Genomic DNA, 116,650 nt, shown 5'->3' with positions numbered 1-116,650 from the left:
TTTGATGTTTGTCTCTTTCTTACTGTTTATTCATTGTCACATGCTGTTTTTATTTTGTTTTTTTTTAATTATGTAAAGCACCTTGAAATGCCTTGCTGCTGAAATGTGCTATACAAATAAAATTTGATTGATTGATTGATTGATGAAGGTAAAATTTGATGTGATAGTAGCTGAAAGTACTCAAAACACATGCTCTGAGTGATAAAAGCTGATACAGTAAACATTTTTTGTACAAGGTAAAGGACTATATGTATTCCTTTTAATCATTTTTAATGTTAAAGTTTAAAGTTCTTCATGATCTCCCTCTGCAAACAGAGTTCTTTACCTGAACTCTCTTCCATACATGAAGAGCAGGTTTTTTTAAAGCTACGTTTTGCCTCATTATTGAAATTATACTCATGGACTTCCTTTTTCTGCAGCCTATTTTGTTTTAATTGAAACGAAATCAATTAACCTTTTAACTTTGCCAAGCAGCTCCTGGAGTTCACCACGTATAAATCTCTTCCACCCTCTGTCTGTCCAGGTGTTTAAAACTTATCTCATCTCTGACATTTGCAACATGTATTGGTCTGACAAAATGTGCAATTTAGTCTGCTTTTAGATAATAAAAAAAACAGGTAAGGCTCATCGCTGCAGCCTGCAGGATTTCCCCAAAGTTCAGCACCTATTGCCCAGCACACAAATTTCAGAAGCGTACACCCCCGCCGACACTGTAGATAAAGCTAATCAGACACAAGACGCACAGCCCTCCCACTGAAAAAGGCCCCAAGCTGAGAAATGTCTGTGAATAAAATCTGCGTCCCGGCGCTTGTGTGTTGGAAAACCTGCTGTCCAGACAGAGGAAGTCAGCAGTTTGCCCCCTCATTACCCTTGAAGGAGGCTCATATGGTGAGTGGGTTATATGAGAGAGGAGGAGGTTGAAATGGCTTAAAGCCAGCAGTAAACTCCATCGTTTCGAGCTGCTCACACAGTGCCGGGGGACGAGACGGACCAGAAATTTCAATGAAAGCGAAGCATTTTAGACTAGATTTTATTATAGTTTTAACATGTGAAAAATAAAACGCGGCTCTACTCTTTCAATTTTTAATGAATGACATGTTTTCTTCTTAAGCCAGATTGAATAATAAAATAAACCGAGCAGAAATATTACCTTCGTCGTTTGTTCTCCTTGTTGAAAAGATGCTATGATATGATATAAAAGGTTAATAAATGTTGAATCCTGATCTGTGGAGGAGTTGATGTTCACAAATGTTAAAAGAAAAATCTGTTGTTGAGACGGTATAGAGGTGAATTAAAGGCCTAGCATTTCTCGAAGGAATGCATATCACCCGCTGCAGTTCATGAGTTTAAAAACATCTTATCTTAATAAATTAGTTGGTCAAACCTTGAAAATTCTGTTATTCTGTACAATCTCATGCAATATTTGGAGAGTATGTGTTGTAAATGACTCTCAGCTTCTGCCACTTTAAATTTAGACACAATATCTGTAAAATTGACTGAATTCTTTCTTTTTTGTTCAATTTGCTGTGGCTGCCATCTTGATTCGGGTTGACTCCAGAAGGTAGTCAGTTAAAGATGCACATCCAGTGATGACTTTCTGAAAGTTTCCTTAAAATCCATGCAGTGGTTCATGAGATATTTCGGTAACAGGGAGACACAAACAAAGCCATAACTGTCTGCATTCTTCTTTCAGTGGCAGATTAAACAAAATAAAAAAAACAATCTGCTGCTGAGACATTAAAGAAGTAAATCACAAGAACATATCAGGGTGTCGCAGTCAGCTTGGTCATTAAGGTCACATTACTCTTCCTTCTCAAGCTGCTTATAATTATGTTGTTAGACTGCTATTAACAGAGATTAGCGATAACAGCCTCATTAGGTCACGGCCGCAGACGGAGAGCAGCTGAACTGACCCTGATCACACTCCGAGTCCGTTTGTGCTCCCCTCGCCAGACACATGAAAGCTGTGGGATCCGAACTCCGATAAAAGCCCACACACGGTCCTTCATACCTGCAGTGTTTGATTATTTTGAGAGGGTTTTTATTCAATTAAAGGAGGATAGTTTGTAGCTAAGCTCATCAGCATCAGCACAGCAGCTTTGTGTGAAAACTGCTTCCAGTGCATCCATTTGGTTAATTATGTTCAGTCGTTACTGATTCTGTTGAGCTTGGACTTTTCTTTACCAAAAAAAAAAGTCTGACTCTTGTCCAAGTTGGACGGCTGGTGATGCACTTAATGATTATACAGGAGTGGAGGTGGTGGTGGGGATGGGGAGGGGGGGCAATCCCAGACCTATACTGGAAGATATAATTAAGTCAAAGGGATATCGTGCCTCAGAGCTTTCTAGAAGAGAGCACCAATAAATGATCTGTATCACGTATCTGAACCTTAACGAGCTCTTCTCCCTCTGCAGTGCAGCTTTCCTCTGAGCTTCTTCAGGATGTCTGGATCTGAGGCTAAAACTTGTCCAGTCTGCTAAAAAGACTATTTTCAGTATGCCTGATTTTGGTCTTTTGGTCAGTAGGGACACAAAACAACGGTTACATCAAAACTTTTCCTTTGTGGATGATCTCCGTCTTGTTCACTGTGGCTCACTCCCCAACCTGATTCTGTCCTCCTCCGGGACAGAACCATCACCTCAGGTCTGACCTTTAACCAAACTCTGGAATCAGCTTCACCACACTCAGTCACATCGCTGCAGGGAGAGCAACTTCCTGTGACTTTAAACAGCAAAATATACGGCCACAGCCAAGTCCGGGGCAAAAATACTGTCTGTGTGAGTAAAAGCTGCGCTCCTAAACACAACTAACACACCAACTGTGGCTAGGGGGAGCAACCAGGACACAAAACTCCTCTGTAGGTGGAACATCTAATAGAAGAAAGTGCATTATTAGACAAAAAACAAATCAAGAACAATTTATTACCCCTGCAGAGGATTCCCAACCTTCCTGTTGTCGAGTCCAAGTGCAAACAGGTAACTTTTGTCTGGGGGTGATTTTCTGAACATGCTCCTCCTTAGTTCTGACATTATTTTTTTATTTAAACAACACAGTTCAGGACCCGTTCTGTGTGCACTCAAAGAGAAAGATGTAAGTTTTCTTGTGTGTGTTTGAAAAAGTCCCATAATGCACTGTTGTTGGCACTCTCTGTCACCACCTGTGGTGGGGAAGAGGCAGATTTCTGCTTCATATTAGATTAAGGTATTATTTAGCTAAGGGACCATCTCCCTCGCTCACATGACCTTTTAATTATTGATTTTTAAATCCCCGGGCGTCATTTCATTCTCTCATCTCTCTCTTTCGTCCTCTTTATTATCTCTCCTTTTCTTTTTAATCTTTTTTTTTTTATCTCACTGGGTCTTCTTCTTCTTCCAGCACAAAATCCCTCAGAGCATCACAAATGCACAAGCACACTTCTACAGACACTCACTTCTCTCTCTCTTCTTTTTTTTTCTTTTTCATCCACTGCTCCCCTGACTTGTCTGCATATTAAAATGCATAGCTGCTGGCAGCGAGCTGCCGTGTCAGCAGAGGAGAGCGAGGAGGGTAATTCATACTCGACAGTCACCCCAGCTGAAGGAGGAAAAAAAAGCACCTTTTCCTCCTGTGAGACAGACAGGAAGGAGCCCGGCGCAGAGGCATCGATGATCCAGTCACGACAGCTGCAGACAGTCTAATCAAACACTACACGCTGATCACGGTGGTGTGTTTGCACAGTTGAAGCTCAGAATAAGATGAATGGGAGGCCTTTGTGCTCCCTCAGTTTTAAACATGAATGGATAATATTATTTTCTGTTGACTTTAGGTGAATGGTGATACGGCTTTCTTGTTTTTGTAACCAAACACACAGGGACACATTCGCATAAAAATCCAGCCACATTCCAAGGGACAAGTCCAAAAGCAGCCATACGGGGAGGACATGTACAAACATGAAGCCAGAAGCATCCACACACTTAAAATGTTCCCAAAAGCTTCTTTAGAAACTTGTCTTTCATGAGCTTATTGTTTCCCCATTTTAGGCTTAAAAGGGATTTTAACACAACTAAAGAAAACACACAACCAAGCTCTTTTTTATTTATAACTTCCATTCCCTGACTTCTAACCTCTGACCTTCCCACAACCCCCCAAATCTAAAATTACTCCCTCCAAAACAGACGCTCTGAGACAGGAGGGTGAGCGTGATGTCTTCATTTTTGGCAGATTTACGGTTAAAGCAAACAAAACAAACCTTCATACCTGTCGTATTGCTGACACGGTTTTAAAAACAGATATTTGTGTATGCCCTCCCTGCGGGATAATTCTGTCCGGGATATTTCAGGAATCCGTCTCAGGATAAGATCCGGGGACAGCTGCCCTCTAATTTGAAGTGTAGGGCCCGGGGATTCGGGTGTCACACTGAGAGCTGAGAGACAGTGGGACGTTTAAAAAGAAATGCTGCGTTTTACAAACTGCGAGCCAGAATGGCCTCCTGAGCACACTTTTTTTTTCCCCTCAAGTGGCCTTGAAGGAGGTCAGAGCCCGATCCCGGGATGAGCGCAGGATAAATCGGCAGTCGGCTCATGATCTACCCCGACGATTTCATCTGCTGTTGCCACGGCAACGCCACCTGTGTTCGGAAGAGAGCACACGCGGTGGCACCTTCCCTTCGTGACGAGGCTGTGAAAATACACAGGCACCTCAAGGTGTGCAGCTGTTTATGTAGCTACAAATCCCCCAAATAATCAGCTCATTAAGAAGAAGAAGAAAAAAAACAACAACCTCCTGTTACTGAAATCAACATCATCCTGGTTCAAGGCTAACAGGTGCTGTTAGGGCTGCTTGGTTCATTAAAGCGTATCAACAGCCAACTATTGATGTTCTGAAACTCTTAGGCCGTGTTGTTTCTCTTCTAATTCTTACCAATAAACCTTTAGGAATAGGTATCGACATGAGTATCCGTTTCAACGTGAAGGACATGTGGAGCATGATAATGAGCAGCTGCAGAGCCTGTCCCGCAGCCAGGATGATCCCAGGGGCAGAGAGGAAACACAAAAAGTAAACAACATCAGCAACATGCATAAAAACTCACTGTATTTATATCTAGACGCTGGGGCAGATTCAGTGTCAGCTCCTGTGTCTAGAAAGTTGAAGAATGTGAGAAGCTGTTTCAGCAGACTGATGGGTAATTAGCTCGAGAGGAAGGACTTGTTGCCGTTTTAGTTTGAGATGCTGATGTTTTCAGTAAAATACAGGACCGTGTGAACGTCTTGATTCATCCCTCATTGCTTTATATTTTGGTGCAAGGAGTCAATTGTTCCAGTAATCTTTGAAAGTGGTCTCCATCAATACTTCTTCTGACTTTCCGCAGTTTTATTTTTTTTGACTTTTGCTCATTTTGAACTCATTTTCAGTCCAGTACTGGACCAATTTTCGATGAATGTTTGTTACTTAACCCTCTTGTGGCCTTCTGGTCAAATTGACCCAAAGTTACAAGAGTTTCTCTACATCTTTCTAGCTCTCTCTCTCTTTTGAGAGCTTCAGGAGGGTTAACTCTGATCTGCAACACATTCAGGCAAAAGAAAGAAAAAAAAGGACCTGAATTCAAGGGATGAACCCACTGTCTTTCATGCTAGAGTTTCTGACGAAGATCCTATGGGTCAAACAGTGAAAACAAAGTTACGCACGTTCTCATGCAATGCAGAGAAATGTCACGCTCACAGCATGTGTAGTGAATGACTCTCAGCTACTACCACATCAAATTTTAGCTCAATATCTGTAAAATTCACTGAGTTATAGCCATTTTTGTGTTGGCTAATGTTGATAAGCTGTAGGGGCCATCTTGAATTGGATTGGCTCCAAAGGTTAATTAGTTGTTGGAGATCAAACAACAAGATCTTATTTTTCTATTATCTCATAATGGAATCAAGCTGGATTCCTTCAGGTCCTGTTCTGATGATGTTTTTGTCAAATGTCCTCCTTGACAGTGGATTTCTTTCTCTGTCAACATAACTGATTGAGTCTAAAAAGAAGAGGTGATGCTTAGTCTTTTTTAAATTTTTTTTTAACCAGCAAACCTTGACATTTTGCAATATAAGTCAAGTTCAAATTTGCTTATTCAGTAAACAAGGGGTGGGGTAAGTACTCCAACTCAAGCCTCCTGATTTACATTTTAGCCGGTTCTCCTAATGACTTCCTCTCCTCCTGGTTCAACACCTGGTCACATTAAGGTCAGTCATATTTTCTCGGCCTGCATCGGCGTGTCCAATGTGCCGACACAGAGAGTTACAGCGTCAGAGCAGGCGTCGGGTGCCCGTAGGCTGTGATGGATGACGGCGTGATGGATGTTTGCTCTGCCAGCGCCATGCTGACTCATTCAGCAGAATCCCAGGATGCCTCAATGCTCCAATTATTTATCTGAGGTCAAAGCCCACAAAAAGCTCAGCACCTTATTGAAAATGTCCTCCTCTCTCCTACTTCTGAATGAATGTTTGTTTTTCTTCCTTCTTTCTGATAACACCTGAGTTCATCTGTTCAAGCAGAGGAAGTGAGTCATACAAATATCATAAAATTCATCTCTCTTAGTTTATGTTCTGCAGACTCCATCATCTGCTGAGAGGAGAACGGAGCAATAAATACAGCTTTGAACTCGAGAGCTCAGGGTCTGTTTCATTAATCAATGCACAGCTCTGCAGCGCTCCTTCTTCCTTCCCGGCCTCTTCAGGGACGAATAATATCACTTTAAGATTCGGCTTTTAGACATTCGTGCTGCAGTGAGGGAATGGAAATGAGACGGGTGCGTCTTCTGTTTTCCTTTAACGAGCGGAACATAAAACAACAGGAAAAAAAAGAAACTAAGAGTAACGGAGTTAATTTGAGGTCTCTGCTGCAGGCGGCTGCAGGTGTTGTGTTATTGTTGCATTTGGCACCTTTTCTAAACACTCTAAATTTATGCTGCTCATGTAGCAACAGTGTTCAAATTGCGCTTATTTCAGGCTCGCTGGCATTCTCACAATCTGACACCGAGTTCCAGGCCGAAGCTGATATTTTAAGGCTCCAGTGAAAGCTTGTGAGTTATGACTCATAATCGTAATATTTGTCCTACTGTTGATGAATATACAATTACACTCAGAAGATTACGTACAGCAATCGGGGCAATAAATGTCATTAGAATTTGGCCTTTTAATGATTGATTGAAGTTGTTCTTTTTCTAGGATGGAATAATTACACAGAATACAATGTGATTTTTTAAAAACAAGACAAAAACAAGCCAAGGCTTATTAACTTCTCATTGGTGATCCTGATTGACTGCAGCTGGTGGTTTCTCTTTGCCAGCACAAAAAGGCAGCACTCATTTGATTGACCAATACTCAGAACAACGGGGAAGTCCAAGGAACTCGGTGAAGATCTAAGAATGAGATGATGTTCAGAAACAAACCCGGGAACCACCGAGGCTCAAGCCTGCCATGAAGTGGAAGCTGCTGGAACACCGGTGTTACCATCAGCTGCCCACGTGGACAAGCTAAACGCTTTCTGGAGGAAGATTTTCCGGCCAGACAAGACAAAGCTTGAGCCATGTGGTCACAAACTTTAAGAACACTGTATCAACTGTCAGGCATGGTGGCAGTAGCATCATCATGTGGGGCAGACGCAGTGCACAAAGTGGACTGGATAAACAAAAAGAAAAACTACCTTCAAATCTTTCAACTTCGCATCAGATCAACAACTAGATGACTGAAACAACTGGGTGTTCCAACAGGACAACGATTGTAAACATATTAAAGCTGGTTTCTGATTGGATAAAGGGCACTAACATAGTTGAAACACTGCAGACCATATTTAGAAGCTGGGATTGGGTGAAGCTAACCAGTTTAAATGAACTTTTTCAATTCTGCCAACATGAATGGTCAAACACCCAGCCAGAATTAGTCCACAATATTAGTGATGGCTACAAAAAGTGTGTCAGCGAGGTGCAACTTGTTAACTATAATGTTGAGTCTGTGTTCAATCAATTCAAACTTGTGCATGTAATTTTTGTTTTTAGAAACAATTAAAGCTGAGCTGTATGTTGTATATTCAATCCACGCTGGTTTGAATGAATTATTAAAGCCCAGAGTTAATTTAACATTCATGCTCATAAGTATGTAAACTTCTGACCAGAGCCGTAAATTCCTACCAAACAACCTCTCTTCTAAAAAGTTTAGCAGCTAGGCCACCTTCTGTCAATTTTTGTCCTTCTCGAGACACATTTTCATATTCTTCCCTTCAGTGTTTTCCTCGTTTCTGGTGTCTTATAAAACCAGACGTGTAATCTTTTTATATGGTGCCCCGGCTCTGTGACGTGGACATGAAATCTGTCTCACTCGGAGGAAGCACGGGAGTGGGAATCCTGTAGGTGGACAGCCACGGTAATCCTGGGAGTAAACTGTGAGGAAGGAAAAAAGCTTCTGTCAAAACGATATCACAGCTTGAGAACGCTCGAGCTGATGGCAGGAGTGAGCAGGCCTTCAGGTCAGTCTGCGTGTGTTATAACGCTCAGGTGGGCAACAGAGAGGAAACAGCAGATCTCTGTGCAACTGATACTGTCGCTTGTGGTGAAAATGGGTTTCTTGAGTTGGAGATGAGCGAAACAAGTGGTACAGAATGTGCAAGGCAGCTAAACCTTTAATGGCCTGCCGTACGACTGAAAAAGAAGAGGCTCTCGGTGCGAGGAGGAACAAAGTGTTGGACTTCTGCTCTGCTGGATCGCTGTAGAGGCATTTAATGAAAGAAAGTTAAAAGAAAAAGAAAAAAATGGACCCTAATGCTACAAGATGGACAAAATTTCTATGATTTCTTGTAAATTGTAAAAATGCACAGTGTTATTTCTCTGTCTTGACTTGAGTCCATTTGTTTCCTTTTAAAACCTACTGTTTGACTCATTAATATGATGAAATTAAAGGCAGATTGAGGCCGTTTTGGAGCATCTAAAGCATTAAAGAGGCTTCCTCTGTGGAGCAAAATTTCAGATGCTTGGAGCTGAAGGTAATACGAGGAATTCTCATCTATTAGTGATGAGATTCAGAGTGCACGAGAGAGTGTGCACGTCTTTGTGTGGGACTGCGAGTGCTTCTGCAGTGCATTCGTCCTCTCAGCCTGCATGCTTCTCCCTCCTCCTCCTCCTCCTCTCTGGATTCCTCCTGGCTGAGCTTGAATATGTTGAGTCACAAAGTGGGGAGGAGGGACGCCTCCCTCGCTCCTGGAGCTGCTGGGCTCACATTCTCACTTTGTCCCTCGCTTTGAAGATGAAAGGTGGAGATGATTGCATTCATTTCCTGTTAAGTTATACTTCTCACCTCGGACTTCTGGCAGGAAAAACGTTGAATGGAGTTTCTGTGAAGAAACTCCAGTTGTTGGCTCTGCTGCATAAATCAGTTCGAGCATTCAGTGCTCTGGACAAGATTCGAGCAATTACAAGTGATTTCAAATGACTTTTCTAAATTAAAAGTGATGCACGCTGCAGCTGAGCTCCCTCCTTTCCTGCACAGCTGGGTGATCCGAGCGTTAGAGCAGTTCAGGGAGCTGCTGCAGTGAACAGGCCGGGGAACACAGACTCACAGTGTTGCATAACGTGACGGCACAGTGCTGCCGGCGGCAGATATGAGCTGGCTCTGTGCTGACCAGCTGCTGGGCGCTGAGCTCTGCATCCGATCTGTCTGACATCAGATGAGCACACAGCATCAAGGCTCACGTGGACGCTGAGACGGGCAGCTTATGGCGCTGGTCAGGAGAGATGAGCTGCTCTCACATGGCGAGCCGGGCTTCAGACGGCAAGCGGCCATTTCTAATTAAAGCAAGGTCTCTGTTTACATTACAGGTTACGATAAATGTAGAGAATGTAAGCAGCTGGATAGAGCTAATAAATGCATACTGTTTTTAAATAAAGACAACCAAGAAATGAATAAAACATTATTTTGGACTCTGGATTGAATGGAGGGTAGTTTATCACATTGAAGTGAAGTGAAGTGAAATTTATTTCTATAGCACTTTTCCGCAACAAGGCGATTTAAAGTGCTTTACAACACAGAAACAACAATCAGGTACAGAATCGAATACAGATCAAAACATCCTATCAAACATCATAATCAAATATAGAGATACAGAAGTAAAAGCATCAATCCTGTATAATCTAAATAAAATCATGAAACTAAACATATCTAAACACGAGCTAAGACAGTCAAAATAGTAGCTAAGATAATCTAAATGAAATCATGATAAAGTTAAAGCTGAACTAAACAACAATTAGGAATCTAACAATATCTAAAATATGAGCTAAGATAAACAAAACTAAATGAGCATTGAGCAGTAATAGATGCTGTCAATCCTAAAACATCACGTGTGTTTTTCAAATTTATGGCTGTTGAATTGAAAACTGTTTACAACACTCTAAAGGAGAGTTTTTACTCAGATCAGCTCTGATGGGAACTAAACAAGCAGACGAGGAGCTCAAGACTTGTTTCATCTAATCAGACGATTTTGCTTCTTGTGGTCTGAGAGTCATTCAGGTGGTTTTGGTAAACTCTGTGTGGTAATTGACTTCAGGAGGCCAGATGTGTCGTTGGGTCGAGAAAACAATAGAAGCTACAGGGCTTTGAGACTCAACTCTGAGAAATGTCAGTGTGTCCTGCCCCCCCCCCCCAGGTTTTTAAACTGTGTCCCGCTTCACTTATTACGCTCAATGACCACAATTAGACACATTTGGACTCCTAAAAAGTTGTAAATATACCACTGAGAAATGTAAATTGCACCAGAGCTTTATTATAAATGTCAAACTCCAGTTCTGAATACATTTGTGAAGATACTTGTGTATGTGTGTGTGTGTGTGAATGGAAATAAATGCAATAGACATGAATAACAGCCAGTTTAAAATGGTGCATAAAGAGTGTAACCATGGCCAACAGCTGGTTCATTATTCCCTGTGCTCATTGCCTCCTAATTGAAGTTTTTTCCCCCCAACAAATGTATGGGAACAGGGAACAGATGTTCATCATTAGCACAGAGAGACAGAGACAGAAACATGGAGTCCATTTTCTAACTTGGTGGCAAAACTGCATCCAATTTAAAAATCTGACTCAATTAAAGGCTGACTGCAAATGTGTGAAGCTGCAGCTGCTTGTAAACATTAAGAAAAGATAAAAATCAGGTTTTTACTGAAGATGTTGCAAACCAGAGTCCGGCAATAAATCATGCCTCTGAAATATTTTTACTCCAGCTTGATCAAAAGGTTTTGCATGATTCGGTCAGAGTTTATAAGTTTGGGATGAAACTGGTGGCTCTTCTCCCTTGTCTGCTGAGGCGCTTTTAACCCTTTATTTGTCGGGAGGCTCTTTGTCTGCCCTGGCCGTGGACTTCTACCTCAGCCTGGGTGCGAGATCTGCGAGGAATCCACCTGCTGCCACCATTTGTTGTAAAAAAATAAAAAAGTTGAGTGAGATAGGCAAGATCCGGCATGCTGACTTTTAAAAGTTTGTTACAAAACAAAATGTCGAGCAGAAAATTTCAGGGACGAGACAACTTCAGGGTTTGGAATATGTCTAAACTAAGATTGTGAGACTTTTAAACACGGATAAAGCCATCAGACATGATCTCCATGACAGTTCTGTTTCCTCCCATCACTGAAGCTTGTTTTTCATACCAAGAACCTCAAGGCATTAAAATAGATTTGCCTGAAACCTCACAATAAACTAGAAGCTATTTATTTACTTTAAAAGGTCAAATCTGAGGTAATGCTCATATTTGCTTTAGTTTTGACTTTTCTTTCAGAAATACCACAATGTGATTAAATGAAAACTGCATTCAAGTTAAATATAAATATTATTTCATCCCTTTTACCTTCACTGGAAGCTTTTTTCCCCCCTGTAAATGCTCTTTGTGTTGTGCCCTTTTGAACGCCAGCGACTTGCTAAAAACGTCAAATTTGTCCTGAAGAAAAGAAACGAAGTCATTCACTTTTTAAAAGTTCTTTAATGGTTCAGTTGGATTTGGAAGCATTTGATCAGAACGGTCAGCAGCATACAAAACAAACCAACTAATCAAATAATAAAAATAAAAAATAAAAAGCCAAGACAACAACAACAACAACGAAAAAAACCAACATATTTAAAAAGATAGGCAACATTAAGTCACAGTAAGAAGATATACAATAAAAGCCTTAATGCACCAGCATGGTGAAAATCAAAACATGGAGTTTGTTTTTTTAAAGTTGAAAGATGAAAACACACACTCTTACACTTTATTTTACATGTTGATCGAAGGCTGGTCGTACAGCCCTGTACAGTAAGACACTTTAGAAAAAAAACAAAACAATGCATAGACAAAGAATGCTTTATACTAAAAGTAAACATAAAACGGAGCCTGTTTACATGGTGATGATTGTTGAGGACATTCAGATAGAACTTATTGCCATTACACTTATTCATAACAAAATAATAATAATAATTAAAAAAAAAGTTTTTTTTTTCCTGCCCCAGAATCATTTCAAAGGAGCTTCCACAAAAATCAAGAATGTCCAAACGGTGGTCGCTTCGAAGCTCCTCGGCTGAATCGACGAGGCAGACGCCCTCGGATTCAAACCGTCGCGCTTATTTCACAAATTAAATATCCTGAAACGTCGCTAGAAACAGATTTCCTCAAAGTCCAGTTGTGTCAGAGAACACGGAGGTCATTTTATCGCGTTAAAGAAGAAAAACGATGCTCGCAAAGTTGAACCAAACAGAGAATCTCTGCGCTAAATATTTAAATGTGTATTTGTTTTTTTTTATAACTTGTTTTTGCAAATATCCCACTGATAATAGTGCAAGAGAGACAGAACAGTCAAAAATAGCACATAGTTCTGATGTTTGGCTTCGTGTCTTCAGGTAGTTAAAATTAGTGTAATTTTAGTGTGAACAAAAAGCCACGGCTGCTGATTAAAGGAAAAAATAAAAAAAAGTGTCTTTTAATTCCTTGACCTAATGATATCTGAGGTTCAACTCAGTAAGAAATAAATTACATCTACAGCTTGTCTGAACTCTGATGGTAATTTTATCTTACATTAAAAAATAAAATAAAATAAAACAAAACACACAATTGGCACATGTAATTCATTTTTCCTACTTTCCTAATTATATATACAATTAAAAATATTAAGGTTTTACATGTCATGATAACAACAGAAGTATTTGTCTGAGTTGGATGTGTAAATCTGTGTTTCATGTTGGATTTCATTTTGCCTGGTAGTGTTTTTAATTCTTGTAAATTTTCCCTCACTGTCGCACACTAGACACAAAACAAAACACACACACACACACACACAAACAAAAAAATTATATCCTCAACCTTCTCACGGCTCCCATTTATAAATATGATTGATTTTTTTTTTCCGGGAGGCTTGTTTACCTCACACTCTGAACTAAACACGAGAGATTAATTCCAGGCATCAATCAGGCTGTCAACACATCGCAAGAATCCCGATTTGAAATCAATCGGATCATAAAGCGGCTGATTCGGTTACGTGTAACTGCATTGCTTTTGTTCGGCGGCTGATTGAAGGAAAACGAGCAGCAGTTAGCAGCGTGGGATCGAGGCTGCCTGCGGTACCTGCGGCGGCGCTCTGGTTTTCGTCTCAGTGAAGCGAAACGGCAGCGGAGGAAGGTCGGAGATCGACGCGTCTCTGCGTCTGCATCTGGATTCGTCGAGTGCAGCTAAATTGTGAGCCACAGAAACAGGCTGCCGTCTGATGTGGAGAGAGTTTAAATAACACCTTAAAACAATCCTGCTTTATAGGCAGCATACAATCAGTTTACGTTAACAGGATGTGGCATATTTTAGGGTCATTACACCAGCTTTCACTCACTGGTGACTACAGTAACCCAAACTTGAATTAATTTTACTGCTCCTGACATCTAAACAGGGAGTCTTAGAGTAGCTGAAGGCATGTAAACATGGCAGTTAATATCTCTAAATTTCTGTGGAAGATGGCTGAAGATGACTCTTCCTTTTTTTTTTTTATAAATGAGGCCTCTGCTGCCTTCAACACATACCAGCTAAACTGAAAACGTACATGTGATTAAAGCAGAGCGATTAAAATCTCTCTTTTTTTTAACACAATCAGTAATCTGTCGATCAGCCAGCTCTGATATCAGCAGCAGGTATAACACTGCCTAACGTCTCGACACAGACAAAACTTTACCGAACGAAACAAACCCTCCGCCGCTGCCAAATTAAAACGAAACAAAACAGAATTCATTCACACAATTTGAGTGTTTTTACGGATCGCCTCGTTGCCAAGGCTTCTGCCCACAGTGAGCCACTCGAGTGCATCTCCCAGGTGATGGTGTGTCGACGTGTAAAAGGTCTGAGCGGAGGGCGGGGCAGCATCGGCTCCCTCCGCCTCTTCCAGACGCCCCGTCGTCTCCTGAGCTCATCAGTGTTGTGTTCGTGCAGTTGTGTGTTGTTGTGGATCACGTGCAGGGCGGGGTGACGGGCGCCGGGGGGAGGGGCGGGGCCGGGGTCACTGTCGCCGATCCTCTGTTTCTGACCGCGAGAACGCCATCACCACGTCCTCTGCACCTAGGGGGCGAAAGGGAGAACGTAGAAATGTGTTCATTCATCCAACAGCAGAGCAACAACCATCCTGACTGGAGACCGGACCGAACACTGGAGGGTTTCCTTTGAAGCACATCAAATTAGAATTTCACTCCTAACAAAAGAAGAGCTCTCCTTTATTCCCCTCTTCCTGGTTATTTTAGGAACAAGAAATGTCTTTTAACACGCTGCAGTGAGATTAGATTAATTGAAAGGCAGGAAGACAGAAGACGGAGGTGACAAAACACTTTGGAGCCAGGCCGGAGGTCACCTCGACGAGACCGAGGCAGCAGACAGGCTGAAGTCAAGTCGCGTTTGTTATGGCTATGACCCGGCATGGGAGGCAGTCACAGAGCTGAGTTGGCGAGTAAGCAGCGATCCACTCTGACCATCGGCTGTGCGCTCACAGACAGCTTCACGGTGTAAGCTCACACTGTTGCGGGACGCGGCTTTAAATTGGACAAATGACTTGAGTCTGCTGCGCCTACGAAACATTACAGTTTCAGATTTCAGTAAATAACCTGTAAAAATCTAAACAAGTGCTCACCTGACAAACCATTAGTTTTATTTATAATATTAGCTGGTGTGAGCTGGGCCATGCATTGTTTAATGAAGCTAATGAAATTAAAGCTAACTCCAGAAGTACAACATATTTAGTTCCCACAGATGGTAAAATGTAACTCGAAGAATAAATTGCAATTATCTGCTCATGTTGGTTTTCTGTGTAATGAAGCAATGAATGTTATGCAAAATGACACTGGGCCCCACAGACGTGTATGATTGGAGAAGTAGACCCTGATGTCTAATTATTTGTATACTGATGTATTTGGATTGTTTGTTGAGCTCCACTTAAAAAATAAAAACTCCTCAATGCCAGGGAGGGTGTATCTGTATTCACACTACTCCTCTTTTCACTCCAGACCAGTCCCTGAATCCCATCTGTAAGATTCAAGTTGTTTTGTTGATAGATCACTTAATTGTAGCTTAAAGTGATAGAAGCCTGGTTTTCTGCTGGCTACATTCAGTCAGCTGAAAGTAGAAATCGAGGAGGGAACACCCAGTTTATGAAAATCCTTTCTTTTTTAATGTGGATGCAGGTAAATTCGTCTGTTGAAGTCTTCGCCCGCTGAAGAAAGCCTCTGGCTGCCGTCATGGAGCCCTGACAGGACATACGCTAACACGCTGAGTGGCCTGCTGACAGCAGCATCCTGCTCTGTCACGATAAAACTCGGATCTGAAGCTTCAGTGCCAGTCAAGCCTCTTCTGCTGTGGCAGCTGGAGATGTGTGGAGTGACTGTCTGGGACTACAATACAGGGTTACAGCCGATATTAACCTCGCCGAGCAACGAGATTACCTCAAAGTCTGATTTATCTCCATTCCTTTTGTGCCTTGTTCAATTTTCTCAGGTTCAGAAACACCAGCTGATAATTACAGCCTCCTCTGGGCTGACTCGACTTATGAATCCTGCCAGATGCACAATAAAACTTTGTCAGCCAGCTTTTGTTTGGGAAGCAATGATTCATTAGTTGTTTGCCAACTAATTTATCAAGTCATTTGGCCCAGAGCACACCTGCCAAGACAGTTCTCCCTCCGGTTAGTGTTTGAAACATCAAATACACAACCAATTCTGAAGCTAATAAACAGCTGTTCCTTCATCTTTGTTCGAGGAAAAACTCATTTCTTCATGAGTGCTTCTGACTCTAGACTTTTAGTCAGGAGAAAGCAGAACGTTTTGGCCAAATTTGCCACATACACATTATTAAAACCATAAAAATGGAAGCAAAGACCACACAGAGTGTCTCATTTGAGTTATTTAAAAGTAAAATAACTCAAAGCAACAAAAAGAAAAGGAAAATGACATTTCTGTGTGGATCTATTCAGTGTTATCCCATATTTATGTAAAAACACCTTCCAAGCACAAACCAAAGTATCAACACTAACATCCATAACTTAAATGGTTGAGAAGAATTTCTGTCAGCACCAAATCCATGCCTGTTATAAAACACGCTTTTCACAGCAACTTTAGTGTTGGATTTAATTATTAGAGATATGAAGGTAGGCTGGAGACTTCACAAGCATTTGGCACAAAGGCAACTCGCTTTATCAGACAACATAGTCCCTACAAACACAATCTTTTTATTTCTTTCAATATTGCTTTAGGAAAACCAATTAGAATTGTCATGGCTGGATCCTGGATAGTCTGAAGCTTCGTCAGATCAAATAATATTGGGGGAAGGTGCCTCCCATGGGAGAACACATGCTTATTGATGCAATGCAGCATCAACTCGTCACATAATGAAAACTAAAAACAGTATTAGCATAAGTTTGATCACACAAAGATCAAGATAAATAAATATGAGACAATCACACAGCAGGTACCTCGATCTTCATTGGAAAAGATCCACTTTCATGGTCGTGTTTTAGCAAAATAACTTGTGCTAAAACCCATTTAACAGCATGAAAGTGTGAGTCTGGATTGTTCGGTGCTTGTGTGGACGGGTTCAGGAGAAAGGAGGAGGACCTGAGGCCAAAGCCAGCAGATATTCTCTCAGAATCCCTCCACAAGCTAAGCTAAAGCTGAGACTCCTGTTCGGACCTCTCCCTGCTATGAACACACACACACACACACACACACACACACACACACACAAACAAGCTCCAGCTAACAAGATGGAAACATCGGGTCCCTTAATGCTGTTGCCTAGCGACAGATAAAAATCAGGCTGCACGGGCGCTGCTGATGCGTCTGAGGAAGCAGCTTTGATGCAGCTCTGCTTCCGGCCGTCCTCTTGTCTTTCCATCTGCCTCGGGCCAATTTTCTCCTTGCCTCGCCCTACTGGACCGAGGTGGATGTCTCATAAAAGACAAATTATACTCACCGAAAAAAATATCATATGCATTCGAGGAATACAGAATTTGACAAAGAGCTAGAGCAAAACATGTTTTAGGATCTTAAAACAGACTGTTTAAGTTTTTACAAATTGCAAATTTATTTTGTCCGTCAGCATCTAGAGTGCAGCAATTATTCTGCTGTCTATCTGTCTACATATTTGGCAGAAAATTGCCAAAGACTTGATTTTACTACGTTTTCCACCAAAAGATTCAAAAGCGACTGATGAATAAAAATGTTTTTTTGGGGGCGATATTCTTGCTTCAGGCCATCAACAGAAGCAACAACAAGAACAAACATGTTTTCTTTACACTTCTGAGAGACCATAAATCAATATGTGGTTTGCTCGAAATGAACAAAGAAACATAAAAGCTCCACCGAAACCTCAGAGGATAAGAAATCTTTTAATAACCTCAAAGGGAGCTTGTTTGAAGTGAGAGGTATCCAGCTGTGTCCTGCCAGTCTCTCCGACTCGAAATTAGCAGAAAAACATCCATGTGACGACTCCAGTGTTGCGGCGACGCGGCGCCCACAGCATTTAAGGCTACAATCTGTGCAGGGTCAACTGAGGGCATAAAGACGCTGCGAGCAGTAGGGGCGGGTTGAGGAGAACGACAGAAAACAGAGGATTGTGTGTGGCCTGACTGAATACACACAGAAGGGGCTACATAAACACAGACGAGACGTTTAAGGATTCAAAGATTGATCCAATAATCAAACAACACCCAGGTGTTTCATACCAGAAACACCTGAGTAAAGTCGGTCCTTCATCTTAAGTTAGCCCTATTTAGTCCCAAGTTTAGACCAATCAGCTTCTTATGAAAGTCAGATGTTTTATTCATCTTTCCGACAAAACTAAAAAATGTGGAATCAGGTTTACGCAGATCAACAAAAAGTTGGATTTGTGCGACATTTTATTATTTCACTTCAGCTCCAGTGGATCTACATTAAAATGAGGTTACATCAAAATGTAGTTCTGAATAAGATTTTCTTCCTTGGGTCATTTAAAACCCTTGATTAATTTGACATTTAACTTCCTTGATACAAAAATAAATTAAAGTCGCGTTCCTTAAAGGAATGCGTATTGCCCGCCACCTTGCGTGCTAATGGTTTAAACAAAGCTGCTGTGTGATCTGTTAGTGCTCAAAGTATGTGTTGGGGATGAGCCTCTCCCAATGCCATACCGAATTTTAGCTCAATAGGTGTAAAAAATCACAGAGTTATAGCCGGTTTTGTGTTGCCATGGTCAGTTACCAGTGGTGGCCATCTTAAATTGGGCTGACTCCAAATATTTTTTTTATTAAAATGTGTTCACTGGTTCATGAGCTGTTTTTGCAGGCAGAGAAACAAACGCACACGTAGATGAGTTTCGCTTGAAAAGCCAAGCTTATAGACAGCGCATCATTATGACGGTGAGTAACTCGACCGCGGGACATGCTTACAGTGGGACCTTAAACCACAGAAATCTGTAAGAAGCAACAAGACAGGCCGAGATGCTGAAATACCACAACGAGTAATTAGCGCTCCCTTAATTTAACATGCTCCACTCTATAAATACAGCATGCCACAACAACACTGAAGCCTGTGGGGAAGCTCCACTTTCCTGGGACAGCTGGGGTTTCTATGGCAACACCTCCTCCTCTCTTCTCTTTTACTGAGCCCCTCCAGCATCCTTTAGGTGACTCTCTTCATAAGTCAAACAGGACAGCTACCAACGTTGGCTTTATGGGGGGATAAAACTAGCCGATTAAAGGAAGTTGTGACTGAAAATGTTAAATAAATAAAATAATAGACAAATTAGAAAAAAATAATACAAACAGAGCAACAGCATTTCTGTCTTTGTTAGCCAAAAACAAACCAATTTACACTAAAACACAAGACTCACTTAACAAAATTAAGGATTCCCAAACAAGATAACAGTCTTTAAACATAGCATCTAGAGTCCAGCTTGGCCTCTAAATTGAATCATTTATAAGAAGAAAGCTGATTAAAGAAAACCTCAAACTGTAGGGCTTTGGTAGATTATTCCTATCTGACCTAATTTAAATTGTAAACCAAGATTTTATATTTGCTTCTATGGTAATAAGCCAATTACATCTGAAATGCAAATTTGATGACCCATCCATTTATGAGAAATAAACAGAAACTCTGAGTACAAAAAGGACACAGGGTAACATTTGGCTTTTAGGCAGAGACTGAGGGATTTAATTTAAATTAGAAATCTATCAGTCTGATCGGCTTTGATGACGAAAGGGAAATGTAAACTCATAATTAACCGAAAGGTGCTGAACTGACATCAGCTGCAGATAATTTTAGAAAGAAGAGCGCCTGAGCTCTCAGAAACACTTGCATTTAAGAGTTCTGATGCATCAACATGACACCGCTGCGCCCTCGGCGACCTCTGAACGTGACGCCACTCGATCAAGGTGACACTGCCGCTCAGTGCCGAGCTGAGACCGTTAGAGGATTCTGCTACCAAAGCGTCCTGCATCACCATGTTCAGACTCCTCTCCTGTTCGCACGGCACCAGACTGCTGTGAATTAAATGGTTTGGTCTCACACTCCAGAGAATATTGTGATTCGGTCCATCTGTCTTCAATCAGTCCTTCAAGTCTAATTAGTTCCCCGTCTGAACAAAAAGGTGCCCGTGTACAAGCGCTTTTCTAAACTAGCAGAAAACAACTTATTATTTAACCAGAGAAAGAATGAATCAATTTGTACCAAAAACCTAAAAAGAAAAAGCAGGAAGAGGTAAAGACTCAACTAAAAAGTAACAACTGAGATATTAACAACTAGTTGTAAAAATTAGATACACAGACTGAGGCGAGGTCTGAAGGTGAAACGGCTATAAACAAATAAAAGGATGTATCAGAAACAAAAAATCTGAACCCCAGAAAGTCATATATATATATAAAAAATCACATACATATATATTTGAAGAAACAACTTTTTATAATACAACAAAATGATTTAGGTCCACATTACTGACCCTAAATAAGAAAAGATTACGATAGAAACAACGTAACACAGCAAAATACAGTTATCTGCTAATCCTTTTGGCACAAAGAATGCAAAAACATAAAGTACAATTAAATATGTAGCATCTATAATTTGCCATCTCGAGTTTAATATGTTAGCAACACTGTTGAGGATGCTAACGTGCTACTAGCCATTAGACTGACTGATTGGTCAACCTCTAATTCCAATATTTTCTTTCAACCTATTACTAGTGAACTTTTCTTCCTGTGTCTGCTGCTACATAACAAATGCTGTCCTCTGTGCAGCCTTGAATATTTTAAAACCGATTAACTTTCAGCCACATTCCAAACGCCTGATCGCAAATCACTCAGACAAGATGTAGTCCACGAATAATTCATGGGCACACGAGGACGTGTTCGGCGCGTTCGTTTTGTAACGTATGACGCGCACTCGCAGCACCTTTCGCTAGTTATTTCCTTCCATAATTAATGGTGCTCGTCCTCGCTGTGTTGACAGGGCGAAGAAACGGAGTTCTGTATCTATCGAAGGGTATGAAGAAAGAAAGAGAGAACAAGTGCATGCAGCGTACTGCTGAGGGCTGATCTTTAGCTTAATAAACAAGTTCAGCACACCAAAATGATGTTACGCAGTCTGCACTGATTCGAGTGCTGTGTTTTTATTAATATTATGATTATTCCTTTAGCTGCTTAATCAACATATGTCATATTATTACGGAATCTGCGTCATTTTATCCCCCACAGCATAAAAAGGAGACATTGTTTTGACTGGCACCCACTGTTTCATTACAGACAAAGGACACAGACAAGGACACAGACCCAACGCCTCAATGAGAAAAAAAAAAAGTAATTTTTCTGTCTTAAAGCCCTTCCTGTGTGTTGGATAAAGAGTAAAAGGAAGACCTAGGCCACAGCAGGTTTACCACAGCAGGGTTCCTGTCTGATAACTGTTTTCAACTGGAGGTGCAGTTGCGCTGAAATATCTTCAATTTTCTGCTGCTTTCTCAGAAAACTGCAGTGCTCCTCCAGGAGACTCTGTGTTTACTGCAGCGCCCTCTTGTGGTTTAGACTTCAATGACCCACACAGGATATAACGAAAGCTCAACAGCGCACTCTAGTGTACTCTTCCGGGAGGGCGGGAATGACTTGCGCATGTAAAAATCACTTCACAATTAAATACTAGAGCCCTGATTTGCTTTACGGTGTAAACACCACCGCATTTTTCTCCAATGGAGCCAACTGTTAGATTTGACGGTGACACTACTGCAGCGCCTCCCGCTGAGGAATGAGTCACTCGTTTCCAGTCACGCATGCCGTTTGCTGGGTGAGTAATCTCAGAGAGCTGGTGGGCAGCCGAGTCGTCGTCAGTGCAGTCAGGAAAGCCGCTTGGTTTGATGACGTGCACACACTAAGGGAGTGAAGCGCGTGGAGGGATTTTCTCTTGTTGTTGTTTGTTGTCTAGGAGCAGCGCTACCTGTATGTTATGAAAAGGTGAAGCTTAAAAGCTATTGTTTTGAATGTCTTTTGCATTACACCGAGGCCAAAACGCCAAACTGCACGCATTTAAAAGTCATGCGTGCGTGGGAGAGAGCGTGTCACGGCCTTACCTTGGTCTATGTTGTGCTGTGGTAGCTGGCTCATCTGACTGTGGACCACACCGGCGTAATTTCGGAGAAAAGCCTCCTCGCTTTGTGTGAGCTGGGGAGACGTAGACAAAAGCAACTTTTAAGTAACGTTCTACAACAAACAACGTTCTACAACAAACAACGTTCTGCAACGGCACTTCTAATCTTGCAGACAAAAATGGAGCTACTGTACTGACTGAGATATTAACAAAGAAGTACATTCATTTATGTTCTTTTAGAATATTGCAGTATCTCAGGAATATGTGTGCACTCCAACAGGATACATGTTGTGTTGTCTCAATGTTGAGCTTTCAGTCACTTAAAGTAAAGCACTATATTTTAAATTTCTCTCTTGAAAAAGACTAAACATCTCATGTTACAAGTTTGTTGTGATTTGGACCCAGACAAAAAGCTATAACTGAGGTGTTTCAGTCCAAACAGGCTTGAAAAGACTATTTAGTTTCTGTTTTTGGAAAGATTGTGTCTTTTAATAGTAAACAACCAATGAGCTGGCACAACTAAATTTGATCGAGTCTGTGGACTTACATTTGATCCCATTTTTTTCAGCATGAGCAGGACCCGCACTTTCTGTTGGATGTACATGTCTTCGGGAGATTTCCCCGGCGCCTCCTCGCGGTTCATCCCCCCTGCTCCTGTGGCTCTGGACACACAAACACATCGGCGTTACACAAGCCCCGTGACAAATCCAATCCACGTAACCGCTCAGTGCAAGCAGAAGTTCCAAATGTTAAACAGTGGGTTGTTTTAGCCACAAAATAAGAGGGCTGTGCTAAATCACACCGTTCGTGATATTGCCGGTGTGACTTTCTGCGTGATAAAAGGTCAAATCGGTCATATTACTGATGAAGACATGATGCATTATGTTCCCTGGAGAGCACAACACATTGACAGTCAGTTTACATCACTGACATGCTAACGCAACAGCTGCAGCAACGCACAGAAGCAGGAAGAGTGGCGTACACCCACTTCGACTACAAGGCTGATTCAAACAAAACGTTTTTTTTCCGAGTCAAGATTAAAATGCGCTTTATTATCATGTCCACGTTATATGCCGGCGCACCAAAAATGGGTGGACCCAGAGGGTGTTGGAGCGGCGTGTTCGCGTCCAGAAGCTACTTTGATAGTATGAAAGTGGTTTGGTTACAAGACGACAAACCTCCAACAAATCACAACACATCTTGCAAGGAAATGGTTACCACTGAAGGTGGGCACAAAACCAACTTGTTTCACCATTTGAAGGAAAAAACAACAACTGATGAATACAACAACCAAAGGTAAGTGAACAAATTAAAAAAATTTAAAAAGCATTACTTGGTGAATTTTAATAAGACCAAGCAGTTTATGTAAATTACTGATAATGTTACAAATCTTTTGGTTGATATTTAATCAGTATAAATCCAAAAAAGATCAAAAAACAAGAACAACTGGACTTCTATTCCAGTTGATTTTGATTTTTAACCTTTTTTTAAATATTTCCCATGTCCTGGATGACTGAGAATCTCCACCAGAAATTAGTATAAATATACTGAGGCTACATCAGCCACTCTTATTCACCGGGACCAAAAAATCCGGGATGATCATTCACCGATGAAGTTCTTAACAGTATTCGGGTTGTTTATTCCCTTCGCACTGATAAGCACACGGCCATATATCATCAACAACTCGCTTGCATCCCAGACTCCCTTTGGCTGTCTGACCTTGGACTGACTCTGTCTCGGTACAGCCACGGAGCAGGTTTGGCTCCTCAGCACATCATTAATATTAGATGGTAGTTTTCACACAGATCTCAGCCCTGCCTGTGACCCATTTTCATTGTCACTTTGCAGAGACGCAGAATATAGGCAAAGAGTGGGGGGGGGGGGGGCAAAGCAGGCGATAAAAGGAGCTGCCAAAGCTAATGTGGGTGACAGAAAAGGGATGGGTTCTGCTGTGATAGCGCACTTACACATCAAGGTCGGCTGTTGTCACATTAGATCTCTCCTCCCAAGCGCCAGCAAGAGAGGGATATAAGCTCTGCTGGATATCCAGCCTAAATTCACTAATTGAAAAAGCAAAACATGCAGAGGAAATAATTTGCAGAGAAGAGCATAATAAATCTAATAAGCCAAACACCAGATTTAAAGGAGAGTATCAGTATGCATGTCAGAATATTTCAGAAAAAGTCTTTGCCAGTCACAGAGATTATGATAAATCTGGCAATTTATTTTGGCCTCTTATCGGTACAAAGGGCCACTAATGCAAACTGACAAACTGTTTGATGTGGGGTTATATTTAATTGAGGAGCTGCTTCCTTTTCTAGAAACCAGAAAATAAAGAGTGCGGCGTTCTATTGGCTATTTCCTGGTGTCTGGCCGCCACCGTTTACAGTTTTTCTTTTTTTTAAATCTTCTGATGAATTTTTACAGCGAGCACTTATCTCATCTCCACTTTTCCGCTGCGCGGCGCGGTAGTGGGACGACGAGCGAGGTGCACACGAATACGTTCGCTTCAGCCGCGGCACAAATTAATTGGAGAGCTCCTCTGAAGACTCAAAGCAAGTCAGACATAAAAAGATTGAGAGCTCGCCGGTGTCAGTTCAGCTGCTCGGTTAAAACCTTCAGGGGATTGATGATGGCGGTGGCTGAATTGCGTTTGGGTGGGGGTAGCGATGAAGAGAGGATGGTGGTAGATGGTGTAGGGGGGGTTTGGCAGGGTCTTTAGATCAGCCTCAGTGACACTTTTGATCATGTCTCCAAGCTCCTCACTTCAGACAAATGGGCGAGCTGATCCTTCAGCAGAGACCTTCCAGCGAGTCGACATGTGCTGCGCAGACTAAGACTTGGAGCGACCTGCCTTCCTCAGGAGGCACTGTATATGCCCGGATAAATCCCAGGGAATCTGGGGAATAACTGAGGCGTGTGATTAGTAGAATCGTCAAAAATGTCTTGTTTTGTTTTAAGATCTTTGAAGACTGCAAATACACATCAAAAGTCCATTAACACAGGAATATTTTTCATGTCTACAACCGGACATAAAAACCCTATAATCCACAATAATCTGTGGAAGTAGGCCTCCTGCTTTCATGTCAGAGACATTTCTTGTCCACTGATTTTTTTAACTTGGAAAATGTCCATATTCAGCATCACATCTGCCCAGGATTCTGCCAGTTTTGTGTGCTATGATTTATTTTTTTAACCTAGGTGAAAATAGCTTTGCTAACACAGTAATATCTGCTGTAAAACAAACAAACAAACAAACAAAACAAAGAGGCCCAACAGTCCACGGGGAGAATTTCTATACAAAAAGAAAAAGGTGTGATTGTAGAGAACTGTAATCAGGGATGTTTCTGTTGGTGTGACAAGCTTGAGAGTCCTTCAAAGAATGATGATGATGATGCGAAGAACAATCCGGTCTGTTCTGAGCTCTTTTTTCGTCTCTGAACAATGTCCCCCTCTTTCTGAGATGCCGATTAAAAATATTCCACATATGAACACTGATATATGGAAGTAGACTAAACATGCAAGCCTGTGCAGTCAGAAAAAACATGTCTTCTACGAATGTGAAGGTTTTGAACTTTAATCATTCTATAAATCCTCAGCCTGGCTGCCCCTTAATGACATGTATGACCCCTGCAAAGGTGTTCATGACTGCTGATGCTAAATAGAAAAACAAGCTAATGTGCTTCCCTGCAACCCTCACCCAGACAACAAGCCTACCTAGTTAGAGGCATGTTTGGAAAATACTAATTATCCTCCTTGCACATAAACAGACTCAATACACTACTTTGTTTATTTCACAAAAGCTGCAGATGTGCAATAATTTAATTGTCAGGAAGTGACAGCTCACAAGACGATTTTACTGTGAGAGTTTGCAGCTCAGCTAAAAAGCAATGTTAAACAAGGTTTAGAAGAATATATATGTATAAATGCTTTATAAAGCATTAGAAGGGCTTGTTATTGCATTTCATGTCTTAAAGCCCCTCAAGGACCACAATCAGGATCTTGTCAGGCTCCTTTGTGTGTGCCTGAGGTTAGCTTCTGGAGATGGGCTGGCTCAGCTTTAATCCCTGGAGGAACACTCAGCCAGCCCCGACTCATATGGATAATATTCCAGACATAATCAAAGGCTTTCTTTAACACTGATCTAGGTCTAATCCCCCTGAGATGCACCCCTCCCGCCGCTCTCCCCTACTGAGTGGCACTTTTGTCAACGCTGTGATGTTGGACAGCCCTAATATCACCAATTTCAGCATTGTGCTGATAGGACCAATATATATATATATATATATATATATATATATATATATATATATATATATATATATATATATATATATATATCATAATTACATTTTCTTTGTCTATACTGGAATCATGATGATTTGATGATATTACTCAATGATTTAAAAAAAAAGCATCATACAGTTTCTAAAATTAAAAAGTATATTTTTGTTGTTCTTTGTTGAACTGGAAACTTATTTTCCCACACAGCTAACAAAGTTTTACCTATTTATTTTATTGATGTCAACTATCCATCCATCCATCCATCCGGAGGTGTGCACTATTCAGATGTAAAGCATGTTTATGTTGACCATTGCTTTGAGTCTTCCAGTCAGAGTTCCAACTAGCCCATACCTTAAAATAGCTGCAGTAATAAACTTTTTAGTTTTCCTCCTGTTGGTTTGTATTTCAGTAACCCAGCCACACACATAGCACTGTTAAACCACTGTTAATGACCATGTTGGTACTGTGTCTGAATGCACAGAATGCAGAGAAATCCATTGCTACCGAGTTGCGTTGCTAATGGTAGTTAATCTGGTCACTGGGCGCAATGAGCAAACCCTACTGGTTTTCCGACTTGCAACTGGAACACGATTACGTCAGGTCTGCCGTCACTCCCAGATCCGAGTTCCAACGTCTGACGTAGACAGAACAGAGCATTTTATTGTAAATTTTAACGATCGCCTCTGTCTCTGACTGAGGCAAACAGGTTTCAAACCCTGATCACATAAATGTCAGTCAAGAATATTTTTTTGTCTTAATGTTTCCCTTTCAGTGACAGCCATGACAGTTTTTTTCCCCCACTCGTGGTATTGTTTTACGAGGCTTGTAAGCCTGCGTGCGAGCTTCTGTCTGTCTGAAGAAAAGTCGTCAGTTACCGTAAAATGCTGGAAAAGCTGCGCCTCGTAAAATGAATTACTCCAGAGGTGTCCAAACCGGTTCTGGAGGGCTACTCTTCTGCATGTTTTAGTCGTTTCCCTGCTCTTCAGCAGGTCTTCAAGTTCTGCAGAAGCTTGGTAATCACTCACTCATTCAAATCAGGTGTGTCAGAGAAACATCATTACTGTAAATGCTAAAACACATGCACAAGTCAAAATATGAACTATTTAATTGATTTCCTGGGTACAGTTGCCTGTAACTGCCTACCGTCGCCTCTAAAAGCATCAAGAACACTCCTGAACACAATTTCCGTCCGACTAGGTCACACGGTGCAAAGAGAGTCTGTTTTCAGGAATACATCTTGGAATCCAAAAGGTTCACACATTTACAGAGGGGCCAGCTGGAAAGCACTGAAACAGTTGCACGTAGCCCGGCACACCGGTTCTGACCAGGAAGTGTGCCGCTCACACGATGCTCAACATCTGATTCGCAAATCAGATTCCTAGAGTGAGCAGTAACGGACTGCAACCTGACTCGGACGTTTCGATAGCCTCAGCAGAGAGGAAAAAACCGAGAGGGGAAAAGTAACCTGAATTCAGTCACGAGCAAATGTGCGAGAAACATTAGAAGGCTACGAGGCTGGAGCGGCTGCCAGCTGAGCAGCCAGCAGCCCGGCCTGGTCCTGCGGAGCAGCTGTGCAGGTACACACACACTCGGACACACACACACTCTTTTCTGCTGACGCTCAACCACTCCGTGAATCATGTTTTTTAAAACAGCTTATGGAAAAAAAGCACATTAAAAACCAAAAATGGAAGTTAGGCATCTTTAATTTGGATTACTGAAGTAACATTTTAATAATATGACCTCTACCATGTATACAAAGGAGGCCATTTTGCATAAATATACATGTATTACATATAAATGGGTATTCTTGCCTAAAATAAATGTGAGCTACAGTGAGTTGGTTGTATCCTAATTTCCCTCTCTGGTAATCAGTTAAGTGTGCACTGGCATGGCCGATTGCCAATTATTTTAAAAGCAGCAAATACCAGTTGATTAAATTGGTCCGCTGATTAATCTGTCCACCTCTAACAAGTACTTTGACGAGTAATTACTTGAATAATTATTCATCTAATTTTTTTTAATTTAGAAAATATTCAAATACAACCAGAACTGAAACGCAACATCAAAGTCTTTACTCTGGAACTTTTTAATCACACAAACTGTGGAATGAATATCTAAAAAATGCATCCTACATTTTACATGCCTGCTAGGCCACTAACAACAGAAGCCACCTGACAGATTTAAAACATCTTAATGCAAAACATGAAGCAAAATACATTTTAATTTTGAGATTTATGGCTTGTGTCCGCCTTTGTGCAGCACTCTTCGAAAATGGGAACACAATGTTGTTGCTTGGGGAAACATTTGATGATTTGAGCTTTACTGCTATCAGAATAACGTTAACTCATAGAAAACACTGTTGATGTCAGTCCAGCTAAGGAGGAACAGATAAAAAATGAATTAAACATTAATAATCTGACTATGACCTAAAGTTTTATGGGGAAAAAAACAAACAATGAAGGCCATTTTACCCCAGTCACGTTGTTTTAAGTCTTGAATAAATACAGCAAATGAATATAGATATGTATTCTCACAAATCTGACACAAACATCAAATTTACTGTCATCTGTAGCTGCTATTTTTTGTAGCAATTAAAAATTATGTTTTTCATGGGCTACATGGTTGCAGGAAAAATTACCGCTTTTCTTTTGATTAAATAGTCGACAGGAAACGGTTGATGATTCAATTAAATCAAAATGAAAAATATTCAGCCCCAAATTTTCAGTCTATAAAGACTCACCACACAGCACACTGACACCATGCAGACCATATTAGCTTTAGAGTCCTCAGTGATCCCAACCGAGGAGACACTAAAGGCCAGGACGGTTCTGACCCGGACCGCTGTTCGTCTTCACGCAGCCGTCTCTTTTTTTGTACTCTGTCACAACAATGGCCGCAGTATTTGGGGCAGTGGTGGTGAACTAGATTGTGAAAACATGTTTGATAAGTAGGTCAGGTCTTGTTGTCACCATGTGAGGCATGAACTCAAACAATCCTGCTGAGCTGTACAAGCTTCTGAGGCAGCTGGGTTTCTAGGTGTGTTAAACGACTGTCACAATTTACACATCGGGGTGTTAGGAGAACCCGTAAAGTGTGAGTTACAATAAACTGGATATTATATATTTACATCAAATGCTTGCTTCTTTTCTTATCAATTAAAAAAAAAAAGATTCTAGAGGACCTTCTACGTTCCTTTCATCGTTGTGCCACGGTGATACTACCAGGTCTCAGTAATAAATATTTTTATAAAACCCAGTTCTTCCACAGAATATTGCATATAAAAAATCATCTCATCTGGTCTGTGATCACAGAACATCTATGCTCACTCCTCGGGGTCCCTCAAAGGATCTGAAACAGAAGCTGCTGCCTTAAGCTGGTCCCTTGGGGTTGTGGCAGCCAGAATTTCAAAAGGAACCAGCGTCAAAGCAGGGCGCAAAATTCTGATTAGCAAAGAGCTACGTATGATCTTCGTGCGTGGAACAATACAAAGATGGAGGCTGTAAATAACAGACGAGGAATGGTGGGCCTTTATGACGACTTCCTTGGGAAACATGGCTAAAATACAATAAAAAGATCAACTGAAAGGAAAGGTGTGCTTCAAAGTTTGCTTTAAAAGATGATATATAGGCCTCAGTTTTTACTGGGTGTGAAAGGCTTGAGCTAATGAGGACTGTGCCAAAAAAAAAAACAGAGCAACTGATCGTGAGATGAACCAGCCTTTCCTATCGATATCTGCTCTACGCAGGCAGCTTGATGGTTTCCCATCAACCCCCCCAACGCCATCAGGACCTGAAGAGGCTGAAGTGAGCCGGCCCTGCTGCACGCCAGGCGGCGAGGGGTCCTAATCTCCCATGGAAACCCACACGGCTATAGGAGGACGTGCAAACCGAAGCAGCTTTAGCCTGCTGTGGTACATGACCAGGCCTGCCAGTTGCCAGGGGGATTCAGTGTGCTTGCCTGTGGCCAAGCCCTGACACCTGCTGGCTGCAGCAATCATCAATGTCCTGCTGCCTGTAGGGTGCCAGCTTTGCCACTAAAAGGGCTGTCAGATATCTGGCGTGTGTGTGGTGTGTGTGTGGGTGTGTGGGTGTGTGTGGGGGGGGGTGTACACTGCAGGTTGTGACCTCAGTGCCTTCAGCTGCAGTCTCTGTCAATCAGTCAAGCTTAATCTGAGTGAGGGAGACACTGTAAAAGGCATTGAAGCACAATGCATCTGTGGGTGGCATGAGTCAAAAATAGAAAACCACTTAAGTGAGTTGTGTGAGGAGCAAACTTAAGGATATTTGGCATTTAAAGTAACAAAGACAGGGTGGTTTGGGATAAATGGATCTGTGTTGATGCCTTTATTAAAGTGCAACTGAGTTTGCATCACAGCTCTACCCAAGTCATTTAAAGATTTTTTTATACATCTTCAACAACTAGAAAATAATTTAAAAAAACAGTTAAATGCCAGTTATAGCTAAATGCAACAAACCTGCTTTGTATATATATATATATATATATATATATATTTATATTTATATTTATATAAGCCTGACAGAAGGGTGCGGGGCTCAGTTCAAACTGTAGCGGGGCTCCCTGCGTTAACAAGCCGCTTCCCCTCACTCTCCCGGCGGCTCCCGAGCTACACCCGCCACCGCCGAACGCGCGCGGACCGTTAACGCCTAAAGACTTGCACGAGCACCTACGGTTTTGTTTTTGTTTTTTTTACCGCAAACAGACGTTAACCTCGTCTTCAAACTCGAGCTCCGAACCAAAAAAGAGAGAAAACCCCACAAACCGTTCAGCGCAAAAGGCGACAGGAGCTAACGAGCGCAGCTAGCTCGCTTAGCATGCCCCAGACAAAAGCCTGAATGAAGTTCCTGTGTGGGAGCGGACACCATCCAGGTGCCGCTTCGCCGAAGCCGCTACAAAGTCCGAGCGATTCAATCAGCGAGAGTCGTTTTAAGGAAATATACAAGCCGGCAACCCGCAACCCCTCAACAACACGGGATATAAGCGCTTACCCCTCCTGGTCCAGCTTTACTTCTCTGCTGTGATCTGTTTGAATGGGGTGTTGTTGTAAAGGAGGGCGTCCTGTTCCGGGGTCACATCCCTCCAGTCGGCGACGCTCCGGCGGACTGACTCAACGCAGACACGCCGCTGCTGCCGCTGCAGTACCGCTGCCGGCCGCGGGGGGCGCCACCGACTAAACAGACAGTACACAGCGCCTGGAAGAGCCGCTGCATCATCAGCGTTTCAAACACATGAGACAAGTTCACAACAAATCCTCTTTATTTTTTAATTTTTTATAGCGATTAGTCAATTATTTAACTACAGTTCCTTAAACTAACGTCAAGGGAAAATAATAAATGTAACAAAGGCAAACATTTTCATTTTGGTGAGTATTTTAAAATAATAGAAACCAAAACATATCTTATAACATATTGTTAAGACTGCCTCATCTTTATATGGTTGACATTTTGTGTTCAAATAAATGATCTTAAAAAAAAAAGGAAACCCCTACATTTCATGGTAAAACAAACAAGAAATAAAAAATCATGTAAAAGATACAGGGGGCCGCTCAGAAGGGAGGGGGGTCCACCCCTATAAATTAGATCCCCCCTCTTCCCCCCACACACAATCCTATATGTATAATATTTTTTATGAATATGAATTTAAGAGATGAGTAGTGACTGTTATTCTCAATAAGTTTCAGTAGTGCCCAGTCCTAATCCTGCATGTTTAAGTTGTTTCCCTGCTCTTCAGTACATCTTTAAGTTCATTCAGACGTCTAAATTTCAGATGTTTCTCTGCTTTGACACACCTGGTTTGAATAACTGAGTGATTAACAGGCTTCTGCAAAGCTTGAAGACCTGCTGAAGGACAGGAAAACAACTAAAACATGCAGAAGAGTGGCCCTCCAGCACCAGGATTGGACAACACTGACTTATATCAGATGTATGATAGGAAACCAAAGCAGGCCTATATCTGTGGAGCCCCTCAGGGGACTATGCGAGTTTCTTTTTAAAAATACGTTTCTCACCCACACAAGAAACTCTTCACTGTAGCCAAGCATAATGTCCTTAAACTCAGACTATTTTAGCGAATGGCTTCATAAGAATATAGAGTATATCCAACTTTCTGAAAACACAAAATAATTCTGATAATGTCATCCAAAAACTTCTTCAAAATAAGGTAAATTATATATATGTCAAAAGATCAAGATCAAAATAAAGCTCAGTTAAACTTTTATTTTACTTTTTATACTGAAAACACTCACGCTGAATATTCTCTTGTGCGTAACAATGATTTTGTGCACATCAGACACTTTTCTAGAGCACACAAAAAACTATCTAGTGCATGTGAGATATTACGGTGTGAGCACCAGAATTGTTTCTCATGCTGGTGAGAATCTATCTGGTGTGCATGGGATAGTATTGCATGTGTACAAGAAGCCGATTTAAAATATTTTTTTTCACCAAAGTCCCCTTAGGGGCTTTATAAATATTAGAAGATGATTACTTAGTTACTATATTGCAATATTTTTAAAAAAGTATATATATGACAACAGTATAAAACATCTAAAATTCTGTTATGTTTTGGCTTTTAGTTTTTGTGTGCCACCCCATAATTATCAATGACCCCACTATCTCAAATTCAAACTACATCACCTTTTAATTCAATAAATTTGAGAAGTTGAATTTTCCTCAATTTAGGTCACGGTTTGTCAATAAATGAGTGATGGTGAGTCCCAAAGCCGGACCCAGCTAAGAAGTACTTATCTACATTTTCAAGTTTTAAACCATCCCTGTGAAGCGTATAATCCTCACAGATCAAAACAGTTACTGAAAACAGAAAATAACTTGGTGGTTGCAAACTGTTTTATTGAGACTATGTTTTCCTTCCAGGAGCAAGTGAAGCAAAGGCAAAAACAGGATGCAGAAAAATGGCAGACACACATGAAACTTACAGTATGTTAGTGAAACCTAGCTGCTTTAGCTGCACATGTGTAAACAAGGCTTTAAAGGACTAGTACCATTTAAAAAATCACATTTAAGCAGTTTATAAGACAACAGCCTTCAGAAAAAAAAGTCCAAATGAATTCTATTCATTCTGTAAAGTGGAGCTCCTTTGGAAGGACAGGGATGTTTGTGTTTGTTTGTTCCTCGGTGAATGTTTCAGCTGTTTAAGTCTTGAAAACTCTGTGCTGTCTAATCTACAGATCCACTTGCTCTTCTTTAAGTCCTCATTGCACAGAGACTCATATAATGAGTACAGACCATTTTAACTGTAAAGCTAAAAAAGAGAGAGAATAAGAGAGAGAGAGAGAGGAGAGAGAGAGAGAGAGAGAGAGAGAGAGAGAGTCAAGCAGATCTTTAAAAACAAACAGCAAAATATACTGCAAATTAAAAATAAAGGGAGTGACTGGCATTAAAGCTTAATTCATCTGTCATGGCACCTGGCATATCAAGTAAAAATCACAATGCAAATTACAGTGCAAAACTTAAATATCAGAAAACACAAACATTCAAACACACATTGTCCAGACTGGCGCTTTCAAAACAGTCATTTGTGACCAATAGTTCCTGTTTTTAAAATGGCTTTTATGACTTCACAGACTTTCACTTTTCTTTTTCCTGCAAATAGTGGTATTTGTCATAATTAACGAAGTAGTTAAGGCATTTTAAAGGTCAATAATAGAAATAAACCACCACCCTCAAAGAGAGGGTTTGTTGTAAAGTTCAAGCAAAAATGACTGGTTACCTTGGCAAAACAAATAAAAATAAAAAAGAGAGAATGAGGTAAACCTTGAGTCTGGCTGTGTTTTTATCAACAAGCAACCCTCCAGTTTCATATATTGTGATATTTATTTGTTTACTTTAAGCAGGACGTTGTTAGGAAGCTCAGCTATTTCCAGTATTTGTGCTAAGCTACACATAGCTGGCTCCTTAACAGACAAGAGAGTAGCTCTGAATTTCTTAGTTCTGAAAGAAAAGGGAAATTGCATTTCACCTTAAATGCTCATTAGCCGTTTAGTAAGAGCCTGCTGGGCCTACTAGGGCATGTCAAGCAAAACAATACTCTGCACTTCATCCAGTTTCTATACCCGCTTTTTCCTTTCTGGGTCATGGGGGAAGCTGGTGCTCATCTCCAGCAGTCACCGTGCGAGAGGCGGGGTACACCCTGGAACTACTCATCTTACAAGAAATCTTACAATACTTCTAGAGGCTGGAAAGTAAGTACTTAAATACCAAATCACACTACGGCAGTAAAACACAGCACACTTATTATAAAAAAAATAATAACATTCTTGCCTTTACAAGTGCTTTGTTCTAATCAAATTAAATAAACCAAATAAAAACAAAATAGGAGACACTAATGCAAGGAGGCAGTTTAAATGAGAGGAAGTGACAGAGACATCGAGGGCTGTAAACTGCCTGAAAGTCTCGAGGCAAAACTGGCGCCGTGCCGTTGTAACTCTGAGTCTGTCTTAAGTCATCTCACAGTTTGCTTGCAGCTTGCTCCCTGCTGAGTAATGCAATCGGCCGGATGAACTTTCTGTTTCTGTGAGTCACTTCGCACGATGGCTTTCAAGTAGCAACTGACGATTCAAAACTACATTTATGGTCTGGTTTGACACGTCCACAAGACAAATACAATCCATTCGTAGGTGGGAGAGATGGCTCTGCTCCACTGTGAAACTTTTTGAGTTGAAATGATCATCCCAGTGTCTTTGAATGTCTCCGTTTAGTTGTTATGTACCAAGGATGAGCCAGTGATGTGTAAACAATTACTAAGGTTCATCTTCAAATGACATTCCTCATATAAAATGCTTAGATTTTCTACTTTCTTTCAGTCTATAAGTTAAAAATAATAATTTTTGGCAGGTTTTGTTGATGCAGTGCTCTTCAGGGTCTGTTATCTTTGGCCAGCGAGTGCATCATCCAGTTGACCTTCGTCTTCCAGCTCTCCCGCAAAGCTTCGTTGAACTTTACTTTGAAGTTCTTCAGTGCTTCATCCTCCGATTTGCCTAAAGCTAAGGAATCCTGTGGACAAACAGCACAAAACAACAGTTTGTAAATATCTTTATTGTGACACTCATCATCATTATAAGCACCAACACCACTGTCATCATCACTGAGTACCTTTAGATACTGGATATCCTTGGAGGAGGTGAGCTCAGGCAGTCCTGCTGCCTTCATCATAGCAAAAAGGTTGACAAACAGCGTCCCGTTCCTGCAGAGGATCTTGTAAGCCCGCTCACAGTATTCCCTGAATCTGACAAGGAAGACAGGTGTGTATCAGATCGAGACCATCAAATTTATTGGGTTGCCACTGCCCCTCCCCGGGTCCCCCTTTGGTGGCGCCCCTGGTATCAGAACCATGGAAGAGGGTAAATGCATCAGGAAGGTCAGTGAATGTCATCATTATACCTCTCAAACTTCTCACTGTTGTTCGTCCTCCCCTGCTGGATCACGTGAACGAAGTCGTAAGTCAAGATAAAAGGCACGCGCTCCCTGTTTATTCCAAGTTTCCGCTTGAAGTTGCCCAGAAAGTGTCCAAAGTCAATGTGGAACAGCTAAAATGCAAATTTAAAAAAAAAAAAAAGAATCTAATGACTCCTGAGAAAGTTTTGACTCACTGATCACAGTTACTTCTCACAAACAAGTGAGTCACCTCAAATATTTTACTCCAACGCGACAAAGGCAAAACCATTCAGAACCAGCCGAAGTTCAACAATGAAAAACAAACATCAGCGCAGTCAGATGTGCGATGAACCTCACCTGTCCTGTTTCCCTGATCATGATGTTGTCGTTGTGGCGATCTCCAATTCCCAACACATATGTAGCTACACAGTAGCCAGCACAGGAGAGTGTGAACTCCTCTATTGCTTGATCAAGTTTGTCCCTGGTGACAAAAAAGCAAAGCATGAGTGTATTTCCTTCTTACAGCACATTTACATTCCTTTTATCCTCATCACATTCCAGGCACTTTATAAACACACACACACACAGCCTTGAGGCAAGCTGTTTTCACTGCTGCAGCATTATGTATAAAATATTCACAGAGGAGTTCCTGCGGCAGATTAATGATTGACCGTCACATCCGTTCAGTCTAGACGAGCGTGGGGCTCCGTGTGTTAAGCTTTTACTAATTTTCTCTGCTCCGCCAGGCTCTGCAGCATTTCAGGCTAATTACCTTTCTGTCCTGTCGAGCAGTCAGCTAGGCCCGTGTTGCCATCGTGACACACAAAGGCTTATTCATTACATACTTTGAGAAGCTTTCAATATACGAGACCTTCAGACTGTTTGGCACCAAATAAAAATCTGCTCTCATTTAATGCTGCAGGAATTGCCTGCACACTTTGTTCTTTGAGGGGTTATTTTTTGTTTGTTTTGTCTTTTTTTGGCCTTTCACTGTATTAAAATGCTGCACAGAAAATGACCTTCAAGCATTTCTTAAAATGTAAAACGACCCATTGCACAGACCGCACCCTTTACCTGCCCGTTCCAATCAAAACAGCACAACAAATAGCTCGGAAGGTAAATTCTTTAGTTAAATCTCTGCAGGTGTGTGCAGTTGTGCAACATTACACTGACTGTTTGTCAGAGCCAGTAAGTATAACAGAGCAGGTGAAGGTGAATGACGATCATCTTGTGAATGTTATGCTTTGCACATGTCACCCATCTCAACATTGCTGCAGTCCAACCTCCTCCTGGCAAAAGTGGACTCCCCCAGAACGTTGCATTAATTTCAAACCAGTATAAAGATTGGACAAAAATGACTCAAAGAATACGACAGGGCAAGATATTGGGCCTGCTTTAAATGTCTCCATTTTGTAATCCTTTTTTTTTTTAATCTACCAAGGCCCGTCTTATCGGCTAAAGCCTTAAAGGGATAGTTCAAATTTTTTGGAAGTGGGGTTCTGTGGACAGGTTATGAATGATTAATATATTACCTGTTGTAGATAGTTCTTTGAATGATCTCAGTTTGGAGAAATACAATTTAATTGTGATCAGATCAGCTAATTGCTAGTCTGAGCTAGGCCAATGCCAAAGTGTATTGCTGCTGTCCTTAAACAACTTCAGCCTCAGAGGTTTTATGGTAGTTCATGCAAACACTACTTTATAAACTTTTACACTACTGTCAGTCTCACATTACAACATCATCCTGGCAGAAACCTTTCGGTGCTCCTCCCCTGAAATGCCCCAGGCTGCACTGGAAGGGCTACAGCTAGCTGCTGCCACCGTTTGGCCAAGCACGTAGCAAATAACATCTCTGTTGACGTCTCAGCAATGAGGCAAAGCTACAAATATTTCCTTGGCTTCAGTCTCTGGCCTGAAAGCCATGTCTGGACCGCCCAGGTGACCCTAATTAAAGCCAGCTTCTTCCTCCCTCACCTGCATGCCAGGTACTGCCGCCGTGCAGGCACCACACTCACTCAGAAATGTCACTGAAACTGCCCTTTAGTGTTAAATAAAATATCTTAAACATGAAAGGGAAGGAAAACACTTTTGACTTAACAATGTAAATATAAAGAATTTTCAAGTGCATTTAAAAAAAAACCTTTTTTAAGACCTTAATTGCACCAGCAGACAAAACACAAGAAATAAAACTCCATTTGCCTCCTTAAGTTTTATAAAATGCACACAGTGAAGAGGTGAGATGGGTTACTTTCACATCTAAAACTGGAACAGAGCTCGAGACAGCTGTCTGAGGAGCATCGGGGATGCCCCCATGAGGAACTGGGGCAATTTGCTGGAGACAAAAAGTCCTACATGGGTGGACTTACTAACCCCACTGCCACTATCTATCTTCTCTGTAGCCTAAAATGGTGTTTTGGTGCCAGTATAATAGACCCAGTGGTTGTTTTATTGGACTTAAAGATGACCATAACTTGAATGAATGAATAAATATGGCCTTTTTAAGCTTCTAAAGGTTACTATTGGGCCCAAGTTCATCATACTCACCCAGGATTCTTAGATTTGAGCCAGTTGAGCAAGGCGTCCTTGTTGAAGGCTGCAGTAGCTGCACTGTTGCTGTTGTTTCGCTGGATGTTGGCGATGGTGTCAGAGTTTTTCACGATTTCAATGAGCCCTGTTTTGTTCCCAGTGGACAGGCAGCCATACGGGATCATCCTGTGGGTGCAGCGTGAAGTTGCTTTGTGTAGAAACTCTCCACGCTCTGAGGTGTTAAGTGATGCAAAAACAAGATCCTACCTGAGATCCAGGCCTTCTTTCTTCCACAGATTCTCCATCAGCTGGATCATCTGCAGGGTCAACATGTCTTGACGAAGATCTGAAAATAATAAAAAAAAAAAGAATCAGTGAAAATAAGTCAAATAAATTCAGCACACAAACTTTAATGAGTGTTTTTCTTAACCTAGCATATTTTAATGTTCAGCCCTGTTTGTAAACCCTCCTGTAGTCACATCTTGTGCTAAACCAAAACCACAGCTTACTGTACATGTTGACACTGTGCGAGAGCTGCATGTGTTTTGTTTCTCACCGTCTCCATTTTTGAAGATGATTCCCACCATGTCTCCTTGTTCTGTGCCGTTCCTATATATCAACCAGAGTGGCTTCATCTTGGAGTCCATAAATCTGCACTTGTCTGCGCTGCAAAAGCAAAAAACCAATCATTTGAAACACGCAATGGACAGAACACCAGATTCTGAGCATTTTTAAAAAAAATAATAACTGTAAAGTTCAACATATTTATGCGTAATTGACAATTATCTTTTGCAAAACAAAGGGCTAAATGTTTTACAAGTTGAAGATATTGGTTGGTTTTCAAATGAATAAATAAAAAAATAGCACTATGTTGATTTGTTGAGATAAAAATAGATTTAAGTGTCACATTTTAAGGTTTTATGGTCTTGTAAGAGTGAGAAATATTTTGTTATTGTAAATTAAATAGACAAAAACAATATGCGTGTCTTACCAGATCTCAGAGAGGATGACGCTGGGGTTGAGCGGTGACAGCAGGTCTGACAGGGCCTCTTTGTACGACTCCTGTCTGATACACAGCTTCAGGTCATCCACCATCATTTTCTGGGAGCCTGACTTGACAATGTCACTTAGGGCTTTCATTTTACCCAGAGCTTCGTTCTAAGAGGCACCAGTCGAGATTTAGAACAACATAAACACATGTTACAGAGCTTAAAATCGGAGCAAATAACGATCAAGTTACCTGTCTGGATAAAAGCTTGATGTGAAAGATGTTTCCCCTGCAGTAGGCCTCCAAAATCAGGCCAAAACGCAAACTCACTGATGCCACGTGGATCTCTGATCTACAATGAATGCGATGTACCCGGTCAAATAAAATCCTGCGGATAAACATTAACACTAGACTGGGTCTCACCTGAGATGCCAGAACAGGAAGTGTCCTATCCTCCTGTTGGACAACGCCCTCTCCAGCAGGAAAGTGATGAGATCACAGTCTAAGTAGGACTCATATTTCAGGACCTGGACCAGCTGGATTAAATACTGCAGCAGCTCATCATCGCTGTGTGAAAAGAAATGTGTGATTTAAAAGGAAAAAAATTATAACTTTTTTCTGATACGGTGTAGGGTTGCAGAAACACAAACATGAACGTGTTCGTACCTGAGTTTTCTGAGGCATCTGACGGTGAAGGACCGGACCGCCGGGTCAGGGAAGCTATAGTCCAGGAGCTCCAAGGCGTGGATGGCAGGAAGATCGGGCCAGTGCTTCAGTAAACTCACCATCTAACAAGCAGATTAAATTCTGATTTAACATTCTTAGGTGTTGGAAAACTGGATGTTTAATTGAAAAGTCAAAGATCAGATGGCATTCATGAAGCTTCCTGTTTCGATAACAAAATTCTTATTGTCTTTAATAAAATTTGCTGCACATAAATATAAACGTCAACGACACAGAATTTTAACCTTGATGCAAGCTATCAAGGTGAAATACTTCTAGAATAAAAGACAAAGACTGAAGGCTGAAGACTCTTTTTAAACAGAGGAACGTATGCCTGACAAAAATAAAAGAGACAGGAGGAAATTCCTTCAAGCTGAACAAAAGGAAGTTATTGAAGCACTAAAGGTTGGATACTGCAGGGGAAAATAACTGAATTTACTGTTCTGCTTTAATATAGTGGCTGCTGGGCAGAAACTTTGTTTTTTCCGAAAATGTAACTTTTCTTATTAATTAAATAAACTGTGGGGTTACATGTTCTTTCTGACACTTTTCATTTGTTAGCCATCCATAAAACCACAGACTGATGTGAAGGGTGACCAACTGAGTGGATTTGTGAAACATGAAAATGATGAAAAATGGATATATGAGAATTTCTCCCAACAGCAACAATGTGTTACATTAATCCTCCCAACAGAGACCAGCATTTTGTGGCACGTAAGCCATATTTTCAAAATTTTCTCTGGAAATCTTAATAATTTTGTGAAAAAACATTTTTTATCTATAACTATTGCACCTTGAAAATCTGTTTCTGACAGTACAGTATTTAAATCCCTGTAGATAATGTAAAATTTCCTAATTATTGGTGATTTTAATGATGCCAGGATTTGTGTTAAGGGGCCGGTACAGTCAAAACGTTTACCATGTAAAAAAAAAAAAAAAAAACATACAGCCTTAATATTTGTTCTGCATATTATAAATAAAATAACACACACTTTGTTATACTTGTTAGAATATGAATTTGCAGGAATATCTTTTTTTATTTTCAGGCGGTGGGATGAAATCAGCTTATTTACCAGTTTTCCAGATTTCATGAGCTAAAACAACACACAAAAATTACAATATCAAAAACATAATTTTTCCATACCTGGACCACGTCCTCCCGCTTGTTCCACTTAGTGATGAGGAGCAGCTTGGACAGACTTTCAGGATAATAGTCGCGGACTTCAGTGCGAAGCTTCCACAGGAGCTCTTTCTCATCCTCGAAAAACTCGGTGTAATTTTTGTTATCCATGATTTCCTTCAGCCTCATGTGCTACAAACAAAACACAAGTGCATAAAAAAAAAACAGTGAGTGAGAAACAGCTCAAGTGTTTTGTCTGTTTCTTTAATGGTGCGATGCTGCTGGTGTACCTCCTCCTTAGTGGTGGAAACTGCATCACCGTTCCTCTCCGTGTCAATGATCTGAAAACAGATGGTTTTTTTTTTTCTTTAAATCTGAGAAATAGGAATCGGTGTTTCACTGTACAGTCTAATAAAACCTTTCAGGAGAAAGTACCTTGTCAAGCGGAGGGTAATAGAGCGGGTGCGGCCGAATGTTGGGGAAGCGAATCAGAAGCCCAGCGGCGCTGTCCACGTTGGGGTTCTTCTCGACCGTTCCCATCGGATTCAACAGGTCACTTTTATCATCTGTGAGAGAGAGGAAAACAAAAAAAAACAAAAAAAGTTTTCTCAGGGGTTTTGTTCTCAAAATGAGCTCAACTTCATCACTTCCCCATCTCAAAACTGAGGAACTGCTCCACCAAACTTCTACGAAAGAAACATCCAGATAACATTTAATCCGTCAATCAAAGCTGTTAAACAACTATATTTGCTATATGCCTTTGATACCGACAAACAAAGGGTCTTCTAACGACTTATAAGACTATCTTGAGCATCAACAACCACAAAATGTGTGAGCATGTGGTGTTTTGGTGGCACCTATGTCACTTTGGATATTTTAGACAGTAGCGTTTGCTCGGAGGTGTTGTGGAGGATGCTGTGAACGTGTGAAGAGCTTTTAGAGAGGAGGAGAATGTAAGACGAGGAGGGAAGTACCAGGTACAGATGGCCACGTGGATAAGAGGAACTCCCCAGTCTTCAGCTGGTCCTTGTAGTCGAACACCATGGTGTTCACCCAGGCTATTGGACAGTCCTGGAAACAAAACGAGAACAACACGGAGGGCGTTTACACAAAACTGTCATGGTTTGCACTCTTGGTTTCCATTTCAGGTTTTGGTTTCTCCCTGGTCCCTGTTTCCCTGCCTCCTTGTGCACACCTGTGTTTAATTTGGCCAATCACCTCTCTGTTAGTCACCGGGTGTGGGTTCCTCTGTTTCGTTCCATGCTGTTCAGCTCGCCTCTGTTTGCTGCCGCTGTTGTCATGCTGAAGATTGTTTTTGCCTCAGCCTCGTTCTGTTGCACTTTCTATTTTTTTCTATTAAATTTTGTAAGCTGCGCCGCGGCCATCTTGGTCCTCTCCTCACACCACATGACAAAAACAGTCCACAAGCTTTAAAATCTCTAATTTTATTTGAAGGTCTGTATTCATCATTTTCAGCCAGGGCTGCATAACAACTACAGCAGAGGTAGCGGTTAAGATTTTTAACTAAATTACATGTTTTATAATGTCTTAACATTTATATTTTCAGTGTGTTTCCAATTAAAGGTAATGCATTTCATGTCAGTTAGGTACAGTAAAACTGAGCATTTTAGCACATTCTTCAATTATAAAAAAAAATACGTTGAAAGTTTGGTCATGTCACGCGCATAATCTATTAATACCAACAGCGGAAAAAAGACTTCTGCAGCTTTTACTGAAACATTTTCTGTTTATAAATTTTCCAGTACTGCTTAAAGGGAACTAAACTGGCAGTGGGTAGAAAAATAATTTAATTTAACGAAGTGTGATAAAAACAACACAAACATAGCTGCAGAGTCACAAACAGTGGCACAGCTCGACTTCCGCCTGCCTCTGAGGTGTCTGGCTGCAGGACTTCTCTTCCGAACAACAGAAGACAGAAGTGGCTCCGAAAAAAGAAGAAGTGGCCTTGACTCCCTTCAAACACACCTGGGCGCCATGTTTGGCAGGTCTGCCATAAACGTGGCGCCCGCGGTCGCTGCAAACGCTGTCAGAACACAACAAGCCGAGGCCACAGCAGCAGAAAAAAAAGGGGAATTTGTTGTTGTTCACCGAAGGGGTGTGAGGAGGTTCTTTAGAGTTTACAAGTCTCACAAGGTAGCATGACTGTAGCTTTACTGTGGTGTAAAACCTTATCTTAAGAAAGGAAATACAGCCTCAGGAGGGCAAAACCTTTCGATTAGTGAAATTAAATTATGACTGATTAGATGTAATTGTAGAGGGGTGAAAAATGAGCTCTTAGTAAATTAAAACAATAATTAAGAAAATAGGCACCCCAACATAATTTTTATTTTTGTATTTTGTATTTCTCATTGTAGTGTCAATTTAGATTGTCCGATGCAATTCCGCACACAACCGCTAGGGGCGCTGCCGCGTTAGTGGCACAGAAAAGATTGAGCACACAAGAAGAATAAATCTTCCAGTTGAATGAGAAGGAAGCTCAACGTGTGTGTCTCGTCTTTCCTGTTCCACAGGTCAGCAAAAATGTGTTTTTCTGAATATATATATGTTTCTTGGAAGAGTTGAGGAGGTCCTTGGGTCAGCTGTCGACTAATGAGTCGCAAAGTTCGTCTTGTAATCGTTGTGTACGAGGGCGGGACTTGTTCTGGGGGCTGGTTGGAGCTAATGCTAGCGGGCCTGTGCACGTGTGTGTGAGCTAGCTGAGGAGCTAGCTGACGGACAGCAGAGTTCATTTGAGCTTGTGTTAGGCACTTTTTGAGAGAGTTCTCACTCAAGGGACATTGTTCTGGTTTCTCTATTTTATAGATGTGATGTTTTTTATTTTTATTTTATTTTATGGGTTTGTTGAAAAACCTGATAAATCATATCCGTGTGAGGCTGAGCGCCGAGGCACAGTGTTGAAGAGGCATTGCGTTTTTTTTTCAGTTTATATTGAAAGAGTGATTGTTTGGTTTAAAGTTATATTAGTCATTTCCGATGTACTGAAGTTAATAGTTCTCTACTGAAGTATGTGATACCTGAAGCATGTTGCATATGAAGTATGTTTATAACACAAGAAGAATAAATCTTCCAGTTGAATGAGAAGGAAGCTCAACGTGTGTGTCTCGTCTTTCCTGTTCCACAGCATCACACGTTGAGGGAAGATCATCTAACACATTACCCTCAGCCATCCTAGGTTGCAGGGTAACATAATTAGAAATGTGTCATGAAGTTACAAAAATAATAACAGTAACAATATATTCACCTAAGCCCAATAATTATGAAATCTTTACTCTTGAGTAAATATTTATGCACTTTTTACAAGACTATTTCCAAAACCATTACTTTTTTTAAGCATTACTTTGTGTTAGTGACGCACATTTCATGAAACTCAGATTGTTTGCATTTATTTCCTCTAATCAGAAACGATGATTCCTCTTTCATAGAGTTGCGTGCGTTTCTATGCTAATGACACTGAGTTTATTATAGAACAGTTTGCCTCCACATGGCTGAATACTGAATTAGGACAAAAAAGATATCTCAGTTAAAACAAATTTCAGCTCTACATCTAAACACTTTTTATTTATCTCATGAAACTGAAATTGGTCTCAATTTGAAGTCTGCCTTTTTAAAAGCATAATAAGGAGCAAGTTGAACAAGAATGACTTTCTGTAAAATAAAATGTACTTTACTTGAGAGAATTGAGAAATACTATATGTTACAATTACCATCAACGTTTACAGATCTGCAGATAAATTATGTACTTGCTGCCCATAATATTCATGTACTTTAATGTCAGGATGGTTGGCAGTTAAATTTAGATAACAATTAAATAGTTAATTCATTCTGTGACAATTGGTACTTTAAGCCACAACTGAATAACAAATTTGAGCAACTGTAGTTGTCCACCTATCTCGACTTGGGTTTTGTAATCTAAACATCTAAAATTTGCAACAGAAACTTTCACATCCCTTTGGCTACAGATACATGTCTAAAAAAAGTCCCCACTCTGAAAGGAAAGCATTCTCTGTGATGTTTCAGGCCCAAACCTGACTGCCTCCCCGTGTCAGCCCTAATGTTGAGTAATAAATTGAAAAATAAAACTTTTGGTGCGTGGGCGTGTGTCGTGTCAACTGTGAGTATGAATTTAGAATTCCTCGTAAATGTTTGCCAGTTCCTTCCTTCCTTGGACTAATGTGTAGATAAAAGAGCAGAAACGGATGAAATGTTAACCGCAGCTTTTGCCACTGAACACACACACACTCGCACAACCAGAGGCAGCAGCAAAACACACCCACAGAGCGTGCACCGACGACACACACTGGAGAGGAAACAGTGTGGGGGTGAGGGCTGTTTGTGCCTGTTAACATATATACACCCACCAGCCCGAGCATCTTCTCCCTTCAGTCACAACTTGAACACACGAGCGCCCCAAACTCCCCACCAAAAGAACTCACTGCTTTCTTATTCTTCTTCTTAGTGCCGCGGGGCTTCTTGGTCTTCTCGATGACAGCATAGAGGGCGAAGCACAGGCGGCTCATGCGGGGCAGGTCGGACACGTTCATGTCAAACTCCAGCCTCTGATTCCACAGCGGCTCGGAGCACACCGTCACCTCGGAGCTCGTCACCACCTTACAGAGCAGCTCGCTGCCGTGGAACAGACCGGCCTGCACCACAAGCTGCAGGGGAAGCAAAAAAAAACACACACATATCGAGTGGTGATTAGACATGACATGTGGTTTAGAAGCCGAAGAGTTTAGCACTTGCGTGAGGGTGATTGTTTGTGGAAGAGTTTCAGACTGTGCAGATAGATGATTCAGAGCTTCCTGTGTTACTCAAGCTATGAGTCAAAGGGTCTACACATCCTTAACGTAAACAAGTTACATTGGCTTTTAAGAGTTATAATGAATACCTATAAGAGTCATAATTGGATAGTGTACGATCTTTAGAATCCAGCATGTTGTGTAAAGTTGCGTGAACTGATTTATTTGAACAGTTTTTTTCCCAGGGTGGAACGATTATACAACATTCAACTTGAATGTCTCTTAAAAATGAGAAGTGGGTGCACAAGTTTAAATTTACGTGGATTTTCTCAAACATTTGGTGAAATGTCCCTTTCTAACTACATCCAAATATCTCCTCTTTGTCTTTTTCTTGGCAGCTGCATCTCTAACATCCTTCTACCAATATACCCACTGTCCCTTCTCTGCACATGTCTACACATCTCTAACTTTACCTCCCAGTCCTTCAACCTGTGCTGTTTGTCTGATGACCTCATTCCTAATCCTGTCCATCCTCGTCCCTCCCAAGGAGAACCTCAGCATCTTCAGCTCTGTCACTTGTCTTTTTGTCTCCAAACCGTCCAACACAGCTGCTCTCACCACTGTCTTGTAAACCTTTCCTTTGACCTTTGCTGCCACCCTTTTTGTCCCAAATCCCTCCTGAACCTTTTCTCCATCCTGCCTGGACTCTATTCTTCACCTCCTTACCACACTCCCTGTTTACTCTGGACAGTCGACCCTAAGTACTTAAGTCCTGCACCTTTGTGACCTCTGCTCCTTGTAGCCTCACTGCTCCACCTGCCTCCCTCATGATGAATATATGTAAACATCTGACTGCAGCTGTAGGGCTCTATATTTGCAATATGTATGAGAAGCCCCAAGTTAAACTTTTGGCTGCCAGTTGGAGACAGAACTGATCTTTTTGTGACCTGACAAATTAGCAATGCTCCAAGGCAGCACCTAGAGGTGCACTTTATAATCCAGCTACACACACATGCGTTTGTTATTGTTTTCTGATGTGGCAAAACAAAAAGTGAACAACTGGATATTTCTCCAGCCTTTCGGTGATCAGTTATTTGCAGGGAAATTTCAGGAAAACACTGACAACTTGCAAATGCATACAAAATGCACGCAACGCGCAAAATGAAAAAAAAAAAGAAGTGCATCTGAGAGCAAGAGAAGGGGAATGAGCGTGAAGTCTGCCTTTTTTCTTAGAATCTAGGCCTCAGAATGAGACATGAAAACCAGATAGGCCCTCCCCACTTCCTGTTTTGAAGTTTTAACCAACTGCCTTGATGAATTATGGGAAACGTGCGGTTTGGACCATGTGACCTCTGTCATTTACATGTTGCGTTCACAGTTTCTACAACCTAAATTGAGATATTGGTAAACAAGTGAACCTCACATTTCATTGAGCAGCAAAGCGAGAGAAAACCTACGCGAAACCGCACCAACCTTCATTCCTTCGTCTGCGTTGACTCGGCTGCCCTGCAGCAGGTGAATGTAGAAGGGCTCATTGATGGACCACAGAGAGGAGGTGTTTTGCTGTAGAAAAGAGGAAAAAAAAGGAGGAAATTAATTTATTTTTTCCACACTTATATTTGCATTCATAGCAATCATTTCATTGGAGTCTAACTCATGAAACTGTTGCTACGGTTTCCTGTTTGGCAGCTTTTCAAATAACTGTGCACTTTTTAAAAAACAAGAATACATTTTTAAAAACTAGTTTTCCCCTTAAGACTCAAATTCCAACATTTGAACAATTTCATATGAATGCTTTAACTTTTAAAACCCATTTTTTTCCATTTCCAAAGTTGGTAATAATTGCTTAATTACAGTAAATGTACAAAAAAAAAAGGAAAAATGTGTAAATGATCTGCATCGTTCCTGCACTGCATTTTCCAAGTGTACCAAAGTCCGTGTGACTGCTCGGGTAATAAAAGACATGCTCTCACCTTCTTCATGGGCAGAGGGGGGGGTCTGGACAGGGAGCGAGTCTTGCACGCCTGGCTGCACAACCTGCCCTGTTCCTCTTGATATTTGATGATGGTGGAGTGGTGCACCATGATGAGCTGAGGGTTCTGGCCATTCCTCAAACATGAGAAAATGTACTGAGGGGAACAAAGAGACAGACGACAAGATTGTTTTTGTTTGTTTGTTTACTGGTGCGGCCATTAGTCAGTCCCCCCCCCACCTCCCCCCCCCCACCCACACACACACATACAGATCTTTCCCAGTGTCCCAGTAGGACTGGATAACTCCTGAAGGCTGTTCATTTGCTGAAGGTTAATGCAGCCGAAATCTCATTACATGTGGATGGATGCAGCTCCTCTCTGCAGGGCTGCTAGACAGATATGAGTCACTCCTGCAGGTAGCTGCAGTTTCAAAATTACCAGTGGAGACTCCTGCCACCAAAATCTCAACTCACCCCACTTCTGATCTGACAGTCGTCTCAGCTAACTCAGACCACCTGCGTCGGGTACAATTCAAAACACAAAGCAGGAAAATGAAAGTGCTCTCACTCTCTGTTTCCTCACCTTACAGCTTCATTTAGAAATAAAAATCGATTTTATTAAAATCTTTTTAGTGAAATGTATAAATTGAGTGTGGCCATTTTTAACACAACACTGCAGTTTTCTTGCAAAACCATTACAGCGAAGACAGAAGGGATGGAAGAGATTTTGCAATTACGTGCCAATGCATGAACAAATGGCCCAGCCGAACACACGCATGGGGCGCGTGCGTAAAGAGGGACGTGAATGATGGAGGGCCGCTCGCAGCTCGGCGAGACATTTCTTCACGGCGGCGGCAGCGCAGAGTGACCGTTGGATAAATTACTGTGACATCTGCGCAAACGGCCTCTCTGCTGCGGCTCCAGAAGGCTTGAGAGGATCAAACAAATGCGGCAAATTACAAAAATATCACAGCGGAGGAGCAGCTTCAGTGTGAAACCAAGAACGCACTTCAGAAATAGCAGTCCAGCGCGACAGCGACCTCTAAAAACAATGACAAAGCCTGATAGGAATTGCTTCGGGATAACAACATTTATGTGCACGTCTTCCAGTAAGAGTTTGGGCGAGCTTCTGTTCTGATTTCTCGTTTTAGGTGGGTTGTGAAAGCAGTTCTACAAATAACACCAAGACCAAAGTGAAGTACCAAATTCATAAAACGTACAGAGACTGACACAGGCCTGATCACTTTGCGCTAAGATGTCCATTTCTCTCATGGCTGCTTGTTTCCATCTAACTGAAACACTGTTTTAGCCGCTGTGGACCCCTCCCGCCTCACAGGAGACCCTCTCTGCCCTGATTGATCCCTCGATTGCTGAAAAAATGGCATAATGCAAAACAGCTGCTCGTTCTCTGTTCGAGTCATGCCAAACTCGCCACCAGGCAGGCAATATGCGAGTTTGTTTCACAGTGATACCGAAGAGGGAAGGACGGGAGAGAGAGAGAATAACTCCCTCTGCAACCCCTTTAAAAATATGGTTCTTCAAAAAAAAACGAGTAGTTTAGATTTTGCTTTCTCTACATATCATAGGAGCAGCAGCTGCTTCGGGTGACTGTCACTACAGAGTGTTTAAATCCAAAAAGCACACACTTTGTGCTGATATTTGTTAAGAAGTTGCAGAAATTCGGCTGATATTTCGAAGGCAAGCTGGCGTACGTGAGGCTGGAGGCGTGAGAGAAGTTGTCTCCTGCGGCGCTGCTTCATCTACATGCTCAGATTGATGAAGAGGAGGGATCTTTTTCCAGTTAATCTAGTCTGAAACATCTTTATATCTGTGTAGGAAAAACAGTATGACATCCTGTGGCGGTAAACTGTGATGTCTAAACAGATTATTTAAAAAAAAAACTGTAGATAACTTAAAGAAAATATGTTAAAAAAATGTTTAAAAAGATAAGATAGCTCTAAAATACAATTAGCTAAAGAGCGCAAAGCCGAACAAGCAACAAATTTGCACTATTAGAGCTTAAATTATCTCCATTTTGTTTCTTTTAAACTGCATTTAGTTTTTAATGATCAGAACTGGAGAGATGAGGAGTGAACAGGAGCAGATAAGTTCAAAAATGTTAAAAGTCAATAAAATATATTAAACACACTCATGTCAATCAGGTTGTACAGTAAAATGTTTGCAGACATTGATGCACAGCTTTTGTTTTATCTGCAGTTTAAATGGCTGATTTTTAGTCTGACATTACATTTTCTGTTAAACATAGATCCAAAACAAACAAATTAGACTAGTTTTGTTTTTTTTTTTTGGTTTTTTTTGGAGGGGAATAAGGTTTACGGGGTTCCTAATCATTTTCCATTTTTATATTCTTCCAGCCTCATATTTTAAAACTTTTTATCCATTTTGGCATTAAAACATCTGTAAATTTACTGTAATTTAAAATGTTTGTACAGTAATGATTCTTTTTTTTTATCCTTTGTAGATTTATTGGATTTGGGAAGGATTCTTTTGCTCAGTTTTGTTTTTGTTTTTTCCAAAACAAGCTTTAGGAAAGAGGCCCAAAACTTAAACTAAATTTGCAAAATTAAGGAAATGAAAAAATGTAAGATTCTGATCAAAAAGTGCTTTTTCGCTGATGACATAAAATTGCGTTTTCTCACAAAAAAGAAATGAATTTTGTTCCTTGTTTCACTTTACAAAAACTGGCAACCTCTAAGGTATATGATCCCAAAGCAGACATGATGTTAATTTTTTAAACACAGTCCAAGTAAAAAAAAATACTCCGATCGTTTGAGCAACTTTTAAAAATGCTGACGTTCTGCTTTCAAAAAATGCAAAAGGTAATAGAGTCTGGAAACACTAATGTTTTTCCATACTTATCATCACGGAAAATACTCCAGACTTTTCAAGACTGTGTAGGAAGGCTGTGTTTGAAGCGTCACAGCAGTATTTATTTGCCTTTCGCTGTAGTAACTCACTTTGAACTGCCTCAGCGGGTGGTTCCCATAGAGGAACTCCATTGTCCCATTGACCTGTAAGGTGTAGTCCTCGGGCTCCAGCCGCACTGAGCGGAAAACAGTGGCTCTCTTCTTCAGGGCGCTCTTCATCAGAGCCACCGGGAGGTCCTGAGGGTCCTGCTGCAGCATGAAGCTTTCCTATAAAAGTCACACGAAGCAGAATCCAGGCCCAAGTTCAACTTCAGAGAAACGTAAGGAAAAAGTGGTTGCTGGTCGTGTGATGTTTTGAAAGTACGGTTTTATGCAGTGGGAGGGGGAATTCCAAAGGTGATCAGATTAAGTTAAAATCATCCTCCACAATTATTCTACACAAAGCTGAATCACAGTTTTTTTTTTTTCCAACCTAAGCAACTCTGCTCTCTTTCTTGGCTTCACTGCTGCCGCCTCATTCACAGCTCGGCTGCATATGACTCAACCAGACAAACGACTCACCTCACAGGCCTCAAACTTGACATTGACGAAAAGCTTCTTGGTGTTTTTCGACTTCACGCTGCCGTACAGCGGCGGGGAGCCGCACGGCTCCAGGTCACACGGGAAGCTGTACTCCATCCACTGTTGCCATGGCAAACTCTGACGCTCCTGAGCCTTCTCTTCGCAAAACGTGCGCATCTTGTTCCGAAACTCATCCACCTCGTGGTTCTTCTGGGCTTCAAACTCATGCAGACCTGAAGAGGCATTGAAAAAAATGAATGAATTAATTAAAGGTTTATCAGTCCTTAAAGAAATGTGTATCCCCCTATAAGATCATCTTGTGATGAGAAAGAAGGAGGTTATGACTGTTTTGGTCAAATCTTCTAAAGGATGTCATGCGTAGTCTCATGCTTGATCTCGTGAAATGTGTTAGCTCTCAGAGCATGTATTGGGATAACTCTCATCTACTACCACACCAAATTTCAGCTCGATATCTATAGAACTGACGGAGTTACAGCCAGGTGCAAAAACACGGCTCATTTCAGCGATTGACCTTTCCAGAAGTGCTTAACCTAAACTCAAAGAAGAACTGCTTTACGTCCAGAGTTCCTTCTTGTTTGTTTAAATAAAATTCACATTTCCACACTGCTAAAAAATGACTATGTAGCCAATGACTATGTAGCCAATCAAGTTCTCTTGTGCCAAATAGGTAAAGGTCTGATTTAGTGCTTTTTAAGGGGTTTATTTCTTTGATATAAATGAGTTTTTTAGAGGGGACTGAGAATGGAGATGTCGCCTTTATGCGAAGGACCCTGAAAAACAACAGCAGGTGAGTGTTGATGTGCATGTTTCTAATAAGCTCCAGACATTAATGAACCAAGGTTTTCTTGCCTTTGTGCTTTAAAAAGAAACATTTTTTCCCTCTCTGTAAAGTGCCGCAGAGCCTTTTATCTTTCTGATTAGTCAGTTGAAAGCATTTTGCAAACATGTCACTTGTTGATGTCGTTATGTAAAAAAAAAAAAGCTGAACTCAGTGTGTGCTGTGTCATTCCAGGATGAGCCTTTTCTGTTGCCTATGTAGGTGCAGAATGTTTTCCATGCAGATTAAAACTACGTTTATTACTGCATTAAATTTGCTACGTAACTATTCTTTACTGCCCATGCACTAAAGCAACAGTGTTCTAAAGACAAGCAAAGATAAGCTGCTCTAAAAGATGAAAAAAAAAAAAAACTGGACTTGCTGATGGAATAATTCTCAGCTTCCGGCGAAAGCTACTAAAACCAAACATGGAAGCGCTGACGGTTTTTCAGCAGATGAACGGTACGAATGACGGACTCTCCTGACCTTTTCCAATCAGGAGGCTGATCTGAGCGTTGGTGAGCTTCTCCCCCCGGTCGCCCTCCCGGGCCACCAGCCTCAGGACACACATGAAGGGCCGCACGTCGCTGATCCGCCTCGACTCCTCCTCCAGCTCCTCCCTCTCCGCCGTCTCGTTGATGCAGGTGAAGACGTACCCGTCGGGGTCACCAAGTCCACAGTACAGGGCCTCGCTTCGGGCGTTTTTCCAAACCATCTGAAACGAAAGGCACAGGCACGGTCCACTCTGTAGGGAACTTTAAATCCTCAAAAAAGTCATGATCAACAGTTTTAAATATACTGAGGTCACATGAATCATCATATATATATATAAACTACTGTTTTGCTCTCTTTTAACAGTCTTTTTACAAAATGTTCAGCATTTTAGGTCAACAACAAATGAACACCCCCTGCCCCGGCACCTACTTATGACAAAATAATGATTGATAAATGAGCACTTTTCGAGCATATATCACTGTGGTGCTCCGTTCAAAATGATTGGACAATCTGTGCCGTCAACGTGGGACAGAAAAGGATTCCAAGTTAGTTCAGATGACTGAAGCTTTAAGATCTGTGTACCCTCTTTAAAACCTCCCCTTCCCCAAACATGGTCTGAAACCAACAAATATGTCTCCCATTCAATTAAAAAAAGGGTAAAAACATTCAAATATGTAGAAGAAACTGCCCCTCTCTAGGTGTTTATACCTAATCTTGCTCATACAAAGAAACTATTATCAAATAAAGATGGGGGCAAGTATGATTTTCTGCTAGCTGAGCCCCAAAAGAGTGCGCCTGCAGTCAAAAAGGCATCTAAACTGAACCCAGAGTTTAATGGCAGTCGGACACCATCACATGTTTTAGTGTAACTAGAAGTAGAAGAGTGAAGAGGTGAATATAGTGAGGCTTCCAGTGCTCCCGGATGAGCAGAATATGCTTCTCTAACCACCTGTGATTCATTCATTCCCCCTCATAATGAACCCAGAAACTCAGATTTTTTTTTATATAAGCTGCCCGGGAGGTTAGGTAGAGCTCCACCCAGAGCTTTGGGCTTCAAACCGTGTTTAATTTGCATCAGCAAAGAGAAAACAAATAAATTCTTATCGAGAATAACCATTGTGTCAGCTACGTGCACTCCAAGACAGACACAACTCAAACTGGATGTCTTCAATGGTAGATTATCGATGTGTCTTGTGAGTAAATTTTCCTGAAACTCCCACCAACGTTGGCTCTTGTAGCGATCTGCGCGGCTTCCAAGACAGTCATTACTTAACGGCTACAGCAAACAGCACGAAGAGGCAGAAGTGTTGGCTCGCTGACACTTCACAGCAGATCTGCTTCAGCCGAGAGCTGCTGCTCACAGAGCGGCGCAGAGCTGCAGCCCCTTCCTCCAACCATCGCATCGAAACCAGCCTGGGTTGTTTCAGCCCGGGCATGTTTTAATTAACATGATGTCCGAGGGAAATATTAGGCTGGGCGGTTTGTTCAGAAGTGCACTGAGGATGAAGGATCAGACACACACACACCAGTTCAGTTCGGGAGGAAACGTGTACCTTTTTGATGTTTCTGATGGTCTCGTTTCGAGACACGGGGAATTTGAGGAAGATCCCGGTCGGCAGCAGGAAGTCCATGTTGATCTCCTGGCCCCCCTCCTTCTCCCACTCCTCCTGCATCCCATACTTCCCTGGGGGCATGGTGATGGCCTCTCATTTACTGTCAGCTCCCCTGCTGCTGCTGCTGCTGCTGCTGATCGAAACACACAAGTCCACTCAGAGAGGAAGCACGGCCAGGAGGGGGGGGGTTAGCAGGTTCACAATTTATACATGCGGTACAGTCGAGGGCGGTTTGGACAAAATGCAGTGTGTTCTGAACGTGCTGCTCACACAGAGCAGTGCACTGGGAGCAGAAGTTTTGCGACCAGTTTCTGACAGTTTGATGTGTCCTGTCAGAAAGAAACGCTCTGGGGTCACACGAGGTTAAACGCACTACACATAAAACTTCAGTTTTGGCTGAACTGTACACCCTGCATCAACTAGAAACCGTTTGCAATCTGCTTCTGGTTCCTACAGTCAGGCTGACAGTAATCCTGCCCCACAGATGTGGGTAAGAGGAAACGTGTGAGACGCTTTTTCTTCAGTTTCGTGACAGATTAAAGCTGACTTGTCTATGAAATGCATCAGAACGATTCTCCTGCGCAGCCTCGAAGCAATAATTCACCTTGTGTGGTGGAAAATATGCTGCAAAATCAAAGGACGCGTCGGGCACAGAGAGAGAGAGGAGAAAAATGGGCATCTGTGGCTTCTGTCGGAGAGCAGTTTGTGTCTAGTTGATGATGGCTGAGGTTCTGCCAACCTGTTGGCGCACACACACGCGCGCGCGCGCACACTTGCCTGTCAGCTTTACGGTCCGGTCACCTCTTCATGGCTCTGTCGCAGCTGGAACATCCCCGCAGAGCCCGCGCCGCCGCCGTCCGTGTGTCAGGAGCCCACCTGCCTGCCTCGCTGCGACGCGCCGTCGTCTGCGCCGCGGTGACGCTCCTGCTGCTCTGCTGCTCTGCTGCTGCACTGAGCGCGAGCGGCAGCCCCCGGCGAGAGCGCGCGCGGGGCCTCGCGCCGGGCTAAAGGAAGCTCCGTCCGCAAAGTGTCGGGCTCGCGCGCAGGTGACGCAGGAAGTCGTCTGAGGGGGAAGGAGGGGGGTTGGAGGGGGTCTAACCCGGGGGTCCGCTACCTTTATGCAGAAAAGAGACGTTTTAATAAGTATTACAGTTTATACGGAGCCGCAGAATCATGCTGATTTGTTAAATATATATTATATATAATTAAAAAAAATTCAATTTGGAATGTGAAACTGTGACTTCTACTGTTTTAAGTGTTAGGACAAAAAGCAAATCCAGCAAATATTGTCATTATGTACATTTAATTTATGATTTAAAACAAATGTACAGTGCTGTCATAGATCTTCTATATGACAAGATCACCTCACGGACGGATATATCATTTTAGATTTGTTAAATGTTTCTCTCACAGATTTATAATCTAGTTTTATTTTAAATGAAATAAATAAATTGAATATCTCTACCTTTTTTCAGATATTTGTCAAATCGGACCTGATACACCTTTGCTATCATTGAGCAGAGAGAAAATGAGCGAGGTCAAAGTTCATCCATCACTGAGGAAGTTAGAGGACTGACATGTTTTTGTGCGAATTCTGCTGCTGATTCTCAGGTTCCGTGACATTGAGCCACCCCTTCTTCTTCTTCTTCTTCTTCTTCTTCTTATCTTTCTATGAACTGCTCTCTTTAGGACACTTGTGTCAAACAAGGCCCGTGGGCCAGATCTGGCCCTTGGTAACATTTCATCCGGCCCCCAAGATAACGTTTAATTTTTATTAGATCTGGCCCTGCAGTCTGTGACAAATCAAGTCTCTATTTCATTTTCCTTAACAAACTGAAGCTTTTTAGTGAAGTCTTCTGGTGACAGTGAGGCCAAGAAAATGAAGTTTTAATTTCTCTGCAATCTTTGGTTTTGACGTGAAAAGAGGAAAGAGGAGATGAAACGGGACTGATCAAACTCTTGTTGCTCAACTCGCAGGCAAGAAACAATATCAGATATCTGATTTGCGTTAATGTTGAGATTTTTGTTGATGTTTTTTTAAACTGTTATAGAAAAATTCATAACAAGGCATAAGAAATGAATGCTAGTGATGTGTCTTTTTAAGTTCAACCTGCTTTTCTTTGTTCATTAAAGTTCTTAATTCTACATAATATTAAACTGGGAAAATATATTTGATATTTCTATATGAATGATTTGACATATTACGTCTAAAACCAATCAATAAATATGGATGGAGATTGGCTCCTCCGGTAGGACCGAGTTTTGAATTTTGTCCCTCTTGTGTAAGTGAGTTTACCAACGCTGCTTTAGGGTCACTACATCCGTAAACGTCCTCCCTGCAGCTCCACATCCAACTCCATGTGTACAAACCATCTCAGCCTTGCTTCTCTAACTTTGCCTCAGCATCTTCATCTCTGCCACCTGCAGCTCCTCTTTCCATCTCCAAATCCATCAGAGCAGGTCTCACTTCCACCTTGTGAACACGTAATATTTTTTGTCAAATCTCCAACAGTAACATGACACACGGCGCAGAAACCCACACGAAGAAACAAAACTTAGTTTGCTGCATTTGTCAATGCGCCGGATGTTGCAAAAGTTACTGTCATGCTAAAAATAGGACAGATTTTCCCACTTGTTAGGATGTGTAACATAATAAATCTATAAAAATAGTTTATTGGTTCCAGACTGGGCTTCCCCGTCTTTGCCTGTCCTCTTTTGCTGCAGACTTTGCTGCACTGTGACCCAGAGAAAATCAGCAGCTTCTGTGCATTTCTCTGTAAGACCTGTTTGTTCCTGTTACTCAGATAAGGGTCGAGGCCAGAAAGACTCTGTGGCGTAAAGATTCTGTAGGACAAGCTTCAGGTCATCGTCAGACGTTAGGACAGAAACATGTATTAATCCAAAACATGTTGGAATGTCAGCCTGTTTTTTTATTATTATTATTAGTTTTCCAGATTCAGATGTAAAGGATGTTCTTAAATAAATTTGGTTTCACGGACACCCTGCCATTCTTTTTAATCCGCGAAAGGCAAGACAATAATATTTTGCACATGTCTGTCTGTTAGCAAAATATCTCCTGAACCACTGGAGACATTTTAATAAAACTTTCAGAGGGTAATCTTCGGATGTACGTCTACAGCTGATTGACGTTTGGAGTCGATCTGACTCAAGATGGCTGCCGCAGCCAGCTGACCCTGAAAGACACAAAGGTGGCCATAACTAAGTTGGTTTTACAGATATTGGCCTAAAATCAGGTGTGGTTGTAGCTGAGACTAATCCTCAACATGTATCCTGAGCTCTAACAGATTGTGCAAGATCCTTGTTGGAAAATTTGTCATGAACAAATTTGGGGTCAACTCTGGCCGCCTGTTAGCAAAATATACTGGATAACACTTGTGTTTTTGGTCCCGTCTTTCATGAGCTGAACTCAAAGATCTAAGCCCTTTTTCTACGTACACAATAAGCTCTTTTTTCCTCACCTATTTTCCCCAAATTTGTGTAAATGAGCACTTCTTCTTTATCGAGTTAATCCATCCCCCTCACAGGTGTGGCGTAACATGATGCTGATTAGACAGCATGATTATCACACAGGTGTGCCTTAGGCTGGCTGCAATAAAAGGCTCATCAACCACTGAACCATTTGGAGTCAATCGAATTCAAGATGGACGCCACAGTCAGCCGACCTCAGAAAACGCAAAACTGGCTTCATTTCAGTCCACTTTGAAGATATCAGGATACCAGGGTAAGATTTTGTGCGGTACCAGCCGAGTGTTATTCACACGTCATACTCCAAGTGCTACTTATTGTGCGAGAGCTTTGCTTAAAACGTCAGCATCACCTGTAGCAATCAACCCTGTCAGTCTGTTAGAAAAATATCTCATGCACCAACGGGACAGATTTCAACGAAACTTCCAGGAAGTAATCATTGGAGTCAGTGTAATTCAATATGGCCGCCACAGCTGATCAACATCAGCCAACACCAAAAGAGGCTATATTTCAGTCAGTTTTACAGATACAGGGCTTAAATGAGATGACGTGTAACGTTATTGTCACTGTTTGACCAAAAACGGCCTCAACTCTGTCATTTCTCAACATAAGATGATCTTAGTCTAAAACTTTGGTGTGAGAGGTGACGACGGGGCAATCTGCATCATTTCAACAAATGCTGGGCCTTTTAACTTTCTTTGTTTTTAATCCTTTAAACAAGGAGGCGAGCTGCATGTCGGCCTGACAGCAGGTGAACGATGACACCACAGTCATGGAAGTGCAGCACAAACCACAGTAGTACAATCGTACTGTAGAAAAGGGGAAATGAAGGGGCCGCTGTCAACAGTTGTTGTTTCTCGCCTGCGATGACTTTTTGTTTTTTAGCTCGTTTGTTTGAACTCACTGGACTATTTCTGAGCGAGTCATTTTTTAACAACACACACAAAATGTCTGTCAGCTCAGTTTGTTTTACAGGTTTCAGTCCGTCAAAGTCTCATCTCTATACTTCTGAAAATTCTTCTTTTTTTTTTTTTTAATGTCACCCAGTTTGGCTCATCAGATCTTCAAGATTCTTATCAGGTGTTTGTGAACAATGCAACTTGAGTTTATGAGTTCAAGTCAGACCAGCTGGTTTAAAAAAAAACACACACAACAAAACAAAAAACAGGAAGCATCTGTGCAGAAGAGAAACTTCTCGACCAGATCGGCAGACTCAGAGCATGAACTAAACTTCCCACCCATTACCCCTGAAGAGCTGAACTATTTTCAACTGTGAGTCTGAGAAAACCCCCATCAGCAAACAACATGCAGAGCTGACACGTTGATTAGCTTCTTCCAGACTAATTACACCATTTTATCTGCTTTTCACAGAAACTCAACTCATTTTTTACACATTGTCTTTCTTTTTTCCACCCCCTCTTTCAATATATATATTGAAATATATATATATATATATATATATATATATATATTGAAAAATATATATTTCAATCAAACCACTGTGTTCACATCCCAGACAACAGCTTAACCTCGATAATAAAATCGTAATATTAGACAAAAATGACAAAATGTTCAGACGTGTGACCTGTTTGCACGTCTTTCAGCGAACCCGCAGCTCTGTGGTGGAGGACGTGAGAGGGTCTCTTCTTCCTGGAAGTGCATCGTCTGGCCCTCCGAGTGAAAGATAAATATAGTCGACGCAGGTTATTGCATGTTCTTTTGTTACGCAAAACCAAACAGAATGAAAGAAACCCAGTGATGAAATACACGTGTGCCAAGGAAAGTATTTGTTAAAAATAGAGAAGAAAACCAACATATTGTCCGTTTTAAACAGTATGGATAACACAAAGCGATGATACAAGTTAAATGAGTCTATGTTAAAGGCATCAGCAGATCAATCAGCAGGAATAAAAAGAAACTTGTCAATCAAAATGTGGTTTTTAAGCAGCTCGAACTCTTTAGGAGGAGTTTTGCTTCCGTTAAGCCTTAAATAACCTCTGTTAGCTGCTAACTGTCCTTCCAGCAGCGAGACCATCCCATCATCGTAGATGTGACCCGAGCCGCTCTCCAAAGAAAGATGAAACTGTAGACTGAACATGTTCTGCCTCTAAGGTCTCAAAAAAATCCATCCCGAGGTGTGCTGTAATAACACACAAGAAGTGAGGTCTGAGAGAAAACGGGGGGCTAAAACAAGACCTGAGACCCTCAGAGAAGCTCTTCAGGAACTTTAATCCCCCAACTCCACAGCAAAGAGTAAAAAAGTCAATTATTTTTGTGTCTGAAAATGGGGTGACTGCAGGGAGGGTGAACAGAAACACCCAGGTGTAAATCTGCAGAGCTGATAGCTGCAGAGTTGTGATCCAAAGACAGATTGGTTTTCCTCTTTGCAAAAGGTGTCAAAATGTTCAGTGGATTGTAGAGTAAATTCCTAAGATTTACCATGAGTAAATCAGTAAACATCAATGCTTTGCTGTCAACACTGCTAGTAATAATAATAATACAGATAATGGGATTTACTTAGAAAGAATTTCACTAGGAGGCGTCAAATGTGGGAAATGTTCTTTAGTTCAAACCTTAATAGTTAAAGGCTGCCTATCCAATCACATTTATGTTCCATATTCTTATTATCTTACCGACTAATTACTGATTTTAATGGCTCAGACACAGGTTTCAGACCTGTGTGGGAGAGAGATTCGAGGGAAACCCTCAGAGACGGCGAATGGAGCAAATCAGTGGAGGAAATTGTAAAATCCCACGAGACAAAGTTAAGACAGTTTCAATAACCGGAGGACTTGAGACCTTAGAGAACAGGACAGAAAGGACATGGAAACATCAAGAAGATAACAGTTTAAAAGTCATTTAAAAAACATCAAGGGCATAAAACACCTATTTCTAACACAGCTTAGGGGAACTTTATCTAAGCAGGAGTGACACATAATTTATTGGACAAACTTACAATGTTTGAATTGTGACTTAATTACCTGTACAAGAATGCACTGATATGTATCATTATACAACATTAACCTGTAGATATGAAGTTTTAACCAGATAAATCTTGATTTCACATCTGTTTTATTTAACGTGCGTATAGTTTATGCTCTTGTTTAAGTCTATATAATTCTTTGTTGTCTGTGAAAGAAACAAAAACACTAAAACTCAGCTTAATTACAGATTAATTTAAGCTTTTGACTATAGTTAACATCCTTCATGTTAACTATCAGCCCATTTTTATTTGTTGTATCTCTGAGGAATGATTATTTTAGGTTCGAAGGTAAAGAAAGGCACCACGGCGTGTTCACGGGTTTTTAAGCTTTGGAGAGTTAAAAACTCAGAGGAACCGTTCAGCTAAAGCTCGAGCTTCCTTCTTTTGGGGGGTTGTCGTGTGGTTGAGAAAGGTTAAGTAAGTGGAGCAGTTCCGAGAAGTAAATATATATATATATATATATATATATATATATATATATATATATATATATATTTTTTTTTTTTAAGTTATATTAAGTGTGACAGAGAAGGGGAGACCCAAACCAATCAAGTGATAAAAAAAAGAAGCGGGGGTTTTGACTTGACAGATAATGTAAAGTCGAAAAATACAAAGTGAGTGAAAAACAAGCCTAAGAGAGAAACGCTACGGAAGGAAATGAAGCATTTAAAACATCTAAATGTAGAGTTTGAAAGTTGTGAGAAACTCAAGAGAGCACAGCCGCATCACTTTTTTTTTTTTTTTTCACAAATAACAGCGTCGTTTATTGCATCACATCATTTTGACAAACTTGGTTGCCATGGTGATATTTTAGATGTCAACTTTTTTTCCCCCTCGAGGCTTTGACACCATCTGAGCGAAAATGTTTGTTATCAACAGACTCAAACAATCCTTAATTTATTACACTAAACAAGTTTCTGCAGGTCTTGCTGAACTGCAGGTAGTTTTATTCCAGCGCCACCAGGGGGCGACAAACACATCATTCAACATCTGCTGCTCTGAAAGTATAAGATACAGACTTTTATTTTTTTTTTAAATCTCTTTTAAAAATCACAGGTACAGATGAACTCAGTGTTAAATTATAGAGTAATGCTTTTGCTTTGCTTAACATAAGAATACCAAACAATTTCGAAACATTATTTTGTCTGACTCTGAAACCATCTTTGACCTTATGTTGCAGTGATGTGAACTCAAAAATATACTTTCATTTCCTAAAAAGCAAAACCAGACAAATTAATTTAAAAACACATGACAAATGTGGCGTTTCTTTCGGGACAATTTTACTGGAGCGAACAAACCTTTTCATCTGTAAACGTAACTCGTTTTTCTTAACGAACCAGCCCTCTGAGAAGAAAAGGACAGGAAGTACATACTGAGGAGAAATGCATACGTATGTACAATTTACAGCACCTTCAAAAACTGAGAAGGCTGCCGAATGATAGTGTTTTAACATCTGTCTTAAAACAGTGTTTCTGAGGTCTTTCAGTAGCAAGTTTAAGTTCCTTCACAAACTTCATTTTAACATTAGTTTCATTATTTAAAACTTTGGTTGAAGATTACTTTTAAAGAAATTGTAAATTTCAAATCAGCATCACGTGTCTAAGAAAAACAAACAAACAAACAACTTTTTCCAACTATTTCCAATTTAAATAAGATTTACATACGAGTGTAACCTGCTAATCCAGAGATTAGACGAATCCAAAATGTACAAATTCTCCTAAATCACAAGTTCAACATTCACACAAACAAAAACAAAACAAACCAGCCGCATCAAAGACTTTTAAATCAGATATTTAAATAACTGAAAATAAAATATCCAGGAAAAATTGTGCAAGGTGTGATACCGCAGCTGAACAGATCCACTGGTTTATAAATGCAGTTATATTTTTTTTTTCCATAACTGGAAAAAAAAAATGAATAAAAATGTAGGACTGAGTTAAAAACAAACCATTTCAGTAGTGATGGACTGATGTGTGACGTTGACAGGAGAGCACCGGAGATTCTTCTGCAGCTGGATTTACACAGAGGAAAAAAGAAGCAAACGCCAATTCTCTTCACACATTTGAAAAGTAAAAACTCATTACACCAGAAGCAAAACATGCAGCTTAATATTTCATCAATTATTGTCCTTTGATACCCCGAATTATAGCTCTGCTCTGGGAGGGAACACACTCTTCATCACTGTCAGGAGAGAAAACGTTCCCCTCAGTCGGCATCAGCTGATCAACACGTTTGCTGCACATTTCATTAAATGTGCTCTAAAAAACACCAACAAGCATCAGAGCAAGAACTGATCTTAAATCAGCTGGAGCTGTCTGTGTGTGAGGAGTGGAGACCAAAAAAATAAAAAGAATGGGCGAATGATGATTCAGATTCAAAACAGTGACTGATTTAAGCTCACACTTTTCTGCTAACTCAAATAAAACCAGAGGTCCGTCACGGAGACATGTCCCCTGCCCTCCGAGTCTTCATCAAGCACCTGAGAACGCTACTGAGCAGAGGGCCGAGGTGTCCCGACGCCACAGAGAGGACACAAGTCGGCGGATATGAAACGTGTAACTCCAGAGGCTCGGCCCCTCCGTGCAGCTTCATCTCCAGTTGTGGTACGTGTAGAAGCCGATGAACAGCAGGTTGGACGTCAGGCTCGCCAACAGGAGGCCCGGCCAGACGAGACGCTTCGCCAAACCTGGAGAGACAAAGGCGGCATGTTTTACATTGAGTTTATTTCCCCTACTGTGTGTTCAATTAAACAGATCTCTTAGTTTCAGGCATGGAAGGGCTCAGACACTCAACACGAGTCAGTGAAATAGTCACCGGGTCACATCAGGGATCATTTTCGGTTTTAATCTATTTATTTATAGCAGCAGTTAAACACGAATAACTCCTCTGTCTAAACATCCCGCCTTTTATCAGAACTGAAAACAAGTCAGTGCAACTCAAACTGTTGTGTTTAATTTATAAAAGTGTGATTAAATAAAAGCCTGAGTACCTTTTGGAGGAGTGAAGCTCTCAGGGCTCTGCGTCGTCGTGCCAACCTGGCAGGCAGAGGAGTCCGAGGAGCTGCTCCGCTTCTCTTCCTCCTCGATCACGCTGCCGTCTTTCATCAGGGAGCACAAATCTGCACAGTAAAAACAGAAAGTTAAGTCAAGAAACTATAAGGGAGAGCGAAAAAAATAAATAATCCTATGGCACAGAGAAAGCAACTGAAAGGCTGGACATTTTACGCTGCCATCTGGTGGAGAATTGACAAACAGACGGTGTGAAATGCAAATAATAATATTATAACAACAAACGCTTCTTTCTCCAGGTCAGAGTTCACTGCACTTGCCGTTCGGACTTTGGAAAGGGGACAGGTCCCGAGAGAAGCAGCTGTCGTAAATGAACGGGGCCGGCTCGGCGTAGAAAGGAAACGGAGACGGCGGCGGCGGGGACATGGGCTTCGGTTCGGGTTCACGCGAGAAAAGCCGCAGTTTCTGGCCGCTGATGTTGAGGCGAGCGGGGCTGATGAGGGGGCGGCGCTGTCTGGCGGAACCGGAACTGGACGTAACAGAGCCGGCCACCGAAGGCGTCGGAGAGAGGCCCGGCGAGGACGGCCGGCTGCCGGACTTCAAGGAAAAGTAATCTGGGTCCAAAAAAAACAACCAAACAAAACCCATAACAATTTATTTAATACTGAGAAGCTGTCACATTATTAGGATCACAGACAAAAAAAGCTCCAGTTTTAGCACCTGAGGTTGTTGAGTCTTTGTACAGCGAGGCGGGTCTGCTTCCACTGAACAGGTAACCAGAATCTGAAAGGAAAAAACAAACCAGGATGTGTGATTTCACCGTTAGCACAACTGAAGAAACGGGGTTTAGGACTGAATGCAGCATGCACACACGTAATGTACTGAGAGGCTGGTGGGTTTTTAGGAAACAAACAGCAATTCTTTTAAAGAATGAGGTTTAATTTATTAAAGCCCTTCAAAAAAGGTAAAAACAAATCTCTGAAATATTAAAGCTAAATACTTTTGTGTAGCGTTTCAAGGAAACAGACAGTTTACTGAAGTATTCAAACTTGAAGCTTGTTTTTGTAAAATCCTGCATTCATTTTTATTCATTTCCACAGAAAACTGAGTTTCTCCACGTATTTTGAAAGAGTGAACTTTTTTTCCTTTTCTTACTATTATGTCGTTTTAATTTTTTGGACTATTTAAAACATCCAGCTCAGAGGTGCGCAGTCAGACTCTGATTGGTGGGGGGGTCATTTTAATCTGCCGACAATCAAACTTTAGCGTTACCTGCCCTGCTGAGGGAGGGGACGGTCCCGAGGCAGAGGGCTCTGCTGAGGCGTCCGGGCAGAGTGGAGGGGGACGCCCTGCGCTCGCGGGGGCCCTGCCGGCGGTTGATGAGCGTGGAGAAGTTGGGGGGCGGGGAGGGGACGAAGCACTCGTCCAGGTCGGGGCTGAGAAAAGGAGGCGGGCCGCTGAAAGGCGGGGCCACAGAGCCGCCTGCGAGGTATCTGCAACACAAGAGCAACGTAATGGTCCACTGCCTGCAGTCAGAGTCAGAACAACGAGCCGGGGACATTTCACAAGGAGACGGACCGAAGAAAAACTGAGCCGTTATAGAATTTTACTCCACTGGAGGATATTAATTTCTTTCAAAATATTGTTACTATGAGACTTAACAAAATATATAATCCCAAACCACAATAATGGCAGATATTTTAAATTAGATTAAAATAAAATCATTCAAAACATCAGTAATGAGGCAGTCTGAAATGCTGATTTAATCACGGAAGTGTTTTAAGTGCACACAGAAGAAACATTTCAATAAGGAGCAACACGCACCAACATCTTTAACTTAACTAAGAATAGAAATACACACTTTTATTAAAAACACAATCCTTTACTTTAAATGGTTGCAGAACAGGAAAAGCTGATTAGAAACATGAGCACAAAGAAGACAAGCAGAAGCTGTTTTCTTTCTCTAACCGTTTATTATATTCCACATACAGCAAGCATTACTACAAACAAACAAAAAAATCTGAAAGCGACATAAATACATAAATCTGGCTCCCGGTTACATCACTCAGAGCGCGTTGTAGGAAACGGCTGCTACACAAACCCATGTTGTGGCTCGGCGGTGTCAGAGGAGAAACACAACGAGCGACTGGCTGAACTGAGGAACACGCATCAGAATTTGGCAAATTAGTAACCGAAGCCTCTTTAATAAACCAGACCGGGGGGGGTTCTCCTACATTCACTGCTAAATCACATTTGTTGGCTACAAAGTTGATATTCACAAGAACACAGAGCAGTAAAAACACTTTTAAAAGAAAGCTATCTTTGTTAAATATCATAAATTTGTGAGTTTAATAAATAGTAGCTTAAACTTGTAATTACCCTAACTGCATACAGTGCTTTACCAGGTGAGATTAACGTTCGTACAGCTTGTGTAAATACAGAAATTAGAAAATAAGAAAGACCCAGGCCAGACATTATAAGCACAGAGAATTAGAAACATGAAGACTTGTGGCAAACAACCTTTCGGGCGCAGCATGTTAAACTTTGGCGAGTTGTGCTTTGCATAAAGGAGCAAAGAGGTGAAAATCCACCGTCCTGTCACTGACGCGTCCTCTGGGTTTGGTTGGGTTTATTTTGAAGCACACACAATCAGGTGTTTCAGTCCAACTGAAGTATTCAAATGCATCTCAAAATACTCCACCTGAACAGCACCATTTGGTTTTGATTTCAATCATTTAAAAAAATAATCAGCTGAAGATGCCGTTCAGAATGTCATTTTTTAACACGAGCTGCAGCACAAGGCGTCAGTTTACTCCATATGCTGCACGGGAAAATCAGCTTTTCAGTTCATAAACCTCAGCTTAAAACAAAACAACAACAAAAAGACGACATGCTGTCAAATCTATCCTCATAACCCACAAACTACATCCCTAAAGGAGTACACACACACACACACACAGGATTATTTTAACACTGGTACCAACACACTAACCAGACAGAGGGGATCTTTGTAGTTAGTGACGCTTTTTTCACATCAGTAAATACAACTCCAATAAAGTCAAACAACGTAACAGAAATAAACACGTAAAAAGTGAAATGTTAGTGCGTAAAATGTTCATTAGTGTTTTTAATAGATCAACAAATACGAATGTTGATCAGTGTTGGTGAAAGAGGGAAGAGGAGTACTAAATGTCACATTTTAAATTCTGAGATAAACCGTGAACATTAGGACAAATTTGTCGTAACTTCTACATAACGAACAAAAAGACAAATGTAATGAGCTTGTGTGTTCACTGATCTAAGCAGCTTTAAAGAACTGATCCATCGCAGCGAACAGCGGGCGCTCAAACAGGTGACTACCTGACAGGTGTGTGGCCAATCAGCAACAACTTTCAGTAACAAAACCAGCTGTAAACGCAGCGTAAACACAAAGACCGTGGACCATTTCTAATGTTTTAGTTGCTTCTGTGTCGGGAAGGAATTTGATCCATTTCATTTTTGTTTTCTATCATGATGAGGCACAAAAAACCCCTTCAGTCTGACCACCACAGAGCTCTGATTTGAGCTTAACGCAGGCAGAACAGGACCATTATTTCAAAAATAAACCAAATCTGCAGAGGAGTGGTCTGCTAAGAGCCCAGGAAACAGGCGTACCGAGAAAAACATTACCAATCTGAGGGTTAAAAATGTCCCAAATACAGTTTTCTGTGACTTGCAATTTATACGATCATCAGTACATTCCTAGCATTTAAAACCTTTGCACAATCCTGTCCAGATGAAACGTTTTCCAGGCTTATAGGTGAAAATCAAGAATAAATTCAAGTAGGAATGAGTTCTAACAAAGCAGCGTCTACACAGAGATCACAGCAGTGGCGAACGGGCACAAACAGCAAAAGAGTTAGATGTTCAAACGGACCCTAATAAGGTAGGAGCTGTTAAATAAGTTATCAAAAAAGTGAAATTCTTTCAGGCTAGAACATCAAATTAACACTGATGTGACCGTGTACTCCACGTCACAGCCTGTCCTGTAGCTCACCTTTGTTTGTAAGAGCCAATAAAAGATCTAGTGTTTAACCTCAACAGGCTTAATGTCCTAATGCACCACAGCAAGAGTAACTATTGTTGAACACTTATTACACAGGCACGAAACCAGAGGCAGATCCTTAAATTTATGTTTCCAGTCACTCAAAACCTACAAACTCTGTCACTCAGGTGGAAATGCTCAAAATGCTACAAGTAGAGGTTCCAATAAAGGTCATTCAAGCTTAAACGAAAGAACTACAGCAATAAATACTTAAAATAACACTTTTTTTAAAAGAATTATCCAAGCTCTTCTGTCAGCTGTAGATGTTGTGCAGTTCATGAACAAATACGTTCTTTCAACAACTACAACTTGTGTCTAAAAATCAAAAATAAGTGTTTCGTGCAATAACCTGTAGTTAGTGAAACAAATCCATCAAACCGTTAACAAATATATTAGTACAATCCAAATACTTTTAGATATTCCAGTAGTGTAGGTTACAACAGTTAATACTAGGTAGGAATGTGAATACTAGTTTTTATCATAACAGCTTACATGTTGATTTAACTGGTATGATCAGTCCATCATAACGTTGATTCGCTGAAACATTTTACATTAATAAACAGGATTAAAATGAAAGAAACTTTTGCACAGCTTTCTGAGAACACATGATTACTTTCTACAATCTGTAGCTTATATCTACCAGCGTCGGTTTAGAAACAGTTCACTTTGGACTCAATGATTGAAAGATTTGATCAGCTTGTTTGGGTTTTTTTCCCAATCAGCAGCTTATGAAAACGAAAAAAGCATAGGACAGAACTGACGATCAGCTGACTCTAATGTGAACACACACTTATGTGAAAATGAGGCAGATGTGTTTATGGACAACGTTCCAGATTCCAAGTCATCGAAGCTAATAATGATAAATACAGAAAAGCCAGGTTTTAGTACAAGGTGGGTACCCCAAACAGCTAAGGCTGATAAAAGCTCTTTATTTGAGGAAACGCTGATCACAGCTACGTATTTATGCATTTTGATCTGATCAGACAAAAGCACGCAGAGTGAAGGCTCCCAACGTGAACACACATCACTGCTCAGGTTCTGACCTTCGGTATCTGGCTCTTCGCGGCCCCAGGGGTTTGCGAGTCGCAGCAGCAGCAGCAAAGCTGACAAGGCAACAAAGGGAGACGGCAACGAGCTTGGCTGTGTCCATCCAGCTCACGGCGTTCGTCAGGTAGCTCTCAGCCAGGTGGAGGCACAGGATGAGGAACCACAGGACGGAGGCTACAGCATCAATCCTCCTCAGCCTGAAAGCGAACGAGACGAGAAAAAAAATGGTTTTGAACCAATCTATGTTTAAACGCCTTAAACGACAACAAAAAAACATTCTGACTGTTTTACCTCACAGGTCCTGCTAAGAAGATAGCTGTGAGACACGTCAACAGGCCAGCAGAGACTATCCCCAGCTGGTTGTCCCTTCCGTGCTGCCACACCAGCTTGGTATTTTCCAAGGCCCTGTCCGGGAAAAACTCCAGCAGACTCTGCCACACAGACGCAGCTGCACTGCTGCTGCTGTCGGGGGTGGACTCATTCTTGAACTGAGGCTTCGGAGGAACGACGCCGCCGCTTGACGTCTGCGGCCCACTCGGCGAGACGGGTTGTTCTGGCAATTCGTAGAGAGACGCGGCAAGTAGGAAAGCACATATCAAGAAGACAAGGACCCGCAGCAGTATGACCCCCGTCGGTGAGGACAGAGAATGGGCGCTCTGTGGGAAACAGAATGGGTTTCTATTTTTGAACCTGGCACTGCAGAAGAACATGCAACAATTTCATGTGCCACTGAAGAAGGCAGCATTTTTGATTGAATGGTAAATATTATTTTTAACAGGTGAGAATGCAGAAAATATTTTAGTAAGACTCATAGTTATAGTGATATGAGTATCTTTTACCTTTTTTTAATATTTTACACATTTATTCAATCTGAAACTTTGCTCCTCAACGTTGACGCTTTTGCACTGACCTTCACGAACTCCGTGTCGGACTCTCGAGTGCATCGAAGCTGGTGGTTTAGGAGCACCGTGCGAAGCTGGCGGTTCTGATATTTTATATAATATTCTACTGCCGTCTGACACGGCCTGCATAACTTGTAGGTCTGCTCTAGGTGATGCTTGTAGGCTTCAATTTCCTCATCATAGTTGTCCTAAAATGGAAGGAAACAGAAACATTAAGTTGGTATTAAGCATTCTCTGGGCTTTTGTTGCATTAATTACAACAAAGAAAAAAGTACACACATCATCCCTGGGGATGTATGAAGCCAACTGTTTGATTTTTGCAGACTGGTTATTGTTGCACTTCCTGCACAGCAGCATCTGACAGTTGACCCACTGCAGAGACTTGGGTGTCTGCGAGGACGGGAGGCTTCCGGATACGCCGTGATTCAGGTGCTCCATGTACTGAGCCGGGATGGGTTTGTTGTAGTCTCCATTCTAGCAAAAGGACAGCCATAAAATTAAACTACTTCAAAATAAAATTAAAAAAGGATTCTCATGTGTGAAGGAACCTTGAATCTCACCTCTTGGAAACCGTTGTACTGGTCGCAGTTTGGACAATCCCAGCAATTCCTGTTTCCGTAAGGAACCACTGTGTTCTGATCACAGAACCAGCAGTTCACGTTTGCATGAGTGGGCTTCTTTCTGTTAAAAAAAAAAAACAAACAAGTTTCACTTCATTACAATGGTAATCAAACAAACTGGCACACATTTTCCAATACGGTAACTACATAAAAATGGATCTTTATAGAACGAAAGGTGTGTAATAGTTACAGACCTGAACTTATTTGTTTCTCAAGTTACTGTTTACAAAACCTTTCGCCCCACAAAAACACAAGGTTTCTAAATTATAAGCAACCAACATATGTAAAAATCACACTATTGTATACACAAGAACACATCCAAATGTAGCTACAAAATATCCACATATTCAAATGAGATTTCTTCCAGTAAAACACATCGACTAAACTGACTACTGGAGTTTTGAGTGCATCTATTTTATCTGTACTTGTTATTATTTAACAACGTATCCTGTTGCATTCTTTTTTAACTTCACCAGTGCGTTCAGTATAGGTGGTGAACAAGTTTACGGTAGTTAATTTTGCTCATAAAACCTTTCAAACGTCGTTCGTGTCGATGTACTGATTCCAAGGTCTAAAAAAAAATGTCAACAAACCGCTTGATAGATGTGCTTCACACGATTAGCGCGGCTAGCACAGTTAGCATACAAGCTAGCGACATGTAACTACCGCCGGTGAACAAAACGGAATGCGTTTACAAGTTTGTGTCCCGCAAATGCCTGCTCTAATTACCCAAAAACAAAATTTACAAATGTTGGCTAACTGTTATAGCATCAAAATGGCAAGGCGGTTAGCTGAAGATTTCATTAAAGCGCTCGGTCTAGATCCTAAACATTCCTTACCTGGTAACGATCTTATAGATCAGCGCTCCGCCTGCGACGACCGCCGTAGCTCCGACTCCACTGTACATTAGTTCGGGATATTCAAACAGCTTGTTAAACGTTTCCATTTTTACCGGGATCCGTCGCAGGGGGAGTTTTGCCGTACGGTTTAAGGAGGCAAAACACGGCGCGGGAGCGCACGCGGTAAGCAATTCCTTTTGTTCACGCCCATGTAACGGAAACGGAATGTGCGTAACCACCCGGCTGCGTTCCAACAGGTTCTGTCTTTTTTCTTCTAGTTCACCGTTTACTGAAATAAATAAATATATATTTCATTTTATTACATGTGAACACAATATATAAATTTCCACAACATATATCAATGATTTATGTCGTGTTATAAAGTATAATGTGGAGTCTTTTTGAAAGACAACTGGAGTAGAAACAGTATTGGAATGCGGCCGAAAGAGGGACTGACGTCGTCATTTTCCTCCTTTGGCTCAACGCTGCATTCGATGACATTTGGGAATATAAAGTTTTATATCTTCAACAAAAAAATCAAATAACACAAATTGCTACGAATTAAAAGATTTTTTTGTCAGTCACTCGAGTAAGGTTTCTCATCATCACCCTCCATTTTCTTCACAACAATAATCTAAAAGCAGGCTTTCACAGTAAAAGCAAACTCATTATTGCGGTATTCTTGATTACACACTAGACCAAAGGCACTCATGTTTAATCTGTTTGTTTGTTTTTGTGTTGACGAGTGTTAGATGTTGATATCAAAGCAAAAATAAATAAATAAATAAGTCTCGAGGCCATCACTTGCCCAATTGGCTAGATGTTATGCCCACTTCCGAGGCGCTACAAACGCAGCGCGATATCAGCGCTTCACCTTTATCCCTAATCAAACAGAAGCCTGTTAAATGTTCCACTGATTATAACACCACGTATGGCTCAGAGAGAAAGTGACACATTACATTTGGTGCTAAATTTACTTTTACAGTAGCCGACTTACTTAACGTACCCTATGAACGCCTCCATGAAAAAGTCAGCTTGCCTGAAAACCTTAACGTTTTGTCAGTATCACCAAAATCCAGCTATGGTTCTTATTTAATTACATCCATCATTAATATAGGTTGTAAATAAATAAATACGTTCAAGCTATATGCATAGTTAAGCTTTTGCTTGTCCATTATAAGATATTTGGGTGAACCATCAACCTTGACTCCTCACATTAAATTATAATTCTAAATTTGTGCTCATGTTATTACAAGTTCCAGGTTTTTAAAATAAACTGTGTCATTTTTTATATCTATAAGCTGTCTTTATGAATGAGATAAGATTTCATGGAATGCAATCAATCAATGTAGTTAATAATAATATGATAATATCAATAATAATAAGTTATAGTCCCAGCAGGGATTGAGTCAATAAAAGAGGGCATGTCGTGCAAAAATAACATTTTATTTTAACAAACATGATGTAGTTCACATCAAGAAACATTTAGAATGGAATAAAAAAATGGTCAGTGCTTCCGTTTCATCAAATATAGCAGCTCAAAAGAATGACAAAAAATAGAGAAAAATAATAAATAATGTCGCATGGAAACAAATGCAGTCTATATTTAGAGAATAAAACAATGCAAAAAATGGACAAAAAACAATGTTTTCAGCAAAAAAAAAGTCATTATCTCAAACTTAGTTGTTTGATATCCAGCTCATACTTGACTTTTTGCCATGAGTAAATATCGTTTTTGTGCTTATGGAAGCGCACCCTGCGGGCTGCAAACAAACAGAAGAACAACCAACAGTCTTCAAACCTCATCCGAACATCAGCCTTTTTACCTGACAAACTGAACTGAAATGGTGAACCAGGTGAGCTCAGACCCCCGCTCCCCTACAGGTCGGAGAAGTACGCCAGGGGCGCCTCTGCCGGTCTCACGTAAGACGGGAACTGCTGGTAGCTGCAGCCCACAGACACGGTGCCTCCGTCCGGGCTCAGGGGCTGCGTCACCCCGCCGTACGGGTAGCCGTTGTGCGGAACCAGAACCGACGGGTGGCGGTTGTACGCGCCGTACACGGGCCGGTGGAAGTGCGCGGGCGGGCAGTAGGAGCCGCCGGTGGACCCGGAGACGGGCTGCGCTCCGGGGTAACCGCCCGCCTGGGCCGAGCCGGGATGGCGCAGCTCCCACGGCGCGCCGCTCACGTACGGCTGCAGGTAGAGCGGCTCGGGGTACTCCACGGGGGGCCCTGTCAGGTAAGGCACGCTCGAGGCTCTGTAGGGTCTCCTCACCCTCCTCCGGCGCCGGTAATTCCCCTTCTCGAACATGTCCTCGAACGCGGGGTCCAGCGTCCAGTAGCTGCCCTTCCTGTCCCCCCTGCTCTCCCGGGGCACCTTGACGAAGCACTCGTTCAGAGACAAGTTGTGCCTGATGCTGTTCTGCCAGCCCTTCTTGTTCCTCTCATAATAAGGGAACTTGGAGATGATGTAATTATAAATCCCGCTCAGAGTTTCTCTCCTGTCCCCGCTGTCCCTGATTGCCATGGCAATCAGGGCCACGTAGGAGAAGGGCGGCTTCTCCAGGTGGACGGCGTCCTCCTGACCTTTGGCTTCAGCGGGGCCGCCGGAGCCGAAGTCCGGGAGCTGCTGCTCCTCCTCTCCCTGCTTCGCTGCTTGCTCCTCCGCATCCATGCCTCAGGTAAGGACTGCGCGTCTGTGCGTCCTGCAGGGACGCGTGGCCGCGGTATGATGCTGCAGGAGCAGACACTCCGCCCACAGGCCGGTTCAGGTGCGCCACTCGCCTTCTTTCATCTCCTCCTTTTCTCACGCTGTGTGACACAGCTGGCTGTTTAGGTTGAAACGAGGGTCAGAGGAGCGTGTTTTCAAGCAGCCAGTAAATTCCCACTTTTGTGGTCCCATCAAAGACTGGTTCAGGTCCACTTCAAAGTCCCCCCCCCCCAGTATTTTGTCCAAGTCACTTCTGCAACAGGTGGACAAAAAAGGGTCATCTAAAAAATGTTGACCTGCTGAATTTCAGCACAATGCTAAATTAACATTACACTCTTATGATGTGATGTGCTACAAATAATCAAAAAACAAGTGGGGACATTTGCAGATACTATTATTTTACCCCCAAAACAACCTGTAGATTGTTGTATTTAAAAGCTACAAGTATATTCACTTAAGCTGATGTATGCCAACAACAGTGTTGCTTATTGTTCTTGTCTGTTTGTGGATGTAAACTAATGCTTCAAGTTGTATTTTTATGCTTCAAGTAAGGTGCAAAAATAGCTGCAGCTGACCTCTTGACACAGGCTGATTTGTATGTGTTTTTCATGGCTTCATACGCGGTTTCAGCTCCGAGGCACGTGGCTGGGTTTTTCCATGGGCCTGGGTGAAAGGCGGCGAATCCACGAGGCGCGCAGGCATCACCACCCACATACAGCCAGGAATGAGCAACGGGCAGCAGATAATGATCACCTGCTCTGCAGACAGTCTGTCTTTCTGAACCCATCAAAAGGGGAGCATCCAGGTGACAAACAAACACCCCTCTGGTGAGGATTAGGTGGCAAATTTCAGCCTTTGTCATTAATGTAAAGCAAGTAATTACAGTTCTAAGGAATCTGAACAAATTACGGACATGCAGAATGAAAAAAAACATCATGTTGCTCATTTATTTTGCTAAATTAAGTTTGATGCATTTCAAGATTAACGACTTTATTTCATGAAGATTTTTTAAAGACTTAAAGGTTTCTTCTAAAGGTCTTAGGGTGTCTGACTTTAAAATGAGAGAAAAAGGTCATGAAAGCTTTTGTCCTTCAGTTACAGTTATTTTCTTACACGGCTGCAACCAAAACACAAAAGTAAAGAGTGTTAATGCTTCTGTGACCATAAATAAGAATTTAAGTTTTAAGAATCAGTTTCCTCAGTTTATTAAAACTTGTGCATGAAGTAAAAAAAACTGTTCCCCCAATCTGCGATAAAGTTCTGTCTGAGAGGAAGCGACAGATTATCGTTTGGATTCAGCAACATTGAAAAGTTAGACAAATTTGTACTTTCTTATTCATTAATTTCTAAACAAATCATTGTAAAATACAAACAACTCTGAACTGAACAGTTGCTGAGGAACCGTCATGAAAGTAGCACAAGGGTAAAGAACATTTCCAAACTTACACAAACATGTTTCTAATTTCACCGCAATTAAAGGAGATTTAATTGTCTGAGTCATAAGTATCTGATGGGGTTTAGGTGAAAACATAAACAGTACTATTGATGTTTTTGAAAATTACAGCCTGGTTTTGCATGTTGCAGATGGTCCCTAAATCCTTGTCTCTTGTTGAGTTTTTGTCTTTTTCACATAGACACCAATGTTGCTTCAAATTCCTGCGAACAGTTGACTAAACCAAAAAAAACAAAACAAATTCTGACAACCGTAAATCTTATTTCTTTTCATGACCCCTGAGGGACTCCGTAAGAAGCAAATATAACACACAGCAGGAAGAACTAACAATTACAATTATAACCTGAGCCAGTTCTTAAAAGTTTTGACATAAAGCTTTTCAGACTCAAAACAAAGACCCACGTGCAATTTTAGAGTTTCATCAATCAAAACCAGTGAAGAATTCAAAAACTGTTGTATCATAAAAGTTCAAAAAGTGGCTTCATGAACCCCAATCAGTGTAGATTACAATTTGTTTTACAGACCCAAATCTGTGAGCTCAAGGGTTTAGAGGAATTTAATAAAATATATAAAACAATAAATAAATAATAAAACAATAAATAGTAAAACAAATATCTTCAGGGAGAGAAGGCACACAAAGTTATCAGAATTTTAAGATTTACCATCAAACTTAGTCTCCAATTATGCATTTTACTTAAATGAAATGCTTGACCACTGTTTTTTCTCTGGCACCTAAATGTCAAAACTTCATACTTTCATCTCTCTTTCATTGTTTTGGCGTAAACACAGTTTAGATGCTGCACTTGTGATCAAAAAGGTGTTCTCAGGGTGGAGTCACAATAATCAAGACCAAAAGCTAAACAAGTTTTTGTGCCTAACATGAATTAATTTATTTAATGTGTCCACAAGTTTACACTAAAAAAAAACAACAAAAGACTTATTATGATGGGCTCGAGGCTTAATCAGTGCATATCTGTACCTCTTCCTTGATGACCTGGGATAAACTGCCTCCTGAACAGGATGAACCGGGTATATAACAAACAAATGAACGAATGAATGAGTGAGAATAAGCCTTTGTCCCCTGAGCTAATGCTGAGTTAGTAAAAAAAAAAATATGTAAAACCCAATGAGACAGAACTGTAAATGCTAACAAAATTTGTTTTTCCGTAAATTGCTCTATTGCATTTGTTGGATTTGCATTTTCTTTAGCAATGGAGTGAAGGCTGATGGAACAAAGTGCTGGAAAAAAACAAATATAGGAGTTTTTACCAAGTTAAAGAAGCTGCTTTATGACACATACCTCGAAAAGAAGTGACGCTTAGATATGAGTTCAAATAGATTTATATATTTGTAGTTTATTTAAATTTTTTCTCCATGCTTCCATTAAGTTATGCATCAATTTAAAACCAAAAAAAACACCCAGGTTGAATTTAAAATAATATCGTCACAAACCCAGACATCCCTCTCCTCAGTGACCTTCTCCAGCTCCTTCTGGGGGGAACTTAAGGTGTTCCCAGGCCAGAGAGGATGCATAATCCCTTCAGCAAGTTCTGGGTCTGCCATGGGGTCTCCGCCCAGGGGAGGCATCCTAATCAGATCCTGAACCACCTCAGCTGACTCTTTTCAGTGTGGAGGAGCAGCGGCTCTACTCCGAGCTACCCCTAGATGACAGCGTTCCTCACCTTATCTCTAAGGTTGCGCAAGGCCACCCTTGGAGGAAGCCCATTTCAGCCGCCTGTATCTGAGATCTTGTTTGTTTTTTATCACAATCCATACCATTTGACCATAGGTGAGGGTTGGAACGTAGATAGACCAGTAAATCAAGAGCTTTGCCTTTCAGTTCAGTTCTTTCTTCACCACGAGAGACTGCGGCAATGCCCTCATTTCTGCGGACTTAGCTCCAATTTATCGATCCATCTCTGGGTGGATGGATTGATTGTATGGTTTAATAACTTTTTGAAAGATATAACAAAGTAGAAATATTCTGAGTCAGAAGTTTCAGCAGGGAGCACTAAAAAGAAACCAAAATGTGAGGCGAGATCAAACCAAAGAAGAGAAAAACAATGGCTGATTCAATTTTTTTTTGTAGCTGAACAGCAGCCAGGTGTGACGACTTCCTCTTCACCTTGGAGTGACAAACTCCGCCCACTTAAAGCACCCAAAACAGGAAGTATAGAGATATAGAGTATTTTTTGCACTGACATATTCAGCATAAAACTAAACATCTTATCTACTGTTAGAGCTTAAAGCAAATAATTAGATTTACTTAAATATAAAAGAAATGTAGCTATACTTCACTGTAAAATATATATTTCAGTTTTTATGTATATTTTAATTATTGACTTTTAGTCAAGCGTATTTTTTTCTCTTTGTTGCATTTGTCCAGCAGCTCACATTCAGACTGTACACTGTGTTCAAAGTTTAACAACACACCTGAAAGCATGAGAAAAAGCCTTCAGATTTTTATCAGTTTGCTTCAAATATGTCACCTAAGTAAACTAGTTAAGTATTGTATGTCAAAGAGTGAATTTTGTATCAAGTTCCTGTTGCTACTTGAACCCAAAAGTCAAAATTGCTCGTTTTTACTTGTTAAATCAGGAAGCTTCCCGGTGTCATTCCAAAAATACCTTTTATGCACAGATAACTGAAGAGTTTCACCTTTCCAGAACATCAACTCATCTAAACCGATCTGGTGGATTAACATGTTCGTTCTTCCTCCTCGTGCTGATTTGGGTGAAAATAACGATGTGTTTGTGTGAGCTATGAAGGTAAAGAAGATCCGAACTCAGTGTCTGTGAGATGAACCACACAGAATGATCTTGTTGTTACACTTCACAGTTTTTTTTTTCCTGTAGGAGATAACAAGTTTAACTTTTCTGTCAGCACAACACCAAATACCATCATTTTAAAATAAATCTCTGTTTGGTTATCATTGTGTGTTATACATAAGTGCACCATCTTTCCTTTGTACCAAGCCATAATAAAAATTCAATGAGGTAAAACAATGTTAAAGCCATGTTCACCAGGAGTCAACTCCACTGGGATTAGACCATTCAGCACTCAGAGAAAGTGCAAAACCCCAAGAGCTGCATCTCAGACTCTACGGAACTCAGCATGATAAATACTCAGGTTTAAGACAAGAAAAAAAGACTGAACGAGTTCTGGGACAATGTCCTTTAAACAGGCGAGACTAAAGTGGAAATGTTTGGCTGTAATACACAACACAATGTTTGGATATCAGCACAAACATCACATTACAGTTGTCAAGCACGGTGGTGGAGGGCTGATGGTTTGGGATTTATATGAGTCTTGGGCAGCTTCTGTCACTGAGTTGATCATAAACTCCTCTGTATAAACGTACTCTAACTGTGAGGTCACTGGCCCTAAATTTGGCTTAGATTGTATCAACAATAAATTAATAATCATCACACAACAGTGTGTGTTTGTTTAGATATTGAGTCTTCAGTTTGTCACAGCTGTCAAAACAAAAAGATACCAAAGGTGACAACAAATAAAACCCTTCATAACATTGATGAAAAACATTAAATACATGGAATATTGCAGGTCCTTGGGGCAGGTTCCTGTTAGGGTTCCCTGACATGTAAAAATATGGTGCTGCTCTAAAACACGACAAACCATAAACAAGTTATTAACTCCTTATTTCAGGAATTTTTATTTGATCTGGGAGTGGGGCGGTTAGAACATGATGAAGATTCAGGAACTGAATAAGACCTGCAAGAAGAAACAAACGTCTGTAGTCTGACAGCAAACTGAACACATATGACATTTGAGTCGTCCTCAGGACACCTGCAAAGCTGCGTCAGGGATGAAAGGGGGGCTCATTCTACACAGAAGGCCGTTTTGTAGCTCACAGCCAACAGTAGTAATTTAAGTCACCACTCCCAGACCTCCTTAATTCACAGACTACAAGGATTAAGGTGGTCTGGAAGTCCATCAGTGACAAACCAAACAACAATGGCTCTTAGGTCAAACCAGAAATTTCCATCAAAATCAAAACAGCTCAGAATAATAAATGGATGTTATGGTAACATGAACCTGACATGGCAACAAGTGCTAAAGATGTCTATCACTCGTTGCTTAGATACTGAATGTTGGCAGATGTCTTTGTTAGGAGTGGTTGGTAGTATTTAAGGTTCCTGTTCAGGCCATGATGTTTCTGACCTGCTCGTCTTCCCACAATGTATCATTCTGCAGGGTTCTAGATGACTGCCTGTCAACCAGTTCTGTACCAGTCTTGTCCTGCCTCCACACCTCATCCAACCACTCCAAGCTGCAAACCTCTTTAACGCCCTTTTCTAAGCTGCCTTACTTTAAAACAGATTTTTCTGCCACTTGGTCAGATTGATCTTCAATCTGACCAAGTGGCAGAATGAGTCTTCTGTTTATGATTAACAGAAATGAGAAAAAAAAGTAAAGGTAAAAAAAAAACACGGATTCCAAAGTGACAGATTGGAAAGAGGAAGTTTGTTGCACAATGTGTCAGGGTACAGTAAGAAACCGCCCACACAAGCTAAAAGCCAAGAGTGCAGCAAAAAAAAAAAAAGCTCCACTATGAAACAACTATAGTTTGTTTTTCAATTTGCTCTTTGTGATGACAACTGTGTTCTGACCCAGAACGACTTTTGAGCAAATTCCCCTAGAGTTACAGGACAGATTTAACCTGACAGGTGTCCTGTTTAACTTGTTTTCTAACGCAGGATCGGCCTGCTGCCACTTGTGCTCCTTTCATTACAAACTGTCATGCAAAGGTTTCCAGCCTTGAGCTCAGCTCTCACCGTTTTCCACAGACCAGCTGGAACTGCAGAGGCCGATCTAAGATAGCAGTGATGTTTGTGACATCCCCCCGATAAATGCTTTCTATGTAACTCAGAGTTAGATCACATTTATATGATAAGGACGCTGCCAAATGCCAAGCCATGACTGAAAGATTATACCTGCATGCTCCCACATGTGTTACTTTTTTTTTTTTTGCTTGCTTGTTTGTTATCCTTGGCATCTTGTGAACACCATTTTAGTTTTTTCATGACAGTTTCATACTAGACTAACAATCACCGTTAAAACAGAAGTCGGAACTAAGGGTTCAGTTCATCAGAAGAAAAATCTTCTGGTATTTTAGAAAAAGAAATGTGTATTAGTTGTTGCACTATTTTAATATAACACGCTTAAAATACTGTAATAAATTAAAGGTCTAGCATTTCTTGAAGCAATGCATATCGCCCGCCACCTTTCATGCAACAGTTTTAGATCATTTTTTGTTGAGAGATCACAGAGTTGTAGCTGTTTTGGTCAAACCTTGAAAATATTGTTATGTAATATCACAAGAGGTCACACTCAGAGTATCTGTTGTAGATGACTCTCAGCTACTACCACATCAAATTTTAGCTCAATATTTGTGAAACTGACTGAGTTATAACCATGTTTGTGTTGGCTAAGAATGATTAGCGTTGGTGTCCATCGTGAATTGTACCCATTCCAAAAGATAATGAGTTGTAGATGCATAATAAATCATCACTTTCTGAAAGTTTCATTAAAATCCATCCTGTAGTTGACTTGACAGATAAAGTTGCCTTTAAATCATTAATAACAAAATTTTAAACATAGATCTTGTGGAATCTGTTCGGACTCTAAATATATGTTGGTGATCAGTTTCAGCTACTAACATCTCAAATGTTAGCGCAATTTCTGCAAAACTGACTAAGTTTGAGTCATTTTTTGTGTTTTAAGGTCAACAGCCTCGTTTATGGCTCATATTATTCTCTCCTGCCATCTTGTGGACATGAAGAAAAAACATGTAATTTATTTTTTTAAACCTGTCATACTCACAAAAGACAAAAAGTAAAACATTCAGCAAAGGTCATAGGTCAATTGTAGACAACTTTCAGCAATGTCAACCAGGGGTGGAAATTAGCACCCGCCACTGGCTAAATGCGGGTAAATATTTGAAGTGGCGGGTGAATTTGATCAACACACCCGCCACTGTGGCGGGTTGGCAATTTAAACAGAAAAGATGTTATTTGTCCTCTTGACATATAGGGGGCAGTAATGTTCTCGAGTTGCTGCTGTTACGTCGAGCCCTGTTCCCCCATCAGATACGGTTCCCCCTGTGTCTCCGTAAATAATGACTTATCTATTAACAGAATTGTTTAGAGGAGCAAATATTTCTCATTAAAAAAACTAAAAAACATAATTCTTTTAAAAATAAAATGTGCTAATAATATCATAACCAGTACCAGGGATAAATATCAGAATCTGTAGAAAAACAAACAGAATTAATAGAAACTAAACAAGTAAAATAAAGAATATAGAATAAGAAATACTAAACCATGAAAATATACTCTACACTTAAGCAAAGTTACAATATTTCAAATGTAATGAACACATTTGTGGCAAAGGAGTAAAACCAGGTTAAAAATCCATAACTAGATCAAGAAAATTGTACATTACATTGTAATTTATCTTTCATATTTAATTTTTAATCGTTCTTTTGTATCATTTTGCATTTTTTAAACTGTAAACCACACAAAACATCCAGGGAGCTGTTTTTCTTAATTCTGCCAGGAGAGGGCAGCAGACTGCAACTCATGAGGAGTGCAGCAGGAGGCACAAATAACTCAACTTTCTGTGGCACATGGAGGTATCTATCTGGTTTTTATAATATTATATGCTCAGTCTCCCTGAAATCCAATATGATAAGAAGCTTTATCATAATGCTCACAACTCACTAGTTTAATATTATGGTAACATAACAGTGAATGCAGCATTGCATGGGAGTAAGAAGAGAAAACTGTCATCCTGTGCAGGACTGAAGTAGATTTATGCCGATCTTGCCCTCATACCATGACCCCAGACATCAAACACAATGACTAAAAATGTAGGCTGGATGATCCTTTATGTGCTGATGCACTGTGGGGTGTAACCCATCATAAAGATAATGAAAACAAAGGAGTCCTTTTGCCCTGAAAACACTTTAGTGTTTGAAAAATGTTTTGTGTAATGCACTGTGGGGACTACATAGTTTAAATGCTCCTTAACTTGGTGACAGGTTTGGTAAACAACATCCAGTGGTGGACCTGGTAACGACTCCGTGTTCAATTCCAGTAACATATAGCTTTGAAGTCAAGGACAAGAGGAAAATGTGTCCACGGGATCTTTGGAATTCATGTGAAGAACCACAACAACAAGGGGCACCATTCAGACGGGTGACCAGCAATTTATGTGGGAATTCAGCTGAGGAGCATTGTGTGAGGTAAAAGCCAAGCGGATTCGTCTCATCCCTGGCCCCTTCCTCCTTTTACCGACTTCTCGTGATTGACTTTGATGGGGAGAAGATGATAGGAAAAACAAAGCAGTGGGTCTCAATTCAATTCAAATAGAAAATAGGTTATAGTGAAATGAGTGGGTGGGACGCAGAAGCCGCGATCAGAATGAAAATCATATTTCAGCAAGTCAATCTGCCGAGGAGGGGAGAGAAGGTACGAAAGGAGGAGATGCGCAACAGGCCAAAGTGAGCTGAGTATGAGAAAAGTTGAGCACTCTTTAGAAAAGCTCCCCCCCCGGCGCCTCCTGCTGGGTTCCCTCCTACAGTGCTGATGGAGTGGCTGCCCCCTAACTATCCCCCCCTACACCCCCAGCTGCCCTCCATGTGCTGAAGCCTGGACGCCGGACCACAGCATATGGAGGCCCGGCCAAGTGACCTGCTCCCCAATGTGTTCGTCAGCTGGTGATCAGCTGGAGTTGGCAGCAGAGCCACATGTTCCTTAATAACTCTCAGTTAAACTCTCACAAAGGGTGTAAACAAGCTGATAACAGACTTATTCAATCAATGCTTTCAAATAAAAAATAGTGGTTTTTTTGCTTTTCAAGAAGCCAGACTTTCTTCTTATCTTTTGAAGTGGTTTAGATCAATAGCGTCTTTGTGCTTTAAGAAAGTTTTGACAGTTTTTTGTTGGACTTCGGCTGATTTTTAACTTAATTTTAGTCCAGTACCTGATCAAAAAAACAAGCAAAGGCAAAAATTTTCTTTTTATTTACAATAAAATATTACAGTTGGTTGAAAAGCTTATTGTTCAGGCAACAAAAAAACATCTTTTTGCTGCAGTGGCTCATTGGTCAGTGCCGCAGTCTCGTAATCCTGAGCCTGAATGATTGAGTGCTGAAGTGAGTTTGCTCACTGTAACAACCCCTGTACAGGGGAGAAGCTGAAAGACAAACAACAACTTTTACATCAAATGATTTTGAGGACTGGATATATTTAAACATGACCAGTGTTCAGCATAAATCTTTAAATAACCTGCCTATGCTGGTGATGCTGTGAAAAAGAATTCACTTCAGCCGAAAAGATCATTTTGAGATTTGAGAAGTTGTAGACATTGGAAATTTGCTTGTTGACAGACATTCTTCTTGATTCCTCATGATTTTTTAAAGTTAATTTTCCAAAGTGTTATTGTTGTGACTGCTGTCTGCTGCAGGTAAGATACTGACTGTTCAGAAGTGCTGTGCAATGAAAATAGCTTCCTATTCCCTTCAAGCAATGTTGCATGTACTGGTTTATATAAATGCACTGATAATCTGTAAAACTAATGCCTTCAATCACAATTTTACATGTTTACAAATCACCTCAATAATGAAACTACAAACAATATATACACTCGTTGCAATGAGAGCTTCGGCTCTTCAACCCCTCTATTCTGACATGAACTAATGTTGACTCACAGTAGATTATGGGTTCATTCGGATGCTAATGTAAGTTTGAGATAGCTACTTAACCACATAGCCCCCTGTCTCTGTCCAGCTGCGCCAAGAGTGTGTGTGAAGAGACGAAAGAAAGAAAGAAGACAAAATGCCAGGAGGACACACTTGTTCACCAGGTTGCAGCTCGGGATAATGCTGCAGTTGATGGTTTTACACAAGACGTGTGAGCTGAAGATGCTTCAGTTTATATAATTGATCAAAAATGACAAACACTGCCAACCTTTAATCAACTGGGACTCAGACATGTTTCACTTCAAGGTCTTTTGTAGCAGGAATTAAATCATATTTATGAGGGAAAATGAGGTATTGCAAAACTAATGACAGTGTTAAGATCTATATAATAGTGTTTGCCTGAAAGTTTGAAGCCTAGAGTTGTTTTAAGAAGGCAAAATCCATTTTGGGAGTGGGTCCACTCAGATCATATTGATGAGCTAATAATGGTTTGCTTGAGCAGACCCACTTCCAGGGCAGGTTTTGCCTTCTTAAAATAACTTCAGTCTTTAAAGTTTTATAGCAGTTTGTGCATACACTATGATATAAACCTTTCCACTGACATCAGTTTTGGTTGGCTTGGTTGTTTCAGCAGAAATCTTTTGAAAATCCTGCTGGAAGTGACTCCAGACTGCAGCAGAAGTGATACGGCTACCTGCTATTGAATAGTAAATAACATATACATAACAGTGTAATGTGAAACTGATGGTGGTCTAAAGGTTTATAAAAAACATTTTGGTCTTAGCTGTGTTCAGACATTATTTTAACCTTTGTTTATTGAGGCAAATCCCCTCTCTTTTTTCAAGTGAGGCCTGGACCTAGAGGCACCCTAAACACGCATGATTGTAGATGTAAAGACCATTTCTCCAAATTGAGGCAGTTCAAAAAGCTATTTACAACCAGTAAATTCATTAAATTGTCCAAGATATATATATTTAACTGTTTTGAACAAACTGAACAGACAGTCTTAATGTCTTTAAAAATTGGTTGCATGTGTACATTTAATGCTGGCGGAAACAGACAAAAGGATGAATTTTGATAAATTCTGAAAGATACGCAGTTTAGTTCACATAGCCTACTGATATGGTGGATGTGTTTTCCATATTTTTGAGACAATAACTGTAAATTCAAGGTGATTAATGGTAAATGTGACTGAAAAGGATAGTTGTCCAAGTGGCTTTGGTAGTTTAGGGTCACGAGTTAGCAATTTGACCCTTTAACACCAGACGGATGCTTGCTCCTTGGCCTGGTGAGCCGCAGCATAGTGCTGGAAGACGAACAGGTGGTCATTAAAACTGCTGTAATCCCCTCCATGAATATAAGAAGGACAGGAAGACCCAATAAGAAAGGGAAAGAGAGAAATGGGGAAGGAAAGACAAAGGGAAATGGACAGCCGGGGCAACAGGGCAAGTAAGAAGTGGGTGGGGAGCGTTTGATGCTCGGACCGTGTGCTCCTTAGCACAGTCTGCTGGCCGTGCTTCAGAGCGGATGTGTTAACAGTTTCAGGCTCAATGGAGGGAGAAATCCCCACAAAGAGAGGTGTACAAATATTGTGGGAAATCCGTCCGCTCTTTAATATTTCATGAAGGCCCACAATCTATTCATAGGACTCCATTCCTTTGGAGGGGGCCCACATTCAGGCTCACTCCGCAGGCTCAATGGGCAGCCCTTAATTGAGTGCCCGCTCATTCTTCGTCCCCCTGGCAGATTGTTCCCCATGAAAGCCCCCGGCTCTTCATCCTCCTCTTCTTCTCCATGAGAGTGGCAAAAGAAAAGGGGGCATGCCTTGCTGGTGGTGCATGTGGGAGGGAGGAATAAGCAAAGGAGGGGTAGGTGTGGATCAAATATGATAATAGGCCAAGAGGGGATGGTAGTGCGCAGAAATGTGGGGGTAGGAGGCTAATCCTCCGGGTGGGTAATGGAGGGGGTGGGTTACATTCCCCTGGAAAGCAGGAGTGTCGTAGCAGCATCTCTGTGTGAACAAGGAGAAAGGTTACATATGACCGTGTGTGATTGGTGAGCAGGTTAATGCTGCGTTTCTTAAATTTTATGTCTGTAAATCTTTACTTCAAGGGCTATGGGATGAAAAAGAGAACCCTAAGCCTGTTTCAAACACTCCATTTTTCTCCAAGTTCTACGATTCTATAAAACTCTGTTGAAGCTAGATGGCAAAAATATCTCCTGCAGAACAGATAAGGCAGATGTTTTTTTTTTAACAACAGTTACACCGATCCTGTTGCTTTTTATCTTGAGTCTGTATCCTCCTGTGTCAATCAATGTATCTGGAAAATCCTTTCTGATTCTCCCACTATTAAAAAGTCAAGACCCATCCGGTTTAAACAAATACCTCCCTAATTCCAAACTGTTGGTGCTGCCCAAAGGATCTGAATTTTTCATCAATGACCTACTGAAATTTATAATCCAATAAATTTATATTTGATAATGATGTTCTATCAAATTTCAGTCAAGATTTAGACCAAGCTGTAGTACAATGAGGTCAATATCTCAGTAGACTGCAGTTGTGCATTAGGCCATTGCAGCCCTACTGAATTTTAAGTGTGACCACCAAACCATGTGGCCATGTTCTGCAAATTTGAAAATCATGGCCATCATGTGCTTGGCTTCAAAACTGTTTTCTAGCTTGTGCACGTTATTTTGTTGTACCTCTGCTCACATTGTACTCGCTTCAGCCCACTTTGTACCCATCATGACAACATCCCCCATGTTTTTACATCCCCCACGTTTCCCCCGTGGAATTATAGAAACTAAATGAAGATGGGTTTCAGACATTTGCAACAAATCTGCAATTCTGTTGATCTTGAACGTCCACAAGAAGACTAAATAATTTAGGCCTGTGTAAAAAAGTGTAAAAAAAAAGGCTTTTTATCAAAAAGAACTATACCTCATTCACACAAACCACTGATGTTCTGCAGGAATCTGTTTTAGTCTCCATTTAATTTTTTTATTTTTAATAATTAGTTAGAAGAGGGACTGAATCCATTTACACACGTGCTGTACATTCTGATGAAATTAGTCGTACAGTTCACCACTTTTGTTTCAAGTGCTTGATATTTTACAGAAAGCTCAGTCAATGCACCTCACAGCTGAAATTAGACGTGTCCTAAAAAGAGTAATTTAATGACTTTCAATTGTTCCTTCATAAATAAAACTGCTAAATAAAGTTGGTACAGCACAACATGCAAATTAAGGAGTATTACTTCTTTCTTTCAGAGTGGATCAGTGGGAGCATTATATTTAACTTTAAAGACGTGTACAGAATTTGTTGGAGTATTTAAAGTTTACCAGTTAAATTCAATTAGAATTCAGTCCTAATTTTTCTGATTTAGACAGTGAGAAAAGTGAAACTTGCAGTGTCATTTAATTTCACATTTCATTGTCCTAATGAGAGCAGCAGTTTTGGTCCCACTTTCTGTAATGACAGCATCAAAGACAAGTTATTATTCAAACTGTGTGAGTTTACAGATGGACGTTAAGACTGCATCATAAATGTACACCTCATGCCTGCAGTGAGTGCTTCATCCAGCCTCAGGCAGTCTCAGTGCACTCGCTCAAGGTGGACGGCCAGCTGGGAGTCTGACCTGAGGGCTCGGCCATAGTCGGGGCTCCTGAGGGCCTCCAGCTGCAGCTCAGGCTCCTGATCTCTGATTAATGGTCATCCCGCTCCCTCTAAGGGCCTATAAGACCCTGGGATCCTGGCTCACTCCCACAGATTCCCTTTCCCTTCCCCTATGTGTGTCCAACAAGCTTATGCTGGCTCATGAGGGGTGGAGAGGACCTGCAGAGAGGAGAAAATCCTCTGCCTCCACAGCACAGACTCACATTCACACACTCTAAAAAAACACAAGCAAGGACCTACACACACAAACACTGGATGCATAATTTATCCTGGTGGTACCACCCCTGGTATCCACGAGAAGCACCCCCCTGGTGGAGTGTGGCAAAGCCATGCTAAATGGATTCTGCAGAGGAAGAGATTTAAAGCTTTCATAGTGCTTAGGGTGTTCCAGACGGCTGCATCTTGGGGCTTTGATGGATTGTTCTCAGGTTCATTTCAGGATTTTCAGGAGATTTTGGAATAGTGACTGCATGCAAGGGTTCACTGGAATCAGAGAACACAGGTTTAAATTGGATTTAACTACAAATGTCCTATATAAATATAAACTTAAATGGCCATCCTTGTAGAAGAATTTTTACGCTTTCTACATTAAATGTGTCTTAGCACGACTTTAGTACCTTTAATTATTAAAATAATAGCAGAATGAATGCAATGTTGCTAATCTAACCGGCAGACACGCATAAATTAGTCTCCTGCAACAAGTCAAAGTAGTTTGTGTAAAGTTGACCATTCCCAACAAAAAATAATATTAAAAAAATGAAAGGACTTTATAAGAAATTTGTAATACTACTGCACTCCACTTACTAACTTAACAAGTGTAGATGATTAAAAGTTAATCCTTGGAGGCCCACGGATTCAGGAACAATCTAATCCAGTCACCTCCGGATATGAGACACAATCGCCACTCTGTTCCTGGGTCTTTGTATCGCAGGATATTAACACCACCAGTGCCACCTGGTCAGAGATGGGCACATTATTTGGAGAGTTGATGGCAGGTCTTTAGTTTCCATGTTGAATATAAGAACATATTACTCACATCTGTTGTGTCTGTAACAAACAACATGAATGTTCAGCCTTTTCATTAAATGTTACTGGGTGTATCCAAGTGTTAAAAGCTTCACTTTAAGCACTGGTCTATAAATTAATTCCGCTAAGTGGCAGCTCACAAGCCCCCTAATTATTTATACTTTTACTATTGGTCAAGGTGTCACTTAGATAAACACAGTGGAGGTTCATCTCATCTGGTCCACAAAACACCAGAGTGTGCCGCTACCAATGGCTCTGCTGAACTCTGACCCTGCTGGGTCACAGAGAGCGTTTGTCCCTTGGTAATTGGACAGAAGGGTGCTTTCGCTCTTCATTTAACCTTTGGGGTCCAAATCTTTTTCCCCCCCAGCTACCATAAAGTCCCTGGTCCTGACCCAGTGTTTTGCAGCCCATCCTTCCACCCCCATCATGTGGCCTTTGAAAGCCGGAGAAAAGCTGGAGTGTGCTTGCCCTGTCAGAGACAATGGTGGAGTTAGTGACCCCTGACCTGGCAGACTGAGGCCTTTCTTCCTGGATCAGGCACTGCCTTTCGCTACGGTGGGTTATTGCTGCACAGCTTGGCAACAGAAAGAGGGTAAACACTTGTTAAGATTCTTTTGCTGCTGGCTCTCCCCCCAACTTCTTTTCTCCTGTGGTCACTCCGCTTACTTTTTCTCCTTTTTGCAGAGGGGTTTGGGTCTGTTTAAAGAATGCACAGGAGAGATGATGGGTCTCTTGTTTAAATTTCAGGCAGCAGCTTCAAAATCCATCATTCTGACAGCTGTTTGTCTGCACCCAAAAAGACATAGGAGTCACAGCTGAGAGGAAAATACACTAACTAGATGAATGTAAATGATTTAGGCATGCATCTGCTTGTGTTTTCAGATATTTTTGTTCAGTTTTTAAAAAACTACCCATTACATTACATTGATGCAAAACTCCTTGGGGTACATTATAACAATATAAACAAGTCTAGAATGAAGTCTTTTGCCTTGGAGCGTGGATAATCAGAATGTTGAAAAGATGTTGAATTTTAGGGACTACATAGGTTCTTTTGTCATTTTAAAGTTATAAAAGTCTACTCAGATTGCAGTCATTTATGTGCTGCAAACTTTCTTGAAACAAAAAAAAATTAGCTTTCCTAATGAGTTTCCTTTAAAATAAACTTATTGTTACGATAGAGCTAATTGTGATGATCTCGGGTCAAGATTTCAGGCCTAAAGGAACATTTTCTGAGGAATTTGGGACTCTCAATCCAATAAAATCCACTTTCAAGTACTTCCTATCCTTAATCTCTTGATTGCTGCCCAGGATCCTGGTGAATCTCCTCAGTGTTGCCATGGAGACCCTGTAACCCCCCCACCCATTCAACCACCTCCCCCCTAATGCTGCAGTGGTCACTGAGGAGCGACCTCACGTGTCCAGATGCTGAGCATGCAGTCGCGGTAAGAGGAGCATCCTGTGAGTGCCACAGCCATATGGGCTGAAAGGGAGGACTCCTCTGGAGCTGCTGGCCTTCTTTTTAGGGACAGAAGCCTTTTGTCCCGGCCCTGCCCTCCATGCCACTTAATGGTGCAGAACAGCATTGTACAGTATTGTAAACTGCTTTCTGCTCCTTTTTGCCCTGTCGGGTCCTCAATAGTAAGACCTTCTCCCACTTTCCCTCTCACTCAGTGGGTGTTTTAGGGTCCTCTGCTTTCATCCCATTCTTTAACCGCCTCCTGCTTTTTCTACTTTTGCTGGGTTTCTCAGTGTTGTGTTGAGTGATGGTCTAATTGTCGCTGAACAATTAAGCCATCTGATTTCTCCCCTCTCCTTTTTGGTCATGTCTGCTTTGTTTTAGAAAGGAGCTGCCTGAGTACAAGAAAGGGCTGGAGGTCATGATAGTATCAGTATGGACTTTAATGTATAGCTCCCACCACAGTTTTGCACAAAACTACTAAAAAACCCAATAAATTCTGGTCTTGCTATTAAAAATTAGCAAATAAATGAGCTAAAAATAATTGCTTTGATCAAACAACATTCCTGGTAGGAGTTGGATCTCCTGAAACGCCATGAAAAAGTGATTTATTGCTCTTTTGTCTAATAATCAAACCACTTTAAGGCCTCCTCCTTGTTGGCCCAATAAATCTGTCTCTTCTTCTGTATACACCGTGAAATGTGTTCCCTTTTAATAGACAGGTGAACTAAACAGCTGGGAGACAGCTTTGCTTGGGATGTCTGCACACATTCATGCCTGACCATTCCTTTTGTTGAATTAATGTCACATCTGTGACCCTGTCTGCTCCCTTCTCCCACTCAGGCTTTCATCCCTTTTTTCAGCTCATACTTTCCGCTCAATTTCATACTGTCTCGGTGCCTCCCCGCACGTGGAGGCGAGGCCCCGCCACGCTATCTGCAGCAATAAAACGACCAGACTTCTCATCTCAGGACCTGTTTTAATGGAAACTTTATCTGTGAATACTTGTATTGTTGATGCTTTCTCAACATTTGTGGTTCATAAAACATTCACACTTTATTGTTTCTCGTGCAATCACAGCTCAGGATGGAATGGTTGTTAGAGGCACAGCAGGGTTTTACTATAAATCTTCAGAGCACTGATGAGAAAATATGCAGATAAACATAAATCCCAAGAATAAAAATAAAGTGATACTTGATAAATAATATGAAGGATCCCTGAATGGTGTGATAAGAGTGAAAGGAGTCAGTCTCACCCTTAGTAAGCATCATTAAGAGATTTCAATTTCCAGCATAAAAAAAAAGTAAAGTTTCATATCAAATAAGTTTATTAAGATTTCTTTTTTTCTGTGACTCACTGTACACACAAAAAACACCTAAAATTATGCCATGGAATAATGTGTAAATGGTTGAGCCTAAATAATAATTTTCCATGTAGCGTAAAGTGAAATAACACATTTATTGAGTTGGATTAACAGGATTGCTTATTACATTTACTCCAAAAGTCAAAAGACATTTCTTAAAAGCAGGTTCGTAGAACGACAGACACAAACCTATAACAACACATTTCTTTTCTCCAGCAACTACAATGCTGAAAAAAAATCAGCTTTTTTTTCAAGCTGATTTGCAAGTTTTAGCTTTCTAAACAATTCAAACTTTTCCAAAAAAACGCAAATTTTTATATCATAACTTTTGCATCAGATGATTATTTACAAAAAAGTATCCATTTTTGCACCAAAGACTGTCTGTTTTTGGAACAAATCAGCTTTTTTTAGGACATATTCAGGTGGAGTTTATACGAATTTTATCGGACACTTCCCGCCTCTTGTAGCCTCACTACACCTCCTCCGGTTTCTGCTATCCGGTTTGATAAATAAAACTTTGTGTTTGTTACATCAGGTTAAAATGAACTCAAGTCATATTCAGTGAACTTGCACCAAAGAGTTTGAACATATTTGTTCAACATGTCCCAGTGTATCAGCTGTACGTAAAATGAATGCACCTCGTCACTCTGCGGCTAAAATGAATACGAACTAGTTGCCAATTTTTAAGGATATTTTCCCATCCCTGCGAACAGTTAATGATCCACCTGTGAGGGCTCTCAGTGACAGAGGGGTACTGAGGTGCTAATGAGAGAATGGACAGCCTGACTACCCCTCCCACAAATACAACTCTTTGTCTCGCCCTCTGCCCCCCCATCATTAGCTTAATGTGGCCTTCTTCCTCACTGCCAGTTTCGCAAAAGGTTCACAAATGCAAATCCCTGCCCAGTGCTAATGGAGGTAAATGAAAATTAATTGATTCTCATTCAAAGGCCTTTTCACTTGCCTGTTCTCCCTCCGTGTTTTTTTAATATGCAGACCATGCCTCTCCAACAATACACGCTCGGCCCTCCACCTCAACTATTCAATCATATTGCAATGTACTAAGGTTTCTTATGCATATCGGGCAGGACAAAAGAAGGCAAGGGAGGGTGGCGGACGGATACCAGGTTTGTGTGAGCAACGAGAACCTCTATTTTCTGACTCAGACCACAGATAAGGGTGTGGCTCACTGTTTAAAGAGCTTAAAGACAGTGTTAGTCATATTCTGTGTGACAAAAGTACAAGCTTAACCTGCACATTTCTATCAACGCAGAATATGGTGCCTCATCAAGATATGTAAAGTGAGAACTTTCTTTTTGCACATTATGTTGTTTATCCAGCTTCAGATGTGACCTGATAAAGATCAAATATTGGCCAAAAAGTTACAAGAGAATATAAGAAATGTCTGTTTATTAACCCACACTAATTAACACTTGATAGATTTCGATATGAGACACTAAGTGTTTGCCTATTAACATGACTGAGTTGTGGTGATGGCTTCAGACGAGTTAAACACAGTTTTGTACTGGAACTGATTTAGTTAAGATATGACAGTCATTCTGGTAACGTATAATCAAGCTCGTAATTAAAGGGGTAGTTTGGATTTTTCAAGAAGGGTTTTCTGAAGTAGCCGGTGCACTACAGCAGTCAGAACAACCTCACTTTGGAGAGTCAAGGAGAGATTTTCATGGTGGAATCAAGCTTACAGCTTACTCAGACTGGGCCCTGATCCAGAGCAGATTTTACAGAATTATTTTTTATAGTTTGCAAGAAGACATTAGTTTATGAATTGTCACTCTGCATTATTTTTGCACCAGTTATATGAGTTTTGTATGTTTAACATGTTGTGTTTCTCAACAAGTGAGGATAGCGTTCCAAAAACAGCCAGTCTTTTGTGTAGAAATTGATTCATTTTTATAAAACAAATTTTCTGACGCAAAAGTTATCTAAAATCTGAGTTGTTTAGAAAAGTTTATTTTGTTTAGAAAGCTAAAACCTACTTCAGAATAAACCCTCTTATAACTCACCTCAACTCAAAATTTTCCTCGATTTTTTCAGACTGGGATTGTGTTAACTGGTTTCTTCTGCAGGTGAGATACTGACCACTTATAACATCAAAAGATCCGAACTATTCCTTAAAGCTCAAGCCAAATATTTTAGACTTAAACCATTCAAACCAAGTCTTTTTTAGGTATTTTTCAAGGGTCTAAGAATGTCAACTTTCCGATAAGAGTAACTCAGGCTGCAGGTAAAGTAAGAGCATAGCTGTCACAAGAAGTCACAGAGTTTAGATTCTAAGTTTCTTTTTGTTTTGTCTGATCAGCAAAGATTAAGGTATACTGGCCCTTTGTTGTGCTTGGGCATTCTTTATATAAAAAAAACCCTTTCTACTCTTTTAGAGCACATTAATGTAAAATTAAGTGCTTAAAACAAACATAAGACCTCAGTTTTCTGCTGAAACAAAAATAAAATCTATTAATAAAACCTTTGTGTGTTTCTATCATCTTAAAATTCAATGACAGCCAGCCAGTACACTCCATCCTCACCTTTATCCAGCAGGGATAATGAGGGATGATAGATGGAGATATCACATGTGGAAGATAAGCAGATTCTGCTCCTGCAACCCCCCCACTCCCCACAGCCCCCGTTCTGCCCAGGCTGTTTGTTTACCTATCAATCGATCAACCTCTGTTTTCCTTTTGTGATTAACCGAGCCTCCTCTGCTCCTACACCTCCTTCCCCTCTCCCCTGCTGGCTGCGGAGCAGTGAAACATTAACCAGACAGAGAAGAAGCGACAGTGATGAAACGAGCCCGGAGGAATGATGACGATGTTATCTACCAATGAGACGTTTGTTGAGAAGCCTAAAAACTGCCACCCAGGGTCAACTTAAGGGGTCATCCTGTCAGTCAGGCTTCATCTTTTGACGACACAGAGCCTCATTATGCTGATATACAAGATAAAATGCATCAGATTTCAGTACAACTTTTTAATAAACAAGATACTTGCAGCCCGAATTTAGTTGTTTGTATTCTTGAAGTGCATCTACGTTGATGTGACAGGACTGTGAGAAAGTCTTGTTGTTGTGTGTATTTGAATTTATGGAAGGCTGTGAAAATTTTACACATGGCGTTTAACTCATTGTTTAAAGTAGAAAAAAAAAAGTCTCGACCTCCCAGGAAGTGCCATTCATATAAAACTGAATCACATTCACTGGCTTTGACCGGTGACAGATAGCTTTACATCATTCCTCGGACCGTACCGTGAGACCGCAGCGCACATCGATTTAACAAGCACGAATCCATGAAGATACACACCCAGCCAAACACACACACACACACACCGACATTCTCCTCCTCCATGTTCCAAAGTTCACACATACAAAATCAGACACAAAAAAACAACACGTTTCAGAATCCCAAACCAATCAAACCCAATAAAACCAACAAAGCTGGGCAAGGTTTTTGAGTAGGGCTATGAAAGAAAAAGAGAGATGGCCCTACAATGAAAGCCTCTGAAAGGAGGGCCATTTGCTAAGCTATCATTCATGAGGTATGGGTCCCATGCCTGTACAAGCTTGCTCCCAGCTCTGCACACTTGTTGCCATTGTGACACGCTGGCAGAGAGAAGCCTCGTAGTCCCAGGGATCAATTCAAACCCTGACAACACCACACTAAACCAGGGTGCCATTTGTTCAGAGGAACCCCCTGAAACCCCTCTCCCCATCTGTCAGGGGGCCTCTGAGGCACTTTGTGTGTGTGTGTATGTGTATGTGTGTGTGAGAATGTGAGTGGGTGGGAAAGCAGGAGTGTGAGGGGAGGTTAATCAAGATTTGGATGTGGATGGGTGTGGGAGGAGGTCCTGCGTGAATGTGTGGTCATTATGCTGATTTTTCTTTTTTTTTTCTTTCAAGATGTTAGAAGAATACTTTCTTTCACGTTCCTTGTTCCTTCAGGCCGGGCAGTCTTCTGCCACCTATGCTGCCCACTTTTATGCTACGGCAAGGGTGGTCAAAGAACAGAAATCTGGGAATCAGGTCAATTATGGATGGTGGCTTGCTGATAAGAGTGAAAGAAAGCTAGCAGGAGAAAGCAGGAGTACCAGGAGAAGGGAACGGGGCAGCTGTTTTTTTCATATAACTCGGATGAATACTGCTGGGTCTGTGCAGCAAGCCTGGCCTGACCTGACCGCCTGTTTTGTCAGATCTGTTGTGACGCTCCTAACTAGATCTGTTCTCACACAGACCTCCCCCTCGAGTGCCACATGAACTTCTTCTCTTTTTTTTTCTCCTAATAGCGGGACTCCTTCCAGTAACTTCACACGCATCCGTGCACACCTGCAAATTCTCCAACCACAGCTTTATTTTTCTATTTGCGTCCACGCCATTGACAATGCAGAAAAGAAGCAACAAAGCGGGACGACTATTTGTTCTTTACTTAATTAAGAAACCTGAAGGGTCCCTTTTCAGACACTTCCGTGCAGCAAAACACCTCAAAGCACAACTCCTGTTCAGTTCACACATCCGTAGCCCTAAAAACCAACCGGGCACTGTTTCCCGCTGACCGCAACATTCGGTTGGGGTTCATGTTGGTTCTAGCTCACAATGGGACAAGTGGTGACCTCTGGCCTTGGCACTGACCCCTTCTCTTCCAGGGGTTAGGCGCTGAGACAGATGTGGGTAAACTTCCCCATGCGGACAAGAAAAAGAGGCCCACTTCTTAAAAGACTCTGTTTTCTCCCTCGTCTTGGAGTAAGAAAACCTCAAAGTGGAAGGTGGGTCTAATTGGGACAGATCTGGATATGGGTTCAAATAGCAGCAGGCCGGCTGAGGAGCACAATGGAAATAAGCAAAGAGATGGGAGACTGACAGGAAGGAGTTGGAACCTTTGCTTTTAATTGGCAGAATAAAATGCAAAAAATAGTTTCAAGACATTTCCAACGGATGTGGTATAATCTGTTTGTTAATAAATTAACATCACAGAATGAAGCATAAATTTTTAATTTTATATTTTAATGAAACCAAAGAAGAAAACTAAATATAAATAAAACTTTGACTCAGGTATATACAGCTTATACTCAGTCATATTTGACTGACCACAGAAGTCTAAATTGTTTCATTATTATTTGTTTATCTGTTTTTAACATTCCACCAGCAGGTGGCACTCCGGGTCTGAAGGCTTAAAGGTGGTATTACAGAAATTCCTCTGATTTATATATCTTTTAAAGAATTGATCCCAAATAACAAAATGTATCAAAATGAGTTTTTAATAATATTATTATGATTGGCTTGATCAAAATTGCTAAAAAGATTTTGAGATATAATTTTTTTTTATCTTAACATCTTGTAAAAATAGCCTTTTATCATTTTTTGTTGTTTATCTCTGGTTGTTTTTAAAGTTTTTGAAATTAAACTTTCTCTCCCTAAACACATGAATTTATCTGTACATGAAGGCAAATTTAATAAACCCAACAACAAAGCTGTTGTCTTTTTACAACAATCTGTACAGTAAATGGTCCCAGTTTCTAGAAAGCAATCTTTTTTTATTTATCTTCTCCATATTAGTTTTATTTCCATTTCAGAAGGAGCACATTTTCTTTATCAAGTGTTTGAATGAAGCTTTTAGAATGTGGTGATTTACTGATGTTTATGAACACACAGTGGGGAAAAGTATTCAGATTACTCACATAGGTACTGAAGTAAAAGTCCTACATAAAAACCATCTTCACTCCCTTTAACTGAAGTATTTTAATATTGCTATTGTGTTGTACTTTTTTCTTTAAAACACAATCCTTTTAGTAGTTTGTGGGGGGTACGATTCTTTACTGTTTGTGTTTTTTTTTTCCTTTTTGTTTTGTTTGTTTTCCTCCTCTTACTTTCAAATCGTATGACAAATTGTTTTACAGATACAGTCTGATTGACTATAAAGTTGGCAACCTGAGTGTTCGCAACACAATGCGGGTAAAGTTTTACATAAACATCACCTTAAACATCAGCAAAGTCTGATGAAAAAACACGCCAAGTCATGTCATGAAGGAAAAAACAAATCTAATTATTTGAACATTAATTGAAATGAGAACTGTTTAGACAAAAACAGCATTTGAAATTAAAACTTTTTCTACAAAATATGTCTTCTTTTTAAATGAAGAGGGCAAGTCCAAATGACATTAAATGGGAATAATGATTTTCTCAAAACTTGTGTAAAGGTTCTTAGTTAAGACATAAATGACACTAAGTATATCCTGTATTTTACATTTTGATTTTGATTTTATAACAGTTTGGCAAAAACTGATTAGCTCAGTTTTACGTAATAACTAAAACGTACTACATTTTATTTTAATTAGTCTTATTTGATTTATGTGTATGGTTCTTGTTTGGAAATTTTGACTGCAAACTCTTGTTTTAATATATATATATTTATATAAAGTCAATCAAAACCAAGGAGCAGCTTGTTCCACCCTCAGAGTGTCTCTACATCGGCTCGACGGAGTCCAAAAGTGAGAAAGAAATTCTCATCCTGGTTGCCTGAATCGTGGTCATTTTTACATGCCAGTGAAATACCAAGCCAGAATCATGCTGGCTCCTGCTGAAACTAATAATTAAAAGCATTGTTAGCCCAAGAGACAATGGCTGAGAAATGTAATAACAGGCCACTTAAATCACCCAAAATGGGACAGCTTGGTTGGACTCTGCAGAGACCTTTTTCGTTGGCATTCCAGACACATGTGAGAGGTCTCAGCTGAGAGCAGCTTCTCCCACTGTGTCCGAGGGAGGACAAGTGCTCAGAGCATCCCGAGTGTGAACCTTTCATGTTTAGCCTGGCTGAAGAGTCATAAATGTCTTGTTCCCATTGTGTGAGAACTCATCTTGGACATTGTCCCCTCGGCTCGGCCCACCAGTAGCCAATAAGTTGAACATGGTCTCCTATCGAGCAGCAGTCTAGCATTCCTTGCATTTCCAGTCGGCTGTCTGGCATGAGGTCGAAAGAGACACCATCAAGCAGAGAGACCTTGTTTCGGTCCATTTTGCAGGAGCAAAGCTTTGGTTGTCTCCACACTGGAATGCTTTTGTCTTCAGCAGGTTTTTTTTTCTAGCATAAAAAGTAAACATATACTTATTATCTTGTGTTCTAAAACCTCAATATGATGTTTGTTTCCTTTGAAATCTTCAGCTTAATGGAAATGACAAATACTGAATGTAATTTATACAAACTCTCCTCACTGGAAAACTTATATACATAGTATTTTTGTTAATATTTTATTATGATCCCTAAAGGGAGAAAAAAATAAATAACAATGAACAAGTGAGAATGTGAGTTTCTGGTTGTTATGACTGACTTGGGACAGGTTTTGAAAAACAATTTTTTCATCTAATTTTATAGATTTAATTCTTTTTATTTAATAAAATGTTGCTCTGTTCCTATTGATACAGAAATTTAAAACCTTCACAAATTCACAGCTTCCAAACATGAGGCTGCTGGCTCAACTACGGGCCACACATCGAAGTTTCACTCTGTTTCCCCTCCGTTCTGTTAACATATTATTCAAAGCTAACGTTCCTTGAAGGACGCAAAGATGTGTAACACTCGGAGTACAGAATGGGGCTGCAACTACATCACATTTTAGCTCAATATTTGTAAAACTGACTGAGTTATAGTCATGTTTATAATGACTTATAAACACCTCCAAAAAATAAACTGTAGCGTTCCAGTTATTGTCTGATAAGAGCTGCAATCTGTCCTGAAACCAATCTCCTCAAGTGGGATTGCAACTTTTAATCAATTCTTTTAATGAACTCCTTCTGATACACCAGAGGTGTTATGCAATGTGATGGAAAAATAACCAGGTACAAAAAGATCATAATGACTGATATATTCTGATGAGGGTGCACAAAGATGTTTTTAAAAAAGTGAAATAAAAGGAAATACTTGATTCCACGAAAACACGGTTAAAAATGCAGTCTATTTTTGCAACAAAGAAGAAAATTTCAGATGTGACTCTTTATTTTTTGCCTTCTAAATGATCCAATTAAAAGTCGCTGGTGTCAATGCAGCATTCACCTTTTTCCTGACTGGTTGGATTTCATTGTTGTGATATTGAAACAGAATTTGGTGGATTTTATCAGCCCTAAAACTCTCATTTAAAAAATAATGTTAAAAACTAGAAAATAAATGGCATTTTTAACCTGTGTCGTGGTTGTCTGACTAACAAACCTTTTGATTTCTCTTCCACACATCACACTTTCTGCAAGTAGACGAGAAAGTTGAACACAACTCTTACTTGCAGTCATAAAATAAAGCGTTAGAAGGCGAAACAGCCTATACTGAGTGTCAGAAGCCCGAGGCCCAGTTTTACCGTGCCTGATTTAAAGTCTCGTTACTCAGAGATTATTAGATTTAATCTGTTAAAGAGGAGCATGAAGTTCTGATCACCCTGAAGGCTCACGAGAGGCTTTTGAAACAGTAGGGGAATTCATCCGAGTCGACCATATGCTGCCTCTGTCATGCCATCCCTCTGAGAAGAGTGTGTGCGCGCGCATGTGTGTGTGGTTAAGCCCTTTCAGACGTCACCTGAGGCCTTTAGCTGGCAGGTATCTGTCAGAGTGTTGTGAATAAGCAGGGATGTTGTTGATGGAGCACCGTGGTGTTACCTGCGGTGAGGAGAGCGGTGAGCTTTGCCTTGGGGCCGGTGGTCTGCTGGATAGCAGCAGAGCAGTGAGGTTTGGAGAGTGAGCATCATGGGAGTCCTTTGAACCGCCGGCTGCAGGTGGAATGTGCTCAGTCAGCAGGTCACTTTGGATGATCCTGTTTAAAGGGTGAGCCTTGATGTGGTGGTTTGTGACTTAGATTTACCAGTCACCCCAACCAACCTATTGTTCATATTTATCACCAGCAGCACAGAAATTTTCCTCTTTGATCCAACAAACCCAGGACCAAAAGTTTATTGTCTCATTGTGAAGAAGAAGGGAGGAATTTGACTTACAAAAGTTGGATTTATTGTAAAAGTTCCCACATGATTTGACAGAGCCACATTTCTGCTATTTTAACCAGATGAATAAAACCATAACATCAGCTTTCAGTTGTGTTCAATGTGGGTATTCAGACATTATTGAAAACAACTTTAGAGCAACAACAGGAAACACTACAATTAACAATAAATACAGGTAAACATTTAGATTGTACAGTATATTTAAAATAACAACAACAACAAAAAACTGTTTTTGTTCCTGGGTTTAGATGTACAGACATTCACAAAAAACAGTATTTCTGCTTTCTGTTCACTTGGTTTCACTGTCAAAACATCAGATTAAAAAATGAAAACTGGGAACTAATATAACAATGTTTGCTTAAGCTGTTTCATAAGAAAATAACAAGAGCCAGGAAACAAGGGAGTTGTGAAATTGTGCTCATTGTTGGTAAAAACATCACTAAAAATATTTTCTTTTATTTGCACACGTAGACATCCACTTTGTTGCGACTTTTAGCACAAATTTCAGATATATTTATTGCAAACAGAAGTTTTTTTTATGGTTTGCAGCTGTTTAAAGAAATTATGAGGCAGGACTCAGTTTTCTAACATGTAATATTTGGTTAAGTTATGTTTTCTAACTCTAACCAAGTACTTTGATGCTTAAACCTAACCAAATAATGAGTGAAACCAAAAGGTGAAAAACAAATATCCTCCCGATTACCTGGAAAAAAATATTGTCCAATTACATTTTTTTAAAAATTCCAATCAATCTTTGGAAGGTAATCATCCCCACTCCTTCTGTTTTGGTATCATTGAAAAGCCTTAAATGTCTTCTGTAGATAACAAAAGGAGTTAATTCAGTAGTATGCAGTGGGTGGGAGAGATATTCGGGTTTACCAATGTCCTCGACAGAGGACAAATTTGAACTACTAGTATTCAGGAAGATATGAAAGAGTAAAAATGAATAAAGAAATAAAGTGAAAAATGGACTTAAACAGGAAACTTGGATTAAAATCTTTTTTACTCCAATATCTGTATTTATTTCCTTTCCAGTAAACTGATACAAAAACACATGAATATTAAGTAACTGAAGTTAGATGATCCTGTAAAACTATCCAAAATGAAATGGTGTTATATAGAATTATTTAGGAGACTCACCATTCCCACAGCTTGTCTTTAATGTTCAAGTATTTTTATGTGGAACAAGCTACATTTCTCCACAATGTCTACAAAGACTAAACTGATGCTGTTTCAGAAGAAAATCACCTGCAGTTCTGATTTTCTTTAGATTGTTTTGACTCTGCATATAAATAACAACTGTTTATCCAAACTATAATTTTAAAATCCTTGAAAAAAAAATACATGTCTAATATAGTTGTAGCTGCTGTGCTTTCAAACAGGACTCTTCTGAGCCTGCAGGACCGGAGCCACGTGACTCAGTGGACCCGCTGTCCCCTCAGGGGAAACCCTTTGTGTCTCTTTTGACACGGGTCGATCGACCACAGGAGATCCAGTACAAACTCTGAGACACAGGCGTACTTCAGCATCAGCTCTGTTGAAGTAAATACACACACACACACACACACACAGAAAAGCACCCCTCCCCCCAAACAAGACTGAGACACGGTTCAGAACGAGGACGAGGCAGTACCAAGCCACTGGTTAGATTTGACTTTGCAGAAAGTTCAAAGTCTTCAAAGAACAGAAAAGCTTTTTCTTTCTGTAGCTGTTTGCACTGTTGATACCATCAAGACAAACCGTTCTAAAATGACTGTGTGACTCAGATTAGAAGGAGCCGTTGACAGACAGAGTGAGGCGTGTCTTTGCCAAGTGGACAATCCCATGGATTAAGTTCAACTGTTCGATGGGGGTTCTGTGCCGTGTTGCACAACGCCACAGAGATCTCATCCCCGCTGTCTGCTCTCAGCCAACACATCAAGGCCTTGGCCCCCTCCGTCCCCTGTCAGTCCCCTTCCAGCCTCCAGGTGGGCTCTGCTAATGAGCCCCAGTTTTATCTCCGGAGAGGGCCTCTTCTTCCCAGGGTGGGAGGGGGATTGGGGGGCACTGAGGGGGCAGAGGGAGTCTGCAGCGTGGGTCAGTACCAGGCAGGGGGGCCGTGGACGTGACAAGGACGGGGAACACGAGGGCGAGAGCTAAAAACGACACTTTTCAGACCCCGGTAATGGCGAGTCTGAATATGAGTGTGGGAAGATTGAGTGAGAGGGCCCTGAGAGGAAAAAAGGTTGTGCCACACGGAGCCTTAGGAAACAGAAGTCCACTTTGTGTTGGTCTTTGATCTGTGTTTGCTGTAAATGACCACACAGTGCCTTTTGCTTTTACAGTGTGTGAGAGATGATCCAGAGCAAACAAGTCTTCATTCGTCTGGGACGTGACACAAGGGAGAGCAGTGACTAATGGGAATGTTTGTCTGACGCTGCCAGCCTCCACCTTTGTTTCCTGAGCGTTTGATGTGATTGATACGTGTGTTTTCACAGACACAAACAGGCTTCTCTGCAATGTTTGGCCCAAAATAATAAGTTAAAGGGAGGACACTTAGTGTGATTTGTGTGAATCTCCACATCACAGGGACATGGAAGGGTGGTGGTGTTTGGGGTTCAGAAGAGGCTTTGATGATGGGATGATGTTAGAAATGACCACAAATAAAGCCAGTATCTCACTGGGCTCACTTGTTGGAGACTATTTTTTAAAGCAGCATTTGCAAGGGAGTCTCCAAAACGTCTCAAAACGTTCCTGGTGGTTCTCAGTTTCCTTTCATGAGTCGCAGAGGCTTGCAGTCCTGTTGCTTCAATTTTGAACTTGTTCGAAGGATTTGTGCTACATATTTTCTCTTAAAATATCCGCAGAGTTGTAGCAGGAGTCTTGAACTCATCTTGATCACTTCTCTGTTTAGTTTTTGTCATTTTAGAGAGTCATTTGGAAACTGATAGAGCCATCTCAGAGCCGGTTCTGAGTCATCTCTTTTAGGTCCCAAACTGTAAGCCGTTTGACAGTTTTTATTTATTTGAGGAGCTGAACCAAATTATCCAGTTCCCAGAAAAGAGCTGTTAGTCCCATTACTAATATTTTGACACCTGCATATATACAGGAAGGGATGATTAACAAGTAAGAAAGAAGTTGGAATATACAATTGAGGACCATGATAATACAAGAATTACATAATACTGAATAACCAAAAACTACTCTAAACCATAATAAAACCCAAACCAGACACCCAAATTATGACAGTTTCACCCAATATTTTAGCAATAACCAACATTTCTTTCAAAGAGGTATAGAAAAATAATCCATCACCTTGTGCTTATATATTCTGTGTGCTTTGTTTAACCTCTGACTTTAAAAGGGACGCGCAGAGTTTAAACTGTAAAAACTGTAATATTAAAGTTTCGACCAAGGAATAAGGAATAATAAGCTCCACTGTCTTCCATACAAACTCAGCACCTTTTGTTCTCAGAGTGGCTCCTGGCTTCAGACAAACACACAGAGACACAAAGATATTACAGAAGTAACAAAAGCAAGACTGTGAAATCAAATTTTAAGGTGATAAAACTTGTTTAATTTTAGTTTTGACTGTGTCAGATTTATTCTGGCAAAGGAGCAATAAACTGGTGAATATTTCAAGTCCATAAGATTTTCTAAAGTTGTTTTAACAGTTTTATTTGTGAAATACAAATACATTTGAATTTCTTAAACATAAAATGGATTAGGACTCCCTGAACCCTGCACATTAAGAGTTCTCCAAGAATATGATCTCATGTGTATAATCATCTTAATTCTAAATGCCAAAACAAGATCCCAGTTTTGAAATATTTGTCTGTAATGTATTAAGTTAATAAAATAGAAGTGTCAGAGACAGTCTGGCACACAGCCACTGACCATTACACAAAATCCGCACTAAAGAACAAGCAGTGATTATGATTTTTTTTTCCCCCTCCTTTTGGTTCTCCAGCCCTTCTTTGTGTAATAAAAGAGTTGGTCTTACTGGGGCACCATCTTCACACTTGTTGGATCTCCTGCGGTGCTGGTCAGTCAGAGTGGAATACCCCTGTTTCATAGGTTCACACCAACGCCATAAAGGAGTCTTTGTCACCCGCGAACAGGGTCATCTCTTCTTTCCACTGGCCAATAAACGCTCACATTCTCCACCTTTCTTATGATTTTGTTGAGCTCACAGGCCCCCGGACAAAAGTGCAAAGACTTGAATTATTCACACGGAAATGAATAAAGGATTAATTTGCATTGATTTTGCTCCCACATAAAAGGAGTCATTTTTATGGAGAAGAACGAGATAGCCAAGCTTTAACTAACAAAACTGAACAAAAAGATCAATGGCACCTTTAATGTGGTATATAATCGAGAGGGGAAATCTCAAAACTGCTGCTTTGTGTGTATTATTTTGAGGTATTTTCCGCCCGATCTGTAGGCATACAGACTGTGACTTTTGTGTGGAAACGACACTCTTGGTCATGAACTGAGAGGACATCAGTCTAAATTTAAATAATTTGGCTTGTGAAGATTTGGAAGGGTGCTTTTAGAAATCCCGTTTGACCGAGGAGCCAGTATGTAAATGCAGCAACAAACGTTCCTTTTTCTGCATTGTGTTTGTCTGTTTGACTTATTCACCACAGCCTGTGAGAAGTCTTGTTCTCCATTAGATGTGTTTGGTTTGGGTGGAATAGATTAGACACAAGCTCAATTTAAGGCCAAAGGAGGAAAAGAACGGTAATTTTCTGCCTCATTTTTCCTTGTGTGGATTTGCTGTTTACAATCACGCTTTTAGTTGGTAAAAAAAAAAAAACTTAAATAGCAGTAATGCCTTCTTTTAATGTATGCAGATGACATGATTATTTATACACATGGGAAATATGCTGAACAATTAGCTGTTAAGTTGTCACATGTAAAGGACAAAGTAACAGTTTGTTCACATCTTCATGCCTCATGTCACAATTTGAAGTATTTCACAAGAAAGTATTTTACCAAATATTTGTGTTAATGGTCAGAATTTGATCAATGTGGAGGAAGTTAAACACTGAAGCATAATTTTATATCTAACATTTCATGAAGTATCTTACTGGGTTGTGATGGTTGGCCACAAAATGCAAACAGCATTGAAGGAGTCCGAAAGTGTGAGGAATGTGAAACAGCTTAAGAAGGGTTTGGAAACCTATGAAACCAAATTATGTCTGACACAAGAGAATAAATTGCAATCCAACTGAAACATAATGATGCCACTTTGTGAATAAATTATGACCCCAAAGAAACTGCACATCATTCATAGGAATGATGATCAAAAGTTGCAATTTATTTGCAATTTTGCCCATAAACAAATGCGTCATACGCACCAACTCAGTGTTATTCCAAGCAAAAATTTGCTTTATTTCTTTCTACTTTGTGTCTCCAACTAGTTGCCAACAGTCGCAGCCCAGTGAGATGCAAGATTCAGGTTCAAAAGAAGCATGTCAAGATGACAAATACACTGAACTGTAGTTTCCAAACTTATTTGCTTACTGAAGAAGCGTCAGTGGTAATTTTAAAAGCAATGATAGTGTTTCAGATTTATTACAACATGTCCTGTTGGTTTTTGTGAGTTAAACAACTTTAAAACCAATCTGATCACTTTTAAAAAGCCCGAAAGGTACTGTAGTTGTATCAGTACAGTAACATACTAACTAAATATAAGAAGTTCAATGTTAATAATCTAATCATGTACTAAGATGTCTGGCTTGTTTTTAAAATAGGTTATAATATGGCTCCTGCACTACTGAAAACATTTGTCCTTTATTTAGGGCCATTAAAGAAGGGATAGCCTTTGTGATGGTTAAATGACAGGTGGATTCTTATTTTGTTTTTATGTGTATGAAGATTTTATTGGGACAGTTAATATAAACTACACTGTCCTCACATAAATGTTTTTTTTAACCTGTTAATTAGACAATTATATGATATTAAAATAGGTATGCTTCACTCATCAATAAAAATTAAAAGAGTATATGTATCTAATTTAAGATGAAGGAAGGTCAAATTAAAATATAAACAAATCCCTAATGTTTGAGGTGATCAAATCCAGAGCTAAATCATCAAAACATTTTGTACTTTTTGTCACAGATTTAGCATTTTATTATTGTAGTCATACCATTTATATAATATTATAAATGATAAACTGGCTAAATCGAGTTAACAGGGAAAAAACAAACACCCATATTTCACATTTATTTACCCTCCATGTTTGACCTTTTGCCGTTGAGCCCTCAACTTCTGCTTTAAATCTAGAAACTTGTATGAAGAGGGGGAAAAGAGGGGGTGGGGGTTGCCAGTCTCATGGAGTGCAGCCTTGTTCAGGAGTGTCCAGAAGGGCCCATATCTGTCATAGCAAATTCCTCTGTGGTGCGATGAAAGAAGCGCTGTGGTGCGGCCAAGCTGCAAGCATGGAGCTCAAAGGCCTGCTGAAACGCTGTAATGTAATTAAGTGGACAGTCTCTCTGATCCATTAGCTTGAAATGGTTCCACAACACCCCCATTCAGCCAGTGGGCAGCCATGTCTTTTCTAAGGGAGGGGGGCTCTGAAGTCATGTGAAAAGACCTCCTCTATACGTATTGTGCTCATTGTCTTTGTAAGCCTGTTATTAGCGAGGGGAATGAAGTTTCTGCCCAGATACAATTTGGTGGTGACGGTGGGTGGAGGGTTATTCTTATCTGAGTGACTTCGCAAATCAGACAGGGGAAATTTTAAGAAAAAACAAAAACATCACTGAGATCAGAAACGTCACAAACTGTTTCCTCATCGAGGTCCCTCATCTTGTCAAATCTGACTCTGAATTGTTTGAAGATCCTTATAAAGAAATGCACAACTCATGAGCAACTGTGAAATTGTACATTTACCTCACTACTGTTCATAATCAAATTAAAGGCCGAGCTACTACCATACCAAATCTTAGCTCAATATCTGTAAAATCGACCAATTTATAACCATTTTTGTGTTTGCTATAGTCAATCAGCTGTAGCAACTATCTTGAATCTGGTTGAGTCCAAAAGTGAATGACTTGTAGATGTACGTCTACTGATTACTTTCTGAAAGTTTCATTAAAACTTGTTCACTGTTTCATGAGCTATTTTGCTAACAGACAAACAAATAGAAATACAGGCAGCTACACAATTGCCTGCCTTTCATAGCAATGGGTGACAAGTATTTACTTTCATAATAATAGAAGTCTTCAAGCCATAACAACAAATTCAAAATCCACTAATATAACAAAGTTGGACTTTCAAGAGAAGCCATAACATTGACATAATCTTTGATTTGAGGGCCCTCCAATCAGCAGTCGCACGTTCTAAAATATGTTATAAATCTTAGTTATTTCACTTAAAAACTACTTAACAAGTGAGCCATAAAAGCCCTACTCTCTATCCAAGCGTGTAGATAAAAGTGGAGATTGCATTAGTCTTGTAGTTTACAAAACAACCCTCAAACATTTATTCAGGAATCAAATTAAATGTTCCAGCAATTCTCAAAATTCGATTTAGCGCTTTGTGTTTACCTAATCTCTGGCATTCACACAGACACCAGTGGAAATGTCCAAATGCGTCACTGCACAACTTTAAAGACCTTTCCCATGTATTGCGATCTAGTGACCCATTCTAAATAACCTATATCATTGGGGGAACTGCTGTTTATAAAGGAGTCCATTGGGACCTCTGCTGAAAGGGGGTTTTTGGGTGAAAGCCTGGATGAAAAGTGCAAAGAGAAGGATAAAGGAAGAGTATAGGAGATGTCAGGACGCTTTTGGGAGGAAAACAAACTGCAGAGGCCAATGCGAGTTGACTTAATCTGATTAGACTAACCTCATCAACAGCCCACTTAAAAGAGGAGAAGAAAGCCTTGAGTCGGGGCGAGAAACGAGAGAAAAGGGTCTCTCTCTCCCTGTTCAGAAAGCCACAGAGGCCCAGTGAAAACACCACATTGTACTGGACATGCTGGTCTACAGATGGCAAGATGACAAGCTGCTTGAAAAGTGAGGCAAATATAATTGATCACAGAGGTTTTTTTTTCCCCCTGCAGGTATGAAAACAGCTAAGGGAGTAATGAGATTAGGGAAGAATAAAAATGAAAGTCCATAAAAAAACCTACCATTTTCCCTCACGTTTGTAGTGCAAACATTCAGCTTTTGACTGAAGGCAGGCGCCCCTGCAATGCCATGAGAAATATTCCCAAATTCATATTCATTTATTCAGATGTTTGAGTTCTCGTAAAGCACCCTGGTGCATTAACAATACATCAAACAAGGATTCGCTGAACAGGAAAATTGTTTTAACACCAGCTGAAACTTTAATGCACCTGGCCACTCTCATGTTTGAAAAATATGTTATCACAGTGCACATGAGTCCCCTCGTGTCGTTTGCCAGCACCTCCAATTAAATCTCTCACAGGAATTTGTTAACCTTAATGCTTTTTACATTAGAGGAGCCTTGAAAACGGGTTTAACAGTGAAAAAATCTTGACATGCCACTCTTGTGGATTTTGTAAAAACAGCCAAAATGCAACTTTTTGAAAAGGACGTCAAAGTCCCACCTCTGATTTAACCTATCACCTGAGGTTGTCCTTGTCTTCTTCTTGTTACATTTCGCACCATGCATGTTTTATGTGTGTACTCCACGCCTTTTTTCTGTTTTTTGTTGTGATTTTGTGGTGCAGCTCCACATACAGGCCTGGCATACTCTCTTCAGCATTTTGAGTAGCTTTCTTTCTTTCTGTGTGGAAGAAGACATTTCTGTAAACGGTGCCGTGTTTGTGAGGATATTTTTAGGAATGAAAATAAAAAAGATTATTTTTGGAAAACCCGTGTTTCCGTGTAGAAAAGGCCTTAGGGTGAAATATGGCATCAGGAGCCTGAGATCTGCTTGGATTTCAGAAGCTTCACAGCAAGAACTGGTCCTAACAGGACCTTTGAACTCCAGCTGTCACCTCCACTTTGGAAACAACGTCAAATGATTGTGTCCTTATTTTCATCAAGCGCCACCACTGGAGGAGGAAAGATTTACACCATTTATATTTGCGCACCAAAAATGCCTTACAAATAAAAGAAAACTCTTGAAAAGGGAGTCTGTGAAAATGTTATGAACAATTAATATCTTACTTGTTTTAGGGTCAAGTGGAGACAAGACGCTGTTTTAAAACAACTCCAGTCTCAAAGCTTTCATTGCAGTTGTCCTTTAAATGCTGTATTTTAAAAATCTTTATGCTGCTCTCAACTTTATGACAGGGTTTTATAAGCAGAAATATTATATTCCAGTAAAGGGCCGCTGCTGCTGCTATTTGCCTTTGCAAATAACCATAAAATTGTATGTAAATAACTGTTTATTGTGGCATTGATGGTGGTGTAAAGGTTTATAAAATAGCATTTGTATGAACTGCTATGAACTTTTTAAGATTATAATTGTTTAAAGATGACAGTAATCCACTTTGATTTTGATGCCGCTCTGACTAGCTGTGGTGGAACATTACTCAAAAAGTCTTTTTCTTTCTCTTCGAAATGTTCAAGAAGAATCGTAAAGTGAAAATATCTCAGGCAACGAGCATTATTTTGGTCCCTGTAAAAACATCAAATTAAAAACAAATCCTGTCCACAACAACATTAAAGGGATTTAATTAAATTAGTAACAAAAAGATATTATTCCACTGTTTTTCAGCATCCTGTCTTTTGCAGCACCTGGGTGCTGAAACAAATCAAAAGCCACCCAAACAGGCATTGTAACTACTCAGCGCTGGAGATCCATTGTTGTAAACACATCACCTATATAGCACTTGATTTAGGAGTGTGTGTAAAGGGATTGCCCAGCCAACACCAGCTAATACAGATATAATTGACTCTCCCTCGTGGATTTGAAGAAGTGCACAGACTCATTGTACAACAACAAATTAAGCAGGCAGCCGTCAAAAGGAGCTGCTGAGCTCTGAGCGAATGTGGACAACAGACTACTGAACTCTGCTAAATCTGCAAACACAGCTTCCCTCTCCTTTTGGGCCTCTTTCATCTCCCCCGACATCTCCTCCTGCAGACCTCCGTCTCATAAAGCCAAGTCAAAGGCAAGTACTTCTGGCTCTTGTCTGGTGAATGTGGATCATCAGCAGTTTCTGTTCTCCACATTCCTCGGTCCAGAAACGTCGGCATCAGCTTTAATGATGCTCTAATGACAGAGTCACTCAGAAAGCTTCTTTCAGTTCTGTTCTTTTCGTCTTCGCCTTTATCTTTGATGAGGAGGGGGGAATCGCTGAAACATGAAGACTTTCAGAACTTGCTCTGACTTCAGATCGGATTCAGCAGGTGTTTCTTTGCGTATAGAGAATTATTAAATTAAAACCCCATTAAGCCCGCCGCTGCAGGGAGCGGTTGTGTAATCTCTGTGGCACTCTGTAGAATTAGGCCTGCTTCATTTGGGCCGATTCGAAAGCAAATGAAGGCAATGTGAGCCCAAGTACACACAGCTGGCTCTTGAGACTCAGGATCCTGGGTAAAAAAGTGTCCGGCATGCCCCAGCAGAGCTCACCCATGGGGGGGGGGGGCACAGGAGCCACCAAACAATGACTTTTACTCCACTAAGACTGGACTGAAGCAGGGCTTGAGAAACTTTTATTACTTTTGGCTTGCTGCAACACACAACTGGGCAGGAGAGTGTAACAGACTTTGCGATCAGTTCGAAGATTACTTTGACATCTTTTCTTCCCTGAAATTTGTAATTCTCCTATTGTTGCAGAAGGCCTGCAGAGCTAACACGGAAGTCTGCTGTTGGGAGTTTTAATCTGCATCCTGACGACGGAAGCAGCTGTGTCTGCGTTACCAGACCCAGTCGATCAACTTCAGATGTTACTTTTTAACCTTTAGCTTTCGCGTTTTAAAGTTAGTTTATCACATTTCTAGTTTGCCTTTCTTCCAAATGTTTCCTGAGGGTGACTGGTCTGGACTGCAGGCAGGTCAGTTTAGTAACTGGACCTCTGTGTGACATGTTGTTTCAATATGTGCAGAATTTGGAAATAAAGCAAATTTTCACTGCAAAAGATCTAGAAGGCAATATTTGTTGTTCCAAAACCTGTAAGTATTCAACATTTGGGGTACAAAATTTATACCCAGTAGTTATATAAAACTTTGTCTTTGTAGCTTTTTTGTATATGAACAAAGTGCATGTTTTAATTTTAAACTATAATCAAAATGTTTTTTGTTTAGTGAGTAAATAACAGGTTTCTAGAGAATTTATCTCTGCTCTTACCTCCCAGCTGCAGTTTACCTTATTTCAGTCTGTGCCACACTTCCAGACACAACAATATCTACATTATATGTGTTTTACTGTCACAGGTTCATTAGAAGTGCTCTCCTTGGGAGCAGGGATGCGCCACCTTGTGGTCAGTGAGAATATAAAATAATCCTTCATTCTCTCTGCTGATGTTCAGTTCCATTCTGGGTGTTTCTGCTTCATTCATACAAGAAAAAGAAATTAACAGAGAGAATTAAAAGAAAGTTTAGAAAACGTTCTGAAAGATTCAACATAAGATTAGAAGCACTGATAAACAGAAAAGTGACTACATTGAAAAGAAGCACTGTAATTCTCATCATCAAACATATTTATACAAGAAATGTTTAGTGAAAACAATTATGAATTTAAAATCTTGCATTTCTTAAAGGAATCCACATTGCCCTCTGCCTTTCGGGCCTGAGTTTTAAACAAAAATCATCTTTAATGAGAACTGATGGAGTTGTTTTGTTAAAACAAACAAAAAAAAACAAAAACCATTATGCACAATCTGTTGGGGAATTAGAAGATGTCACACTCATAGTATGACTCTCAGCTACTACCACACCACATTTTAGCTCAATATCTGTAAACTTGACTGAGTTAGAGTCGTCTTTGTGTTGCTAATGTAGCTCAGCTGTGGCGGCCATCTTGAATTGGATTGACTCCAAATGTTATCAGTTGTAGGTGCACATCTAATGATTGCTTTATAGTAGTTCCATTAAAATCTATCCATGGGTTCATAAGATATTTTGCTAACGCTAAAGACAGACGAACACCCAGACATAAGCGATAACATTATCGCCCATCTTTAGCCTTTAAGCAGCAGACAGCAATGCAATAATCTAATAAAAAGGTCAACATGTAGTATTCATTTTTTTGTAAAAACATTTAAAGCCTGAGATCTTCAGTTAGTTGACTTTTGCAAAATAAGCCACTAGATGGCGCCCTCCTCCGCCACACATTTTTTAAAACATCCACAGGAGTCTCATGTTTTGATTGTTAAACTTTTAAACATTTCTAAATATCTTTTTTGTTTAACTCATCCAGAAAAATACTTCTGGATACATACCTGTTACTATATACTGACTTAGTTAATTTGGATTTTTAACCGTCTTGATAACATGAATTCAGTCTAAAAAAAGTGAGGGGAACACAATCTCGCAAGACTAGAAAAAGATGATTTTATTCTCTTATATTCTGTTCTATTCAAGTGTGATGACGGTAATGTCCGCAGATTACCGTCCTTTATGAGGCCTCCTCGGTCTGCAAGCTGTAATCTGCAAGTTAAGGCACGTGCTCAGCGCAGAACCGAGAAAACTGTGCGCGAATGGCACGCGGACAGATGTGACCCTCCCCACCTCCACCTCCACACCCCACCCCTTCTCCACCGTCGCCATCCCTCTGAGAGCGGCTCCTGTTTCGGGGATGATTGACACGGAGCTGGTCTCGCAGCCAATCAGAGAGAGCGCTGCCTCATTTGCATAAGATGGCCGCATGCCATTGGCTCGGGTGCGTGCCGCTGCGGACCGCCTCGCGTGCCATCACAGATGCCTACTTTGAGGCGCACGAGGTGTCTTAAATTAGACAGAAAGTATTTGTTTTCAGGTTTTGGAGACTTGTATTCTTGTTGATTTATTCTTGATGTTAATGTGAATAACACACCTGACGCCTTATGAGCTGCCATTAATGTGAAAGATCTATAATGAAATAAAGACAAAAGTCTAGTTTGTCAACTAAAAACGCACACGAATAACAGCATTCTTCAAACGCACGTGCGCCCGCGCGCACAAACACCAAGCAGCATAACATTTTTGACACACGGGCAGCAAAGTTGGAGGCAAACATCCAGCGCATTCCCCTCCTTATCGCTCGCGGGCCCAGCCCGGCCGCCGCTGCCGCGGCCGCTCGCTCCGCTTTGTTGTTTGTCCCTGCAGGGCTGATTGAGCAGCGCGTGACCGACGGCCCGCGGGGGTGTTGTCCAATCAGCGGTCTGCCCCGCGCCCAATGGGTGAGTCCGCGCTGCCATTGGCTGAGACGAGTGTGGGAAAGAATGCAGAGAGGGTTTCACACGAACTGGGAGCACGCGAGCCGCCTATAAGTACCGCGGCGGCGGCGTGTGTCGGCGGCACCAGTTGGAGCTGAGTCAGTGTGCGCGGCGCACCGCACGCAGCCCGGACTCAGATGACAGCTCTGTGATCACAGGCGGAACAGCAGGCGAATCTTTATATGTGACACCAAGTCATTCTGACCTTCTTCCTTTTTTAAAAATTTTGGACAAAGAGGATTTACTTTTTCTTTTTCTTTTTTTGCCTGGTTTGATCAATAATGCCAGCTGACACTATGGAAAAGCAGACGGCATCTCCGATTGCCGGAGCTCCTGCTAACGGATCACACACACCGGACAAACCCAAAAATGCCAGCGAGCATAGAAAAGTAAGGACAGTATTTATTTATTTTTATAAAGTTAAAAGTTATATGTCTTTAAACGCGTAAACTTTAGACAAATGACATTCAGGTGAAAAGTTTGTTAGACGTGTTGCAGGCTAAACCAATCACACGCAACCTGCAAAGCAAATATTTTTCTAATGTGCGATGATTTTCTCTTTCAGTCTTCCAAACCTATTATGGAAAAACGCCGGAGAGCGAGAATAAATGAGAGCCTTCTGCAGCTCAAGACTCTCATCCTGGACGCACTCAAGAAAGATGTAAGTCGGATCAAGTCTTCACTCCGCTTCATGGTCTCCTTTTATCGTGTCTCGGAAGTGTAAACTCAACTTGTTATGTTTTTATTCCCCGCAGAGCTCCAGACACTCCAAGCTGGAAAAAGCAGACATCCTGGAGATGACGGTGAAGCACTTGAGAAACTTGCAGCGTGTGCAGATGAGCGGTAAGCTTATTTCATCTTTACAAATCGATCGGAAGAGCTGATTAAAACCACCACTTTGCAGATGGAGCCGCAAAAGCGTCACTAATATCCTGTTTCCTTCTTCCTGCCCTCTCTCTCTCTATCTCTGGTTGTAGCAGCCCTCTCTGCAGACGCCACAGTCATGAGCAAATACAGAGCCGGCTTCAACGAGTGCATGAACGAGGTCACCCGCTTCCTGTCCACCTCCGAGGGGGTGAGCGTGGAGGTGAGATCCAGGCTCCTCAGCCACCTGTCTAGCTGCATGGGCCAGATGATTCCCGTGAACTACCCGCAGCAGGCCCCGGCCCAGCAGGCGCACCTGGCGCAGCCGCTCCACGTGCAGCTGCCGTCCTCTCTGCCCATCAGCGGTGCGCCCATGGGCTCCAAGCTCAGCCCTGTGGAGGCCGTGTCCCCTAAGGTCTTTGGCGGGTTCCAGCTGGTGCCCGCAACGGACGGACAGTTTGCCTTCTTGATCCCCAACCCGGCCTTCGCCTCCGCCACGGCGCCCGTCATCCCCCTGTACGCCAACGCAGGGGTTCCCGTGGCGGTGAACTCCAGTCCGGTGCACGGAAGCGCGGCACCGACTGCAGCATCCCCGGTCCACGGCATGACGTCCTTCTCCGGGGGGCCCCAGGCGGTCAGCCCGGTGGGGGTCAGCGCCGGCTCTGAGAGCAGCGAGCCCGTATGGCGGCCTTGGTAGCTGAAAGGAGCAGAGACTCTTTTAAAAACATTCGACTCTGACTGCACACACGCAACTGTTGCGGGGTTTAAACCTGTGACTTCGGAATGGTACCTCAGACCACTCAGTGCCCCTCCACTGAACGTTTCGTTTTATGGAACAGGTGTTGCTTTAAATAGCGCATGTTTGGTTCATTTTATATATATATATATATATATATATATATATATAATTTATTGTTGATTCCAACATTTGGATGTCGGCGGTAAAGATGCAGATGAAAGATTTATAGAAAACTTTTGTTATGAAGTACTTTTTATGAAAGGGTTTAGTTTTGTACAGAGGTGTTAATGATTGTTATACCAAAGCTGTGTTTTATATTCTGTTTTGTTTTGTGTTTAAAAAAGAGAGAGAAAAAAAAACAAAAAACAATGAAGTCGGGTGATAACCCAAACGTTTTAATAAATGAGATTTGTGACATCATTGTTTACAGCCTGATTCTATCATTTTTTCTGTTTTAGACTTTATTAAATTGGAAATTTTGTCTTTTGTGTGTTAGAAGCCGTGCGTAAAAGCGCCACGGAGGCGTTGAAGCGAGATAATAAACTTATCGATCATGTTCCCAGTTTCAGCCTCGATCTAAAGTTTCAAGTGGCCACCTTGTCACCAGTTTGGCGGGAGCTTCCTACATCTGTCCCCTCTTTTTTTTTTTTAAAGAATGCTCCTTGGGACAATGGGGGTGTATTTTTCTATTGCTATAAAGGTAATTAAAAGTTTGAAAGGCGTCTCATCCTGTATGCAGCGGGAGCTTTAAGAAGTCTTAAACCCTATTCATGAGCCTGGGAAATGCGCTCAGGGGTTAATGTCACTAACAGATTGCCTCAGTGAAAGAATATGGAAGGATCCTCGCTTTCTTTTGTGCATCAATTGTTCAGTTCCACTCCCATAGAGGTGGCAACGAGGAAACTTAGATAAACTTGCTGCAGCAACTGAAACTCGTTTATCACTTGAAGGTTTCTCTCACTCGCACATGAAATTAGACAGAAATCCGTGGTCTCGCATCTGTTTAGGTGTCTTTCCCCCCACGAGTATTAAAAGCTCTCCTCTCCCCAGCTTTATGTTTATCCCTGCGTAAACCCATCTTAACC

General features: G+C 40.9%; 5 protein-coding genes across 8 annotated transcripts; 1 reads left to right on the top strand and 4 right to left on the bottom strand.

The window, feature by feature from the left end:
• Nucleotides 1-11,959: 11,959 nt before the first annotated feature.
• ctnnbip1 (catenin, beta interacting protein 1) lies at nucleotides 11,960-31,542 on the bottom strand. The gene is made up of 4 exons (XM_017417905.3): nucleotides 31,385-31,542; nucleotides 22,639-22,753; nucleotides 22,075-22,165; nucleotides 11,960-14,565 (listed from the first exon to the last, which is right to left on the bottom strand). Exons 2-4 carry the CDS (start codon nucleotides 22,732-22,734, stop codon nucleotides 14,507-14,509), a joined length of 246 nt encoding a protein of 81 aa, XP_017273394.1. The 5' UTR covers nucleotides 22,735-22,753; nucleotides 31,385-31,542; the 3' UTR covers nucleotides 11,960-14,506.
• A 1,681-nt stretch (nucleotides 31,543-33,223) lies between these two features.
• On the bottom strand, nucleotides 33,224-55,266 carry pik3cd (phosphatidylinositol-4,5-bisphosphate 3-kinase, catalytic subunit delta). 2 transcript variants are annotated; one of them, XM_017417546.3, is made up of 23 exons: nucleotides 55,050-55,266; nucleotides 54,213-54,405; nucleotides 52,651-52,879; nucleotides 51,327-51,559; nucleotides 50,856-51,032; nucleotides 47,879-48,034; nucleotides 47,379-47,468; nucleotides 45,600-45,821; nucleotides 42,120-42,216; nucleotides 41,581-41,711; nucleotides 41,436-41,486; nucleotides 41,170-41,337; nucleotides 39,969-40,090; nucleotides 39,726-39,869; nucleotides 39,555-39,654; nucleotides 39,306-39,472; nucleotides 38,871-38,980; nucleotides 38,582-38,660; nucleotides 38,333-38,500; nucleotides 36,146-36,269; nucleotides 35,795-35,940; nucleotides 35,507-35,639; nucleotides 33,224-35,407 (listed from the first exon to the last, which is right to left on the bottom strand). In XM_017417546.3, the coding sequence occupies exons 2-23, from the start codon at nucleotides 54,351-54,353 to the stop codon at nucleotides 35,270-35,272; spliced, it is 3,126 nt and encodes a 1,041-aa protein (XP_017273035.1). In that variant the 5' UTR covers nucleotides 54,354-54,405; nucleotides 55,050-55,266; the 3' UTR covers nucleotides 33,224-35,269. The 2 variants fall into 2 exon arrangements, with proteins under 2 accessions (XP_017273035.1, XP_017273034.1); XM_017417545.3 differs by having other exon boundaries at nucleotides 54,213-54,402.
• Nucleotides 55,267-61,740: 6,474 nt separating this feature from the next.
• tmem201 (transmembrane protein 201) lies at nucleotides 61,741-71,467 on the bottom strand. Of its 2 annotated transcripts, XM_017417888.3 has the most exons (11): nucleotides 71,242-71,467; nucleotides 70,343-70,463; nucleotides 70,062-70,256; nucleotides 69,791-69,970; nucleotides 69,172-69,536; nucleotides 68,877-69,077; nucleotides 65,022-65,242; nucleotides 64,470-64,532; nucleotides 64,070-64,363; nucleotides 63,731-63,859; nucleotides 61,741-63,427 (listed from the first exon to the last, which is right to left on the bottom strand). In XM_017417888.3, exons 1-11 carry the CDS (start codon nucleotides 71,346-71,348, stop codon nucleotides 63,330-63,332), a joined length of 1,974 nt encoding a protein of 657 aa, XP_017273377.1. In that variant the 5' UTR covers nucleotides 71,349-71,467; the 3' UTR covers nucleotides 61,741-63,329. The 2 variants fall into 2 exon arrangements, with proteins under 2 accessions (XP_017273377.1, XP_024862042.1); XM_025006274.2 differs by lacking the exons at nucleotides 61,741-63,427; nucleotides 63,731-63,859; nucleotides 64,070-64,363; nucleotides 64,470-64,532; nucleotides 65,022-65,242 and having other exon boundaries at nucleotides 65,701-69,077; nucleotides 71,242-71,466.
• Nucleotides 71,468-72,668: 1,201 nt separating this feature from the next.
• Nucleotides 72,669-73,985, bottom strand: foxl2l (forkhead box L2-like). Its single transcript, XM_017417654.3, has one exon. The coding sequence runs from the start codon at nucleotides 73,912-73,914 to the stop codon at nucleotides 73,120-73,122; it is 795 nt and encodes a 264-aa protein (XP_017273143.1). The 5' UTR covers nucleotides 73,915-73,985; the 3' UTR covers nucleotides 72,669-73,119.
• A 40,038-nt stretch (nucleotides 73,986-114,023) lies between these two features.
• Nucleotides 114,024-115,987, top strand: her9 (hairy-related 9). 2 transcript variants are annotated; one of them, XM_017417613.3, is made up of 4 exons: nucleotides 114,024-114,351; nucleotides 114,528-114,623; nucleotides 114,718-114,805; nucleotides 114,943-115,987. In XM_017417613.3, the coding sequence occupies exons 1-4, from the start codon at nucleotides 114,244-114,246 to the stop codon at nucleotides 115,521-115,523; spliced, it is 873 nt and encodes a 290-aa protein (XP_017273102.1). In that variant the 5' UTR covers nucleotides 114,024-114,243; the 3' UTR covers nucleotides 115,524-115,987. The 2 variants fall into 2 exon arrangements, with proteins under 2 accessions (XP_017273102.1, XP_017273101.1); XM_017417612.3 differs by having other exon boundaries at nucleotides 114,025-114,351; nucleotides 114,940-115,987.
• The last annotated feature ends 663 nt before the right edge of the window (nucleotides 115,988-116,650 follow it).

The sequence above is a fragment of the Kryptolebias marmoratus genome, linkage group LG8 (genome assembly GCF_001649575.2).
Source record: "Kryptolebias marmoratus isolate JLee-2015 linkage group LG8, ASM164957v2, whole genome shotgun sequence".
Classification (NCBI taxonomy): domain Eukaryota; kingdom Metazoa; phylum Chordata; class Actinopteri; order Cyprinodontiformes; family Rivulidae; genus Kryptolebias; species Kryptolebias marmoratus.
This window is presented reverse-complemented; position numbering and strand designations above follow the sequence as displayed.

Bases quoted from the DNA above. Each gene is read 5' to 3' on its own strand.
- her9 (XM_017417612.3), top strand. From the start codon at position 114,244: ATGCCAGCTGACACTATGGAAAAGCAGACGGCATCTCCGATTGCCGGA. The intron at 114,352-114,527 runs GTAAGGACAGTA...TTTCTCTTTCAG, and splicing joins ATGCCAGCGAGCATAGAAAA to TCTTCCAAACCTATTATGGA. The intron at 114,624-114,717 runs GTAAGTCGGATC...TATTCCCCGCAG, and splicing joins TGGACGCACTCAAGAAAGAT to AGCTCCAGACACTCCAAGCT.
- foxl2l (XM_017417654.3), bottom strand. From the start codon at position 73,914: ATGGATGCGGAGGAGCAAGCAGCGAAGCAGGGAGAGGAGGAGCAGCAG.
- ctnnbip1 (XM_017417905.3), bottom strand. From the start codon at position 22,734: ATGAACCGCGAGGAGGCGCCGGGGAAATCTCCCGAAGACATGTACATC. The intron at 22,166-22,638 runs GTAAGTCCACAG...ACGTCTCCCCAG, and splicing joins TGAAAAAAATGGGATCAAAT to CTCACACAAAGCGAGGAGGC. The intron at 14,566-22,074 runs GTAAGGCCGTGA...TTCGCCCCCTAG, and splicing joins ACAGCACAACATAGACCAAG to GTGCAGAGGACGTGGTGATG.
- tmem201 (XM_017417888.3), bottom strand. From the start codon at position 71,348: ATGGAAACGTTTAACAAGCTGTTTGAATATCCCGAACTAATGTACAGT. The intron at 64,364-64,469 runs GTGCTAAAACTG...TTTTGGACCCAG, and splicing joins CAAAGACTCAACAACCTCAG to ATTACTTTTCCTTGAAGTCC. The intron at 63,860-64,069 runs GCAAGTGCAGTG...TTTACTGTGCAG, and splicing joins CCCTTTCCAAAGTCCGAACG to ATTTGTGCTCCCTGATGAAA.
- pik3cd (XM_017417546.3), bottom strand. From the start codon at position 54,353: ATGCCCCCAGGGAAGTATGGGATGCAGGAGGAGTGGGAGAAGGAGGGG. The intron at 52,880-54,212 runs GTACACGTTTCC...CTTTCGTTTCAG, and splicing joins CCATCAGAAACATCAAAAAG to ATGGTTTGGAAAAACGCCCG. The intron at 39,473-39,554 runs GTAACTTGATCG...GGTGCCTCTTAG, and splicing joins TCAAGCTTTTATCCAGACAG to AACGAAGCTCTGGGTAAAAT.